Genomic DNA, 144,179 nt, shown 5'->3' on the forward strand with positions numbered 1-144,179 from the left:
GCTTATTTTTTGTGTAACAAGTTGCAGATCTTTTTGGTACCATTTTGGGGGCACATAACTTTTTTTAAATCGTTTGAATCAGAATTTTCTAATGCAGAATGACCAAAAACTAGCAAATCGATTACTGTTTTTTTTTAGTTTTGAACGGTTCACCGTGCATTAAGTGATAAGACTTATTTGTTCGTCGGGTCGCTACAATTATAGCGATACCAGATTTATATTTTTTTATGCTTTGATATTTTTACACACTAAAAACAATATTTTACAAAAATGAATTTGTTTTTGCATAGTCATATTCTGAGAGCTGTAACTTTTTAATTTTTTTGACAAATGAGCCATATTAGAACAATTTTCTTTTATATATGACTTTTTAATCACTTTTTATTCAATTATTTGTGTGAAGGTATGATGAAAAAGACATGTTTTGACCAAGCGAAATAAATAACGTTCCAATTTTAAAGATCAGGTCGTTTTGGACGCGGCGATACCAATTATGTATACTCTTTGTTTTAACAAAAAATGCTGCATTTTTAGTAGTGAAACGACTTTTCTTGATTTGTGTGCTTTTTGTACATATTTTATTTTACTTTTTTTTCCCCCACTTAGTCCCACTGTGGGACATGTATATATTTTATTTTGATTGTCGGTCTCATACATTGCACTGCTTGTGCACAGCAGTGACTGAGACCTGTGAGTGACACAGCCTGTAAGACCCGGCTTATAGCAGGATCTCACAGGCCGCCGTACCCTGGGGTCATCAGCTAACCTTCAGGGACCGCGATTACGATTGCAGGGAATCGATCTTGCCAACGGTGGTCTTATAACCACCTTTTAAACACTTAGAGGTATTTAAGGGGTTAGTTAGCTCCCGATCGGTAACAAAACTGTCCATGGCGGATACTACAGGGTGTCAGCTGTCATATACAGCTGTCACCTGCGCAAATTGCACTAGCAGGGTGCTGTTATTCACTCAGCGCCGTTAAAAAGCACTGAGGAATAATGTCAGGCGGTCCGCCACTGGGAAATTTTCCCCTTTCATGGTGTCTCATGGATAATTTTGGGCATTTGGCAAGTATATATGTGTCTATAGGGGCCATGCCACAATGATTAGGGTGATAGACTTCCCAGGTGGCTTATACTGCTGTTTCCACAAACAAGTAATGTAGTGTACGTTTACGTGGACTCAAACTTCACAAAATGAATGCTGCCTTTGAGAAAAAGGGCACACCCTACTCAAAAACTAAAAACAACAAAACAAGGTTGAAATGACCAAAACAAAATGAACTCCGCTGCTCAAAAGCGCTACGAAAAGATGGTCTCTGTGTATTAGAGCGTGTGTACATAATCGGCCATTTTGGATTCTGGCACTGCCCGCATTCCTTCCTACTGCGCAGAGCTGAGAGAGCCAATCATTGTCGGCTACTAAGTCACGTGTGAGGTATGAGGCAGGCGATCCGGAAGTGTTTGTGGTGGGAGCCCGGATTGCTTCCAGGCCAGAGGACGGGCTGCTGTTATAAGGAGAGGGCTCTGGCCGGCGGCTGTGTGGTTTGTACGTTGTCTCCATGGCGCTGTGTGGTTTGTACGTTGTCGTCATGGCGCTGTGTAGTTCTGGGGGCAGAGGCGTATGCGGGGTGGTGACTGCGGGGGCTCCATTACTGGGGTCCCCCGGGGGAGGGGCTTCTTTGTATGGGTCTTGTTTATGACCCCGAGGTTATGAGGCAAATCTATAGTGATTTCTAACATATTTCTGTTATTGTCTCGAAATATAGTTAAAACTGCATTTTAAAAAAAAAATATTTTGGGCAAGTGCTTGTAAAGAATGAGTCCCATGCATTGTTTATTTGGGTAACCAAACCTTCCAGAGCTGTCCTAGTCACTTTAAAGGGGTTGTCCCCCTAACCCCAGCTTAAAGGGGTTGTCTGACCTAATAAAAGCCTGTAGTCCCGCTATGTGAGCGCAGGCTTTATATTTCGGCTGTGCGCACGCTGTCAGGATTCACCTGTATTGCCAGCGTGATCTGGATGAGCGCTGTGTACACAGAGATTGAGAAGGTGAATATGATAATAAACCATAGTGGGAAGTCTGGCTGCGGCTCATGGTGGGATTCGCACCCCCACTGTCTGTGCATGCTGATTATTCTGCGTGGAGGTTGTAGAATGTCAGTTCAGAGTAATACGTGGACCACCCGGATGTTTAAAGTCTATGGGCTGAATCTGGACCCCAAAGAAAAGTAGAATGACTGTATACTCTGTTCATGCAGCGCCGTTCCCGGAGGCTGACGTGGCTTCTTCTCTCAGGTTCTGGTTGCAGCCATTGAGCGGCAGTTTGTCAGAGCAGATGACCTGATGGAATAGATATGAGCTGCAACCAGTCGCTGGTCATCGGCTGCAGCTGGCACATGACACAAGTCCTCTGATCCTCTGGGAACATCACTGGAACGGCGCTGGGGGAGATAAGTTTTCACTTTTTTTAATTGGGATCTTGAATTGATTAAGGAGAAGTTGTCCCGTAGTGAACAGCTCCTTTTAAAAGCAAGCGCTGTTCGAAAAAGTTCTCTGTGTCATCCGTTACAGAATTCCGTGTCCGGTTTCTGCCTCTAAAACTGGGGCCATTGCATGGCAGCAGTCTGAATTAGGCCACACTTGAGCCTATAAGAAACTTGCAGAGTTTCCAACGATCTCAGATTAGCTAGCGTTGTCCCCACAGATATTTTTTTAAAAATTTTTTTTTGCATATAAATCTCACAGAAAAAAATGTTTAAAAGAAAAATCGTATTCATTTCAATGCAAAAATAACTTAAAAGGGTATTCCCATATTCTCTTTAGATCATATCCCAATATGTAGCAGGTGTAATAATTATATTAGCACATACTTCCAATTAGAAATGTGGTAGAGTTATTCTGATTCTCTTTCTTTCCTCATGTGCAGGCATTGCAGAACCTTATGTATCTTGGAGGTGGGAGAATACCCTTTAATATTCAGACGTTGTGTTTTGAATATTTTATTTAAATGTATTATTTATTGATTAGAATAGGGGGCAGATGTGCAGTACCTGGCCGCAGCTACTATACAGTTGACGGAGTTGTGCTGTCTATCTCTGCAACTGAACACTTCTGGATGGCACTGGGAACATCCCATCAGCGAGTGTAGAGCAACTTCACATCAGATATTGATGGCCTAAGGATAGGCCATCAATGTAATAGTCCCGAACACCCCTTTATCCTTTTCCGTACAGCCAGGTGTTGTGAATTCTGTGGCAGAGCTCCCTCCTGTGGTCACAAGTGGTACTTCGGCTGATTCTCTCTGGGATCTTCCGTTTGTGGAGGAAAGTGGTACTGCAGCTTCTGAGTTTCCTCCCTCAGGTGATCTGGTGAGCTCGTTAGCTTCTTCTCTACTTAACTCCACCTGATGCTTTGATCTATGCTTCCTGTCAATGTTTCAGTGTGGGACTTGTTTTTTCCCTGGATCATTCCTGTGGCCTGCTGCTCTGCAAAGCTAAGTTTTGCTTATGTTATTTTGTTGCTATTTTTCTGTCCAGCTTGCTTAATTGTTTTTTCTCGCCTGCTGGAAGCTCTGAGATGCAGAGGGACCACCTCCGTACCGTTAGTCGGTGCGGAGGGTCTTTTTGTCCCCTCTGCGTGGTTTTTTATAGGTTTTTGTGCTGACCGCAAAGTTATCTTCCCTATCCTCGTTCTGTTCAGCTAGTCGGGCCTCACTTTGCTAAATCTGATTCATCTCTATGTTTGTGTTTTCATCTTACTCACAGTCATTATATGTGGGGGGCTGCCTTTTCCTTTGGGGAATTTCTCTGAGGCAAGGTAGGCTTATTTTTCTATCTTCAGGATTAGCTAGTTTCTCAGGCTGTGACGAGGCGCCTAGGTTCTGGTCAGGAGCGCTCCACGGCTACCTTTAGTTGTGGTTTGATAGGCTTAGGGATTGCGGTCTGCAGAGTTCCCACGTCTCAGAGCTCGTTCTATTATTTTGGGTTATTGTCAGTTCACTGTATGTGCTCTGACCTCCATGTCCATTGTCATTCTGAATTGCCTTTCATAACAGCCAGGATCATGTTGAGCGAGGCCGTGCACATCTAGTCTGCACGTGACTGCATAAGAGCTAATTGCATGCTTGCTTTAACTTGCTCCCCAGCTGCTGGCATTGGAGAATCCTGACCTCTCGCAATGTGTGTTGTTGTTTTTTTTTCCTATGGGAGATGGCAGCACACTTTCTCCTGAATGATTACCCACCACTGTGGGATTCCTTTTTCTTTTTTCTTTTTTTTTTCTATTTAGACACTTAAAGGGAAGGTACCGCGTTTGTAGGTCATTAATAAATCACTGTAATGTAGCATAACATGCTGCTATAAGCAAGTTTGAAATGCATGTAAAAAAGATTTCATGTGTTATATGAGTTTAAAGAATGCACTGGGGGCTGACATCTTGGTTTTGCAGCAGTAGCAGGGCACTATCAGTGTCATTTTATGGCACCCCATGAACATAGGGTCAGCGCCGGTCTATTATCTCCTATCTGTAACATTGCACCAGCATTAGCAGTGAGCTGGGCATGCCTTTGTGGGCTGCACAACTCACTGCTGTAGGTGTGACTAGCTGCCATTTTATAATAGCCCAGTGCTATCTGCTGAGCTCCACTTACTCTCTATCGCAGGACAGAAGAAGCGCTCACTGCTCCTCTGTACTCCAGGCAGGCACGTCCTGGGCACAGTGGGCAGATATCCTCTGCTCCTCACAAGCTGCCTTGTGTGCTTCTCCTGCTGCCTCCCTCTCACACACAGTCCCTGTGATCTCCAGTAAGCTGCACTCACAGCCTACAACGAGGGAGGTGACACCTGGAAAGAGAGAGCAGGGCAGCTGACAGGACAGGGATTAAGGTGGGGGAAGGGGGATGGCAAGAATGTTATTCACAAAAAAATGCTGCTGAACCCACTGAGTTCTGCTCCTCTGTAAACAAGCTGTGCCTCTGATGCAGTAACTGCTGGTGATAGCAGATCACAGGGCAGTCACACACAAAATGGTGCTGCCCTGTGATGCTGCTCTTCATTCTTACTGTTGGGGCAGTAACTGCTGACATCACCATTTCCCTCCCCTTTTGGGTGGTCTAATATCCCTGGGGCAGAGCTGCTAAATCTTACTATAGTTGCTTGTGGTCTAAAACGGAAAATGCTCCCCCTAGTGGTAAATATGTATATTTGTAGAAAAATATATAATATTTTTCATATAGAAATGTTTGCAAACAGTGCAAACATTGCATTAATACATTTTAATTACTATTTTAAGCTTAATTTCACAAAAAAACAAAATACAAGAAAACTGGTGGCACCTTCCCTTTAACCCCTTCATGACCCAGCCTATTTTGACCTTAAAGACCTTGCCGTTTTTTGCAATTCTGACCAGTGTCCCTTCATGAGGTAATAACTCAGGAACGCTTCAATGGATCCTAGCGGTTCCCGAGATTGTTTTTTCGTGACATATTGGGCTTCATGTTAGTGGTAAATTTAGGTCAATAAATTCTGTGTTTATTTGTGATAAAAACGGAAATTTGGCGAAAATTTTGAAAATTTCGCAATTTTCACATTTTGAATTTTTATTCTGTTAAACCAGAGAGTTATGTGACACAAAATAGTTAATAAATAACATTTCCCACACCTCTACTTTACATCAGCACAATTTTGGAAACAAAATTTTTTTTTGCTAGGAAGTTATAAGGGTTAAAATTTGACCAGCGATTTCTCATTTTTACAACGAAATTTACAAAACCATTTTTTTTAGGGACCACCTCACATTTGAAGTCAGTTTGAGGGGTCTATATGGCTGAAAATACCCAAAAGTGACACCATTCTAAAAACTGCACCCCTCAAGGTGCACAAAACCATATTCAAGAAGTTTATTAACCCTTCAGGTGCTTCACAGCAGCAGAAGCAACATGGAAGGAAAAAATGAACATTTAACTTTTTAGTCACAAAAATGATTTTTCAGCAACAATTTTTTTATTTTCCCAATGGTAAAAGGAGAAACTGAACCACGTAAGTTGTTGTCCAATTTGTCCTGAGTACGCTGATACCTCATATGTGGGGGTAAACCACTGTTTGGGCGCACGGCAGGGCTTGGAAGGGAAGGAGCGCCATTTGACTTTTTGAATGAAAAAACTCTTTAGCGGACACCATGTCAAGTTTGGAGAGCCCCCGTGTGCCTAAAAATTGGAGCTCCCCCACAAGTGACCCCATTTTGGAAACTAGACGCCCTAAGGAACTTATCTAGGTGCATAGTGAGCCCTTTAAACCCCCAGGTGCTTCACAAATTGATCCGTAAAAATGAAAAAGTACTTTTTTTTCACAAAAAAATTCTTTTAGCCTCAATTTTTTCATTTTCACATGGACAACAGGATAAAATGGATCCTAAAATTTGTTTGGCAATTTCTCCTGAGTACACCGATACTTCACATGTGGGGGTAAACCACTGTTTGGGCACATGGTAAGGCTCGGAAGGGAAGGAGCGCCATTTGACTTTTTGAATGGAAAATTATCTCCATCGTTAGCGGACACCATGTCGCGTTTGGAGAGACCCTGTGTGCTTAAACATTGGAGCTCCCCCACAAGTGACCCCATTTTGGAAACTGGACCCCCCAAGGAACTTATCTAGATGCCTAGTGAGCACTTTAAACCCTCAGGTGCTTCACAAATTGATCCGTAAAAATGAAAAAGTACTTTTTTTTCACAAAAAATTTATTTTCGCCTCAATTTTTTCATTTTCACATGGGCAATAGGATAAAATGGATCCTAAAATTTGTTGAGCAATTTCTCCCGAGTACGCCGATACCTCATATGTGGGGGTAAACCACTGTTTGGGCACACGGCAGGGCTCGGAAGGGAAGGCGCGCCTTTTAACTTTTTGAATGGAAAATTAGCTCCAATTGTTAGCGGACACCATGTCGCATTTGGAGAGCCCCTGTGTGCCTATGCAATGGAGCTCCCCCACAAGTGACCCCATTTTGGAAACTAGACCCCCCAAGGAACTTATCTAGATGCATACTGAGCACTTTAAACCCCCAGGTGCTTCACAGAAGTTTATAATGCAGAGCCATGAAAATAAAAAATAATTTTTCTTTTCTCAAAAATGATTTTTTAGCCTGGAATTTCCTATTTTGCCAATGGTAATAGGAGAAATTGGACCACAAATGTTGTTGTCCAGTTTGTCCTGAGTATGCAGATACCCCATATGTGGGGGTAAACCACTGTTTGGGCGCACGGCAGGGCTCAGAAGGGAAGGCACGCCATTTGGCTTTTTAAATGGAAAATTATCTCCAATCATTAGCGGACACCATGTCGCGTTTGGAGAGCCCCTGTGTGCCTAAACATTGGAGATCCCCCACAAATTACCCCATTTTGGAAACTAGACCCCCAAAGGAACTAATCTAGATGTGTAGTGAGGACTTTGAACCCTCAAGTGCTTCACAGAAGTTTATAACGCAGAGCCATGAAAATAAAAAAAAAAAATTATTTTCTCAAAAATGAATTTTAGCCCGCAATTTTTTATTTTCCCAAGGGTAACAGGAGAAATTTGACCCCAAAAGTTGTTGTCCAGTTTCTCCTGAGTACGCTGATACCCCATATGTAGTGGTAGTGACTTTTGAAATGCAGACTTTGATGGAATGGTCTGCGGGCGTCACGTTGCGTTTGCAGAGCCCCTGGTGTGCCTAAACAGTAGAAACCCCCCACAAGTGACCCCATTTTGGAAACTAGACCCCGAAAGGAACTTATCTAGATGTGAGGTGAGCACTTTGAACCCCCAAGTGCTTCACAGAAGTTCATAACACAGAGCAGTGAAAATAATAAATACGTTTTCTTTCCTCAAAAATAATTTTTTAGCCCAGAATTTTTTATTTTCCCAAGGGTTACAGGAGAAATTGGACCACAAAAGTTGTTGTCCAGTTTCTCCTGAGTACGCTGATACCCCATGTGTGGGGGTAAACCACTGTTTGGGCACACGTGGGGGCTCAGAAGGGAAGTAGTGACTTTTGAAATGCAGACTTTGATGGAATGGTCTGCGGGCGTCACATTGCGTTTGCAGAGCCCCTGGTGTGCCTAAACAGTAGAAACCCCCCACAAGTGACCCCATTTTGGAAACTAGACCCCCAAAGGAACTTATCTAGATGTGTGGTGAGCACTTTCAACCCCCAAGTGCTTTACAGAAGTTTATAACGCAGAGCCGTGAAAATAATAAATACGTTTTCTTTCCTCAAAAATAATTTTTTAGCCCAGAATTTTTTATTTTCCCAAGGGTTACAGGAGAAATTGGACCACAAAAGTTGTTGTCCAGTTTCTCCTGAGTACGCTGATACCCCATGTGTGGGGGTAAACCACTGTTTGGGCACACGTGGGGGCTCAGAAGGGAAGTAGTGACTTTTGAAATGCAGACTTTGATGGAATGGTCTGCGGGCGTCACATTGCGTTTGCAGAGCCCCTGGTGTGCCTAAACAGTAGAAACCCCCCACAAGTGACCCCATTTTGGAAACTAGACCCCCAAAGGAACTTATCTAGATGTGTGGTGAGCACTTTCAACCCCCAAGTGCTTTACAGAAGTTTATAACGCAGAGCCGTGAAAATAATAAATACGTTTTCTTTCCTCAAAAATAATTTTTTAGCCCAGAATTTTTTATTTTCCCAAGGGTTACAGGAGAAATTGGACCACAAAAGTTGTTGTCCAGTTTCTCCTGAGTACGCTGATGCCCCATGTGTGGGGGTAAACCACTGTTTGGGCACACGTGGGGGCTCAGAAGGGAAGTAGTGACTTTTGAAATGCAGACTTTGATGGAATGGTCTGCGGGCGTCACGTTGCGTTTGCAGAGCCCCTGGTGTGCCTAAACAGTAGAAACCCCCCACAAGTGACCCCATTTTGGAAACTAGACCCCCCAAGGAACTTATCTAGATATGTGGTGAGCACTTTGAACCCCCAAGTGCTTCACAGACGTTTACAACGCAGAGCCGTGAAAATAAAAAATCATTTTTCTTTCCTCAAAAATGATGTTTTAGCAAGCAATTTTTTATTTTCTCAAGGGTAACAGGAGATATTGGACCCCAGTAATTGTTGCGCAGTTTGTCCTGAGTATGCTGGTACCCCATATGTGGGGGTAAACCACTGTTTGGGCACACGTCGGGGTTCGGAAGTGAGGGAGCACCATTTGAATTTTTGAATACAAGATTGGCTGGAATCAATGGTGGCGCCATGTTGCGTTTGGAGACCCCCTGAAGTGCCTAAACAGTGGAAACCCCTCAATTCTACCTCCAACACACCCCTAACCCTTATCCCAACTGTAGCCGTAACCCTAATCACAACCCTAACCCCAACACACCCCTAACCACAACCCTAACCCCAACACACCCCTAACCACAACCCTAATTCCAACCCAACTCTAAGGCTATGTGCCAACGTTGCGGATTCGTATGAGATTTTTCAGCATCATTTTTGAAAAATCCGCGGGTAAAAGGCACTGCGTTTTACCTGTGGATTTACCGTGGATTTCCAGTGTTTTTTGTGCGGATTTCACCTGTGGATTCCTATTGAGGAGCAGGTGTAAAACGCTGCGGAATCCGCACAAAGAATTGGCATGCTGCGGAAAATACAACGCAGCGTTCCCGCGCGGTATTTTCTGCACCATGGGCACAGCGGATTTGGTTTTCCATATGTTTACATGGTACTGTAAACCTGATGGAACACTGCTGCGGATCCGCAGCCAAATCCGCACCGTGTGCACATAGCCTAATTCTAAAGGTATGTGCACACGCTGCGGAAAACGCTGCGGATCCGCAGCAGTTTCCCATGAGTTTACAGTTCAATGTGAACCTATGGGAACCAAAAATCGCTGTACACATGCTGCGGAAAAACTGCACGGAAACGCAGCGGTTTACATTCCGCAGCATGTCACTTCTTTCTGCGGATTCCGCAGCGGTTTTACAACTGCTCCAATAGAAAATCGCAGTTGTAAAACCGCAGTGAAATGCGCAGAAAAACCGCGGTAAATCCACCATAAATCGGCAGCGGTTTAGCACTGTGGATTTTTCAAATCCGCTGCGGAAAAATCCGCATAGGACCAGAATTCGTGTGCACATACCGAAACCCTACCCCTAACCCTACCCCTAACCCTACCCCTAATCCTAACCCTACCCCTAACCCTAGTTCTTACCCCAACCTTAGTGAAAAAAAAAAAATTCTTTATTTTTTTTATTGTCCCTATCTATGGGGGTGACAAAGGGGGGGGGTCATTTACTATTTTTTTTATTTTGATCACTGAGATAAGTTATATCTCAGTGATCAAAATTCACTCTGGAACGAATCTGCCGGCCGGCAGATTCGGCGGGCGCACTGCACATGCGCCCGCCATTTTGGAAGATGGCGGCGCCCAGGAAAGAAGACGGACGGACCTCGGGCGGCCAGGTAAGTATAAGGGGGGGGGGGGAGATCAGGGCACGGGGGGGGCGTCGGAGCACGGGGGGGTGGATCGGAGCATGGGGGGGGGGGTGGATCGGAACACGGGAGGGAGGATTGGAGCACGGGGAAGGATTGGAGCACGGGGTGAGGGATCGCTGTGCGGGGGGGGTGGATCGGAGCACGGGGGGGGTCGCTGTGTGCGGGGGGGGGATCGGAGTGCGGGGGGGTTTGATTGGAGCGCGGGGGGTGTGATTGGTGCACGGGGAAGCGGACAGGAGGACGGGGGAGCGGAGCACAGGACGGAGGGGAGCGGACCACAGATCGGGGGGCTGGGGGGGCGATCGGAGGGGTGGGGTGGGTGCACATAAGTGTTTCCAGCCATGGCCGATGATATTGCAGCATCGGCCATGGCTGGATTGTAATATTTCACCAGTTTTTTAGATGAAATATTACAAATCGCTCTGATTGGCAGTTTCACTTTCAACAGCCAATCAGAGCGATCGTAGCCACGAGGGGGTGAAGCCACCCCCCCTGGGCTAAACTACCACTCCCCCTGTCCCTGCAGATCGGGTGAAATGGGAGTTAACCCTTTCACCCGGCCTGCAGGGACGCGATCTTTCCATGACGCATATGCTGCGTCATGGGTCGGAATGGCACCGACTTTCATGACGCAGCGTATGCGTCAAAGGTCGGGAAGGGGTTAAGTACTAAGGCACATTTTTGCTTTATGGAATAGTGAGCAATGTGTGCCTCATGGTCTTTACCTTTTGTACCGTTCCCCAAACAAGCACACTCCCCTTATGACGTCGCTATTGAGAAAAGAAACGCGTCGGGGGCAATTTTGTTCTGGGGTATCTGTTTTGAGAGATACACTTGGGTTTTAACCTTGTTAGGGCGGTAGTACATGCAGAGGGCACAATAGGGCAGAGAGTTTGGATCAGCTGTACAAGACTATTGAGGAACGCCTGCTGGATGTGACATCACTTTAAGCTCAGAATGGGTGAGATCAACACTATTTGCACTCGTTTATGCACTGTGACGCTATACGTTTGGTTATCATCCTACTAAGTTTGGTATATTTAAGATAGCTTTTGTCTGTCCCGGTCTTACTAGGGTGTTGGTGCCTATATTTGACTATGAATTCCTATTGATTGCTATTTTGGCTTATATTGGTCTTACTGTCGGCCTGGAGCCCCTTTTATATTCCAAGGGTCTTGGGGTCTTTTGTGTATTTTACAGGATGGGCCATTTGAATGGATAAACCTAAATAAAATGGGAATGGTTGTTGATAGCAATGTCCTGTTTGTGGCACATTAGTATATGGGAGGAGGAAAACATTTCAAGATGAGTGGTGATCATGGCGGCCATTTTGGATCCAACTTTATTAATGGCTCACCAGGTGTATCCATATAAATGGCCCACACTGTAGTTTATCATTAAAGGTTATATTTTAAAGGAATCTTTCAGTTCTTTAACCCTGAAAAAACTTACCTAACAATAGTAGGTGACTAGACTACATTGTGAGCATGTGCTATACACAGCAGTGCATCAGCATTGACTATGTATAGCCAACATCACGGTCTCCTATGAACACCAGATAAACGCTGGCTTTTCACAGGCGTATCGTAATGACAGGCATGGGGGTCTTCATCACGTCTCCGGCGCACCGATGGACTCATAGAATGGCGCACTGTCTGCTGACTTGTGTTCAATGTTGCTGTCTGAGATTGACTGCGGCATTTAACAGGTTAACAGCCGAGAGAGGAGCTGTGCTCCACCTGACGATGGTAAAGACAGATGATGGCTCGGCTTGTGAGCCCATCTCAAAGGAGGGATATGACGTACGTTTACATGTGAAAAACCTGACATTTTACCAGGGGTGTGTAGACTGTAGGTATAGTTAGCATACACAGTGTGGTGCTTGATGCATGAAGACGAACATTCATGAAGTGAAACATTGGATATAAAAAACAATCGTCAGAGAATGTGGTAACAACGTGTACCATGTCTTGTCCTCATCCCAATGCTGAATCTACAGACAAAAGCATTACACAAGCTTCGGAAGCCGCAGATTAGTCAGAGGGTCGCTTATCCCACCCAGCAGTCTAGCAGTGCAAGTAATTGGGGAACGGTGTGCTTCTCAAAAGGCATCTTTAGAAAACCCCTGTATGGTACCGTCACACTAAGCGACGCTGCAGCGATACCGACAACGATGTCGATCGCTGTTTGGTCGCTGGAGAGCTGTCACACAGACAGCTCTCCAGCGACCAACGATCCCGAGGTCCCCGGTAACCAGGGTAAACATCGGGTTACTAAGGGCAGGGCCGCGCCTAGTAACCTGATGTTTACCCTGGTTACCAGCGTAAACATTAAAAAAACAAACACTACATACATACCTACCGCTGTCTGTCCTCCGGCGCTCTGCTTTCCTCTGCACTGTCAGCGCCGGTCAGCCGGAAAGCAGAGCGGTGACGTCACCGCTGTGCTTTCCGGCTGGCTGGCGCTGACACAGGATGCAGGAGGAGTGCAGAGAAGCAGAGCGCCGGGGACAGACAGCTGAAGGTAAGTATGTAGTGTTTGTTTTTTTAACATTTACGCTGGTAACCAGGGTAAACATCGGGTTACTAAGCGCGGCCCTGCGCTTAGTAACCCTGGTTACCAGTGAAGACATCGCTGGATCGGTGTCACACACGCCGATCCAGCGATGTCAGCGGGAAGTCCAGCGACGAAATACAGTTCTGGACTTTCCTCAGTGACCAACGATCTCCCAGCAGGGGCCTGATCGTTGGTCGCTGTCACACATAACGATTTCCTTAATGATATCGTTGCTACGTCACAAAAAGCAACGATATCGTTAACGATATCGTTATGTGTGACGGTACCTTAAGAGCTAAATCAATCTTACAAAAATGACTTTTCTGTTGTTGTGCCAAGTTATGATTCACAATAGATTAATGCTTTTATTTTTTTTTACAGAGAATTCTGTTCCTTTTTTTTAAACCTTTCTGCATGGTAAAACAAACCCTACAGCTTCTCCGATGTCCACTCTTTGCCTCCTTTCAGGTGTTTCCAATACTGCATCCTCCTGGTCACAACTGTAGCAAGACAATGGTTCTTTCCCCAAGTGACTCGAGAATGGATAAGGACAAAAACGGCGAGATATTGAACCTCACCCTGGAGATAATCTACCTTCTGACCGGAGAGGTGAGGGATTCTGACATGTAAGTCACATGAAATACTTTAAAAGCATAGAAATGACCGGAGAAGTGGGAGACTTGCATTGTCACGCACAATCATAAAGTGAGTGCTATTGGCATGGCAACATATAGTAAGATACTTTAATGTCACTCTTCCAACATAGGATTGCACAGTAGTAAAAAAGGCATCTGGAGAAAGTGAGGCTCCCATTAGTCACACTATCAAGTCAGAAGACTACGGCAGGATTCAGATTCCCATAAAGGTGTCATCGTCTCACTTGATATTTTGTGGAAAAGACAATGAGCAAAAAATCCTGGAACTCGCCAATAAGATCATTGAGCTACTGACGGGAGAGGTGAGTGGATCCAGGGAAATAAGTAACACTGAGGGTGGTGTCTGGAAGATGACTGGTCCGTTGGGTATGTCAGGTCTCCTATAAGAGAGCACTGTCTTTTAAAGGGAACCTGTCAGCAGTTTTGGCCGATCATAAGATATGGCCACTGCCTTTCAGGGCTTATCTACAGCCTTCTATAAAACTTATTTTTCTTATCTTGCAGGTCAGACAAGACATTATGGAATGCTGTAGATAAGCCCTGAAAGACAGTGGCCGCAGCTTATATCGGCTAAACCTGGTGACAGGTTCCCTTTAAGGCCCACACTTAAAGAGCACCTGTCACCAAATGTTCCATGTTGAACTGGACGCAAGATGTAATAGGGGTTTTGTTTTATTTCACCTCTCCATTGCAGAGATATTGGCAATCAAAGTATTTGGCACATAATGAGTTAACTTTTTTATTATAATTTTAAGTTCAGGTGGAGCTTGCGTATGTTGTGTATCTGTTTAATGGCCAGTGTGAACATGCTCCTATTTTGCGTGCACATCAACCTATACCCCAGTTCATTTTTTTTATCGGTTCTGTTTCAGGTTTCTGCATTTAGTGCAGGTAACGGTGTGGCCCCCCTTTATTTGAGCTGGACATTACATGTATAATGCGGACCCAGACATGTTCTGCCCTTATTCGCATTGATGTCACTTTGCTAATGTTTTAATACTAGATGTTAGGATCATCCTGATTTCTATCTTCGGTTTTACAGCATCTTATAATAGCTCTGCAGTGCGTGCAAAATAAGCAATAAGCTACTCCTCTGTGGGATGTAATGACAGCATGATCTGCTCTCACTGCAGAATGATTGCAAGTTGCTCTGAGCACAACAGCCATAGTGTGACTTATCTCTGGACACAGCTATTCTCAGCTGCACTTTCTTATCATTCAGGAGATTAGACTAGAAGATCAGAGCTTTGTCATTACATCTCACAAACTGAGGAACCAGAGCTTTGATTGGGCAACTCCTACAAGGACTGGAGTGATAGCTTTCTTTAAGAGAGGAGGTGTCAAGAAATGACGCAGATGCCTCTAATTTTCAAAGATCACAGCTTAGGAGGTTGTGCAGATCCACCCGCTGTTATCTTTTTGTCACTAACGGCTCTCTGCTGCCCCCTATTGTCCAGACAATTACTCGACTGACCGATTAACAGAGGAGGTTGCAGGCTGTTTCCATTAATAGGCTGTTTATTGGAGGACTAACAGTGAGCATATGGTATATACCCTCCAATTCCAACTTGCGGAATATATCAATAACCCTGTACGGTCACTGGTAACTCCACAATAACCCAAGAGCTACTCGCTGCTACCACCAATCCTTTAAACAGGCCGATTGGACGCCTGACAAGTAGCATATAACGTTGGGGTGTGGTTTAAAGAGCAAAAGGAACCTAAATATTAAATGTTATATTTAATCAAGAGCAATAGGCAGTATTTATAAACAATAAACAAAAGATTTTTTTACAAAGGGGACAAAACACAGCATGTACAGTTAAATAAAATAAAATGTACTAACAGAGAAACTTATTACGCTGGTTACAGAGGTGGCTCAGCAAGCGGATGGAAGCAATCTGATTGAAAATGTCTGGTTAACGTGGATCAAGCCTACTTGGCATTGAACACCGATCATAGTTCGCCTTGGTCTTTTATCAGCATCTAAGTTACACCCCCCTTAATGAACTTAAGTGCGTTCTCAGCCCTTCAGGATTTTATGAAATTCCCAACATTAATATTTTCACTTCTGACAATTGCAGAAATTCGAGATCGCCGCTATATTGTTTATTGGGATTTTACCTATCCATAGATGATCAACATTATATGGCTGTTGTCAGCATTCTGACCACTATTGATTTGGGGCTTATAGCCATGGATTCCAGTTATGAAAAAATATGCATATTCTTCCCCGATTAGTCCTGAAGTTGAAGATGAAGTTGAAGATAATAATAATAATAATCTTTATTTATATAGCGCCAACATATTCCGCAGCGCTTTACAGTTTAACAGTTTCAAACACAAAAGTCATAAGATGTATGTCCCATCAATATCTGATCCACACAAACCCCAATATTTACAACTTTCCACAGGTGCCCAACTGGCTATTGTAGATGTTTTGATGAAAGGAAGCTCATCCTGCCTTAATTGTTTGTCAGATATTCACTTCCCTTCAAAACTTAAACTCTATGGCTGTCTCTCCACAATAGATATCCTATTTCAGTCACCTGGGCACTGCAGGGAGTTAGGGCTTCAAAGAGAATTTGAATGGGTAACAATCTTAATTGGTTCCCTCAACCTCTAGCTTTAAGTAATTTCCCCACTTCACTACGTACATTGTGCAATTCTATATCCAGGAGGTATAGAATGTAAGCTCTTTTTCCAACTGAAAAATTCTGTGTGAGAGGGGAGCTGTTGGAGAATCTCCCCTCCCTAGAGTGGCTTCATGGATTTTATTTTTTTCTGTGACCAGGTGAAATAAAAAATAAAAATTTTACTCCACTCTGCAGCTGCTATTACGGGGTGTCTAATTCAGCATGAAAATTTTGGGGAATAGTCCTCTTTAAAGCGGATCTGTCACCAGATTTCATGCATTTCAAATTTCAGCCTGTCCTAGTCATGTGATAGGTTTTGGGAGCAGTGTTTCTTCAGATTGTGGACTGTCCGATCTCTCAACTGACAGAAGCTCTATATCATAAGCACACATACCTCTATGAGCCAGGGAGACTGGCTTTGATCTCTGAATAAATTCTCTGCTGACTGAGCACAAAGGATTTTTTTCTCTGGCCTCAATCCTCCATGGGCAGTCAAGAGAAGATTTATTTATTTTCCGGCTGCTCACAGGTATGTGTGCTTTTAATACAGCTCCTCTGTCAATTGAGACACAAGTCTCAGTAGCAGTGTTTCTTGAGACTGAAGCCCGTCCTGACATGTAAGTAGGAAGGACTGCAGTTGGAAAATAATTGGCAGAGGCCATTTTATCACATTCTTGAAGACCCCCCTTTAATAATGTTTGTGCTATCAAATCTGGTGACAATAACTTTAAATTTTTATGCAGGGAGGAGGACATAAGGACATCAAAATGGAGGAGGAGGAGAAAAAGCCCTACACATCACTAGGTACAAGAAGCTTTTAATATGAATTGGCAGGTCACCTAGCTCATAACATTACACATGTACTGTGACTGATGATATTGATTATTTCTTTCAGATGGATCCAGTAATAAATATGTACCAGAGAGCTCTCCGATTCCTCATTCCCAGGATTATCCAGTAAAAACTGAACCAGATGATAACCAAGAAGTTGAGGTCTCCAAATAACACTAATCTACTCTGTTATTAAAATATTCTGTCTAGTTTTTGTAAACTAATTTACAAATTGCAAAAACATCAAATTTTTTTTTTCAGGTTGGGAACATCTTTATTATCAAAGTTAAGGACGTTAAGGATGAAGAGATGTATGTTGTGAATGATTATCAGGAGCAGACTGAAGTAGAGAATCCTTTGCCTGCCATAGCAGGTAAAATGTTGATGGATAGTATAGAGCTACTGGGTGTGAACTGCAAATGCTACTCTGATGGCATTACTTTTCTGTTTATGCATTTTATGTGAGCAGCATGGTCAATTTCAGAATACTCCATCTTGTCATCATTTTTGTAATGTGCTACTAAAATGTCATGGTGGCTTCAGTACTTCCCCTACTTGCTCCTTTTGGGCTTCACATAACTCAGATGTTGGGGAGAAGATGGGGGTAGCTTAATCCTCTGTTGCTTTTGTAACAAACTTCATTACAGGGAATTTGTCACCAGGTTTTTGCTACTCCATCTGACAGTAGCATGATATAGGGTCAGAGACCCTGGTTGCAGCGATGTGTTACCTACTGGTCTGCATGATGTCATTTTGATAAGTCACTGTTTTTTCTGTCACACATGACAGCACCACGAGAGGAGATCTGCCCTTCAAGGACAGAAAACCTTCAAGATAAAAAGGGCGCCACCTCTCCCTGCATCAGTTGGTTTCCTGTCCTTGACTTGGGAGCCTTGTTATTAAGGCGGCAGATGTATGAAGGTTCCCAGACCTGGGTTGGTCGGTTTCTGGCAGGGCACAGTCTTTGCTGTGGCCGGGGACCTGAGAGCGCCGTGGAGAGCCCAAGGCAGTTAAGTGCATAAGGCGGCACAATTACTTTATGGTTGCCTGGCAACCATCCAGAAGGCGCAGACTTGAGACATTTCACCCAGAGAGTACGTCGGGGTGGGTACCGGAAGCTCAAGGAACGCGCGGACTGGCAGAGCCACTTTTCTTTATATAAGAGTTGAAGGCCGCCAAGGCCCGACTCCTGTGCTCTAGCATGGATACATGCAAGCCTGAACAGCATAATTGGGTGCAGCAGCACCACTTGGAGATTGAGCATCAGCCGCAGCATCTACAGCCACTGTAACAGAAGCCGCCCCAAGTGACAGAAGAAGCGGGTACACCATCGACCACATTCAGAATGACGGGGCAGCAGTGGGGGTCGCTCGGGCAGAGTACGCGAGACCAGAAATTCCAGATGACGTCGGCACACCTCCAGCAGAATGGAGGAATCCACTGGGGAGACTTATTGGATGTGATTCTGCCTCCTGATCCAGTACCCTTGATATCTTCTAAGTGGTGAGTGATCTTTGTGAAGCTTCAACCTGCTAAAGAGTTTTTTTTTTCTTTTCTATTTCTCTACCCTTTGTTAGTCACCAGGAGGTTCCTAAAAAATGTACTTCACAAAATCCCATCACAGAGAATGTGCTCTGTGGACAGGGATTGGCTAGTCCTTGGCCTAAAAAAAATGGCAGTCCTGCATTGATAAAATGATTTCTGAGGAGTCCCGTCCCCAAATTTTACCTCTAATTTAAGATCCCTTATCAGAACTGAGGTGATAAACTCCTTAAAGTCACTATCCCACTCACACAAAGTAAGATCTAAAAGTATGTAAAAAGCCAGGAGATCTCCCAGGTTGTCTGATAATTCTACTGAGTCAGAGAGAAAGCTTCAGTATGAGTCTTCATCAAGTTCCACTTCATCTGAAAAGGACATTGTTAGTGAACATTTGTTTTCTGCTAGAAGAAGTGAATAATTTAATGAAGGCAGTGAGATCTATAATGGGGTTAGCAGCGACATGTACAGCTAGGCACCTTAAGGTTATGTGCACACGTTGCGATTTTTGATGAGTTTCCACTACATTTTTAGACACGCGGAATTGCCTCAAATGCGCAGTGCGTTGGGCACACAATGTTAATCAATGGAAAATTCAAAAACGCTGTGCGTATGCTGTGGAAAAAATGCGGCGATTCCCAGCTTTTTTTTTTTTTTTTGCAGCATGTCAATTGTTTGTGCAGAACTGCAGCATTTCTGCACCCATTGACTTCCATTGTCAGGCCAATCCGCAGCAAACCTGCAGCGGATGTCAGTGCGAGAAACGCTGTGGCCCTGGACGAGGGAAGTGTGTGGGTAGTTTCTGTGTGCGTTTCTGTGTGTACAGGCAGGGTCTGCGTTTGTGTGCGGTGGGGGGGGGGGGGGGAGGGGGTCTGCCGGGGGTGTGCTGGGTTCTGCCAGGGCTGTATCTGTGTGTGTGTGTGTGTATCGTCCGATTTGGACTACAAGTTCCATCTGGCTATGTCTGCTACAGTGACAGTGATTGACACTTTAGCCAAGTAGTAGTCCCATCATCCAGCTAATATGTTGAATGTAAAAAAAAACAAACACCTACAGTACATATATAGTTCATACTCGCTATCTACACCTTATCTCCGAAGCCCTCGCTCACCTGAAAAAATGTTAAATTAATAAACCAACAATATACTCCCTGTGTCCGACGTAATCCAATTAATACGAGTGTCCCAAGACTATGTCCCGTGGAGCGCTATCACATCAGTTGATGCGACCGTTCTCCAGGGGCTCAGGTGATACAATGACTGAGATAATCCTCCACATTGTATTACGCCGCCGCCGACAGTTCACCTGTCACTTTGCGGCACTACATTCTTCGAATGGATATAGGCGTACAATTTAAAATTATGAAAAACTGTGATTTATTTCATTATAATACTTTATTCTTGTGGGGTTGTGTGTGTGTGTGTTTTTGTTTTTTTTTAACCCTTTCTTGCTATAAGATTAATAAGGGATAGGCGTCTTATTGACGCCTCTCCATTATTAACCGGGCTTAATGTCACCGTACAATAGCAAGGTGACATTAACACCTTATTACCCCATATGCCACCGCTCAACGGCAGTGCGGAGAGGGGCTGTGTGGCAGAATTGGCGCATTGTTCAGATGCACCATTTCTGGGCGGCTGCGGGCTGATGTTTGTAGCTGGGGGGGGGCGCAATATACAGTGGGGCAAAAAAGTATTTAGTCAGCAATAGTGCAATTTCCACCACTTAAAAAGATGAGAGGCGTCTGTAATTTACATCATAGGTAGACCTCAACTATGGGAGACAAACTGAGAAAAAAAAATCCAGAAAATCACATTGTCTGTTTTTTTAACAATTTATTTGCATATTATGGTGGAAAATAAGTATTTGGTCAGAAACAAACAATCAAGATTTCTGGCTCTCACAGACCTGTAACTTCTTCTTTAAGAGTTTCCTCTTTCCTCCACTCATTACCTGTAGTAATGGCACCTGTTTAAACTTGTTATCAGTATAAAAAGACACCTGTGCACACCCTCAAACAGTCTGACTCCAAACTCCACTATGGTGAAGACCAAAGAGCTGTCAAAGGACACCAGAAACAAAATTGTAGCCCTGCACCAGGGTGGGAAGACTGAATCTGCAATAGCCAACCAGCTTGGAGTGAAGAAATCAACAGTGGGAGCAATAATTAGAAAATGGAAGACATACAAGACCACTGATAATCTCCCTTGATCTGGGGCTCCATGCAAAATCCCACCCCGTGGGGTCAGAATGATCACAAGAACGGTGAGCAAAAGTACCAGAACCACGCGGGGGGACCTAGTGAATGAACTGCAGAGAGCTGGGACCAATGTAACAAGGCCTACCATAAGTAACACACTACGCCACCATGGACTCAGATCGTGCAGTGCCAGACGTGTCCCACTGCTTAAGCCAGTACATGTCCGGGCCCGTCTGAAGTTTGCTAGAGAGCATTTGGATGATCCAGAGGAGTTTTGGGAGAATGTCCTATGGTCTGATGAAACCAAACTGGAACTGTTTGGTAGAAACACAACTTGTCGTGTTTGGAGGAAAAAGAATACTGAGTTGCATCCATCAAACACCATACCTACTGTAAAGCATGGTGGTGGAAACATCATGCTTTGGGGCTGTTTCTCTGCAAAGGGGCCAGGACGACTGATCCGGGTACATGAAAGAATGAATGGGGCCATGTATCGTGAGATTTTGAGTGCAAACCTCCTTCCATCAGCAAGGGCATTGAAGATGAAACATGGCTGGGTCTTTCAACATGACAATGATCCAAAGCACACCGCCAGGGCAACGAAGGAGTGGCTTCGTAAGAAGCATTTCAAGGTCCTGGAGTGGCCTAGCCAGTCTCCAGATCTCAACCCTATAGAAAACCTTTGGAGGGAGTTGAAAGTCCGTGTTGCCAAGCGAAAAGCCAAAAACATCACTGCTCTAGAGGAGATCTGCATGGAGGAATGGGCCAACATACCAACAACAGTGTGTGGCAACCTTGTGAAGACTTACAGAAAACGTTTGACCTCTGTCATTGCCAACAAAGGATATATTACAAAGTGTTGAGATGAAATTTTGTTTCTGACCAAATACTTATTTTCCACCATAATATGCAAATAAAATGTTAAAAAAACAGACAATGTGATTTTCTGGATTTTTTTTTCTCAGTTTGTCTCCCATAGTTGAGGTCTACCTATGATGTAAATTACAGACGCCTCTCATCTTTTTAAGTGGTGGAACTTGCACTATTGCTGACTGACTAAATACTTTTTTGCCCCACTGTACATGGCCCCTTCCTAGGCTATGAATATCAGCCCGCAGCTGTCAGCATTGCCTTTCTGGCTATAAAATTTAGGGGGACCCCACGTCATTTTTTTTTGTGGGGGTCCCCCTATATTGATAGCCAGTAAAGGCTATGCAGACAGCTGTGGGCTGATATTCATAGCCTGGGAAGGGGCCATGGGTATTACTCCCTTCCCAGGCTACAAATATTGGCCGTCGGCTTTCCCCCTCTGGTGCAGAAAATTGCGCGGGAGCCCATGCCTTTCCCGTTTTTAATTTTATTTAAAAATTAAACATTGTTCATTAATAAACATCGACCTTGCTGTTATGGCTATAGATATATCTATGGATATATATCTATAGATATATATCTATAGATGGATATATCTATGGATATATATCTATAGATGGATATATCTATAGATATCCATCTATAGATATATGGCTATATCTAGGGATATATCCATAGATATCCATCTATAGATATATAGATACATGTTATATTTATAGATCTATCTATAGATATATTTGTAGATACATAGATATATCTTTCTCTAGATATAATCTCTCTCATTCCTTTTATCTATGTATCCCATATCTATAGATCTAACGATATAGATAGATAGAAGGAATGAGATAAATCTATACATAGATCGATAGATATATAGAGAGATATATATATATATATATATATATATATATATATATATATATATATATATATATATATATATATATATATATATATATATATATATATATATATATATATATATATATATTAGATAGATCTATAAATATCTACCTGTCTATCTGTGTGTAATGGAGTGTGGGCTGGACAAATGTAGAAGAGGAGGTTGAACAAGAAATTGACATCACAAATCTTTTTTGTTCAATTATAGATCTTTATTTAGCTTTCAATACCGCATCAAACACGCGCAGATTTTTACCTGCATTTTCTGCCAAGAGATGCGGATTCAGTGCGGAAAAATCCGCAGACAAATCCACAACGTGTGCACATACCCTTATGGTCTGGTTAAGCGATCTGCAGGACCAACTAAATGGCAAAGTGGCAAGAGATTACATTTTGGCTGCACTCCCAGTAATAAAAGGACAGCTGCTTTCCTTTCAGATGCATTGGCGGACACTGCAAGGTTAGCGGCCAGGTCAGCACCAATAACCAACGCAGGCCGCAGAGCCGTCTAGTTGAAATGTTGCTCAGGGGATGTGCAAGCGAAAGTGAAGCTGTTCTTTCTTCCAATCAAGGGTGAATATTTATTCAATCCAGCCCTGGATGATATCCTTGAAAAAGCAGGCAAAAGCTAAAAGTTTTTTTTCAAAAATCTCCCTTTTAATCCTTTTAAAAGACCCTTTCGGATTTAGCAGATTAGCTGGAAGAGAAAATCCAGAGACTAGGACAGATGGGAGGATCGTACCAAGAGAAGTAGAGGATTCCTCCTCCTTCGGTCCCTCACAGAAGGGCAGAAAGCCCTCCCTATGACTATGTTCTCCAGATGGGAGAGGAGTTCTGTCTTCCTCACGGCCTGACAAAAGATTTACTCCAGAGTCTGGATCCTCAGTCTAATAAGGTCAGACTGGAGTGTCGCAAGTATCCAGAGAGATTTATCATGTCCCCATGGGCATCCCCGCTGGAACAACCAGCACTACAGACAGAAGTTTTAAGCCTAATGGCAAAACACGTCTTATTAGAAGTCCCGCCAGAGGAAAAGAAGGGGTTCTACTTCCCTTTATTTTTGACTAGCTGAAGAGCCCGGCGTTGTCCGGGCATAGTAACTGTGGTTAGTTATAACAAATTATAATGATTATATTGCACATAAAAGCATGTCACATCATATATTCAACACTACAGACTTGCAACACAAATTAAAGGGAACCTGTCACCCCGTTTTTTCAGATTGAGCTATAAATACTGTTAAATAGGGCCTGCGCTGTGTGTTACTATAGTGTATGTAGTGTACCCTGATTCCCCATGTATGCTGAGAAATACATTACCAAAGTCGCTATTTTCGCCTGTCAATCAGGCTGGTCAGGTCGGGTGGGCGTGTTCACAGCGCTCTTTTCTTCCCCAGCTTTCCGTTGGTGGCGTAGTGGTGTGCGCATGTCCAATTTCCGAATTCCCTGCGCCCACGTGAAGACACAGCGCGCGATCTGCGCTGTCATCCCTTTCATCGGTGGGGGCGGCCATCTTCCTGGGGCCGCGCGTGCGCAGATAGAGTGCTCTGCTGCACGGGGCTTCAGGAAAATGGCCGCGGGATGCCGCGCGTGCGCACAAGAGATCGCGGCGGCCATTTTCCCAAAGCCGAGTTTGCATCTCGGCTTTGGGAAAATGGCCGCCGCGATCTCTTGTGCGCACGCGCGGCATCCCGCGGCCATTTTCCTGAAGCCCCGTGCAGCAGAGCACTCTATCTGCGCACGCGCGGCCCCAGGAAGATAGCCGCCCCCACCGATGAAAGGGATGACAGCGCAGATCGCGCGCTGTGTCTTCACGTGGGCGCAGGGAATTCGGAAATTGGACATGCGCACACCACTACGCCACCAACGGAAAGCTGGGGAAGAAAAGAGCTCTGTGAACACGCCCACCCGACTTGACCAGCCTGATTGACAGGCGAAAACGGCAACTTTGGTAATGTATTTCTCAGCATACATGGGGAATCAGGGTACACTACATACACTATAGTAACACACAGCGCAGGCCCTATTTAACAGTATTTATAGCTCACTCTGAAAAAACGGGGTGACAGGTTCCCTTTAACTAAATGATTACCCAAGTATTGATAGTATTTTATTTGTTTTTTTCCTACCAGTGCAAAGATAAACAGATTTTTGGCAGTTCCAACTCTTGAACAGGCCACGTAAAGTTGACCATGAGAATGAAGAAAAGTATTTTTTTAACACAATAGTAACACCTTAACGACTGCCGATATGACTTTTAACCTGTCGCTCCCAAAATCGACAGTGAGCTAAGCCCACCGGCATCAGGGGCTTATCTACAGCATTCTGTAATGCTGTAGATAAGCCCCTGATGTATCCTAAAAGATGAGGAAAAATGGTTATATTATACTCACCCAAGGGCGGTCCCGCTGCGGTCAGGTTCGATGGGTGTTTTGGTCCAGTCCGGCGCCTCCTATCTTCATCAGATGACGTCCTCTTCTGGTCTTCACGGGAAATGTCAGAGAGGCCCGGCGCCTTCGCACTGCAGTACTTTGCGCTGCACTCAACAGGACAGACAAAGTACGCCTGCGCCGGATCCGCAGCGTGAAGACCAGAAGAGGACGTCATCCTATGAAGATGGGAGGCGCCGGACCCGGACCGTGACGCCCATCGGACCGCCCGCCCAGGTGAGTATAATCTAACCTCTTTTTCTCATCTTTTATGTTACATCGGGGGCTTATCTACAGCATTCCAGAATGCTGTAGATAAGCCGCTGATGCCGGTGGGCTTAGCTCACTGTCGATTTTGGGGGTAAGAGGTTCCCTTTAACGGCGGCAGTTAAGGGTCCTTATTCCTCCTGCACCTCATGCTCTTTCTTTTTACACAGCCTCCTCCTGCACATCACGCTACTCCTTTATAAACAGCATTTTTCTGCAGCACAGCTTTTCTCCTTTACAGTTGCCTCCTCCGGCTGCACGTCACACTCCTCTTCCACATACAATTGGAAACACTTGATCCCAAGAGAAATTGCACTAATTGCAATAAAGCATATCGTATACACAGCCTACTTCTTCTGCAGCACCACACTTTTCTCCTTTAGACCTCGTTCACACGTTATTTGGTCAGTATTTTAACATCAGTATTTGTAAGCTAAAACTTGGAGTAAAACAGAGGAAAAGAATATTAGAAACACGTCACCACTTCTGTATTTTTCTCCCACTTGTGGTTTTTGCTTATAAATACTGAGGTAAAATACTGAACGTGTGAATGTGGCCTTATACACAGCCTCCACCTGCAGCGCCTCACTGTTCTCTATACGCAGCGTCATACTGCAGCACCACCTCACTTCTCTTATTTTCCCCTTACTCCGCTCATTACCCCCCACACGTGTCATTTTAACCTCACACCTCTCATTTTCACCTCACACATGCACAGCAACTTCCTGTTAGGAGCACAGCCGTGTAGTCCATGAATCTCCTCCCTTTCCCTGGACGTCATGCCTCACAGGAGCAACTCCATTCTAGACACGACGGAGCTAGATGTGGCCTGTGCCTGCCACGTACTGAGACTATGTGCACACATTGCGGATGCGCAGCGGATTGGCCGCTGCGGATTCGCAGCTGTTTTCCATGCGTTGTACAGTACCATGTAAACGTGTGGAAAACAAAATCCGCAGTGCACATGCTGCGGAAAAAAACGTGCGGAAACGCAGCGGTGTTTTTTCCCCGCAGCATGTCAATTCTTTGTGCGGATTCCACAGCGATTTACACCTGCTCCTCAATAGGAATCCTCAGGTGTAAAACAGCAGTGGAAATCAGCACAAAAACTGCAAAAAAAAAATGTGGTAAATCCGCAGATAATCCGCAGTGCGGTTTACCTGCCGATTTTGCAAAGACAGTGTGAAGAAATCTGCACACCAATCAGCAACGTGGGCACATAGCGTGATACTCTGAAGGCTGCCACTGGTGAGTTTTGCAGGGTGTAATTCGAGGTGAATGTGTCACCCCCCGTGTGCGCTATCAACGTGGGCCATGTGGCTGGGCGGGGCTATGTGGAGTGGACGTGGCTTAGTACACATATATATATATATATAGACACACACACACACACTGCTTTATACATAGATAAAGAAACCGGACAATACTTGCGTTGAACAGATTCTGTAAAATTCCTACATTCAAAATGGAATCAACAAAATGAGCCTTAACCCTGCTGTTCTGTTGGTCAAAAATGACCGACTTTGAACTTCAATATTCTTTAAAATATTCAAGATGCGGCTCTGAAACCCGTGGCCGACCGACCCATCCTCATTTAAGTCAATCAACCACAAGTTTCAGAACCGCATCTTGAACACCCCCAAAAATACCAAAGTTCAAAATAGGTCTCCCCAGACCGAACAGAACAGCAGGGTTAAAACTGCTTGTTCCAGGATGCTATATGGCAGTCCTGGATCTAAAGGATGCCCTCTACTATATACCAATACATGTAGAATATCAGAGGTTCCTCAGGATGGCACTGAAAGTAAAAGGTGACCATTTTCAATACAGCACACTTCCCTTTGGTCTAGCAATTGCCCCTCAGGCGTTCACAAAAATATTAGAAGTCACAGCCCACCTTCGGGAGCAAGACAAGTGGATAATTCCATACATGGATGGCTTTCTCATAGTAGGCAGCTTGATTTGTCACTGGCAAAGACAGGTGAAGGAAATGTGCAACACCCTAATAAGCTTTAACCCCCGGAGGTTTTCTCGGTTTTGCGTTTTAGTTTTTCACTCCCCTCCTTCCCAGAGCAATAACTTTTTTATTTTCTTGTCAATATGGCCATGTGAGGGCTTGTTTTTTTACTGGACAAGTTGTAATTTTTAACAACACCATTGGTTTTACCATGTCTTGTACTAGAAAACTGGAAAAAAAATTCCAAATGCTGTGAAATTGCAAAAAAAAAGTGCAATCTCACACTTGTTTTTTGTTTGACTTTTTTTTGCTAGGTTTACTAAATGCTAAAACTGACTTGCCATTATGATTCTCCAGGTCATTACACCAAACATGTATAGGTTAATTTTTTATCTAAACAAAATTCCAAACTTTGCTAAAAAAAAATTGCACAATTTTCCGATACCCTTAGCGTCTAATTTTTGCGCACTGAGCTGACCTTTTTAATTATATCATTTCAGTACAGATACGTTCTTTTGATTGCCCGTTATTGCATTTTAATGCAATGTAGCAGCGACCAAAAGAACTGTAATTCTGGCGTTTTTAATTTTTTTTCTCACCACGCCATTTAGCCATCAGGTTAATTCTTTTTTTTTTTTCTATTGATCGGGCGATTCTGAACACTGTGCTACCAGATATGTAGGTTTGATTTATTTTTATTTTTTTAACTGTTTTATTTTGAATGGGGTGATTTGAACTTTTAATTTTTTCATGTTTTTAAACTTTTTTTTTTTGTTTTTACTTCTGCCACGCTTCAATAGCCTCCATGGGAGGCTAGAAGCTGCCGAAACTCGATCGCCTCTGCTTCATAGGAGTGATGCTTAGATCGCTCCTGTGTAGTAGAATTGCAGCATTGCTATGAGCGCCGACCACAGGGTGGCGCTCACAGCATTCTGGCATCAACAACCATAGAGGTCTTCAAGAGACCTCTGGTTGTCATGCTGACGCACGGCTGAGCCCCGATCACGTGACGAGGGTCAGCAGTGCGCGTGTTTACAGCCCGATGGCCAAAAGCGATTGTTAAATGCCACTGTCTGTTTGACAGCGGCATTTAACTGGTTAAGGCTACTTTCACACTAGTCCGTCGGCGCGACGTACCGACGGACAGTGTGATTGATTAGCACAACGTGGGCAGCGGATGCAGTTTTACAACGCATCCGCTGCCCATTGTGAGTTCCGGGGAGGAGGGGGCGGAGTTTCGGCCGTGCATGCGCGGTCGAAAATGGCAGACTCGACGCACAAAAAAAAGTTACATGGAACATTTTTTGTGCGTCGCGGCTGCCAAAAACATGACGCATCCGTCGCAATGCGTCACTAATGCAAGTCTATGGAGAAAAAATGCATCCTGCAGGCAACTTTGCAGGATGCGGTTTTTCTCCAAAACGACGCATTGCGACGTCCGTCACACGACGCTAGTGTGAAAGTAGCCTTATAGGTGCGGGCAGATCGCGATTCCGCCTGCACCTATTGCGGGCACATGTCAGCTGTTGAAAACAGCTGACATGTCGCTTCTTTGAGGTGGGCTCACCACCAGAGCATGCAGTCCTGTGGGACTTGTGCTCGGGCTAAGCCCTGCTGTTCTCGTGCCAGTGGGTTGCTTTTGCCCTTGCCGGTCCCGAAGAGGACCTGGACGCATATTTCCATGGATTTTATTTCTGATCTCCCTGTTTCTCAAAGGATGTCGGTCATTTGGGTGGTTTATGATTGCTTCTCTAAGATGGTCCATTTGGTACCCTTGTCTAAATTGCCTTCCTCCTCTGATTTGGTGCCATTGTTTTTCCAGCATGTGGTTCGTTTGCATGGCATTCCGGAGAACATCGTCTCGGACAGGGGTTCCCAGTTTGTTTCAAGGTTTTGGCGGTCCTTTTGTGCTAAGATGGGCATTGATTTGTCTTTTTCTTCGGCTTTCCATCCTCAGACTAATGGCCAAACCGAACGAACTAATAAGACTTTGGAGACATATGAAGACATATCTGAGATGCTTTGTTTCTGCTGATCAGGATGATTGGGTGTCCTTTTTGCCTTTGGCTGAGTTCGCCCTTAATAATCGGGCCAGCTCGGCTACTTTGGTTTCTCCTTTTTTCTGCAATTCTGGTTTCCATCCTCGTTTCTCTTCAGGGCAGGTTGAGCCTTCGGACTGTCCTGGTGTGGATACTGTGGTGGACAGGTTGCAGCAGATTTGGACTCATGTGGTGGACAATTTGACATTGTCCCAGGAGAAGGCTCAACGTTTCGCTAACCGCCGGCACTGTTGGTCCCCGACTTCGGGTTGGGGATTTGGTTTGGTTGTCATCTCGTCATGTTCCTATGAAGGTTTCCTCTCCTAAGTTTAAGCCTCGTTTCATTGGGCCATATAAGATTTCTGAAATTCTTAATCCTGTGTCATTTCGTTTGGACCTTCCAGCTTCTTTTGCCATCCATAATGTGTTCCATAGGTCGTTGTTGCGGAGATACGTGGCGCCTATGGTTCCCTCCGTTGATCCTCCTGCCCCGGTGTTGGTCAAGGGGGAGTTGGAGTATGTGGTGGAAAAGATCTTGGATTCTCATGTTTCGAAACTCCAGTACCTGGTCAAGTGGAAGGGTTATGGTCAGGAGGATAATTCCTGGGTTTTTGCCTCTGATGTTCATGCTGCCGATCTAGTTCGTGCCTTTCATTTGGCTCATCCTGATCGGCCTGGGGGCTCTGGTGAGGGTTCGGTGACCCCTCCTCAAGGGGGGGGTACTGTTGTGAATTCTGTTGTCGAGCTCCTTCCTGTGGTCATGAATGGTACTTCGGTGAGTTCGGTCCGTGGGCTCCCTCTGGTGGCTGTGAGTGGAGCTGCTGCTTCTGAGGTTCCTTACACAGGTGACATGGTTTATCCTTTGGTTGGCTTCTCTATTTAACTCCACTCAGATCGTTTCTCCATGCCAGCTGTCAATGTTTTAGCATTGGTTCAGTTCGCTCCTGGATCTGTCTGGTGTCCTGTCTTCTCCTGCAGAAGCTAAGTTCCTGATTGTTATTATTGTTCTTGTTTCTTTGTCCAACTGGTTTTCTTGATTTTGTCTTGCTAGCTGGAAGCTCTGGGATGCAGGGTGGCACCCCCGCACCGTGAGTCGGTGCGGAGGACCCTTTTGCACACTCTGCGTGGTCTTTTGTAGGTTTTTGTGCTGACCGCAAAGATTCCTTTCCTATCCTCTGTCTATTTAGTAAGTCGTGCCTCCCTTTGCTGAAACCTATCTCATTTCTGCGTTTGTGACTTTCATCTTTACTCACAGTCATTACATGTGGGGGGCTGCCTATTCCTTTGGGGAATTTCTCTGAGGCAAGGTAGGCTTTATTTTCTTCTCTAGGGCTAGCTAGCTCTTAGGCTGTGACGAGGCGCATAGGGAGCGTCAGGAGCGCTCCACAGTTATTTCTAGTGTGTGCGATAGGATTAGGGCTTGCGGTCAGCAGAGCTCCCACATCCCAGAGCTCGTCCTGTATGAGTTTAACTATCAGGTCGGGTGCTCCTAACCACCAGGTCATAACAGATTGCCCACACCTGTCCATGAAATAGCCTTGGAGTAAATTGTCCAATTACTTTTGGTCCCTTTAAAAACAGGGTGGCACATGTTAAGGAGCTGAAACTCCTAAACCCTTCATCCAATTTTAATGTGGATACCCTCAAATGAAAGCTGAAAGTCTGAACTTCAACTGCATCTGAATATTTTTGTTTAAAATTCATTGTGGTAATGCCTATAACCTAAATTAGAAAAATGTCTGTCCAAATATATATGGACCTATCTGTAGTCAACTAGTCTCGATAGTGATAAAAAAAAAAATCATGTCTTGTCCCTCAGGAGAGTGATGTTCCTGCTAGGTTCCTTTACTTCCTGTATTCCAGTGGTCAGAATGCCCAATTCCACAAGAGCGTTGCAGTGGAGCATCCTAGAGAAAGTAGCTTTGCATGAACATCAGCTAGAAGGCAGATTAACACTTTTGCAAGCAGTAATCCACACTCTCCTTTGGTAGTGAAGAATAGGGTAGTTTCCAAAGGTGGTACCCTAGGTATACAACATTTCCTGAGTTGTCACTACGGATTGCAGCCCCAGAGGATGGGGGGCTCATCTGTTCAACCATCTAATCCAGGGAACTTGGTCAGAGGGAGAGAAGTTAGCCTTCTCAAATACAAGTGTTTGTCACTAAATTAGAATATAATCAAAAAGTTATTTTATCAGTTATTTAATACAAAAAGTGAAACTCGTATATTATATAGGGTCATTACAAACAGAATGATCTATTTCAAGTGTTTATTTCTGTTAATGTTGAAGATTATGGCTTACAGCCAATGAAAACCTAAAAGTAGGCTGAGTGATATCCAGGCCTTGCTGACAGATCTTTACCCTACGTCGGGTCTTGTTTCAAAATTACCTTATCTCCCCAAGTTAGTTTTTAAATTCCATAGGTCACAATGGATAGTTTTACCATTCTTTTTGTTCTGATCCTAAAAATCCTAGAGGTAAAGTATCAGAAAGTGTCTATTACAATATTTGGCAGTCACAGAGCCGTGGAGAAAAGATAGGGCTCTCTTCTTCTCCTTTCAGGGACCTAAAAAGGATTAAAAGTATCAAAAGGTACTTTAGCGAGGTGGACCAGAGAAGCCATTAAGATAGCCCTACCTGCTATAGGCTGTTTTAGGAGGGCTGAAGGCCCACTCCACAAGAGCGATGGCTGCATCCTGGGCAGAGAGGTCGGATGTCTCCATCAAGCAGATCTGTAAGGTGGCAACATGGTATTCCCTTTTTACCTGGGCCTGTTTTCCGCTTCTGACCCCACATTTGGGAACAGGTGTCTAGAGGCTATGGTTCCTCCCTAGAAGTAATTATTCTCTCGTGATGCTATCTTGGGTGACAGAAAAATACAATGTTACTTGCCAGTAATGAGTTTTTTTCGGAAGCCATGACCGCACCCTTATATTATCTCCTGTTGCCAAGTTGTTTTCACTTTTCTGGTTTGTGGCCTTCATTTAATGGGTGAAGATAAAGAGATTGTATATAATGTATGTAAATTGACTATTGGAGGTCCTCTCATGCTTTGTAAACCAACTGATGCAGAGAGAGGAGCTGCCCTTTTTATCCTGAAGGTTTCCTGTCCTCGAAGAATGGATCACCTCTCTAGTGGTGCTGTCAGGGTTTTGAAAAAACACATTACTAGCAAGTAACTTCATATTTATCTGCTGCAGATCTACCAGTTCTCTGAAGGTTGAGCTCTGTATCATTCCAATTATACTAATGACTAGATGGTAGCCTGATTCTAACGCATCAGGTATTCTAGAATATGTATGTGTGTAGAGATGTGTGTAGAGATATATGTGTAGAAATTATATATATATCCGCCACATAGCATATAACAGAGGCCACGTAACACAGACAGCCATGTAGTATATAGGAGCCACGTAGTCTATAACACAGCCCACGCAGTATGTAACACTGCGGACGCAGTGTATAACACTGCGGACGCAGTGTATAACACAGTGGGCACCATATCCCTGTAAAAAAAAAAAAAATGAAAATAAAAAATAGTGTCCATCGAAGCTGTCCCTATGCGCGCGATGCGGTCGCCAGCTTCCGTTCCCAGAGATGCATTGCAAAATTACCCAGATGACTTAGCGGTCTCGCGAGACCGCTACATCATCATCTCGCGAGACCGCAATGCAAGGCCCGGAGCATCACGATAAGCGGGAAAGGCGCCGGAAGGTGAGTATATAATGATTTTTTATTTTTTATCTTATTTTTAAAATTAGATCTTTTTACTATTGATGCTGCATAGGCAGCATCAATAGTAAAAAGTTGGTCATACAGGGTTAATAGCAGCATTAACGGACCGCGTTATAACGCGGTGTAACGCAGCCATTAACAATGTGTGATCGCTGACTGGAGGGGAGTATGAAGGGGGCACTGACAGAGTAGGAAGGGGCGAATTCGCGGCCGAACTGTGCCTGTCGCTGATTGGCCGCGGTCTGCCGGCCGCTACCAATCAGTGACGCGGGGTTTCCGAGACAGACAAACAGACGGAAGTGCCCCTTAGACGATTATATAGATTGGCAGCTTTCTGTGTACACTGTGCGTGGGCAGAAAGATGCCCATCAATGGTCATGTGGGTGTGGCTACATGGCAGTAGGTTTACAAGTCCTCTAGTGATAATTTCCTGCGGATAAAACAGTGATTTTGTAACCAAAGCGAGCAGCTCAGTAAATCATACATCTCTGGTATCAGAGTTCACCTCAACATCATGCTGTTCTCAGGTTCAATGGCAAAAACCTGGTGCTAGATTCCCTTTTATTGTTGTTTAGTATGCTTGTGTTTTATACACTTACAATTTTCTTGTTCTCTGCATTTATTTTATTTTTGTTTCTCCTTCAGAACCAGAAAGGAGATATTCATGTGAGCTTTGCAGCAAATCTTTTAATCGGAAGTCGCACCTTGTTGAACATCACAAAACGCACACAGGGGAAAAGCCGTTTATATGTTCTGAATGTGGGGACTGTTTTACACTTAAAGGAAATCTTGAGAGACACAAGAGAATACACAGAGATGAAAGGCCATATCAGTGTCAGGAATGTGGGAAATCCTTTTTTCAGAAATCGGATCTCGTTGAACATCGGAGAATTCACACTGGAGAGAAACCTTATCCATGTTTGGAATGTGGGAAATGTTTTATAAAAAAATCAGCTCTTGTGAAACATCAGAAAACTCACACAGGAGAGAAGCCGTTTTCATGTGTTGAATGTGGTAAACGCTTTAGCCAGAACACAGGGCTTGTGGAACATCAAAAAATTCATAGAAATGAAAGACCGTTTTCATGTACCTACTGTAGTAAAAGTTTTACCCAGAAAGGAGGCCTTGCTGAACATCAGAGGATTCACACAGGCGAGAATCTTTTTACATGCTCAGAATGTGGGAAGTCGTTCACTAAAAATTCAGCTCTAATTATTCATCAGAGATTTCATACAGGAGAGAAACCATTTATTTGTTCAGTTTGTGAGAAAGGCTTTACCCAGAAATCTGATCTTGTTAAACATCTTCGAATCCACTCTGGAGAAAAGCCTTATTCATGTTCAGTGTGTGGGAAGAGTTTTACCCAGAAACCAGATCTTATTGAACATGAGAGAATTCATACTGGAGAGAAACCATTCTCATGTTTGGAATGTGGAAGATGTTTTACTCACAGATCAAACTTTGTAAAACATCAGTATATTCACACACATTGAAGTGTCCATCAAAACTGCCAGTCTTGGGTAGAAAACCCTTGATCTCCCATGTCATGCTTCAATTCAACGAAAGATAATAAATCTGAAATGAAGGTTATTGACATTGTGAAGTAGGGAGTTCGGTGGTCTTGTAAACTTGTTCTTGGTTTCACATCAGGACCTAATGAGTGCATCAAACTCTCTTGTTTATGAACCCTGCAGAGCCCCAGACATTTTGACAACTGACATGAGGAGCTAAAACTAAAGAAAATACTCATTTTTATTTAGCAGAGGTGGTATGCTTTTGCCACCACTTTTAGACAAAAAATATACCAGTATATCAATTGTACTTTTAAAAGATTCTTTTTTTCTGTAGGCAAAGCTCATGGTTTTTCTTTCAGATTTCCAGTTTTAGTCAATAATTGGAAACCTTTTTATATTTGCATCGAAATGCAAAAAATCTGTCATCCAATCCAAATAATAATGACTTTTAACTCATTTTAGGGCTGGCTTCAAATAATCTCTTTATCATGTATTAGGCTATAGGTTTAGGTCAGGAGACCTGCAGCCAGTTCACAAATTGCAGTTTCTATACAGAATGTAAAGTACATGTGTATAGCGGATGTGCTACACTGATGAAACATGCATCGTTTTCAGTTGAAAATTATTGCGTTTTCAGGCTGAGTTAAAGTACCAATCCAGCGTTTTGGTGTCTTTTTGTTTTTTTTTATATTGCAGCACTGGAGTGGTGTTGCTAATCTAAGAGTCCTGTCCCTAGTATTATACGCACCGGCCATCGTCTTCAACCGTTTTCGGCTCTTGTCGGTCTCCACCAAGTTATCTGCTCGATCGCTCCAGTGTTTGCTGGGTGATCCAGAAGTTAAAACTAAATGTAAGTCAGAGAGCCACAACCAGGGTCTCATTCATTTACATTGAGAGATTATGATGGGTACCTCTTACTTCTGGTCAGTCGGAAGATGCAGTCACAAGATGGCAGTGTGGAACCAGAGTGGCCCCAGGAAGAGCTGATAAGTATAATGCTGGGATCAGAGACCTTACATTAGTGGCACCACTCCAGTGCTGAAATAAAAAAAAAAACTGTAGTCTTGCTTTTAAGCTACAATCTTTCCATGTACTGACTGCCTGTCCTTTAAAAGTATATCATCTCAATTCCTCTTTTCGTAGCTATGTATTAAATGTAGTACGTAGATACAGCTAGTTTTTCTTCCCACTAATGCTTTTCTGCAAATGGCCGTTTGTTTTTTTAAGCAAAAATCACTTAAGAAAATCCTGTGACGTTTTCTATCTGCACACTGATGATCCCCATCGTAATTTACAAGACCAATACCAGGGATTTTAACATTTGTGTAGCATTAGTTTGTTTGCACTTATGATTTGAGGATATAAAATGTACCATTCATTTGCATTGGGGTGTGAAATGTCAATGGATACTGGACCGGATTCATTAAGACTAGTGTTTTGTACCCCAGTCTTGCATGCTCTGCTCTCTTAACCCAGAAGTCTTTCAGAAACTGGGAAATCAGTTAGAGTAATACACTTTTTTTTCTAAACCAACCTAACGCGACATTGCTTTTTTTTTTTTTTTTTGTTTTGTTTTGTTTTTTTTTTTTCTTCCCTCTTTGGGAGGCTCAAAAAGCAGTCCTGATAGGTGTTTGCATTCAGGAGCTAACCACAAAAAAAAAAGTTGGCCAAAATGGTAAAATTGGAGGGTAAATTGTTGCTCCTCGAATCCCAGTTGCAAAACTCCCACTCTCCTTTGCACTACCAAAATCTTACCCATGTGCAGACCACATTAGATTTATGCCTCACTGAAAATGCAGACCGTGCTCTACGTTGGTCACCATGCTTTTATACCCTTAAATATTTTAAAAAAAATACTCCCATCTTGCTCCACGCTTGAATTGCTTACCCCCTACCATGTACGTTTTATACGTTAACACACAAACGGGTATTACAACTAAGGCTACTTTCACACATCAGGTTTTCGCTGTCATGCTCAATCCGGCTAAATTTCAAAAAAACTGATCCGGCGAATGTTGCCGCCTGATCCGTTTTCTTCCATAGGCTTTTATTAGAGCCGGATGACCTTGTTTTGTCCGGTTTTTGCCGGATCCGGCAAATCTGCTGTTTCCGGTTTCTGAAAAAACGTCCATAGCAATGTTTTTTTGTCTCCGGCGAAAAAGCCGGAAGCACCGGATCCGGCGCTTCCAGCTGTTTGCTAGAATGGAAGCCTATGGGAGCCAGAAGGTGCCAGATCCAGAAAATGACGGATTCTGGCGCCGGATTCTGTTTTTTTAAACTGAGCCTGCTCCAAATTTTTTTTTTTTTTTTTTTTTTTTTTATCCAAAAATCTAGATAGCTAGCCGGATTCGTCGAAAAAACTGATCCGTCGCATCAGTTTTTCACAATCTGCGCCGGATCCGGTTTTTCCAACATTCGCCGGATTGTGCCTGATGCAAATAACCTGATGTGTGAAAGTACCCTAACCTGAAACATGTAGTCCAGGAATTCCAAAGAAACCTTGTAAAGCTATATGGTGATCTTTCCTCTTGTGATGAACACACTATTAACTTTTTCCCTGGCACGTTAGAAATAAGCAATTACTTTTAGCATGAGCCTTTAACTTAACTAGTTATTTTAACTCCTTAAATGGAAGTACACCTGTTGTAGCTGCCCTCATGGTTTCAATAACTGATACCTAAGCCAAATTGAATTATTGACATAGGTCCAAATTAAGGTATAATCCAACCTCAAAAATCTGTATTCATACACAAAATCTCCAAACACTGTTAGTGGAGAAATATAGAGGCTTAGACATACAATTTTTTTTATTGTAATTATGTTAATAAAAGGGGGGTTGTGTATAAAATTCAAACATAGGGATTACAATGAGGTAGAATAGTACACAATATATAATAAAACTGGGGCTGAGCAGCACTGAGCAAACTAGGTTTCCAAAAAGTTAAAGTGCGCAATGTGCTTGGATAACAGTATTAAATGTAACCTGAAAGTAAGGTGGAATGTGCTGTGCAATAAGTAAAGATATAAAGGCAAGTGCCTATACATTTAAAAGAATGCTGCAAAGAAATCACATAGGTCTAAATGTACTTACAACAGTGTGCACACGGCTTATGGTACCGCAGCTACCACCCCAATTTTATTAGATATTGTGTACTGTTCTACCTCATTGTAATCCCTATGTTTGAATACGCAACCTCCCTCCCCCCCTTTTTAATATAGTTCTTATTAAAATATTTGGATTTTATTTATGTCTGAGCCTCTATATTTCTCTAATAAGTATTTGGAGATATTGTGAATGAACAAAGGCCTCTTTCACACTTCCGTCGGTACGGGTCCATCGCAATGCGTCGGGCCGACGTACGTTGTGAAAGTTTTGCACGACGTGGGCAGCGGATGCAGTTTTTCGATGCATCCGCTGCCCATTCTGCAGTCTGGGGAGGAGGGGGCAGAGTTTCGGCCGCGACGTACAAAAGAACGTTACATTGAACTTTTTTTGTGACGATGGTCTGCCAAAACACAACGGATCCGTCACACGACGGACACAACATGTGGCAATCCGTCGCTAATACAAGTTTATGGGCAAAAAACGCTTCCTGCGAGCATATTTGCAGGATCTGTTTTTTTGACCAAAACGACGGATTGCGACGGATTTGAAAAAAACGGAAGTGTGAAAGAGGCCTAAGACAAATTTAGACCAAACTTTATGGTTAAACTATAGACCCTTATAATTGACTTTAAAAATTCTAGCTCAACGCTGGTTTTGGGTTACTTGATACGTTGGGACCAGGTTGGCTTTGTACCGCATAGATAGGCCTGTTATACCATAAATCAGATTTTGCATCTGCTACACAAGTGCAAGCAACACGAACTCGATGCAATGTTTTTATCGCTTGATATAATAAAAAAAAAAACTATTTGACTCAGTCTTGGACTTGTTTGCTTTGCTGTGTAGATGGGGGTTTTCTGATAATTTCATGGCTTGGATTTATGCTGTATACAGTCATGGAACGGCCGATGTATTCCAGAAGGGCATCTCTTCAACAGCTTTTACTACTAAAAGACACCTGCAAAGGCTGCTTCCTTTCTCCATTGCTTTTTCTATTTGTTATTGATCCAAGTGTGTGTGGTATTGAGGCAGTCTGTTTCACACACATTATTTATGTTTGGGAACAATACCCCACTCTTCACCGCAAACTTCACTTACCACTCAGCTTTACATTTTATCCAAGTTTGAGTCAGCTTGCAGCCAAAATCAACCTGTCAAAATCCCATGGCCTAACCATATCCCTTTCTCTTGTAACAGAGTTGAAACCTAATTTCCCTTTCCAATGGAGCTCCACTGCTTGTTTACCTAGGCATCAAGTTGACTGCAAACCTTGAATCTCTCTATTTCACAAATTGCCTTCAAACACTACAAAAACACCACTTTCTATTACTGCCTTAACCCCTTCATGACCCAGCCTATTTTGACCTTAAAGACCTTGCCGTTTTTTGCAATTCTGACCAGTGTCCCTTTATGAGGTAATAACTCAGGAACGCTTCAACGGATCCTAGCGGTTCTGAGATTGTTTTTTCGTGACATATTGGGCTTCATGTTAATGGTAAATTTAGGTCAATAAATTATGCGTTTATTTGTGATAAAAACGGAAATTTGGCGAAAATTTTGAAAATTTTGCAATTTTCACATTTTGAATTTTTATTCTGTTAAACCAGAGAGTTATGTGACACAAAATAGTTAATAAATAACATTTCCCACATGTTTACTTTACATCAGCACAATTTTGGAAACAAAATTTTTTTTGCTAGGAAGTTATAAGGGTTAAAATTTGACCAGCGATTTCTCATTTTTACAACGAAATTTACAAAACCATTTTTTTAGGGACCACCTCACATTTGAAGTCAGTTTGAGGGGTCTATATGGCTGAAAATACCCAAAAGTGACACCATTCTAAAAACTGCACCCCTCAAGGTACTCAAAACCACATTCCAGAAGTTTATTAACCGTTCAGGTGCTTCACAGCAGCAGAAGCAACATGGAAGGTAAAAATGAACATTTAACTTTTTAGTCACAAAAATTATCTTTTAGCAACAATTTTTTTATTTTTCCAATGGTAAAAGGAGAAACTGAACCACGTAAGTTGTTGTCCAATTTGTCCTGAGTACGCTGATACCTCATATGTGGGGGTAAACCACTGTTTGGGCGCACGGCAGGGCTTGGAAGGGAAGGAGCGCCATTTGACTTTTTGAATCAAAAATTGGCTCCACTCTTTAGCGGACACCATGTCACGTTTGGAGAGCCCCCGTGTGCCTAAAAATTGGAGCTCCCCCACAAGTGACCCCATTTTGGAAACTAGACGCCCCAGGGAACTTATCTAGATGCATAGTGAGCACTTTGAACCCCCAGGTGCTTCACAAATTGATCCGTAAAAATGAAAAAGTACTTTTTTTTCACAAAAAAATTCTTTTAGCCTCAATTTTTTCATTTTCACATGGGTAATAGGATAAAATGGATCCTAAAATTTGTTGGGAAATTTCTCCTGAGTACACTGATACCTCATATGTGGGGGTAAACCACTGTTTGGGCACATGGTAAGGCTCGGAAGGGAAGGAGCGCCATTTGACTTTTTGAATGAAAAATTATCTCCATTGTTAGCGGACACCATGTCGCGTTTGGAAAGCTCCTGTGTGCCTAAACATTGGCGCTCCCCCACAAGTGACCCCATTTTGGAAACTAGACCCCCCAAGGAACTTATTTAGATGCCTAGTGAGCACTTTAAACCCTCAGGTGCTTCACAAATTGATCTGTAAAAATGAAAAAGTACTTTTTTTTCACAAAAAAATTCTTTTCGCCTCAATTTTTTCATTATCACATGGGCAATAGGATAAAATGGATCATAAAATTTGTTGGGCAATTTCTCCCGAGTACGCTGATACCTCATATGTGGGGGTAAACCACTGTTTGGGCACTCGGCAGGGCTCGGAAGGGAAGGCGCGCCATTTGACTTTTTGAATGGAAAATTAGCTCCAATTGTTAGCGGACACCATGTCGCGTTTGGAGAGCCCCTGTGTGCCTAAACATTGGAGCTCCCCCACAAGTGACCCCATTTTGGAAACTAGACCCCGAAAGGAACTTATCTAGATGTGTGGTGAGCACTTTGAACCCCCAAGTGCTTCATAGAAGAATATAATGCAGAGCCGTGAAAATAATAAATACGTTTTCTTTCCTCAAAAATAATTATTTAGCCCAGAATTTTTTATTTTCCCAAGGGTAACAGGAGAAATTGGACCCCAAAAGTTGTTGTTCAGTTTCTCCTGAGTACGCTGATACCCCATGTGTGGAGTAAACCACTGTTTGGGCACACGTCGGGGCTCAGAAGGGAAGTAGTGACTTTTGAAATGCAGACTTTGATGGAATGGTCTGCGGGCGTCACGTTGCGTTTGCAGAGCCCCTGGTGTGCCTAAACAGTAGAAAGCCCCCACAAGTGACCCCATTTTAGAAACTAGACCCCCCAAGGAACGTATCTAGATATGTGGTGAGCACTTTGAACCCCCAAGTGCTTCACAGACGTTTACAACGTAGAGCCGTGAAAATAATAAATCATTTTTCTTTCCTCAAAAATGATGTTTTAGCAAGCATTTTTTTATTTTCACAAGGGTAACAGGAGAAATTGGACCCCAGTAATTGATGCGCAGTTTGTCCTGAGTATGCTGGTACCCCATATGTGGGGGTAAACCACTGTTTGGGCACACGTCAGGGCTCGGAATTGAGGGAGCACCATTTGACTTTTTGAATACGAGATTGGCTGGAATCAATGGTGGCGCCATGTTGCGTTTGGAGACCCCTGATGTGCCTAAACAGTGGTAACCCCTCAATTCTACCTCCAACACTAACCCCAACACACCCCTAACCCTAATCCCAACTGTAGCCATAACCCTAATCACAACCCTAACCCCAACACACCCCTAACCACAACCCTAACCCCAACACACCCTTAACCCTAACCACAACCCTAATTCCAACTGTAGCCATAACCCTAATCACAGCCCTAACCCTAACCCCAACACATCCCTAACCCTAATCCCATCTGTAGCCATAATCCTAATCACAGCCCTAACCCTAACCCCAACACATCCCTAACCCTAATCCCAACTGTAGCCATAACCCTAATCACAACCCTAACCACAACACACCCCTAACCACAACCCTAATTCCAACCCTAACCCTAAGGTTATGTGCCCACGTTGCGGATTCGTGTGAGATTTTTCAGCATCATTTTTGAAAAATCCGCGGGTAAAAGGCACTGCGTTTTACCTGCGGATTTTCCGCGGATTTCCAGTGTTTTTTGTGCGGATTTCACCTGCGGATTCCTATTGAGGAACAGGTGTAAAACGCTGCGGAATCCGCACAAAGAATTGACATGCTGCGGAAAATACAACGCAGCGTTTCCGCGCGGTATTTTCCGCACCATGGGCACAGCGGATTTGGTTTCCATATGTTTACATGGTACTGTAAACCTGATGGAACACTGCTGCGAATCCGCAGCGGCCAATCCACTGCGGATCCGCAGCCAAATCCGCACCGTGTGCACATAGCCTAATTCTAAAGGTATGTGCACACGCTGCGGAAAACGCTGCGGATCCGCAGCAGTTTCCCATGAGTTTACAGTTCAATGTAAACCTATGGGAAACAAAAATCGCTGTACACACGCTGCGGAAAAACTGCACGGAAACGCAGCGGTTTACATTCCGCAGTATGTCACTTCTTTGTGCGGATTCCGCAGCGGTTTTACAACTGCTCAAATAGAAAATCGCAGTTGTAAAACCGCAGTGAAATGCGCAGAAAAAACGCGGTAAATCCGCCATAAATCCGCAGCGGTTTAGCACTGCGGATGTATCAAATCCGCAGCGGAAAAATCCGCAGAGGACCAGAATACGTGTGCACATACCGAAACCCTAACCCTAACCCTACCCCTAGCCCTAACCCTAGCCCTAACCCTACCCCTAACCCTAACCCTAGCCCTAACCCTAGCCCTAACCCTAACCCTACCCCTAACCCTATTCTAACATTAGTGGAAAAAAAGAATTCTTTATTTTTTTTATTGTCCCTACCTATGGGGGTGACAAAGGGGGGGGTCATTTATTATTTTTTTTATTTTGATCAATGAGATAGATTATATCTCAGTGATCAAAATGTACTTTTGAACGAATTTGCCGGCCGGCAGATTCGGCGGGCGCACTGCGCATGCGCCCGCCATTTTGGAAGATGGCGGCGCCCGGGGAGAAGACGGACGGACCCCGGCAGGATCGGTAAGTATGATAGGGTGGGGGGGGAGCACGGGGGGGGGGGGGATCGGAGCATGGGGTGGGTGAATCGGAGCGCGGGAGGGGTGGAACGGAGCACGGGGGGGGTAGAACGGAGCACGGGGGGGTGGAACGGAGCACGGGGGGGTGGAACGGAGCACGGAGGGGGGTGGATCGGAGTGCAGGGGGGGTGATCGGAGCACGGGGGGTGATTGAAGCACGGGGGGAGCGGACAAGAGCACGGGGGGAGCGGAGCACAGGACGGAGGGGAGCCAGAGCAGTGTACCGGCCAGATCGGAGGGCTGGGGGGGCGATCGGTGGGGTGGGGTGGGGGCACATTAGTATTTCCAGCCATGGCCGATGATATTGCAGCATCGGCCATGGCTGGATTGTAATATTTCACCCGTTATAATAGGTGAAATATTACAAATCGCTCTGATTGGCAGTTTCACTTTCAACAGCCAATCAGAGCGATCGTAGCCACGAGGGGGTGAAGCCACCCCCCCTGGGCTAAACTACCACTCCCCCTGTCCCTGCAGATCGGGTGAAATGGGAGTTAACCCTTTCACCCGGCCTGCAGGGACGTGATCTTTCCATGACGCCACATAGGCGTCATGGGTCGGATTGGCACCGACTTTCATGACGCCTACGTGGCGTCAAAGGTCGGGAAGGGGTTAAAGGTGGCTTATACGTTCCTAACCTAGCTAAAAATGATCGAGTAGCTCAACTGGCCCTTGTATTTTACAAGTAAAAAATATTTTATGCAGCATGTTATCTGCCAACCCTCACATATTTGCAGCAGATTCTTCTGCACCAAAAATCAAACGTTTGCACATAACCTTAGGGTACCGTCTCACAGTGGCACTTTTGTCGCTACGACGGTACGATCCGTGACGTTCCAGCGATATCCATACAATATCACTGTGTCTGACACGCAGCAGCGATCAGGGACCCTGCTGAGAATCGTACGTCGTAGCAGATCGTTTGGAACTTTCTTTCGTCGCTGGATCTCCCGCTGTCATCGCTGGATCGGTGTGTGTGACACCGATCCAGCGATGCGTTCGCTTGTAACCAGGGTAAACATCGGGTTACTAAGCGCAGGGCCGCGCTTAGTAACCAGATGTTTATCCTGGTTACCATCGTAAATGTAAAAAAAAACAAACAGTACATACTTACATTCCAGTGTCCGTCAGGTCCCTTGCCGTCTGCTTCCCGCACTGACTGACTGCCGGCCGTAAAGTGAAAGCACAGCACGCTGTGCTGTGCTTTCACTTTACGGCCGGCAGTCAGTCAGTGCGGGAAGCAGACGGCAAGGGACAGACACCGGAATGTAAGTATGTAGTGTTTTTTTTTTTTTACGCTGGTAACCAGGGTAAACATCGGGTTACTAAGCGCGGCCCTGCGCTTAGTAACCCGATGTTTACCCTGGTTACCCGGGGACCTCGGCATCGTTGGTCGCTGGAGAGCTGTCTGTGTGACAGCTCTCCAGCAACCACACAACGACTTACCAACGATCACGGCCAGGTCGTATCGCTGGTCGTGATCGTTGGTAAATCGTATAGTGTAACGGTACCCTTAGTGTTGTAGAAGTCTGTGATCTGGATAGAGCTCATTGTGCAGTATGGGAGGAGGTGATAAGCTGTGACCATCACCTATTGTTAATGACTGATGGGTGTTATCAGTATATAGATGACGCCTTTCACTGTAAGGGTATGTGCACAAGTCAGGATTTCTTGCAGAAATTTTCCTGACAAAAACCGGACATTTCTGCCAGAAATCCGCATGCGTTTTTTTCATGCGTTTTTGGTGCTTTTTTGTGCGTTTTTTCCCAAATGCATAGAATAGCGAGAAAAACGCAGAAAATCCGCAAAATTAACCCCTTTCTGCCATTAGACGTACTATTGCGTCCATGTGGGGTGGGCTTTACTTCCCAAGGACGCAATAGTACGTCATATGCGATCGGCAGCGCTCACGGGGGGAGCGCTGCCGATCGCGGCCGGGTGTCAGCTGTTTATCGCAGTTGACATCCGGCACTATGTGCCAGGAGCGGTCACGGACCGCCCCCGGCACATTAACCCCCGGCACACCGCGATCAAAGATGATCGCGATGTGCCGGCGGTACAGGGAAGCACCGCGCAGGGAGGGGGCTCCCTGCGGGCTTCCCTGAGCCCCCCGCAGCAACGCGATGTGATCGCGTTGCTGCGAGGGTCTCACCTCCCTCCCTGCTCCCTCCAGCCCCGGATCCAAGATGGCCGCGGATCCGGGTCCTGCAGGGAGGGAGGTGGCTTCACAGAGCCTGCTCAGAGCAGGCACTGTGAAGCAGCCTGCACTCCTATCAGATCAGTGATCTGACAGAGTGCTGTGCAAACTGTCAGATCACTGATCTGTGATGTCCCCCCCTGGGACAAAGTAAAAAAGTAAAAAAAAAAAATTTCAAATGTGTAAAAAAAATAAAAAAAAATATTCCAAAATAATGAAAAAAAAAAAATATTATTCCCATAAATACATTTCTTTATCTAAATAAAAAAAAAAAAACAATAAAAGTACACATATTTAGTATCGCCGCGTCCGTAACGGCCCGACCTATAAAACTGGCCCACTAGTTAACCCCTTCAGTAAACACCGTAAGAAAAAAAAAAAAAACGAGGCAAAAAACAACGCTTTATTATCATACCGCCGAACAAAAAGTGGAATAACACGCGATCAAAAAGACAGATATAACTAACCATGGTACCGCTGAAAGCGTCATCTTGTCCCGCAAAAAACGAGCCGCCATACAGCATCATCAGCAAAAAAATAAAAAAGTTATAGTCCTGAGAATAAAGCGATGCAAAAATAATTATTTTTTCTATAAAATAGTTTTTATCGTATAAAAGCGCCAAAACATAAAAAAATGATATAAATGAGGTATCGCTGTAATCGTACTGACCCGAAGAATAAAACTGCTTCATCAATTTTACCAAACGCGGAACGGTATAAACGCCTCCCCCAAAAGAAATTCATGAATAGCTGGTTTTTGGTCATTCTGCCTCACAAAAATCGGAATAAAAAGCGATCAAAAAATGTCACGTGCCCGAAAATGTTACCAATAAAAACATCAACTCGTCCCGCAAAAAACAAGACCTCACATGACTCTGTGGACCAAAATATAGAAAAATTATAGCTCTCAAAATGTGGTAACGCAAAAAATATTTTTTGCAATAAAAAGCGTCTTTCAGTGTGTGACGGCTGCCAATCATAAAAATCCGCTAAAAAACCCGCTATAAAAGTAAATCAAACCCCCCTTCATCACCCCCTTAGTTAGGGAAAAATTTTAAAAATGTATTTATTTCCATTTTCCCGTTAGGGTTAGGGCTAGGGTTAGGGCTAGGGTTAGGGCTAGGGCTAGGGTTAGGGCTAGGGTTAGGGTTAGGGCTAGGGTTAGGGCTAGGGCTACAGTTTGGGTTGGGGCTAAAGTTACAGTTAGGGTTTAGATTACATTTACGGTTGGGAATAGGGTTGGGATTAGGGTTAGGGGTGTGTCAGGGTTAGAGGTGTGGTTAGGGTTACTGTTGGGATTAGGGTTAGGGATGTGTTTGGATTAGGGTTTCAGTTATAATTGGGGGGTTTCCACTGTTTAGGCACATCAGGGGCTCTCCAAACGCGACATGGCGTCCGATCTCAATTCCAGCCAATTCTGCGTTGAAAAAGTAAAACAGTGCTTCTTCCCTTCCGAGCTCTCCCGTGTGCCCAAACAGGGGTTTACCCCAACATATGGGGTATCAGCGTACTCAGGACAAATTGGACAACAACTTTTGGGGTCGAATTTCTCCTCTTACCCTCGGGAAAATACAAAACTGGGGGCTAAAAAATAATTTTGGGGGGAAAGATTTTTTTTTTTTAATTTTCACGGCTCTGCGTTACAAACTGTAGTGAAACACTTGGGGGTTCAAAGCTATCACAACACATCTAGATGAGTTCCTTAGGGGGTCTAGTTTCCAAAATGGTGTCACTTGTGGGAGGTTTCTACTGTTTAGGTACATTAGGGGCTCTGCAAATGCAATGTGACACCTGCAGACCATTCCATCTAAGTCCTCATTCCAAATGGAGCTCCTTCCCTTCCGAGCCCTCCCATGCGCCCAAACAGTGGTTCCCCCCCACATATGGGGTATCAGCGCACTCAGGACAAATTGGACAACAAATTGTGGGGTCGAATTTCTCCGGTTACCCTCGGGAAAATACAAAACTGGGGGCTAAAAAATAATTTTTGTGGGAAAAAATTTTTGTTTTATTTTTACGGCTCTCCATTATAAACTTCTGTGAAGCCCTTGGTGGGTCAAAGCGCTCAGCACACATCTAGATAAGTTCCTTAGGGGGTCTACTTTCCAAAATGGTGTCACTTGTGGGGGGTTTCAATGTTTAGGCACATCAGTGGCTCTTCAAACGCAACATGGCGTCCCATCTCAATTCCTGTCAATTTTGCTTTGAAAAGTCAAACGGCGCTCCTTCCCTTCCGAGCTCTCCCATCCACCCAAACAGTGGTTTACCCCCACATATGGGGTATCAGCGTACTCAGGACAAATTGTACAACAACTTTTGGGGTCCAATTTCTTCTCTTACCCTTGGGAAAATAAAAAATTGGGGGCAAAAAGATAATTTTTGTGAAAAAATATGATTTTTTATTTTTACGGTTCTACATTATAAACTTCTGTGAAGCACTTGTTGGGTCAAAGTGCTCACCACACCTCTAGATAAGTTCCTTAGGGGGTCTACTTTCCAAAATGGTGTCACTTGTGGGGGGTTTCAATGTTTAGCCACATCAGGGGCTCTCCAAACGAAACATGGCGTCCCATCTCAATTCCAGTCAATTTTGCATTGAAAGTCAAATGGCACTCCTTCGCTTCCGAGCTCTGCCATGCGCCCAAACAGTGGTTTACCCCCACATGTGGGGTATTGGCATACTCAGGACAAATTGTACAACAATGTTTGGGGTCCATTTTCTCCTGTTACCCTTGGTAAAATAAAACAAATTGGAGCTGAATTAAATTTTTTGTGAAAAAAAGTTAAATGTTCATTTTTATTTAAACATTCAAAAAATTCCTGTGAAGCACCAGAAGGGTTAATAAACTTCTTGAATATGGTTTTGAGCACCTTGAGGGGTGTAGTTTTTAGAATGGTGTCACACTTGGGTATTTTCTATCATATAGACCCCTCAAAATGACTTCAAATGAGATGTGGTCCCTAAAATAAAATGGTGTTGTAGAAATGAGAAATTGCTGGTCAACTTTTAACCCTTATAACTCCCTAACAAAAAAAAATTTTGTTTCCAAAATTGTGCTGATGTAAAGTAGACATGTGGGAAATGTTATTTATTAAGTATTTTGTGTGACATATCTCTGTGATTTAATTGCATAAAAATTCAAAGTTGGAAAATTGCGAAATTTTCATAATTTTCGCCAAATTTCCGTTTTTTTCACAAATAAACGCAGGTACTATCAAAGAATTTTTACCATTGTCATGAAGTACAATATGTCACGAGAAAACAATGTCAGAATCACCAGGATCCATTGAAGCGTTCCAGAGTTATAACCTCATAAAGGGACAGTGGTCAGAATTGTAAAAATTGGCCCGGTCATTAACGTGCAAACCACCCTTGGGGGTAAAGGGGTTAATGAACATGCTGGCTTTTTTTTTTTTTTTTTTTTTTTTTACCGCGATGCGGTTTTTTTTTTTCGCGGAAAAAAATGCATCATGTGCACAAAACATGCAGAATGCATTCTAAATGATAGGATGCATAATGTATGCGTTTTAATGAGTTTTTATAGCGTTTTACCGCGAAAAAACCTGAACGTGTGCACATAGCCTTATACTGCCTGAAATAGGTGATATTTTATCTCTACAGAACAGAAAGTGTCACTCTTATGAGGCCCAGGAGCTAAAGTGAAATCTACAAGATTTAATCTTTCCAAAATATAAATACTACAGTGGGGAAAAAAAAGATTAAAAAATTGATAGATTAAAAAAAAAAAATGACAGCCCCCGGAAGAAGCCCACGCGAAACGCGCGTTGGGGCTGCTGTGGAGCGCACACTGACAGACATTACAATGGGTGAGTTGTAGCATCCTGTTAAGGGGTCAATTTAATACTTCTTCTCTACCTCCATAGAGGACTTGCGATTAGCTCAGTATATTTGCATATGGAGGTTAGGATATGTTCACAAGTGCCCAGTCCTATTTGTGAGGTTTGTATTATTTGCAAGGGGCATTGTTGAATGTGGACGACATTCCCGTTTGGTATGCTCATCTACCTTGTCTGTTATTTCAGTTGTGCTGCTCTTTCCCCTCATGATTTGTTGTTTTTACCTTTCATGTCTGTTATACATATTTTGTTGATTTTGGATGTATTAATGAAAATAAATATTTATATCTGACTAACTTAGGTAGGACATTTACTCCTGTCTCTGGTCGTGTGTAGGATTTATAGTGCCACTAATTGTGCAAGTAATCCTACTTAAAAAGATGAGGCCTGTTATTGACATCATAGGTAGAACACAACTGAGAGTCAAAATGAGAAAACAAATCCAGAAAATCACCTTGTCTGATTTGGCAAGATTTATTTTGCAAATTATGGTGGAAAAATACTCGAGCTACTTACCGGTAGCAGTGTTTTTCGGGAGCCCATGACAGCACTAACGAGAGAGGGGATCCGCCCTTCAGGGACAGGAAACCTACAGAGATAAAAGGGCGGCACCTCTCTCCCGCATCAATTGGATTACAGAGCATGAGAGGACCTCCTTAGTTAGTAGCAAATAAGTAATTTATACAATTCACCTTGTGAATAAACTTAAAATTTTATAGAAAGAAGTGGTGATAAGCCATACCAGTATAAAGGGAGGGAATATAGGAGTGCTGTCATGGGCTCCTGAAAAACACAGCTACCTGTAAGTAGCTTGAGTATTTATTCAGTCGCCATGACAGCACTAACGATAGATTTACAGAGAAAAGAGTCTTAGGGAGGGACTACTGCTTCCAGCACCCTTCTACCAAACGTGAGATCAGAGGAGTCACCCAGATCTAATCTATAATGCTTAAAGAAAGTAGATGGAGATGACCATGTGGCCGCCTTACATATATCCTCCATTTATACCTCCGACCTTTCCGCCCAGGATGACGGCATGGCTCGAGTGGAATGAGCTCTTATACCTTCCGGGACTTCTAGGCCACCTGCTGAATAAGCCAAAGATATCCCTTCCCTAATCCATCTACCTAATGTGTTTCTAGACGCTCTAAACCCTTTCCTGACTCCCTGAAAGGATATGAACAAGGAACTATCTTTTTTCCAGGGGTCTGTTAAAGATATATATCTGAGCAGACATCTTTTAACATCTAATGAATGGAGTTTGAGTTCTTTCTGGTTTTTAGGATTAGGACAAAAAGTGGGGAGATTTATCTCCTGAAGTCTGTGGAACTTTGACACTACCTTTGGAAGGTAAAGAGGATCAGTTCTTAATACTACCCTATCGTCTCTGAATATATGGAGACTGTCTAGAGAGGGCTTGTAGGTCGCTAACTCTTCTTGCTGATGTAAGAGTGACCAAAAGAGCTGTTTTAAAGGACAGGACTTTTATAGGAGCAGGTTCAATAGGCTCAAAGGGGGCTTCCGTTATAGCTGTAAGTACCAAGTTTAAGTCCCACGGGGCTAGTCTTTTCTTAAAAATGGGTCTCGATCTAGCCGCTGCTTTGATAAATCTATCAATCCAGTAATTGTTAGCCAAATTACAATTGTATAATGCCCCTAAAGCTGACACATGAACTCTAAGGGTGCTTGTGGCTAGACCCATTTCTAGACCTCTCTGTAGGAATTCCAGAACCTTAGCAATACAGACTTTCTGATCAATCTCTGCTCCTGAAATCGACAAGAATTTTCTCCAGATTATAACACAAATATTCATTGTGGAAACCTTCCTGCTTTTAAGAAAAAGTATTTATTAGACCTTGTGAAAACCCCTTCTTTTTCAATAATGTCCCTTCAAATTCCAGCTGATGTAAATTGGACACTTGTGGATGGAATATTGGACCTTGGGAGAGGAGGTCTGGGAGTTCCGGAAGAATCCAAGGCTGGGAAACAGACAATTTCCTCAGCCACGGAAACCACGGCCTCCTGGGCCAGAATGGCGCTAGTAGGTTTACCCGAGCTCTATCCTCCCGTATCTTCCTCAGAACAATTGGGATCAAGTTCAGTGGGGGAAAGGCATAGGCTATGTTGAAATGCCATTGGATTAGGAGGGCGTCCGCGTACAGATTGTCTCTGGGGTTTAGGGAGCAAAACTGATAACTTTTTGTTCTCTTTGCTGGAGAAGAGGTCTATTTCCGGGCACCCTCATAGAAGTGTAATCTGGTTGAAGACGGTTTGATTGAGGACCCAATCCCCTTGCCTGAGCTTTCTGCGACTTAGGTAATCTGCCACGATTTTGTGTTTTCCCTTTATATGAAGAGATGTGAGCGACAGTAGATGAGTTTCGGCTATCTGAAAGATATGACCCGCCACTTCCATTAAAGATCTGGATCGGGTTCCCCCCTGATGATTAATATAAGCTACCGTTACCTGATTGTCTGAAAATAGCCTGACGTGTCGGCCCTGTAAGGAGATAAGGAAATAACTCAGCTCGTTCTACCGCCAAAAAAGGTTGGAGGATAGGTTCTCAGAATGTGACCAAACTCCCTGGACCCACAAATCACCCATATGTGTTCCCCCATCCCCTGGGGCTAGCATCTGTGATCACCAAACGAGATATATGGTTTATCCAGGGAACACCTGGCCGCAGGTTTGGCGTGTGTAACCACCAACGTAAGGATTGTATAGAAGCATCTGACAAGGAAAAGGTACAATCAAGGTGGCCTTCTACCTGATGAGTATTGTACAGTATATCCCACTGTAGGACTCTGGTGTGGTACTGGGCCCAAAGAACCGCTGGGATACAAGATGTGAGTGAGCCTAACAGTGACATTGCCCCTCTTAACGTGACTGATTGATTAACGACCTTGAGTATTTGCTGACGAATTTTGTCTACTTTTGTGTCTGGTAGGCGGCATTCTTGCAACCTGGAGTCTAAGATGAGACCCAGGAATTCTTGTACTGTTAGGGGTTGTAAACGTGATTTTTTTAAAATTAATAATCCATCCCAAACTTTGTAAGGCTGCAATTACTTTTGCTAGTTGGGCCGAGCAGTGTGATTGAGTGTCCTATGATCAATAGGTCATCCAGATATGGAACCACTAGAATATCCTGTTCATGAAGATGTGCCATCACCTCCACCATTATCTTTGTGAAAACACGAGGGGCAACTGCAACTCCAAAGGAGAGGGCCCTGTATTGGAAGTGTTTTACTGTCCCGCCTAGTGAGACTGCCACCCTTAAAAATTGTTGGTGGTCTGCATGTATAGGGACATGATAATAGGCGTCTTTAAGATCTAAGACGACCATGAAACACTTGTCAAACAATAGCTTTATTGCTGTTTTTACAGACTCCATTTTAAACGATTGGACCCATACGAACTTATTCAGGCCTTTAAGATTGATGATAGTACGAAAGGAGTTGTCTGGCTTTTTAATCAAGAAGCGGGGGGAATAAAACCCCTTACCTCTTTGTGCTTCAGGAACTTCCACCAATACTCCTTTTTGTTGAAGTTCCTGGACCTCAGACTCTAATGCCAGCTGTTCTGCAGGTAAAGAACGTACAGGTGTTAACAGAAATTTACTCTGCGGAATTTTCTGAAAATCAAACTTTAGTCCTGATTTAATAATATTTAAGACCCATGGGCTACTGGAAATATTAAGCCAAGCCAGATAGAAGGCCAAAAGCCTGCCTCCCACCCGGTCTGGCAGTCATTGTGGCTTTCTGTTGTCCTGAAAGGAGTTGAACATGTAATCTCTACCTTTCTTCCTATTGGTGTCATATATGGACCTTTCTCTATTAGATCTTGAACGGTCAAACCATCTTCTATTAGTACCCTGTCTGTAGGAGGGTCTTCCTAAGTAAGGGAAACGTTTCTTGCTATTACCTGCTTTCTCCAATAGTTCATCTAGAACTGACCCGAATAAATGCGCCCCCCTCACACGGAATACTGCAGTTTTGATCTGGCCTGCATGTCTCCTGGCCAACATTTTAGCCAAATGGCTCTACGAGCAGCATTACAAAGGGCCGCTGATCTGGCTGCCAGCTTCACAGAATCTGCAGATGCATCTGAAAGGTAAGCTGCCACTCCTTGAACCGTAGAAAGAGAGGATAAAATCTCATTTCTTGGAGCCTTGGTTTTAAGTTGATCCTCTAAACTGTCCAACCACACCATCATAGACCGTGCTGTACAGGTGGCTGCAATTGACGGTCTGAGAGCTCCTGCTGACGTTTCCCAAGCCCCTTTAAGAAACACATCAGCTCTCCTGTCCAACGGGTTCTTTAAAGTTCCCAAATCCTCAAACGGTAGAGGATTTTTTGGAAGCTTTTGCTATGGCAGCATCAAGTTTTGGGGCTTTATCCCATGCTAAAGATGCCGCCTCCTCAAAAGGATATTTCCTTTTAAACAATGGCGGAAGAGAGCCTTTCCTCTCGGGTTTCTTCCACTCTCGTAGAATAAGGGAGTTCACCTTTTCAACCACCGGAAAACATCTACGAGATTTCCGGTCTAGACCTTTAAACATAACATCCTGCATAGATTTGTCTGACTGGGTCTCTTCAATACACATAGTATTATTTACCGCCTTGACCAGGCGGTCTATCCGGTCAAAAGAAAAACATGAATGACCAGACTCAGTCTCTGACGAAGATGATGAAGAAAAAAGAGAGTCTGATCTTAGCTCCCCTGAATCACTGTCCTCAAATTGAAACCGGGAATCTGGGCTCTCTTCCTCTACTCTCCATATCCTGGGAAAGGGATTTGACCGAACCTCTGACCTCCTGCCTAACCATCTGTCTCAGGCTGGTAACAAAATCTTGCGTCTCCTCTGCTATCAAATGCTGAATGCAAGGTCCACATAGCTTCTTTACGTGGTTGTCTTGTCCGGTAAAGGAACTCCACATTCTAGGACCCCTACTCTTCTCAATCTATACACTTGGCCTGGGACAACTCATAAAGTCCCATGGATTCCAGTACCACCTCTATGCTGATGACACTCAGATCTACCTCTCTGGCCCAGACGTCACCGCTCTGCTGTCCAGAATCCCAGAGTGCCTATCAGCCATATCCTCCTTCTCCTCTCGCTTCCTCAAACTCAATGTGGACAAATCTGAACTCATCATCTTTCCTCCATCCCACAAATCTTCCTTACTTGACCTATCTATCGCAGTCAATGACATGCTTTCCCCTGTACCCGAAGTCCGCTGCCTCGGAGTAACCTTCGACTCTGCCCTGTCCTTCAAACCACACATCCAAGCTCTTTCCACCTCCTGTCGCCTCCAGCTCAAAAATATCTCCAGGATCCGTCCTTTCCTCAACCCCCAATCTACTAAAATGCTTGTGCATGCCCTCATCATTTCCCGCCTTGACTACTGCAACATCCTTTTCTGTGGCCTCCCTGCTAACACCCTTGCACCTCTCCAGTCCATCCTTAACTCTGCTGCCCGACTAATCCATCTCTCTCCTCGCTACTCCTCCGCTTCCCCCCTCTGCAAATCTCTTCACTGGCTCCCATTCCCTCAGCGTATCCAGTTCAAATTGCTAATACTGACCTACAAAGCCATCCACAACCTGTCTCCGCCATATATCTCTGAACTAATCTCTCGATATCTTCCCTCACGTGACCTCCGGTCCTCCCAAGACCTCCTTCTCTCCCCCACACTTATTCGCTCCTCATCCAATCGCCTCCAAGACTTCTCCCGAATATCCCCCATCCTCTGGAACTCTCTGCCCCAATACGTCCGACTATCAACCACAGTCGGATCCTTCAGACGGAACCTGAAAACTCATCTCTTCAGGAAAGCCTACAGCCTGCACTGACACCGCTGCTGCCTCATCACCAACGAAGCTACCGCCTCACCAACACCGGAGCTACCGCCTCACCAACACCGGAGCTACCGCCTCACCAACACCGGAGCTACCGCCTCACCAACACCGGAGCTCCTGCAACCCTCAACCTACTGTCTCCTTCCCCATAATCCTGTACAATGTAAGCCCGCAAGGGCAGGGTCCTCGCCCCTCTGTATCAGTCCGTCATTGTTTGTTTACTGTATGTGATATTTGTAACTTGTATGTAACCCCTTCTCATGTACAGCACCATGGAATCAATGGTGCTATATAAATAAATAATAATAATAATTCAGCACATTCTCTATGGTTAGTCTTAGTGGACCATTTCTTTCCCTGATAAATAAGGAGAGGGGAAACATAAGGGGAGACAAATATCACCAAGTGAACTTTCTCGGAGATCACTTACCCCTAGAAAGTAACTGAGTGGTACCGTAGTCTGCGGGGGGTCCTTCACAGCCGGAGCATCATCCTTACGGCTTGAAGATCTTCCAGGCTTAAGTTTCTGACAGGTCCCTTCTCTTTCTGGGTGACTACTGCCACTGGACCTTCGCTGGATAGGCGGCATTGGGGCTCCTCCAGGGAAAGACACTGCTGCTCTGGAGATTGCGGCAGCGCCTGGGACTCCATTTCCAAAATGGATAAGAATCATGTAGTAGCCCATAGGCATCTCTTAAAAAGCCTGGTCCCACTCAGGTACCTCCCCCGGATGGGGTCAGCAGGCCAATCCTGGTGAACTGCCTGGTACATAGCATATGGGAGGCCCCTCCCCCACGAAACCGCACCCCCATCAGTACTAACTCCCGCCTGGTGTGTCGAGTGCCGCTCCCTTATTCCACCTATTAGCCCCTCTGCCGTCGGAACCACCAAGCGCCCGCAATTCCCCATCGTACTACAGGGCGCTGCCATATTTGCCGCCGCAGCCCCACTGCGCATGCGCAGCACGTCATCAATCGTCGCCTAGCTGACGCTCACCAGGGCCCGCCCCTTCCCGTGCATCATTTCCGATGCGCCCCACAGTGCGAACGCCGACCGCGTCACCACCTGCAATAGACACCCGATTCCGAGCCGGAAGGGAAATGGCAGCACCGCCGCGTAGTCCCGGAAGACAGGGCCTCCCACACTATACGCACCTGTACCTGCGGCGATGGGACACAGAAAGCCGCTTTCCTAAGCTGCTGCCTACCCCCACAGCCCTCTGTGGTGTGGCACCTCCAAAACTCCGATCAGCACTAAGGAAGGGGAGCTCCCGCCGCCTGGTCGGGTCTGGGCACCGTTATTCTGTCTTTATCTTCATAAGGTACAGTGGGGTAAAAAAGTATTTAGTCAGTCAGCAATAGTGCAAGTTCCACCACTTAAAAAGATGAGAGGCGTCTGTAATTTACATCATAGGTAGACCTCAACTATGGGAGACAAACTGAGAAAAAAAAATCCAGAAAATCACATTGTCTGTTTTTTTAACATTTTATTTGCATATTATGGTGGAAAATAAGTATTTGGTCAGAAACAAAATTTCGTCTCAATATATATTCATCAAAATATATCCTTTGTTGGCAATGACAGAGGTCAAACGTTTTCTGTAAGCCTTCACAAGGTTGCCACACACTGTTGTTGGTATGTTGGCCCATTCCTCCATGCAGATCTCTAGAGCAGTGATGTTTTTGGATTTTCGCTTGGCAACACGGACTTTCAACTCCCTCCAAAGGTTTTCTATAGGGTTGAGATCTGGAGACTGGCTAGGCCACTCCAGGACCTTGAAATGCTTCTTACGAAGCCACTCCTTCGTTGCCCTGGCGGTGTGCTTTGGATCATTGTCATGTTGAAAGACCCAGCCACGTTTCATCTTCAATGCCCTTGCTGATGGAATGAGGTTTGCACTCAAAATCTCACGATACGTGGCCCCATTCATTCTTTCTTGTACCCGGATCAGTCGTCTTGGCCCCTTTGCAGAGAAACAGCCCCAAAGCATGATGTTTCCACCACCATGCTTTACAGTAGGTATGGTGTTTGATGGATGCAACTCAGTATTCTTTTTCCTCCAAACACGACAAGTTGTGTTTCTACCAAACAGTTCCAGTTTGGTTTCATCAGACCATAGGACATTCTCCCAAAACTCCTCTGGATCATCCAAATGCTCTCTAGCAAACTTCAGACGGGCCCGGACAAGTACTGACTTAAGCAGTGGGACACGTCTGGCACTGCAGGATCTGAGTCCATGGTGGCGTAGCGTGTTACTTATGGTAGGCCTTGTTAAATTGGTCCCAGCTCTCTCCAGTTCATTCACTAGGTCCCCCCGCGTGGTTCTGGGATTTTTGCTCACCGTTCTTGTGATCATTCTGACCACGGGGTGGGATTTTGCGTGGAGCCCCAGATCGAGGGAGATTATCAGTGGTCTTGTATGTCTTCCATTTTCTAATTATTGCTCCCACTGTTGATTTCTTCACTCCAAGCTGGTTGGCTATTGCAGATTCAGTCTTCTGTTATGACCTGGTGGTTAGGCCAATAATGGACCTGATGATCAAGAACACCCGGAAAGACCTGATGGCTACAAAAACACGGGACAAGCTCTGGGAAGTGGAAACTCTGCTGACCGCAATCCCTAATCCTATCACACACACTAGAAATAGCCGTGGATTGCTCCTGACGCTCCCTATGCAACTCGTCACAGCCTCAGAACTAGCTAGCCCTAAGAAAGGAAAATAAAGCCTACCTAGCCTCAGAGAAATTCCCCAAAGGAAAAGGCAGCCCCCCACATATAATGACTGTGAGTTAAGATGAAATCACAAACACAGAGATGAAATAGATTTAGCAAAGAGAGGCCCGACTTACTGGACAGACAGAGGATAGGAAAGGTCACTTTGCGGTCAGCACAAAAACCTACAAAAAGCCACGCAGAGCGTGCAGGGAAAAAAACCTTCCGCACCGATGACGGTGCGGAGGCGCCCCTCTGCGCCCCAGAGCTTCCAGCAAGCAAGACAATATTCACAATAGCAAGCTGGACAGAAAAAATAGCAAACAGGAAAATAGCAAAGAGGAACTTAGCTTCTGCTGGAGTAAACAGGTAACAGAACGATCCAGGAGCGAACTAGACCAATAGTACAACATTGACAGCTGGCATGGGGCAAAGATCTAAGTGGAGTTAAATAGAGCAGCCCACTAACGACTTAGCCTCGTCACCTGTGGAAGGAAACTCAGAAACACCCACAGCCACCAGAGGAAGTCCATGGACAGAACCAGCCGAAGTACCATTCATGACCACAGGAGGGAGCCCGACAACAGAATTCACAACAGTCTTCCCAGCCTGGTGCAGGGCTACAATTTTGTTTCTGGTGTCCTTTGACAGCTCTTTGGTCTTCACCATAGTGGAGTTTGGAGTCAGACTGTTTGAGGGTGTGCACAGGTGTCTTTTTATACTGATAACAAGTTTAAACAGGTGCCATTACTACAGGTAATGAGTGGAGGAAAGAGGAGACTCTTAAAGAAGAAGTTACAGGTCTGTGAGCCAGAAATCTTGATTGTTTGTTTCTGACCAAATACTTATTTTCCACCATAATATGCAAATAAAATGATAAAAAAACAGACAATGTGATTTTCTGGATTTTTTTTTCTCAGTTTGTCTCCCATAGTTGAGGTCTACCTATGATGTAAATTACAGACGCCTCTCATCTTTTTAAGTGGTGGAACTTGCACTATTGCTGACTGACTAAATACTTTTTTGCCCCACTGTATGTCTGCAGGGTCCCCTGTCAGGGACAGGAAACCAACTGATGCGAGAGAGAGGTGCCGCCCTTTTATCTCTGTAGGTTTCCTGTCCCTGAAGGGCGGATCCCCTCTCTCGTTAGTGCTGTCATGGTGACTGAATAATAAGTATATGTCATTAACTAAAGTTCATCTCAATATTTTGTTATATATCCTTTGTTGGCAATGTCAGTAGTCAAACGTTTTCTGTAAGTCTTCACAAGGTTTGCACACACTGTTGGTGGTATGTTTGCCCATTCCTCCATGTAGATCTCCTCTAGAGCAGTGATGTTTGGGGCCTGTCGCTGGGCAACAAGGACTTTCAACTCCCTCCAAAGGTTTTCTATGGGGTTGAGATCTGGAGACTGGCTAGGCAACACCAGGACCTTCATATGCTTCTTACAAAGCCACTCCTTCGTTGCCCTGACGGTGTGCTTGGGATCATTATCGTGCCAAAAGACCCATGCACATTTCATCTTCAATGCCCTTGCTGATGGAAGGAGGTTTGCAATCAAAATGTCACGATACATGGCCTCATTCATTCTTTCATGTACACGGATCAGTCGTCCCGGTCCCTCTGCAGAGAAACAGCCCCAAAGCATGATGTTGCTACCCCCATGCTTCACAGTAGGTATGGTGTTCTTTGGATGCAACTCTGCATTCTGTCTCCTCCAAATATGACTAGTTTTGTTTCTACCAAACAGTTTTACTTTGGTTTCATCCTTCCATATGATATTCTCCCAATACTGTTCTAGATAATCCAAATGCTCTCTAGCAAACTTCAGATGGGCCCAGACATTTACTGGCGTAAGCAGGGGGACGCAACTGGTACTGCAGGATCTCAGTTCCTGGCGGCGTAGTGTGTTACTGATAGTAGCCTTTATTACAGTGGTCCCAGCTCTATTCAGGTGATTCACTAGGTCCTCCCATGTGGTTCTGGGATTTTTGCTCACCGATCTTGTGATCATTTTGACCCCACGAGGTGAGATATTGCGTGGAACCCCAGATCGAGGGAGATTATCAGTGGTCTTGTATGTCTTATTATTGCTTCTACAGTTGATTTCATCACACCAAGCTGTTGCCTATTGCAGATTGTCTTCCCAGCCTGGTGCAGGGCTACAATTTTATTTCTGGTGTCCTTCGATCGCTCTTTGGTCTTCACCATACTGGAGTTTGGAGTGTGACTGTTTGAGGTTATGGACAGGCTCTTAAGAAGTTACAGGTTTGTGAGAGCCTGAAATCTTGCATGTTTTTAGGTGACCAAATACTTATTTTCCACCATAATTTGCAAAATAAATCTTGCCAAATCAGACATGGTGATTTTTCTGGATTTGTTTTCTCATTTTAACTCTCATAGTTGAGGTCTACCTATGATGTCCATTACAGGCCTCTCATCTTTTTAAGTGGGAGAACTTGCACAATTGGTGGCTGACTAAATACTTTTTTTCCCCACTGCATATATTTAAGGAATGAAATCTATTTTAACCCTTGCAAAATGGGACTAAAAAGTGGTATGTGAACAAACCCTAAAGTCTTACCTCCAATCTCCAGGTGGCTGCCGTAAAGCATATTTCTGACTGCTAATTGCAGAGCTTCTGCTCCAGGAATAATCAAGTACAGAAAATAGAATGAGTATAAAAAAAAGTGAGAATTAATAGTATCTGATTTTACTTGTTAAAACAAATAGGTAATTCAATTGTTAACTGAAGATGGGTTCCCTTTAAGCTATAGCTTATCAGCAGGATTATGCACAGTAACCTACAGACAGTGTCAGGTTGGTGACGTTACACTGATTAAAATAATACCTTGGTTGATTCGTTTTGTGGCTGTTTATAATTGTAGTTTACAGTTAATGAGATTCTCGTGTTCCGGGCAGCCTGTGGGGGGCTTTTTGTGGTGCTCTGCTTACATATGTACAGTATCTAGTGTGCAGATGAAACCTAAAACTGCAACTAAAGATTAAACAGCCACATGGCATATTTCATCAATAAAAGGTATAATTTTCATCAGTGTAACGGCACTGACCTGACAATATCTGTAGGTTATTACTGTGCACAATCCTGCTGACAGGTTCACTTTAAGCTGTTTGTGAGCAACTACAGTCAACAGAAATGGAAAGTGGCACTACTGACTGCTTTTAAGGTATATAATAAAATTTCATATTCACATATACCTCTGATTTTTATATAAAAGAATTCTGCTAACACTATAAGTTTCACAATAGAAAAAAACACTCTTGGGTATGGAAAATTTAATGCGTTTTCCCAGGGCCGTATTTAGAGATTCTGCTGCCCTAGGCACTTTTAGCGCTGCCTCCCCCTCTGGTGAGTATGACACTATCGGCAGTGACTTTGGGAAGAATCACCGATGTGAAAGTTGCCGTTTGCAGCAGATCAGGCAGTTTTTCTGCATCTGCCACGTAACGGATCACTTACGGCAACACTGCGTTTGGTTTCATTCATTCCCTATGGGATTTGCGGTACTTGATGTGATCTGGGAAATGTGGTGCCATACCTCCCAACTTTTGAAGGGAAAAAAGCCTAAAGGTTGCGGCGCACTAAGTGCGCCGCGGCAAATTTTAGGCCACGCCTCTGACCACACCCATTTCACAACTAATCACACCCATATCCAAGTCCCAACCACACCCATTTAGCACTGCTGATCACACTGTTTCATATACATTAAAACAAAAAAAAATATGGCCACGCAGTGCTTCATACTGTACAATGGCTATGCAGTGCTCCACATACTGTATAATGGCCCTACATGATGTTCCATACTGTATAATGGCCACACAGTGCTCCATACTGTATAATGGCCACGTCTGTCCTGTGTCCTTGTGTGTACCACATTGAGAATGGAGAAAAGAAAGAAGACCAAAGAACTGTCTGAGGACTTGAGAAACCAAATTGTGAGGAAGCATGAGCAATCTCAAAGCTACAAGTCCATCTCCAGAGACCTGAATGTTCCTGTGTCTACCGTGCGCAGTGTCACCAAGAAGTGTAAAGCCCATGGCACTGTGGCTAACCTCCCTAGATGTGGATGGAAAAGAAAAATTGACAAGAGATTTCAACGCAAGATTGTGCGGATGTTGGATAAAGAACCTCGACTAACATCCAAACAAGTTCAAGCTGCCCTGTAGTCCGAGGGTACAACAGTGTCAACCTGTACTATCCGTCGGCGTCTGAATGAAAAGGGACTGTATGGTAGGAGACCCAGGAAGACCCCACTTCTTACCCCAAGACATAAAAAAGCCAGGCTGGAGTTTGCCAAAACTTACCTAAAAAAGCCTAAAACGTTTTGGAAGAATGTTGTCTGGTCAGATGAGACAAAAGTAGAGCTTTTTGGGCAAAGGCATCAACATAGAGTTTACAAAAAAAAGAGACATTCAAAGAGAAGAACACGGTCCCTACAGTCAAACATGGCGGAAGTTCCCTGATGTTTTGGGGTTGCTTTGCTGCCTCTGGCACTGGACTGCTTGACCGTGTGCATGGGATTATGAAGTCTGAAGACTAGCAACAAATTTTGCAGCATAATGTAGGGCCCAGTGTGAGAAAGCTGGGTCTCCCTCAGAGGTCATGGGTCTTCCAGCAGGACAATGACCCAAAACACACTTCAAAAAGCACTAGAAAATGGTTTGAGAGAAAGCACTGGAAACTTCTAAGGTGGCCAGCAATGAGTCCAGACCTGAATACCATAGAACACCTGTGGAGAGATCTAAAAATGGCAGTTTGGAGAAGGCACCCTTCAAATATCAGGGACCTGGAGCAGTTTGCCAAAGAAGAATGGTCTAAAATTCCAGCAGAGCATTGGAAGCAACTCATTGATGGTCACCGGAAGCGGTTGGTCGCAGTTATTTTGGCTAAAGGTTGTGCAACCAAGTATTAGGCTGAGGGTGCCAGTACTTTTGTCTGGCCCATTTTTGGAGTTTTGTGTGAAATGATCAATGTTTTGCTTTTTGCTTCATTCTCTTTTGTGTTTCTTCATTTAAGACAAATTAAATGAAGATAATAATACCAAAGAATTTGTGTTTGCAATCATTTTCAGGAAGAAACAGTATTATCTGATAGAATTGCAGGGGTGTTAATACTTTTGACCATGACTGTACTGAGCTCGAGTGACGGGCGAGACACCACATGTACTGAGCCCGAGTGACGGGCGAGACACCACATGTATTGAGCTCGGGTGACGGGCGCGACACCCCATGTACTGAGCCCGGGTGACACTGTAATATGTAAGTAACATCAGACTGTATTGTGGGGACCATTCACTTCTATGGGAGGGTGTTAAAGGGAACCTGTCACCCCCAAAATCGCGGGTGAGGTAAGCCCACCGGCATCAGGGGCTTATCTACAGCATTCTGGAATGCTGTAGATAAGCCCCCGATGTAACCTAAAAGATGAGAAAAAGACGTTATATTATACTCACCCAGGGGCGTTCCCGCTGTTGGTCCGGGTCCGGCACCTCCCATCTTCATCAGATGACGTCCTCTTCTGGTCTTCACGCTGCAGCTCCGGCGCAGGCGTACTTTGCCTGCCCTGTTGAGGGCAGAGCAAAGTACAGCATTGTGCAGGCGCCGGGCCTCTCTGACCTTTCCCGGCACCTGCGCAATGCAGTACTTTACTCTGCCCTCAACAGGGCAGGCAAAGTACGCCTGCGCCGGAGCTGCGGTGTGAAGACCAGAAGAGGACGTCATCTGATGAAGATGGGAGGCGCCAGACCTGGACCAACAGTGGGAACGCCCCTGGGTGAGTATAATATAACGTCTTTTTCTCATGTTTTAGGATACATCAGGGGCTTATCTACAGCATTCCAGAATGCTGTAGATAAGCCCCTGATGCCGGTGTGCCTACCTCACCCGCGATTTTGGGGGTGACAGGTTCCCTTTAAGGAGGAGGAGGAGGTGAGCTGTGACATCTCCTATTGTGACTGTTGGATCTGGTTGCCGGGGTCTACCTTCCTGTGGTTGTTACAAGTATCCTCCGCTCACCTTTCGGGGTGTTGCGCTCCTCGTCCACTTGTCTCAGGAGATTCGGTTGAACGCTCGGTCCGGCGCTGACATCCTGCAATATAATGGAAATGGCGGCTGAAGCTGCAGCACCAGGAGACACCGGAGAACGGCGGGGACAGAGCGCTCTGTAGCCGTGGAAACAGGCAGTATAGCACGCGGCTGCCGGTCATGTGACGCCTGCACTCACTTTCACCAGAGGAGCGGCGCTATAGGTCAGAATATCAGAGTAGAAGCCTCGCTGTCTGATCACCGGATATTTCCGCGGGAGGACGGCGCTGATCCCCGCGGGTGACACCGGCACAAGCGACTGCGGACGCGGGATCTCCCAGTGTGGACGGGACTACGCTGAGGATGGGGGTCGTCTGCCGTTATCTGCTCCATCTGCGCCCAACAGAGAAGACAAACATGTCCGATAACTCTACAGGACCGTGACAGCTGCAGAACATCGCCCCTCCCTGCAGAACATCATCGCCCCCCTCCCTCCCTGCAGAACTTCATCGCCCCCCTCCCTCCCTGCAGAACATCATCGCCCCCCCTCCCTCCCTGCAGAACATCATCGCCCCCCCTCCCTCCCTGCAGAACATCATCGCCCCCCCTCCCTCCCTGCAGAACATCATCGCCCCCCCTCCCTCCCTGCAGAACATCATCGCCCCCCCTCCCTCCCTGCAGAACATCATCGCCCCCCCTCCCTCCCTGCAGAACATCATCGCCCCCCCTCCCTCCCTGCAGAACATCATCGCCCCCCCTCCCTCCCTGCAGAACATCATCGCCCCCCCTCCCTCCCTGCAGAACATCATCGCCCCCCCTCCCTCCCTGCAGAACATCATCGCCCCCCCTCCCTCCCTGCAGAACATCATCGCCCCCCCTCCCTCCCTGCAGAACATCATCGCCCCCCCTCCCTCCCTGCAGAACATCATCGCCCCCCCCTCCCTCCCTGCAGAACATCATCGCCCCCCTCCCTCCCTGCAGAACATCATCGTCCCCCCTCCCTCCCTGCAGAACTTCATCGCCCCCTCCCTCCCTGCAGAACTTCATCGCCCCCCCTCCCTCCCTGCAGAACTTCATCGAACCCCCTCCCTCCCTGCAGAACTTCATCGCCCCCCCTCCCTCCCTGCAGAACTTCATCGCCCCCCCTCCCTCCCTGCAGAACTTCATCGCCCCCCCTCCCTCCCTGCAGAACTTCATCGCCCCCCCTCCCTCCCTGCAGAACTTCATCGCCCCCCCTCCCTCCCTGCAGAACTTCATCGCCCCCCCTCCCTCCCTGCAGAACTTCATCGCCCCCCCCTCCCTCCCTGCAGAACTTCATCGCCCCCCCCTCCCTCCCTGCAGAACTTCATCGCCCCCCCTCCCTCCCTGCAGAACTTCATCGCCCCCCCTCCCTCCCTGCAGAACTTCATCGCCCCCCCTCCCTCCCTGCAGAACTTCATCGCCCCCCCTCCCTCCCTGCAGAACTTCATCGCCCCCCCTCCCTCCCTGCAGAACTTCATCGCCCCCCCTCCCTCCCTGCAGAACTTCATCGCCCCCCCTCCCTCCCTGCAGAACATCATCGCCCCCCCCTCCCTCCCTGCAGAACATCATCGCCCCCCCCTCCCTCCCTGCAGAACATCATCGCCCCCCCTCCCTCCCTGCAGAACATCATCGCCCCCCCTCCCTCCCTGCAGAACATCATCGCCCCCCTCCCTCCCTGCAGAACATCATCGCCCCCCCCTCCCTCCCTGCAGAACATCATCGCCCCCCCCTCCCTCCCTGCAGAACATCATCGCCCCCCCTCCCTCCCTGCAGAACATCATCGCCCCCCCTCCCTCCCTGCAGAACATCATCGCTCCCCCTCCCTCCCTGCAGAACATCATCGCCCCCCTCCCTCCCTGCAGAACATCATCGCCCCCCCCCCCTCCCTGCAGAACATCATCGCCCCCCCTCCCTCCCTGCAGAACATCATCGCCCCCCCTCCCTCCCTGCAGAACATCATCGCCCCCCCTCCCTCCCTGCAGAACATCATCGCCCCCCCCCTCCCTCCCTGCAGAACATCATCGCCCCCCCCTCCCTCCCTGCAGAACATCATCGCCCCCCCCTCCCTCCCTGCAGAACATCATCGCCCCCCCCTCCCTCCCTGCAGAACATCATCGCCCCCCCCTCCCTCCCTGCAGAACATCATCGCCCCCCCTCCCTCCCTGCAGAACATCATCGCCCCCCCTCCCTCCCTGCAGAACATCATCGCCCCCCCTCCCTCCCTGCAGAACATCATCGCCCCCCCTCCCTCCCTGCAGAACATCATCGCCCCCCCTCCCTCCCTGCAGAACATCATCGCCCCCCCTCCCTCCCTGCAGAACATCATCGCCCCCCCTCCCTCCCTGCAGAACATCATCGCCCCCCCTCCCACCCTGCAGAACATCATCGCCCCCCCTCCCACCCTGCAGAACATCATCGCCCCCCCCCTCCCTCCCTGCAGAACATCATCGCCCGCCCCTCCCTCCCTGCAGAACATCATCGCCCCCCCTCCCTCCCTGCAGAACTTCATCGCCCCCCCTCCCTCCCTGCAGAACTTCATCGCCCCCCCTCCCTCCCTGCAGAACTTCATCGCCCCCCCTCCCTCCCTGCAGAACTTCATCGCCCCCCCTCCCTCCCTGCAGAACTTCATCGCCCCCCCTCCCTCCCTGCAGAACTTCATCGCCCCCCCCCCCTGCAGAACTTCATCGCCCCCCCTCCCTCCCTGCAGAACATCATCGCCCCCCCTCCCTCCCTGCAGAACATCATCGCCCCCCCTCCCTCCCTGCAGAACATCATCGCCCCCCCTCCCTCCCTGCAGAACATCATCGCCCCCCCTCCCTCCCTGCAGAACTTCATCGCCCCCCCTCCCTCCCTGCAGAACATCATCGCCCCCCCTCCCTCCCTGCAGAACATCATCGCCCCCCCTCCCTCCCTGCAGAACATCATCGCCCCCCCTCCCTCCCTGCAGAACATCATCGCCCCCCCTCCCTCCCTGCAGAACTTCATCGCCCCCCCTCCCTCCCTGCAGAACTTCATCGCCCCCCCTCCCTCCCTGCAGAACTTCATCGCCCCCCCTCCCTCCCTGCAGAACTTCATCGCCCCCCCTCCCTCCCTGCAGAACTTCATCGCCCCCCCTCCCTCCCTGCAGAACTTCATCGCCCCCCCTCCCTGCAGAACTTCATCGCCCCCCTCCCTCCCTGCAGAACTTCATCGCCCCCCTCCCTCCCTGCAGAACTTCATCGCCCCCCCTCCCTCCCTGCAGAACTTCATCGCCCCCCCTCCCTCCCTGCAGAACTTCATCGCCCCCCCTCCCTCCCTGCAGAACTTCATCGCCCCCCCTCCCTCCCTGCAGAACTTCATCGCCCCCCCTCCCTCCCTGCAGAACTTCATCGCCCCCCCTCCCTCCCTGCAGAACATCATCGCCCCCCCCTCCCTCCCTGCAGAACATCATCGCCCCCCCCTCCCTCCCTGCAGAACATCATCGCCCCCCCCTCCCTCCCTGCAGAACATCATCGTCCCCCCCTCCCTCCCTGCAGAACATCATCGCCCCCCCTCCCTCCCTGCAGAACTTCATCGCCCCCCCTCCCTCCCTGCAGAACATCATCGCCCCCCCCCTCCCTCCCTGCAGAACATCATCGCCCCCCCCCTCCCTCCCTGCAGAACATCATCGCCCCCCCTCCCTCCCTGCAGAACATCATCGCCCCCCCTCCCTCCCTGCAGAACATCATCGCCCCCCCTCCCTCCCTGCAGAACATCATCGCCCCCCCTCCCTCCCTGCAGAACATCATCGCCCCCCCTCCCTCCCTGCAGAACTTCATCGCCCCCCCTCCCTCCCTGCAGAACTTCATCGCCCCCCCTCCCTCCCTGCAGAACTTCATCGCCCCCCCTCCCTCCCTGCAGAACTTCATCGCCCCCCCTCCCTCCCTGCAGAACTTCATCGCCCCCCCTCCCTCCCTGCAGAACTTCATCGACCCCCCTCCCTCCCTGCAGAACTTCATCGCCCCCCCTCCCTCCCTGCAGAACTTCATCGCCCCCCCTCCCTCCCTGCAGAACATCGCCCCCCGTCCCCTATACTCACCTGTCAGCTGCCTGTCCCACACACCGCGCGCTCCGCAGCCGCCGACATCCCTCTGGCGCTCTGTCCCACCGCAGCGCCTTCTTCCTGAGTGAGCGGTCATGTGATACTGCTCAATAAGGTCATGAATATGCGCATATTCATGACCTTAATGACCGGTACCATGTGACCGCTCACTCAGGACGCGCTACAGACGGTGAGAACAGGCATCGCTGGAGGCTGGAGCAGGTGAGTATCGTCTCTCTTCATGGAGGGTGGGTGGGATGCGGAGGCGGGGGGCGCGGGGAGGCAGGCGGGGGGGGCGGGGTTTTGCATCGATCGCGTTTGTGCCTTAAAAAAAAAAATCCTTGCCCAGGTGCCGCCCCCCCCGCAATGTCGCCGCCCTAGGCACGTGCCCTCGAGTGCCTAGTGGCAAATACGGCCCTGCGTTTTCCACTACAATGACATTGAAGACTTATCCTAAGAATAGGTCATGAATACTGGATCAGTGGGGTCCAACATGCTGCACACCTACACTGATCAGCTGAAAAGTATTCACCATGATTGCAGCAAAGGATGCAAACAGTGGAGCAGTGCTGTTCCCCTCTGTTTCTCACACTGTAGTGGCTTCTGCTGGGTAATGTAGATTTATTTATTTTACTCATTTATATAGCGCCTTTAATTCCACAGCACTTTACAAATATTATCATCACTCTCCCCATTGGGGCTCACAATCTAGATTCCCTATCAGTATGTCTTTGGAATGTGGGAGGAAACCGGAGAACCCAAAGGAAACCCACGCAAAACACAGGGAGAACATACAAACTCCTTGCAGATGTTATCCTTGGTGGCATTTGAACCTAGGACACGAGCGTTGCAAGGCTGCAGTGCTGACCAGATCAGCTTTTAGTTAAATTTTAAATGAATAGAAGTTGCCCTTCAGTACTCCGGAGAGGCCAATAAACCTTGTGATTGAGCACTGACATTACACTCCATACTGTTCACATCTGTCAACTAGTAATAGCTAATCAGTGGTGGTGCCAAGAGGACTACCACTGATCTGATATTGATGACCTTTGCTTGTGAAAAGTTATCATTGTAGTGACCCTGACAGCTGATGCATGCTCTCCATTCCATGGGAAGCATGTCTCAGACACTGGCTGTATGATCGCAACCAAGTATGTTTGACTCTGAAATGCTGCAGCATTTCAGAGAAAAGTATACTTTAAAAACTGCCTGGGATAGAGTCGCGCTGGAGACTAGTCGGACAGGCTTGTCATCGGCAACATCTTCCCACCCGCTGCCCTGGATTGACAGGTTTCTGCCTGCCATGAAACCATACATTTCTGCCATACAGGCAGTGCCTAATATGCACTGGTATGTAAAAGTTTGTCCACCCCTGGTGTAAAAAAATACTGTTGTTGTGAACAGTTAAGCAAGTTGAAGAGGAAATGATCTCTAAAAGGCCTAAAGTTAAAGATTACACATTTCCTTTGTATTTTAGGCCAAATAAAAATTTTTACATTTTAAAAATTCTAAAAAGGAAGTGGGCCATTGCAAATGTTTGGGCACCCTTGGAGATTTGTGTGCTTAGATAACTTTGACCAAGGTTTCAGACCTTAATTAGCCTGTTAGGGTTATGGCTTCTCAATCATCACAATCATCGTTAGGAAAGGCCAGGTGATGCAAATTTTCCAGTTTTTAAAAACTCAGCTTCCTCTAACCTTGTGCCAAAAAAAAACAGCAGTCATGGATTCTTTTAAGCAGTTGCCTAGCCCTCTGAAAATTGAAATGGTGGAGGCTCACAAAGCAGGAGAAGGCTATAAGAAGAAAGCAAAGCATTTTCAAGTTGCCCTTTCCTCATTTCGAAATGTAATTAAGAAATGACAGTTATCAGGAACTGTGGAGGTCAAGATAAGGTCTAGAAGAACAAAAAAAATCAGTGAGAGCTGCTTGTAGGATTGCTAGAGTGGCAAATCTGAACCCCCACTTGACCTCAAAAGACCTTCAGAAAGATTTAGCACACGCTGAAGTTGTGGTACATTGTGCAGGTGTCTACATGTTCCTACAATATCTATGACTAGTAAAAGGGATTAAATAACGTGGAAGTCATTCATATTTTAGTGTCCCTAGCACTTTATCCAGTTTTATGGATGTATTCATATTTACCTCACTTTTATATGAACACTTTTGTGCTTCACATACATATATGTTGTGAATTCTGTGGCTGAATTCACTTCTGTGGTCACAAGTGGTATTGCAGTCTCTGGGCTTCCTCCCTCAGGTGTTTTGGTGAGCTCGTTGGCTGCCTTGCTATTTAGCTCCACCTGAGTCTGTCTTCCTTGCTCCTTGTCAATGTTCCAGTGTTGGATCTGAGCTACTGCATCTTTCCTTGGGCCTGCTGCTCTGCTAGATAAGTGCTTCTAGTTTGTTTTCTGTTTTTTTCTGTCCAGCTTGCTATTAACTTTTGCTGGAAGCTCTGAGAAGCAAAGGAGTGCACCGCCGTGCTGTTAGTTCGGCACGGTGGGTCTTTTTGCCCCTTTGCGTGGTTTTCGTTTTAGGGTTTTTTGTAGACTGCATAGTTCTCTTTGCTATCCTCGCTCTGTCTAGAATATCGGGCCTCACTTTGCTGAATCTATTTCATTCCTACGTTTGTCTTTTCATCTTGCTAACAGTCATTATATGTGGGGGGCTGCCTATTCCTTTGGGGTATTTCTCTGAGGTAAGTCAGGCTTGTATTTCTATCTTCAGGCTAGTCAGCTCCTCAGGCAGTGTCGAGTTGCATAGGTAGTGATAGGCGCAATCCACTGCTGCTTATAGTTGTGTGAGGATAGATCAGGTACTGCAGTCTACAGAGATTCCACGTCTCAGAGCTCGTCCTATTGTTTTTGGTTATTGCTAGATCTCTGTATGTGCGCTGATTACTGCACGCTGTGTTGCCTGATTGCCAGCCATAACAGTACAAGGAGCCATACCAATGATTCCCAATAGAGGGAAAAAAGAAATCCTGACAGCATTTTTTTTTCTTAGCTCTGTCTTCAGTCTTTTTTTTCCCCTAGACATTAGAGTGCTTCAGGACACAGCTGTGGACATGGATATTCAGGCTCTGTGCTCCTCAATGGATAATCTCGTTGTAAATGTACAAAAGATTCAAGATACTATTGATCAGAAATCGATGCTAGAACCAAGAATTCCGATTCCTGATTTGTTTTTTGGTGACAGAACTAAGTTCCTGAGCTTCAGAAATAATTGTAAGCTATTTTTGGCCTTGAAACCTCATTCTTCTGGTAATCCTATTCAACAGGTTTTGATTATTATTTCTTTTTTGCGCGGCGACCCACAGGACTGGGCGTTTTCTCTTGCACCAGGAGATTCTGCATTGAGTAATGTTGATGCATTTTTCCAGGCGCTGGGATTGCTTTACGATGAGCCTAATTCAGTGGATCAGGCTGAGAAAAATCTGCTGGCTTTATGCCAGGGTCAGGATGATGTAGAAGTATATTGTCAGAAATTTAGGAAGTGGTCAGTACTCACTCTGTGGAATGAATCTGCACTAGCGGCTTTGTTCAGAAAGGGTCTCTCTGAAGCTCTTAAGGATGTAATGGTGGGATTTCCTATGCCTGCTGGTTTGAATGAGTCTATGTCCTTGGCCATTCAGATCGGTCGTCGCTTGCGCGAGCGTAAATCTGTGCACCATCTGGCGGTATTGTCTGGGAGTAAACCTGAGCCTATGCAGTGCGACAGGACTATGACTAAAGTAGAACGGCAAGAACACAGACGTCTGAACAGACTGTGTTTCTATTGTGGTGATTCCACTCATGCTATTTCTAATTGTCCTAAACGCACTAGGCGGTTCGATAGCTCTGCCGTTATTGGTACTGTACAGTCCAAATTCCTTTTGTCCATTACCTTAATGTGCTCTTTGTCATCGTATTCTGTCATGGCGTTTGTGGATTCAGGCGCTGCCCTGAATCTGATGGATTTGGATTATGCTAAACGTTGTGGATTTTTCTTGGAGCCTTTGCGGTGTCCTATTCCGTTGAGAGGAATTGATGCTACACCTTTGGCCAAGAATAAGCCTCAGTACTGGGCCCAGCTGACCATGTGCATTGCTCCTGCACATCAGGAAGTTATTCGCTTTCTGGTACTGCATAATTTGCATGATGTGGTCGTGTTGGGGTTGCCATGGCTACAAACCCATAATCCAGTATTGGATTGGAACTCTATGTCGGTAACCAGCTGGGGTTGTCAGGGAGTACATGGTGATGTTCCATTTTTGTCTATTTCGTCATCCATTCCTTCTGACATCCCAGAGTTCTTGTCGGACTTTCAGGATGTATTTGAAGAGTCCAAGTCTGATGCCCTACCTCCGCATAGGAATTGTGATTGTGCTATCGATTTGATTCCTGGTAGTAAATTCCCTAAGGGTCGTTTATTTAATTTGTCCGTACCTGAACACACCGCTATGCGCAGTTATGTGAAGGAGTCCCTGGAGAAGGGACATATTCGCCCATCGTCGTCACCATTGGGAGCAGGGTTCTTTTTTGTAGCCAAGAAGGATGGTTCGCTAAGACCGTGTATTGATTACCGCCTTCTTAATAAGATCACTGTTAAGTTTCAGTATCCCTTGCCATTGATTTCTGACTTGTTTGCTCGGATTAAGGGGGCTAGTTGGTTTACTAAGATTGATCTTCGTGGTGCGTATAATCTGGTGAGAATCAGGCAGGGAGATGAATGGAAAACGGCATTTAATACGCCCGAGGGTCATTTTGAGTATCTGGTGATGCCGTTCGGACTTGCCAATGCTCCATCTGTTTTTCAGTCTTTTATGCATGACATTTTCCGTGAGTATCTGGATAAATTCTTGATTGTTTACTTGGATGACATTTTGATCTTCTCAGATGATTGGGAGTCTCATGTGAAGCAAGTCAGAATGGTTTTCCAGGTACTGCGTGCTAATTCCTTGTTCGTGAAGGGATCAAAGTGTCTCTTCGGTGTGCAGAAAGTTTCATTTTTGGGGTTCATCTTTTCCCCTTCTACTATCGAGATGGATCCGGTTAAGGTTCAGGCCATCCAGGATTGGACTCAGCCGACATCTCTAAAAAGTCTGCAGAAATTCCTGGGCTTTGCTAATTTTTATCGTCGCTTCATCTGTAATTTTTCTAGCATTGCCAGACCATTGACCGATTTGACCAAGAAGGGTGCTGATTTGGTTAATTGGTCTTCTGCTGCCGTGGAAGCTTTTCAGGAGTTGAAGCGTCGTTTTTGCTGTGCCCCTGTGTTGTGTCAACCTGATGTTTCTCTTCCGTTCCAGGTCGAGGTTGATGCTTCTGAGATTGGTGCAGGGGCGGTTTTGTCACAGAGAGGTTCTGGTTGCTCAGTGTTCAAACCATGTGCTTTCTTTTCCAGGAAATTTTCTGCTGCTGAGCGTAATTATGATGTGGGCAACCGAGAGTTGCTGGCCATGAAGTGGGCATTCGAGGAGTGGCGTCATTGGCTTGAGGGTGCTAAGCATCGCGTGGTGGTTTTGACTGATCATAAGAACCTTACTTATCTTGAGTCTGCCAAGCGCTTGAATCCTAGACAGGCCCGTTGGTCGTTATTTTTTGCTCGTTTTGATTTTGTGATTTCATACCTTCCGGGCTCTAAAAATGTGAAGGCGGATGCTCTGTCTAGGAGTTTTTTGCCCGACTCTCCGGGGTTATCTGAGCCGGCGAGTATCCTCAAGGAAGGAGTCATTGTGTCTGCCATCTCCCCTGATTTGCGGAGAGTGTTGCAGAAATTTCAGGCTAATAAACCTGATCGTTGTCCGGCCGAGAAACTGTTCGTCCCTGATAGGTGGACTAGTAAAGTTATCTCTGAACTTCATTGTTCGGTGCTGGCCGGTCATCCAGGAATCTTTGGTACCAGGGAGTTGGTTGCTAGATCCTTCTGGTGGCCATCTCTGTCGCGGGATGTGCGTGCTTTTGTGCAGTCCTGTGGAATTTGTGCTAGGGCTAAGCCCTGCTGTTCACGTGCCAGTGGGTTGCTTTTGCCCTTGCCGGTCCCGAAGAGGCCTTGGACACATTTCGATGGATTTCATTTCTGACCTTCCCGTTTCTCAAAAAATGTCGGTCATTTGGGTGGTCTGTGATCGCTTTTCTAAAATGGTCCATCTGGTGCCCTTGGTTAAATTGCCTTCCTCCTCTGATTTGGTGCCTTTGTTCTTCCAGCATGTGGTTCGTTTACATGGCATTCCTGAGAATATTGTTTCTGACAGAGGTTCCCAGTTTGTCTCGAGGTTCTGGCGAGCCTTTTGTGGTAGGATGGGCATTGACCTATCTTTCTCCTCGGCCTTCCATCCTCAGACTAATGGCCAGACCGAACGAACCAATCAGACCTTGGAAACATATCTGAGATGTTTTGTTTCCGCTGACCAGGATGATTGGGTGTCATTTTTGCCGTTGGCTGAGTTCGCCCTTAATAATCGGGCCAGCTCGGCTACCTTGGTCTCTCCATTTTTCTGCAATTCTGGGTTCCATCCTCGTTTCTCTTCAGGACAGTTTGAGTCTTCGGACTATCCTGGTGTGGATTCTGTGGTGGACAGGTTGCAGCAGATCTGGACTCAGGTAGTGGACAATTTGACCTTGTCCCAGGAGAAGGCTCAGCTTTTCGCTAATCGCAGACGCCGTGTGGGACCCCGACTTCGTGTTGGGGATCTGGTTTGGTTATCTTCTCGTCATATTCCTATGAAGGTTTCCTCTCCTAAATTTAAACCTCGTTTTATTGGTCCGTATAGGATTTCTGAGATTCTCAATCCGGTGTCTTTTCGTCTGATCCTCCCAGACTCCTTTTCCATACATAATGTATTCCATAGGTCGTTGTTGAGGAGATACGTGGCACCTATGGTTCCATCTGTGGAGCCTCCTGCCCCTGTTTTGGTGGAGGGGGAATTGGAGTATATTGTGGAGAAGATTTTGGATTCTCGTGTCTCTAGACGGAAACTCCAGTATCTGGTCAAATGGAAGGGTTATGCTCAGGAAGATAATTCCTGGGTTTTTGCCTCTGATGTCCATGCCCCAGATCTTGTTCGTGCCTTTCATGTGGCTCATCCTGGTCGGCCTGGGGGTTCTGGTGAGGGTTCGGTGACCCCTCCTCAAGGGGTGGGTACTGTTGTGAATTCTGTGGCTGAATTCACTTCTGTGGTCACAAGTGGTATTGCAGTCTCTGGGCTTCCTCCCTCAGGTGTTTTGGTGAGCTCGTTGGCTGCCTTGCTATTTAGCTCCACCTGAGTCTGTCTTCCTTGCTCCTTGTCAATGTTCCAGTGTTGGATCTGAGCTACTGCATCTTTCCTTGGGCCTGCTGCTCTGCTAGATAAGTGCTTCTAGTTTGTTTTCTGTTTTTTCTGTCCAGCTTGCTATTAACTTTTGCTGGAAGCTCTGAGAAGCAAAGGAGTGCACCGCCGTGCTGTTAGTTCGGCACGGTGGGTCTTTTTGCCCCTTTGCGTGGTTTTCGTTTTAGGGTTTTTTGTAGACTGCATAGTTCTCTTTGCTATCCTCGCTCTGTCTAGAATATCGGGCCTCACTTTGCTGAATCTATTTCATTCCTACGTTTGTCTTTTCATCTTGCTAACAGTCATTATATGTGGGGGGCTGCCTATTCCTTTGGGGTATTTCTCTGAGGTAAGTCAGGCTTGTATTTCTATCTTCAGGCTAGTCAGCTCCTCAGGCAGTGTCGAGTTGCATAGGTAGTGATAGGCGCAATCCACTGCTGCTTATAGTTGTGTGAGGATAGATCAGGTACTGCAGTCTACAGAGATTCCACGTCTCAGAGCTCGTCCTATTGTTTTTGGTTATTGCTAGATCTCTGTATGTGCGCTGATTACTGCACGCTGTGTTGCCTGATTGCCAGCCATAACACATATACACTAGTTATATCACTTTACGCAGTGTTCCATTTGGGATTATTTATGTTATTTAATCCCTTTTACTAGTCATAGATATTGTAGGAACATGCTTTTTAACTACACATGTCACTGTCCCTGCATATTCCCTCCTAGCGACTAAACTGTCAGATTGAGACCCTCCATTATCACTTCTATTATCACATTATCACTTCTATTGGGCGGAGCGCTTGCTTTTGACGACTGACCTAGGATCATTGGTGAGCGGTTACCAGGGGAACGAGATAGCACAGTCGCACTATGTACGACCTGCTACCTGTGACCCCATGACCGCGATCCGATTTTCCATTGGCTGCAGGTTCAGATCGGCCTACGCAAGCGCCGATATGCCTGTTTTAGTGACATATATCAGGACACTTCCGGTTTACGTAGTACACAGACACCTAAACGTAATTTCCGGTTTGCGGACATCATAGCCTTAGAGTTCATACTAGGACATTTCGGGTATCCGTACAATTCAACTTTGCAACGTAACTTCCGGTTTGCGTACTTCATAGCCTTAGAGCTCATACTAGGATACTTCCGATATCCATACAATATAATCTCGTAACGTTTTTTTCAATTAGCGCACACCATGGTCTCATAGGAGTTGCTTTTGAGACTATTGGTATTTACGTGATGGGATTCTCTCATTGATAATGTCCGTAAGATGCCCACATATCATAATCCTCCTTATACAATTTCCGGTGTCCGTACACCGGACCTTCTCTTTGGAACTTCCGGTATGCATGCTCTGCGCTATTTCCGGTATTCGTACACTGGCGTAGCAGCGTCTGGATAGTGGTGCTTTCAATACCGGTCACTACCATCCACCTAATTTCACTAATGACGAGCCGTAGATCCAATCCACAACTTGCCTACCATATTTAAACCGGCTACCCCCCTGCCCTGACACGCCTCCCAAAGAAGCAGTGCGAAACGCGCGTCGGGGCAGAGGGACGCCGAGGCATTCACCCGTGCGGCTGAACTACAGGTAGCTCATCCATATTTTTGCATCTATATGATTTTAAGTGTGTACAACCATATACCACATTGGAGGACAGGCTTCTGCCCACCTTATAAAGAGTATAGGTATTGAAAAGTACTTTTACACAAACGGTTCTTTTTCATACTCACCATTTATTTGGATTTATCAGGCATATATGTGATGTGCTTTATCAATTATGGTATAATATTGTTATGCTACATCAGCCCAATGTTTAGGGTTTAGCCTATGGCATTTATTGTCCCTCATGTGTTTGGTCGAGTACCCTCCTTGTAGTAGACTAATGCTGTTTTTAACCCCTTTCTGCCATCAGACGTACTATTGCGTCCATGTGGGGTGGGCTTTACTTCCCAAGGACGCAATAGTACGTCATATGCGATCGGCAGCGCTCACGGGGGGAGCGCCGCCGATCGCGGCCGGGTGTCAGCTGTTTATCGCAGCTGACATCCGGCACTATGTGCCAGGAGCGGTCACGGACCGCCCCCGGCACACCGCGATCAAAGATGATCGCGATGTGCCGGCGGTGCAGGGAAGCACCGCGCAGGGAGGGGGCTCCCTGCGGGCTTCCCTGAGCCCCCCGCAGCAACGCGATGTGATCGCGTTGCTGCGAGGGTCTCACCTCCCTCCCTGCTCCCTCCAGCCCCGGATCCAAGATGGCCGCGGATCCGGGTCCTGCAGGGAGGGAGGTGGCTTCACAGAGCCTGCTCAGAGCAGGCACTGTGAAGCAGCCTGCACTCCTATCAGATCAGTGATCTGACAGAGTGCTGTGCAAACTGTCAGATCACTGATCTGTGATGTCCCCCCCTGGGACAAAGTAAAAAAGTAAAAAAAAAAAATTTCAAATGTGTAAAAAAAAATAAAAAAAAATATTCCAAAATAATGAAAAAAAAAATAAAAATATTATTCCCATAAATACATTTCTTTATCTAAAAAAATAAAAAAAAACAATAAAAGTACACATATTTAGTATCGCCGCGTCCGTAACGGCCCGACCTATAAAACTGGCCCACTAGTTAACCCCTTCAGTAAACACCGTAAGAAAAAAAAAAAATAAAAAGAGGCAAAAAAACAACGCTTTATTATCATACCGCCGAACAAAAAGTGGAATAACACGCGATCAAAAAGACAGATATAAATAACCATGGTACCGCTGAAAACGTCATCTTGTCCCGCAAAAAACGAGCTGCCATACAGCATCATCAGCAAAAAATTAAAAAAGTTATAGTCCTGAGAATAAAGCGATGCAAAAATAATTATTTTTTCTATAAAATAGTTTTTATCGTATAAAAGCGCCAAAACATAAAAAAATGATATAAATGAGGTGTCGCTGTAATCGTACTGACCCGAAGAATAAAACTGCTTCATCAATTTTACCAAACGCGGAACGGTATAAACGCCTCCCCCAAAAGAAATTCATGAATAGCTGGTTTTTGGTCATTCTGCCTCACAAAAATCGGACTAAAAAGCGATCAAAAAATGTCACGTGCCCGAAAATGTTACCAATAAAAACATCAACTCGTCCCGCAAAAAACAAGACCTCACATGACTCTGTGGACCAAAATATAGAAAAATTATAGCTCTCAAAATGTGGTAACGCAAAAAATATTTTTTGCAATAAAAAGCGTCTTTCAGTGTGTGACGGCTGCCAATCATAAAAATCCGCTAAAAAACCCGCTATAAAAGTAAATCAAACCCCCCTTCATCACCCCCTTAGTTAGGGAAAAATTAAAAAAATGTATTTATTTCCATTTTCCCATTAGGGCTAGGGTTAGAGTTAGGGCTAGGGTTAGGGCTAGGGTTAGGGCTAGGGTTAGGGCTAGGGTTAGGGCTAGGGCTAGGGTTAGGGCTAGGGTTAGGGCTAGGGTTAGGGCTAGGGTTAGGGCTAGGGCTAGGGTTAGGGCTAGGGTTAGGGCTAGGGTTAGGGCTAGGGTTAGGGTTAGGGCTAGGGTTAGGGTTAGGGCTAGGGTTAGGGCTAGGGTTAGGGCTAGGGTTAGGGCTAGGGCTAGGGTTAGGGTTAGGGTTAGGGCTAGGGTTAGGATTAGGGTTAGGGCTAGGGTTAGGGCTAGGGCTACAGTTTGGGTTGGGGCTAAAGTTACAGTTAGGGTTTAGATTACATTTACGGTTGGGAATAGGGTTGGGATTAGGGTTAGAGGTGTGGTTAGGGTTACTGTTGGGATTAGGGTTAGGGATGTGTTTGGATTAGGGTTTCAGTTATAATTGGGGGGTTTCCACTGTTTAGGCACATCAGGGGCTCTCCAAACGCGACATGGCGTCCGATCTCAATTCCAGCCAATTCTGCGTTGAAAAAGTAAAACAGTGCTTCTTCCCTTCCGAGCTCTCCCGTGTGCCCAAACAGGGGTTTACCCCAACATATGGGGTATCAGCGTACTCAGGACAAATAGGACAACAACTTTTGGGGTCCAATTTCTCCTGCTACCCTTGGGAAAATACAAAACTCGGGGCTAAAACATTTTTTGTGGGAAAAAAAAAGATTTTTTATTTTCACGGCTCTGCGTTATAAACTGTAGTGAAACACTTGGGGGTTCAAAGTTCTCACAACACATCTAGATTAGTTCCCTGGGGGGTCTAGTTTCCAATATGGGGTCACTTGTGGGGGGTTTCTACTGTTTAGGTACATTAGGGGTTCTGCAAACGCAATGTGACGTCTGCAGACCATTCCATCTAAGTCTGCATTCCAAATGGCGCTCCTTCCCTTCCGAGCTCTGCCATGCGCTCAAACGTTGGTTTCCCCCAACATACGGGGTATCAGCGTACTCAGGACAAATTGGACAACAACTTTTGGGGTCGAATTTCTCCTCTTACCCTCGGGAAAATACAAAACTGGGGGCTAAAAAATGATTTTGGGGGGAAAGATTTTTTTTTTTAATTTTCACGGCTCTGCGTTACAAACTGTAGTGAAACACTTGGGGGTTCAAAGCTATCACAACACATCTAGATGAGTTCCTTAGGGGGTCTAGTTTTCAAAATGGTGTCACTTGTGGGAGGTTTCTACTGTTTAGGTACATTAGGGGCTCTGCAAATGCAATGTGACACCTGCAGACCATTCCATCTAAGTCCTCATTCCAAATGGAGCTCCTTCCCTTCCGAGCCCTCCCATGCGCCCAAACAGTGGTTCCCCCCCACATATGGGGTATCAGCGCACTCAGGACAAATTGGACAACAAATTGTGGGGTCGAATTTCTCCTGTTACCCTCGGGAAAATACAAAACTGGAGGCTAAAAAATAATTTTTGTGGGAAAAAATTTTTGTTTTATTTTTACGGCTCTCCATTATAAACTTCTGTGAAGCCCTTGGTGGGTCAAAGCGCTCAGCACACATCTAGATAAGTTCCTAAGGGGGTCTACTTTCCAAAATGGTGTCACTTGTGGGGGGTTTCTACTGTTTAGGTACATTAGGGGCTCTGCAAACGCAATGTGACACCTGCAGACCATTCCATCTAAGTCTGCATTCAAATGGCACTCCTTCCCTTCTGAGCCCTCCCATGTGCCCAAACAGTGGTTCCCCCCACATATGGTGTATCATCGCACTCAGGACAAATTGGGCAACAAATTTTGGGGTCCAATTTCTCCTGTTACCCTCAGGAAAATACAAAACTGGGGGCTAAAAAAATAATTTTTGTGGGAAAAATATTTTGTTTTATTTTTACGGCTCTGCATTATAAACTTCTGTGAAGCACTTGTTGGGTCAAAGTGCTCACCACACCTCTAGATAAGTTCCTTAGGGGGTCTACTTTCCAAAATGGTGTCACTTGTGGGGGGTTTCAATGTTTAGGCACATCAGTGGCTCTCCAAACGCAACATGGCGTCCCATCTCAATTCCTGTCAATTTTGCATTGAAAAGTCAAACGGCGCTCCTTCCCTTCCGAGCTCTCCCATCCGCCCAAACAGTGGTTTACCCCCACATATGGGCTATCAGCGTACTCAGGACAAATTGTACAACAACTTTTGGGGTCCAATTTCTTCTCTTACCCTTGGGAAAATAAAAAATTGGGGGCGAAAAGATAATTTTTGTGAAAAAATATGATTTTTTATTTTTACGGTTCTACATTATAAACTTCTGTGAAGCACTTGTTGGGTCAAAGTGCTCACCACACCTCTAGATAAGTTCCTTAGGGGGTCTACTTTCCAAAATGGTGTCACTTGTGGGGGGTTTCAATGTTTAGGCACATCAGGGGCTCTCCAAACGAAACATGGCGTCCCATCTCAATTCCAGTCAATTTTGCATTGAAAAGTCAAATGGCACTCCTTCGCTTCCGAGCTCTGCCATGCGCCCAAACAGTGGTTTACCCCCACATGTGGGGTATTGGCATACTCAGGACAAATTGTACAACAATGTTTGGGGTCCATTTTCTCCTGTTACCCTTGGTAAAATAAAACAAATTGGAGCTGAATTAAATTTTTTGTGAAAAAAAGTTAAATGTTCATTTTTATTTAAACATTCAAAAAATTCCTGTGAAGCACCAGAAGGGTTAATAAACTTCTTGAATATGGTTTTGAGCACCTTGAGGGGTGTAGTTTTTAGAATGGTGTCACACTTGGGTATTTTCTATCATATAGACCCCTCAAAATGACTTCAAATGAGATGTGGTCCCTAAAATAAAATGGTGTTGTAGAAATGAGAAATTGCTGGTCAACTTTTAACCCTTATAACTCCCTAACAAAAAAAAATTTTGGTTCCAAAATTGTGCTGATGTAAAGTAGACATGTGGAAAATGTTACTTATTAAGTATTTTGTGTGACATATCTCTGTGATTTAATTGCATAAAAATTCAAAGTTGGAAAATTGCGAAATTTTCATAATTTTCGCCAAATTTCCGTTTTTTTCACAAATAAACGCAAGTACTATCAAATAATGTTTACCATTGTCATGAAGTACAATATGTCACGAGAAAACAATGTCAGAATCACCAGGATCCATTGAAGCGTTCCAGAGTTATAACCTCATAAAGGGACAGTGGTCAGAATTGTAAAAATTGGCCCGGTCATTAACGTGCAAACCACCCTTGGGGGTAAAGGGGTTAATAGATTTATTTTCTAATAAACTGGTGTTTTATATTAGTACCATGGTCTTAGTCACTTCATTGCTAGATGATTAGACCGTTTGTGAGACAATAGTTGAGATGGTACCAGTCCCCCTGAGGGGTAGGACATTTAATAATTTCTGAGCAAATTAGTGTGAATTTAGGTACTGACCATGCAGGGTGCCCAAACTTTTGCATTGGCCCATTTCGTTTTTTTTTGTTTTTAAAATGTATTTTTTTTTCTTTTGCCTAAAATACAAATGAAATGTGAAATCTTTAAACTTTAGGCCTTTCAGAGATGATTTAATCTTCAGCTTGCTTAACTGTTCACAATAACAGTAATTTTGACCAGGGGTGCCCAGATTTTTACATGCCACTGTGTGATGCCCATAGATCATGCAGCATGTATCATAAAAAATATATACCTCTATGATTTAAAACATCCTGTTTTGCAGGTGACCTGTAGAACAGGGCATATTCAGTAAAAAAACATTCCAATATTGGATCTGGCCAGGTAATTTTTACCTTTTTTAATGTTTGGATATTTTATTCACACCATTGTCCACATTCCATATGTAGCAATTTCTCTCCCCACATGGGTTTCTTTATAATGTATAGAAAGCTCTTGGTGTATGCTATGTCTCATTTAACATTTTATGTATTATCTGTTTTTGTATTCAAATATTGATAAAAGATGTGGATAGTTCTTAAAGGGAAGGTACCGTGTTTGTAGATCAATAATAAATCAGTGTAATGTAGCATAACATGCTGTTATAACCAAGTTTTGAATGCATGTGAAACATATTTGGTGTGTTATGAGTTTAAAGAAGGCACTGGGGGCTGACATCTTGTGTTCACAGCAGTAGCAGAGCCCTATCAGTGTCATCATACGGCACCCCATGGATATAGGAGATAACAGACTGCGCGGACGCTATCTCTAACATTGCAGCAGCATTAGCAGTGAGCTGGGCACGCCTCTGTGGGCTGCACAACTCACTGCTGTAGGTGTGACTAGCTGCCATTTTATTAGAGCCCAGTGCTATCTGCCGAGCTCCACTTACACTATCACAGGAGAGAAGCGCTCACTGGAGCCGGAGGATGGAGAGTGGGGAGTGCGGGTGATTTACCTCCCTGCTCCTCTGTACTCCAGGCCCTGCACTGTGAGTCCTGAGCAGACATCCTCGGCTCACATGCTGCCATGTGTGCTTCTCCTGCTCTGTCTCTGCCTCCTCACTCACACACAGTCCCAGTGATCTCCGGTAAGCTGCATTCACAGCCTGCAGAGAGAGAGAGAGGGAGGTGACGCCTGGAGAGAGCAGGACAGTGATTAAAGTGAAGGGTTGACAAAAATGTTATTCACAAAACAGGGGAGAGAACTAGCACACCCACAGCAGGGATCATGCATCCTTCCCCCATATATCTCTTCTGTGATTTCCTATAGTTCAGCACACTGCTCTCTTGAAATACTCTGTACTGCTGTCACCCTGTTCCTTCCTCCATATATCTCCCTTTGTGACCCCCCATAGACCAGCACACTGCTTTCCAGAAATACTCTGTGCACCTGTCACCCTGCTCCTTTCCCCATATTTCTCCCTCGGACCCCCCCCCCCCCCCCATAGATCAGCACACTGCTCTCCTGAAATACTCTGTGCTCCTGTCACCCTGCTCCTTCCCCCATATATCTTCCTCTGTGACCCTGAGGTGACTGTCTCTCCCCATGTGTGCTGTAGTCTCCCCATGTGTGCTCCTCGTTCCGGTGCCGCTCTGTCTTCAGCGTCTTCTGCAGTGATGCTCAGGTCAGAGGGCGAGGTGACGTGGTTAGTGCGCGCCCTCTGCCTGAACGTCAGTGCAGAAGACGCTGAAGATGAAGCGGCGCCGGAACGAAGTCATGTGAATATTGAAAGTGCCGGGGGCCTGAGCGACGGGGAGGTGAGTATGAGGTTTTATCACAGCAACAGCAAATGGGGCAAGTGTCTGTATGGAGCATCTTATGGGGCCATAACGTTTGTGCAGCATGATATGGGGAAAGTGTCTGTATGGGGCCATAACGTTTGTGCAGCACTATATGGGGCAAGTGTCTGTATGGGGCCATAACGTTTGTGCAGCACTATATGGGGCCAGTGACTGTATGGGGCCATAACGTTTGTGCAGCACTGTATGGGGCAAGTGTCTGTATGGGGCCATAACGTTTGTGCTGCACTATATGGGGCAAGTGTCTGTATGGGGCCATAACGTTTGTGCAGCACTATATGGGGCAAGTGTCTGTATGGGGCCATAACGTTTGTGCAGCACTATATGGGGCAAGTGTCTGTATGGGGCCATAACATTTGTGCAGCATTATATGGGGCCATAACGTTTGTGCAGCACTATATGGGGCCATAACGTTTGTGCAACACTATATGGGGCAAGTGTCTGTATGGGGCCATAACATTTGTGCAGCATTATATGGGGCCATAACATTTGTGCAGCATTATATGGGGCCATAACGTTTGTGCAGCATTATATGGGGCCATAACGTTTGTGCAGCACTATATGGGGCAAGTGTCTGTATGGGGCCATAACGTTTGTGCAGCATTATATGGGGCCATAACGTTTGTGCAGCACTATATGGGGCAAGTGTCTGTATGGGGCCATAACGTTTGTGCAGCATTATATGGGGCAAGTGTCTGTATGGGGCCATAACGTTTGTGCAGCATTATATGGGGCCATAACATTTGTGCAGCATTATATGGGGCAAGTATCTGTATGGGACCATAGCGTTTGTGCAGCACTATATGGAGCAAGTGTCTGTATGGAGCATCTTGTGGGGCCATAACGTCTGTGCAGCATTATATGGGGCAAATATCTTTATGGAGCATCTTATGGGGCCATAATCAACATTTGTGCAGCATTATATGGGGCAAATGTGTCTATGGAGCATCTTATGGGGCCATTATTAACCTTTATGCAGGATTATATGGGGCATATTTTAATATGGAGCATCTTATGGGGCCCATCATAAACTGTATGGAGCATTATATGGGGCTCCTGATTCAATATGGATATTCAAAAACACTTAACCTACTGATGTCTCAATTAATTTTACTTTTATTGGTATCTATTTTTACTTTTGACATTTACCGGTAGCTGCTGCATTTCCCACCCTAGGCTTATACTCGAGTCATTAAGTTTTCCCAGTTTTTTGTGGCACAATTAGGGGGGTCGGCTTATACTCGAGTATATACGGTACTTTAAATTAGTATTCCACTGGCATTATGCTATGAAGGATCAATGATCATGCATACAAGGGGCGTCTTTCCCCTTTTTCATTGCTGTGATGTGAATTATTTATTTCTAAGATCGGAGACTTGTCAGACATTTTGGGCTGGAGAACGAAGCCCAGACATCAGAATGTGTTTAATTTGCTCATACAAAACTTAAAAATCCTCCATTAATTTTTTTTTGTTTTTGTATAGAGCGCCACCTCAGATATCCACTAACATATCGCAGAAACTGATAACAGGTACAGGTGCATCTAGCAGAAAATCTCCATATCTCTCCGCTGAATTTTTGGCTTTCTGTACATGGTGTTTGTCACTTAATCCAGGATGTGTAATTTTTTTAAGGGCGCACTTGATACATTTTGGACTTTCCTAAAATCAGAAAATGCACTTCTACTATGAGAAAACATAGATTTGCTTTACTGTCTGACTTTAGTATTTAGGTCTGTGTCAAGATCTGCATGCATGGAGTGGTCTCAGGAGCGGAGCCAGCTCCCTAAGGCTAGGGTCACATTGCGTTAGTGCAATCCGTTTAGAATGTTTTCTATGGGGCTGCGGTCGGGGTCGCGGTAACGTCCCCGCTCTCGCAGATCCCCGATCTGCGAGAGCGGGGAACGGACCGCGGGCGCGCCTCGGACGCTGCTTGCAGCGTCCGCGGCGCGCCAGGAAACACCGGCGCGTCGCTAGCGCGTGCCGAACATGGCACGCGCTAGTGAAGCGCGTTCCCATTGCCTTCAATGGGCGCGTTAACGGACGCGTTGCACGGCGTTAATTTCGCCGTGCAACGCTGTCCGTTAAACGCGGTCCCATAACGCAATGGGAACCCAGCCTTACAGAGTTGGTGTTGAAAAACCTGCACTTGCCCCTGACATCAGTGCCCAGAGAAAGCACCATTCAGGGCAAGGACAAAGCATTTTGGTGTCCTAGCAAGATGAAGCCAATGGTGACACTCCCTCCTCACCCCAAAGCAAAGGAATGGCTCAGAGACTAAGGTAACAGGACTCCTAATGCACATCCTCCCTTCAACGCCGATGGGTTAGGTAGCAAACTATGATGACCACTTCCACTAGAATTGTTATCTTTTTCACAAAAAATGTAAAAAGTGGTGTACTTTAGGGATGTGACTTAACAAGGAGTGCAATGCCAAAGTTAGGTACAGAATCAATATTTTTTGTCTGACCACTTACATAATACATGGGGAAAAATAGCGATATTCATCCCTGACATCCTATATTTTAAATGTAAAACTCCAGGATAGTTATGGAAACTAATAAAGTGTAACTATAATCAGGGCTGTTTGTTTTCAATTAAGGTATCCCAGCATTTGCCAAATACTCAAATGTAAAATAAACAGACCCCCATCTAATATATCAAGCTGAATGTGTGTGTGTGTGTGTATATGTCTGTCCGGGATTGGCATCTGAACCGTCGCAGCTACAGCCACAAAATTTTGTACAGTCACACGTCTGGACCCCGAGAGCATCATAGGCTATATTGTGAGGTGAAATTTTAACCCTGCGCTTTCCAATTCACCAAACAATTTTGCCCCTATCTACATAATGGGGAAAAAGCGAAAGGAAAAGTGTTGGAGGCAAATTGACAGCTGCTAGATGTGAACAAAGAGGACTTAAAGAATGAGAGCGATTGCGCCAAAGAGAATATACCGTACAGTTGCTAAGGTGGGGCCCCGACATGGGATACTTGCCACACACGGGGATATGAACACACACACAAAATGCGCCACACACTACCACGTGCTTGAACACATATCACCCTCAGCACACATTTCACCACACATACACCAACCTCGCCACATAAAAGTCGAAACACAAAAGTCGCCGCTCAAAATTCGCCACGCGTAAAACTCGCGACATGCAAAACTAGGCTCACGCAAAACTCGCCACACGTGCAAAACTCACCTCATGGAAAACTCGCCACGGAAAAATTGCCACATGCACAAAAGTTGCAACACATGCAAAAGTTGCCTCACACAAAACTTGCACATACTCAAAAGGCACCACACATAAAACTCGCCACACGCAAAACTCGCCATGCGCAAAACTTGCTGCACACAACTTGCTACACCAACCTGTCACATGCAACTTGACGCACAAAAAGTCGCTACATGCATGTAGCCACATACAACTCAACACACACAACTTGACACACGAAACTTGCCCTAAAACACACAAGTCTGGTATTATCCTTCAAAAATAAAAATCTGATTAATAAGCAGACAAACTACAAGAGCAACAAATGTACCATGTAGGAAATATGGCAGCTGTCAGTCACATGACCTGTCTATTATGTGTATGTGTGAGCTAATATATGCTGCCAGGGGGGAGGGCTTCCTGTTGGCTGGGGATTTATCAGGCTGCCAATTTAGCTTACAAATACTGAGGTAAAAATACTGACCAAATAACGTGTGAACGAGGTCTACACAATACTATAGGATAGAGGGCACCATCAATAATTATCCATATGCTCAACCCGCAGCATGTCAAATATAAGCCATACTAAACAGAAAAGAAAAAGGATCATGCACGAACGCAGGGATGAACAAATATATAACACATTTTATTAATTACAGGTCCTTGAACCACACACTAAAACATTTAAAACCAGAATCAAAGAAATTTACCCGAGAAAACAAAAAAGGGGAGACAAATAACACACATGGGAGAGCGATCCCTTACAAAACTTCCTCCAAATAACATACTATACTAAAAGGCATATTAGTTGGATATTTAAAGATCTCCTGCACTGATGAATTGGTACCCAATGTAGGCAAAAAAGTGCAATAGTGCAATTCCTATAAATAGTGGATATACTCTGCCATAACCAAAAGCACAGATAGTAGTTCAATATTTAGACCGGGTGTACATCCCAGCGTCTAGCCAACCTTTAAGGACAAATAGACTAAAATACAAGCATATACGTATGAGGGTGCATATTATCAAGATAAGTTCCTAATGGACATGCTCATACTCAATTATACAGCTGAGAAGTTTGAAATAGAGGAGAAGGGAACCAGCTCCCATGCGGCCCACCCAACGCGTGTCGTCACCTAAGGGACTTCATCAGGGGTAGAAGTGAGTGTGAACGAGGTCTAATACAGGAGGAGATGACATACAGATATATACTATGTACGGGCAGATGACACACAGGTATATACTATATACAGGAGAGATGACACACAGGTATATACTATATAGAGGAGAAGATGACATACAGTTACATACTATATACAGGAGATGACATGCAGGTATATACTATATACAGGAGGAGATGACACACAGGTATATACTATATACAGGAGCAGATGACCTACAGGTATATACTATATACAGGAGGAGATGACATACAGGTATATGCTATATATAGGAGGAGATGACATACAGGTATATACTATATACAGGAGAAGATGACACACAGATATATACTATATACAGGGGAGATGACACACAGGTATATACTATATACAGGAGGAGATGACATACAAGTATATACTATATATAGGAAGAGATGACATACAGGTATATACTATATACAGGGGAGATGACACACAGCAGGTATATACTACATACAGGGGAGATGACATACAGGTATATACTATATACAGGAGATGACATACAGGTGTATACTATATATAAGGGAGATGACAAACATGTATATACTGAGGTGAAAATGAGAGGTGTGAGGTGAAAATGAAAAGGTGTGAGTGCAAAATGAGAGGAGTGAGAGAAAATAGTGGAGTGATCGGAAAATGACAGATGTGAGGTCGAAATTACAAGTGTTAGGGGGGAATGAGAGGAGTGAGGGGGAAAATGAGGTGTGAGGGAGAAAATGAGAGATGTGAGGGGGAGAATGAAAGATGTGATGGGGAAAATGAGAGGCGTGATGGGAAAATAAGAGAAGTGAGGTGCTATAACTAACCACAGATATTTACTATGCCCAGGCAACGTCGGGCTCTTCAGCTAGTTATAAATAAAGGGATACGTCTCATGGTTTTTGCATCCGGCATGCGACAAATACAGTTTGCACAAAGCTGATGGTGGTTTTGGTGATGCTCTGTTGACTTGTTTATATAGTGATAGTTATTCTGGTGCTGTATCCATGTAGTGATGATGCTAGTGATAAATACATTACCACAAACATCATCAGTACATGAATACGAAGCCACAATCATCATCAGTACATAATTAGACCACCAGAACCATCATCAGTACGAGTGAGACGTCTAGAGAAGAGCTTCTGGAAGGAGCCTCACAGGAGCCACTCCAATCTAGACGTAATCATCCCAGAACTGCTTCTCACTGCGCCGCCCCAATGTCACATGACTGATCTCATGACTGTGACATCATCACAGGTCCTGAAGTTACTAGCACAGAGCATCGACACCTCTGGTCTTGGCAGGGGTATGTGTGACTTCTTGGAATTATGCTAGAAAACAACAATGACATTCAACCTCTGACAGGTGTAGCATGGCTAAAGGGTTTGTAGTCGATGGGAGGTATGTGCCACATAAGTGCCTGGTTGCTGTAATGTAGCCCAGAGTATTCCTTTCTTGCACATAATCTTGTATATGTGTTTCAGGACCTGTGGTAATGTCAGACCACATGGCTAATCATGTGATGGGTTACTGGGTGGGGTTAGCTCTTTATAAGACTGGCTAATCCTTTACACAGCAGAGATGTGTGGAGGTGAAACCCTCCTGAGTGTGTTACGGCTTCAGGACTGAGCCGGATGAACTGGACACTTGTTTTTCTTTACCTGAACCAAAGGCTATTTGTTTTCTGTTGTTTGCAACATGGTTTATGAAGCAATAAACCCAGAGAACTTTAAAGGAACACGTCTCCTGAGTGTCAGCCGTCGCAGCTGAGTGAGTGAAATCCTTACAATTGGTGGAGACGTGCGAGCAGCGTTCCCAGCGGAGACGTGAGTTTATTTTGAATGTCCTGGGTCAAGGCTGTTGCAAGCCAGCAAGCATTGCCGGAGAAAATGGAGGACCTGCTGAAACAATTGGTCCAGATGCAGTCACAGCAGGAGAAATGGCAGCAAGAGACCAACAGGCTGTTGATGCAGCAGATACAACAGAGCCAGCAGGAGCAACGGCAGCAGATGCAACAAAGCCAGCAGGAGCAACGGCAGCAGTTACAACAGAGCCAGCAGCAGATGCAGCAGAGCCAGCAGGAGCAACGGCAGCAGATGCAGCAGAGCCAGCAGGAGCATCAGCAGCAGATGCAGCTTCTGGCAACCGCCATCCAGGGCAAGGCGAGCGCCCCAACCCCAGGTTTGGCTGATGACACCCACGTCCGGAAAACGGTAAGACGCGCGTTGCAGAAAATGACTCCCGGGGATGATGTTGAGGCCTTCCTGACGGTGTTTGAGAGGGTCGCTGAGAGGGAAAAACTTCCGCCAGAGCAGTGGGCAGAGGTACTTGCGCCATACCTGACGGGAGAACCCCAGAAGGCGTACTATGATTTGACCTTGCAGGATGCCAAAGAATATCACAAATTGAAAGCCGAGATTCTCGCACGTTTGGGGGTGACACTGACTGTCAGGGCACAGCGAGTTCACTCCTGGGGCTATCACCGGGACAAACCACCTCGTTCCCAAATGTTTGATCTGTTGCACCTGGTCCAGAAATGGCTGCAGCCAGAATCCTCTGCGCCTGCACAGATGGTAGAACGGGTGATGATGGATCGGTTTGTCCATTCCCTCCCGAGGCCTATACAGTCTTGGGTTGCCCAGGGTGATTCCCAGAATGCCGACGAGCTGATCGGACTGGTTGAGAGGTACCAAGGGTTGGAAGGCTCCTTCGGGAGGCAGCCCATGCCGTACTGGGGATCCCAGAAGGCAGCTGAGTCCCAAAAAGGGGTGGTGCGTCCAAGGTCACAAAGGGCGGGGGAGGTGGTGCCTAAGGTCCCCACGGGTGATATTATTTGTTGGAGGTGCCACAAGCCAGGACATATAGCTGCCCGTTGTTCCCAAACCACTGAGCAGATGGACTGCAGCATGGGACGCCGTTGTTCATACTATGCGTATCCAGCTTGCAGTGTGAACTCTCCGCCCAACGAGGGACCTCAAGCATGTCCCGTGAAGGTGAACGGTCAAGCAGTAACGGCACTGTTAGACTCGGGGAGCCTAGTGACCCTGGTGAGGGCCACTTTTCCTCTCCACCTGCTCCCGGGAAAGAAGGTCGGAGTGCGGTGCATACATGGTGATGCAAAGGACTACCCTGTGGCCAGTGTGAACATTGAAACGACATGTGGCACGGAGTCCCACATAGTCGGCGTCGTTCAGGACTTGTTGCACCCTATAATTATTGGCCGGGATTTCTGTTTGTTTTGGGATTTGTGGGGGAAAGGTTCTGAGCTCCCTAGCAAGAGTAGGGAACCAGTGAACCCGGGAAGGGTGGTGCCACACCCAGAGTCAGACAGATTTCCTTTTTGTGTCCTGGCTGGAGATGAGGAGGAAGTGTCCCCTGCATCTGACATTCTGGAGTTAGAGGTATCCGGTGAAAATTTTGGGACTGCCCAACATAGGGACCCCACTCTGAGGGAAGCCTTTAATAATGTCACAGTTATTGACGGGGTGGTACAGGAGCCGGGGGCAGACACAAGATTTCCCCATTTTCTAATGAGCAGGGAGTTGTTGTACCGGGTCACGAAAATAAGGGAGGAGTTGGTAGAGCAGTTGGTAGTGCCGGGTCCATATAGACGGAAGGTGTTGGACATGGCCCATTCACACATCTTGGGTGGACACCTAGGGGTGGAAAAAACGCAGGAACGGGTTGTGCAGAGGTTCTATTGGCCTGGGTGCCACCGGGAAATAGTGAACTATTGCAGGTCCTGCCCTACATGTCAGCTAACTGCTCCCACTCCTCATTTCCGGAACCCCCTTGTGCCACTGCCCATTATTGAGGTGCCATTCGAGAGAATTGCCATGGACTTGGTCGGTCCCTTAGTTAAATCAGCCCGGGGCCATCAGTATATATTAGTCATCCTGGACTACGCCACACGCTATCCTGAGGCAATTCCCTTGAGAAATTCTTCTTCAAAGAGTATAGCTCGCGAGTTGGTCCATGTCTTTTCCCGGACAGGTCTGCCGAAGGAGATCCTGACTGACCAGGGGACACCTTTCATGAGCAAGGTGATGAGGGAACTATGCAAAGCCCTGAAAATCTCCCAGTTGAGGACCTCGGTGTACCATCCCCAGTCAGATGGCCTTGTTGAGAGATTTAACAAGACACTGAAGAGCATGCTGAGAAAAGCTATAGAGAAAGACGGTAGAGACTGGGATTGTCTCTTACCCTATTTGATGTTTTCCATTCGTGAAGTTCCACAGGCCTCCACAGGTTTCTCACCGTTTGAGCTTCTGTATGGCCGACATCCACGAGGACTCCTGGATATAGCCAAGGAAACCTGGGAAGCCGAAGTCACGCCCCACAGAAGCGTCATTGAGCATGTGGCCCTGATGCAGCAGAGGATTGCAAAGGTGATGCCTATCGTGAAAGAACACCTTCTCCAAGCACAAGAAGCTCAGGCCAGGGTCTACAACCGGTCTGCAAGAGTGAGGCAATTCAATCCGGGAGACCGAGTTCTTGTGTTAGTTCCGACAGTGGAAAGCAAGTTCTTGGCCAAATGGCAAGGGCCATATGAGGTTGTCGAGAAACTTGGTGAAGTAAACTATACAATTCACCAACCAGGAAGACGGAAACCATTCCAAGTATACCATGTCAACCTTATCAAGCCGTGGCAAGATAGAGAGCCGACAGTAACTCCATCGTTGTTAAGCAACCCAGAAGATGAGGTTGGAGCGGTTACTATAGCGGAGACGCTATCGGAGTCCCAGAAACAGCAATGCCGGGAGTTACTCCAGAAAAACAGGGACCTGTTTTCCGAGTTGCCTGGGTACACGAAGGTCATAGAGCATGAGGTCCTGACAGAGCCCCATGTGCGCGTGAACGTGAAGCCCTATAGAATTCCTGAGGCCCGTCGAGAAATAGTCTCCAAGGAAGTGGAGCGTATGTTGAAGCTTGGAGTCATTGAGGAATCCAAGAGCGGTTGGTCGAGCCCAATTGTCCTGGTCCCAAAACCTGATGGGGAGTGGAGATTTTGCAACGACTATAGGAAGTTGAATGAGGTCTCCAAGTTCGACGCATATCCCATGCCCCGAGTTGATGAGCTCATCGAAAGGCTTGGGCCCGCCAGGTACATAACCACCTTGGATTTGACGAAGGGGTATTGGCAGATCCCCATGGCACAGGAAGCCAAGGAGAAGACGGCGTTTTCTACACCAGATGGATGCTTCCAGTATGTCCGGATGCCATTTGGCCTACAGGGAGCTCCGGCCACCTTCCAAAGGGCTATGGATAGAGTCCTTGCACCCCACAAGGCATACGCTGCTGCGTACCTAGATGATATCGTCATCTTTAGCCCGGACTGGGAGAGTCATCTGGAGAAAGTCCAAGCGGTGTTTGATGCTATAAGAGAGGCCGGATTTACAATAAACCCGAAGAAGTGTGCATTGGGTAAAGAAGAAGCTAAGTACCTTGGATACATAGTGGGTCATGGAGAAATAAAACCCCAAATCAGTAAAGTGGAGGCAATTCAAACATGGCCAAAACCAGTTTCCAAGAAGCAAGTTAAAGCCTTCCTGGGAATCGTGGGATATTACAGGAGGTTCATCCCAAACTTCGCCACAATGGCGGCGCCTCTGACTGACCTGCTAAAAGGGACAAAATCAGTAATGGTTAAGTGGTCCGAAGAAACAGATTCAGCCTTCCAAGAAATGAAAGAGGCTTTATGTAAGCAACCCGTTCTGATGGCCCCAAACTTCAAGAAAGAGTTTATTCTTCAGACAGATGCCTCAGATGTTGGGGTGGGAGCAGTCCTTTCCCAAGAACTACATGGGGAGGAGCATCCTGTTCTCTATCTGAGTAGGAAGCTGTCCTCATCTGAAAAGAACTACTCAGTCATTGAGAAGGAGTGCTTGGCCATAAAATGGGCAGTGGACACATTGCGGTACTATCTGCTGGGACGTAAATTTAGACTGGTATCTGACCATGCCCCGCTTAGGTGGATGAGAGAAACGAAAGGAAGAAATGCTAGAGTCACCCGTTGGTTCTTAGCCCTGCAGGACTTCAGTTTCCATGTGGAACATAGGGCCGGAAAGCTGCACGGCAATGCGGATGCCCTATCGAGAATCCCTTGTTTAGTGGGGGAAAGTGCCAAGCCCCACGGCTTTAGGCAGAGGGGGGAGGTATGTAGCATGGCTAAAGGGTTTGTAGTCGATGGGAGGTATGTGCCACATAAGTGCCTGGTTGCTGTAATGTAGCCCGGAGTATTCCTTTCTTGCACATAATCTTGTATATGTGTTTCAGGACCTGTGGTAATGTCAGACCACATGGCTAATCATGTGATGGGTTACTGGGTGGGGTTAGCTCTTTATAAGACTGGCTAATCCTTTACACAGCAGAGATGTGTGGAGGTGAAACCCTCCTGAGTGTGTTACGGCTTCAGGACTGAGCCGGATGAACTGGACACTTGTTTTTCTTTACCTGAACCAAAGGCTATTTGTTTTCTGTTGTTTGCAACATGGTTTATGAAGCAATAAACCCAGAGAACTTTAAAGGAACACGTCTCCTGAGTGTCAGCCGTCGCAGCTGAGTGAGTGAAATCCTTACACAGGTGATGAGAAGAACACTGGCCATCTAGTTACAGTGGCTATCAGCTGTGTGTCCATGACCACAGGCTCTTCCTTGCATTTTGATCCATAGCTCGAGTCTAAGGTTGAAGACCCAAAAGAGCATGTGACATCTCTCTCAAGACCTTAAAGAGCTGCGACATTAATCTTCCAGTGCTTGGTTATCAGCCTCCATGGTGAGTTTCCTGGCTGTGAATGTCAGTGCTTCATTATCCCGGATGAAACCCAGACTGGAGCTAAGGGTATCGAACACCTTAGGGTGCTCTCTAGGAGAAGGCAAGAAGGTGGGTGAAATGGGCAATGTACTGCTGGGAAACCGCAGACCTAGAATTCATGAGTTTGTTACTTGCATGTTCAGCCTCCCCGTGGCATAACATGGCTTGTTCATCAGGATAAATTGTCACAACTAGTGACGAGCGAACGTGCTCGGATAACATCTTCTCCCAACATGCTCCAGTGTTATCTCAGTATCTTGGGCATGCTTGGCTAATATGTTTGAGTCTCTGTGGCTGCATGATTCATGGCTGTTAGGGGATCCCCACATGTGTTGAGGCTAACAAACAGGTAATTTATGCATGTGTTCAGGCTGTCCAACAGCCGCAAATAATGCAGCCACAGGGACTCGACATAATATATGAGCACACCCAAGTTACACAGATAACACCGGAAACATTATCCGAACACGTTCGCTCATCACTAGTCAAAACGTAGAAACTGTGTAAGATTGATAAGAGGAACAGAACACGTTTGTCAGAATTCAGCGTGGTTGAACATCTGTAGGATGTGCTAGGAAAGCAAATTTGATCCATAGAGAGCTCACCGCACATATTATAGGACGTATAAAATCAGCTGCTAATGATTTGGTGCTAGATACCATCAAGGATCTTATGGAATCCATGCCTTGATAGATTAATGCTGTTTTGGTGGTACAAGAGGGACATACCGTATATACTCGAGTATAAGCCGAGACCCCTAATTTTGCCACAAAAAACTGGGAAAACTTAATGACACGAGTATAAGCCTAGGGTGGAAAATGCAGCAGCTACCGCTAAATGTTAAAAATAAAAATAGATGCCAATGAAAATAAAATTAATTTAGACATCAGTAAGATAAGTGTTTTTGAATATCCATATTGAACCAGGAGCCCCATATAATGCTCCATACAGTTCATGATGGCCCCATAAGATGCTCCATACAAAATACGCCCCATATAATCCTCCATACAGTTTATGATGGGCCCCATAAGATGCTCCATACAAAATACACCCCATATAATGCTGCACAAATGCTAATTATGGCCCCATAAGATGCTCCATACAGACATTTGCCCCATGTAATGCTCCATAAATGCTGATTATGGCCCCATAAGATGCTCAATACAGTCATTTGCCCCATGTAATGCTCCATAAATGCTGATTATGGCCTCATAAGATGCTCCATACAGTCATTTGCCCATTGTAATGCTCTATAAATGCTGATTATGGCCCCATAAGATGCTCCATACAAGTCATTTGCCCCATATGCTGTTGCTGTGATAAAAAAAATTAAAAAAATCACATATTCACCTCTCATCGCTCAGGCCCCCGGCACTTGCTATATTCACCTGCTCTGCGTTCCAGCGCTGACCACCGCTGTATCTTCCCCGTCCTGTGCACGGACTGTTCAGGCAGAGGGTGGTGCTCACTAATCGCGTCACCGCGCCCTCTGACCTGAGTGTCAGTGCAGAGGATGCAGAAGACGCAGCGGCGGCCGGCGACGGTGGAACGGGGAGCAGGTGAATATAGCACACTTCTTATACTCACCTGCTCCTGGCACGGCAGCTTTTTTCCTGAATTGAGCGGTCACATGGTACCGCTCATTACAGTAATGAATATGCGGCTCCACCCCCATGGGAGTGGAGTGGGGTCCATATTCATTACTGTAATGAGCGGTACCATGTGACCGCTCACTACAGGAAGAAGCTGCCGAAGCCGGGGAAGCAGGGACGTCCAGGGTCCGCGCCAGGAGCAGGTGAGTATGCTTAGACAGCTGCCACTCCACCTCCCCTGCCAACCTCTGGGTATGATTCGAGTATAAGCCGAGAGGGGCAATTTCAGCCTAAACAAATGGGCTGAAATTCTCGGCTTATACTCAAGTATATACGGTATACAATATTAGCAAAGTGGTTTTAATAAGATTTGGTGCAAATCGATTCACATAACCCAGTCCATCGGCCATGACAGAAATGTCTGGCTTCTGAATTGGAGCCGTGATGAATGCCTCCTGCCTCATGGCATACTTGGCTTTTTTTTATTAGCTAGCCTGGTACGACATCATCCTTGCATAGCGGTGACATGCCGGGCCGGCTAATTAAAAGAGGTGCCAAAAATGTCAACAGGTAACAGGCAGGTATTGCGGCTCCGGTCCGTTAGCCACAGACCTGTGGACCTGTGCCACAGCCACCATGGCTCAGTGCTTAGCATTGCAGCTTTCCAGCTCTATGGTTCTGGGTCCAAAACTCACCAAGGACAACAGCTGCATGGAGTTTGTATGTTCTCCCCGTGTTTGTGTGGGTTTCTCCCACACTCTAAAAACATACTGATTGGGAGTTCAGATTGAGAGCCCAATTGGGGACAGTGATGTCTGTAAAGTTCTGTGGAATGAATTGCGCTATATAAGCGAATAAAATAAATATTTATGGAGCCATAAATCTGTAGAAGAGAGGAAATGTCCTATTTTTATATACTAAAAGACAAAAGTGGAAACAACATTAAGGGGTTAAAGCCTACCAATGTCTGGGAAATTATTGCTGAGTCTTAGGGTAAGTTCACATGACAGTATAAAAAGTTGTTCAGAGTTGCATCCAAAATAGCAGGACAATTTGTTTCTCGCTCGTCATCCGGGTACAATCCGTTTTTTTTTTTTTGCATTAGCAGCTGTTAATCATTTACAAGACAATTAAAGTTTCCAATGTTACAGAATTTCAATGTATGGTAAAAAAAAAAAATTCTCACACCTATAGACTTCAATGGGTGACTCTTCTGATTTATGAAAGAATCTAGCACATGCTGCAATATTTTTTCTATTTTTTTTTTCACATGCAGATTCAGTAAGGCTTCTTTCACACTTCAATTGTTTGGCGTCAGTCTGCTCCGACATCTTGACGGATCCGTCACAATTGTTGAAAAAAACGGTTCTAACGGATCCGGGTTTTTTTACGCATCCGTGTATCTGGGAAAAGTATGTACTTTTTGGAGCATGCCCAATTGAAAAAGCGGATTGGGGCGACGGATCCGCCAAATGACGGTCGCGACGGATTCGTCGCCCATAGGCGGCCATTCTAGGAAATGGCGGACACGACGGATCCGTCGCGAACCGCCATTTCGGCGCAGACAAAAAACGTTGCTATGTCCGTCAATGTGTAGATGACGTTCGCCAAATTTCGACGGATCCGTCACATGGCGGATGGAACGGACGACCATCCGCCACAATCCGTCGCTAATGCAAGTCTATGGGGAAAATAGCGGATCCGCAAAAAAAAAATGGCAGATCCGCTATTTGATGAAAACGGCGGATTCAAACTGGCGCCAAAAGACTGAAGTGTGAAAGAGGCCTTAGTGAAAATAATCACTCATCTGCACTGCCCATTGATTAATATTGGTCTTAGTGTGATTCATATTTTAACAAATAGCACTTGGAACGAAAATATGGTTGTGTGCATGAGCCCTTAAAGGGACACTGTCACCTGAATTTGGAGGGAACAATCTTCAGCCATGGAGGCGGGGTTTTCGGGTGTTTGATTCACCCTTTCCTTACCCGCTGGCTGCATGCTGACTGCAATATTGGATTGAAGTTCATTCTCTGTCCTCCGTAGTACATGCCTGCACAAGGTGCAATCTTGCCTTGCGCAGGCGTGTACTATGGAGGACAGAGAATGAACTTCAATCCAATATTGCAGCCAGCATGCAGCCAGCGGGTAAGGAAAGGGTGAATCAAAAACCCCAAAACCCCGCCTCCATGGCAGAAGATTGTTCCCTCCAAATTCAGGTGACAGTGTTCCTTTAACCATGCAAGACAGCTGATTTTGGCTTCTGATTCTGATGGAAGCTACACACCTGCAGAGGAAATAGGTTCCCTTTTACCAATATCCCATAAATTTATATTAGTAATTTGAGGTTATCTAATCCAGAGTAATTTCTCTCATTACTAGCAGGCTCTAACGACTTATTCTGCCCATAATTCAGTTTACACAAAAATTAAGCTCATACAAACACTGCAATATTCAATATCTCCACTGTTTTCTATTCCTGTGCCTGCAGTCAGGATTGCTTAATGCTGAAGTCTGCACCACACACAATGGTTCTCTCCTTCACTGACCCAACGGGACTGGACAAGTACAGAAAGACAATACTAGAGCTCACCTTGGAGATCATCTACCTGCTAACTGGAGAGGTGAGGGGCTCTGGGAATTATGAAACATGTCATCTCTATTAATAACAAATGTGGCATAGGAGGAGACATGAGAGGTTCTGAATATAAATAATGTGATTTCTCCATCTGCAGGATTGCACAGTAGCAAAAAAGACATCTAGTCAGTGTGTGACCCCCAGCAGCTGTCCTGCTGTATCAGAAGGATGGAGCACAACCCAGAGACCCCTCATAGAGCTTCCACCTCACTCACTTATACATATCAGAAACAATGATCAGAAGATCCTGGACCTCACCAACAAGATGATTGAGCTGCTGACTGGAGAGGTGAGCGCTGCTGGGAATGCTGGGGCATTATACAGTAACGCAAGGGATGATGTGTCTGGATGATGACTGTATCATTGTGTGTCAGGTTCCTATAAGGTGTCAGGATGTCACTGTCCATTTCTCCATGGAGGAGTGGGAGTATATAGAAGAGCACAAGGATCTGTACAAGGATGTCATGATGGAGAACCATGAGATCCTCACATCCCTAGGTAAGAGGAACATCTTTTGTATAATAATCTTGCAAAATATAATAGGAGTTTATATATATATATATATATATATATATATATATATATATATATATATATATATATATATATATATATATATATATATATATTGTACCAAATTTACAAACAGCTAATAGACAAAAGCAATGTCAGAGACACACCCATTCTAATGATATCCCAAACACAAACGGCAGTGCTGTCATACAAGCAGGTCTTCAGATGTATTTTCCAATTGGAATTAGACTTTTAGGGTATGTTTCCAAGTGCAGGAAACGCTGCGTGTCTGACGCTGCATAGAGCCGCAGCGTCAAACACGCAGCGTCCAGATGTTACAGCATAGTGGAGGGGATTTAATGAAATCCCGTCTCCACTATGCGTGGTAACACGCACGCGGCGGCCCTGCGACTCCGGACATGCTGCGCGTCTTTTCAGATCGCAGCATGTCCGTATATCTTGCGGCGACGCTGCGTCACCGCAAGATATAGCACAGGGCCCTATAGTGGGGAGCGATGATGCCGGATGTGTGCTATGAACACATCCGGCATCATCGCGTCCCAGAAAGGGGGCGGGGCTTACCGCAGAGCGGCAAAGCCGCTCCGACGATACCGCCGGCCATCCTGAAAGTGGACACATACCCTATGGGTATGTGTCCACACTCAGGATTGCATCAGGATTTGGTCAGGATTTTATGCAGGTAAAATCCTGACCAAATCTGCACCTGAGGTCACTGACAGGTCACCTGCGTTGTCCTTGCGTTGTCTCAGCATTGTAAGGACATGCTGCGTTCTTAAAAGACGCGCCGCATGTCCGTTTCCGCGGGTATGCCGCATGCATCTTTTAACCCCTTCCCGACCCATGACGCCACGTAGGCGTCATGAAAGTCGGTGCCATTCCGACCCATGACGCCTATGCGGCGTCATGGAAAGATCGCGTCCCTGCAGATCGGGTGAAAGGGTTAACTCCCATTTCACCCGATCTGCAGGGACAGGGGGAGTGGTAGTTTAGCCCAGGGGGGGTGGCTTCACCCCCTCGTGGCTACGATCGCTCTGATTGGCTGTTGAAAGTGAAACTGCCAATCAGAGCGATTTGTAATATTTCACCCATTATAACGGGTGAAATATTACAATCCAGCCATGGCCGATGCTGAAATATCATCGGCCATGGCTGGAAATACTAGTGTGCCCCCACCCCACCCCTCCGATCGCCCCCCCACCCCCCCGATCTGGCCGGTACACTGCTCCGGCTCCCCTCCGTCCTGTGCTCCGCTCCCCCCCGTGCTCGTGTCCGCTCCCCCCGTGCTCCAATCACCCCCCCGTGCTCCAATCACCCCCCCTGCGCTCCGATCCACCCCCCCTGTGCTCCGATCCACCCCCCCCGTGCTCCGTTCCACCCCCCCGTGCTCCGTTCCAGCCCCCCCGTGCTCCGTTCCACGCCCCCGCGCTCCGTTCCACCCCTCCCGCGCTCCGATTCCCCCCCCCGTGCTCCGATTCCCCCCCCCGTGGTCCCCCCCCACCCTATCATACTTACCGATCCAGCCGTGGTCCCGTCCGTCTTCTCCCGGGCGCCGCCATCTTCCAAAATGGCGGGCGCATGCGCAGTGCGCCCGCCGAATCTGCCGGCAGGCAGATTCGTTCCAAAGTGCATTTTGATCACTGAGATATAATCTATCTCAGTGATCAAAATAAAAAAATAATAAACGACCCCCCCCCCCTTTGTCACCCCCATAGGTAGGGACAATAAAAAAATAAAGAAAATTTTTTTTTTCCACTAATGTTAGAATAGGGTTAGGGTTAGGGTTAGGGCTAGGGGTAGGGTTAGGGGTAGGGTTAGGGTTAGGGGTAGGGTTAGGGTTAGGGCTAGGGTTAGGGTTAGGAATGTGCACACGTATTCTGGTCCTCTGCGGATTTTTCCGCTGCGGATTTGATAAATCCGCAGTGCTAAACCGCTGCGGATTTATGGCGGATTTACCGCGTTTTTATGCGCATTTCACTGCGGTTTTACAATTGCGATTTTCTATTGGAGCAGTTGTAAAACCGCTGCGGAATCCGCACAAAGAAGTGACATGCTGCGGAATGTAAACCGCTGCGTTTCCGTGCAGTTTTTCCGCAGCATGTGTACAGCGATTTTTGTTTCCCATAGGTTTACATTGAACTGTACACTCATGGGAAACTGCTGCGGATCCGCAGCGTTTTCCGCAGCGTGTGCACATACCTTTAGAATTAGGCTATGTGCACACGGTGCGGATTTGGCTGCGGATTCGCAGCAGTGTTCCATCAGGTTTACAGTACCATGTAAACATATGAAAAACCAAATCCGCTGTGCCCATGGTGCGGAAAATACCGCGCGGAAACGCTGCGTTGTATTTTCCGCAGCATGTCAATTCTTTGTGCGGATTCCGCAGCGTTTTACACCTGTTCCTCAATAGGAATCCGCAGGTGAAATCCGCACAAAAAACACTGGAAATCCGCGGAAAATCCGCAGGTAAAACGCAGTGCCTTTTACCCGCAGATTTTTCAAAAATGGTGCGGAAATATCTCACACGAATCCGCAACGTGGGCACATAGCCTTAGGGTTGGGTTGGAATTAGGGTTGTGGTTAGGGTTAGGGGTGTGTTGGGGTTAGGGTTGTGATTAGGATTATGGCTACAGTTGGGATTAGGGTTAGGGGTGTGTTGGGGTTAGTGTTGGAGTTAGAATTGAGGGGTTACCACTGTTTAGGCACATCAGGGGTCTCCAAACGCAACATGGCGCCACCATTGATTCCAGCCAATCTCGTATTCAAAAAGTCAAATGGTGCTCCCTCACTTCCGAGCCCTGACGTGTGCCCAAACAGTGGTTTACCCCCACATATGGGGTACCAGCATACTCAGGACAAACTGCGCAACAATTACTGGGGTCCAATTTCTCCTGTTACCCTTGTGAATCTAAAAAAATGCTTGCTAAAACATAATTTTTGAGGAAAGAAAAATGATTTTTTATTTTCACGGCTCTGCGTTGTAAACGTCTGTGAAGCACTTGGGGGTTCAAAGTGCTCACCACATATCTAGATAAGTTCCTTGGGGGGTCTAGTTTCTAAAATGGGGTCACTTGTGGGGGGTTTCTACTGTTTAGGCACACCAGGGGCTCTGCAAACGCAACGTGACACCCGCAGACCATTCCATCAAAGTCTGCATTTCAAAAGTCACTACTTCCCTTCTGAGCCCCGACGTGTGCCCAAACAGTGGTTTACCCCCACATATGGGGTATCAGCGTACTCAGGAGAAACTGGACAACAACTTTTGGGGTCCAATTTCTCCTGTAACCCTTGGGAAAATAAAAAATTCTGAGCTAAATAATTATTTTTGAGGAAAGAAAACGTATTTATTATTTTCACGGCTCTGCATTATAAACTTCTATGAAGCACTTGGGGGTTCAAAGTGCTCACCACACATCTAGATAAGTTCCTTTCAGGGTCTAGTTTCCAAAATGGGGTCACTTGTGGGGGGTTTCTACTGTTTAGGCACATCAGGGGTTCTGCAAACGCAACGTGACGCCCGCAGAGCATTCCATCAAAGTCTGCATTTCAAAACGTCACTACTTCAATTCCAAGCCCCGGCATGTGCCCAAACAGTAGTTTACCCCCACATATGGGGTATCACCGTACTCAGGAGAAACTGGACAACAAATATTGGGGTCAAATTTCTCCTGTTACCCTTGGGAAAATTAAAAAATTCTGGGCTAAATAATTATTTTTGAGGAAAGAAAACGTATTTATTATTTTCACGGCTCTGCATTATAAACTTCTATGAAGCACTTGGGGGTTCAAAGTGCTCACCACACATCTAGATAAGTTCCTTTCAGGGTCTAGTTTCCAAAATGGGGTCACTTGTGGGGGGTTTCTACTGTTTAGGCACATCAGGGGCTCTGCAAACGCAACGTGACGCCCGCAGAGCATTCCATCAAAGTCTGCATTTCAAAACGTCACTACTTCAATTCCAAGCCCCGGCATGTGCCCAAACAGTAGTTTACCCCCACATATGGGGTATCACCGTACTCAGGAGAAACTGGACAACAACTTTTGGGGTCAAATTTCTCCTGTTACCCTTGGGAAAATAAAAAATTGCAGGCTAAAAGATCATTTTTGAGAAAATAATTTTTTTTTTATTTTCATGGCTCTGCGTTATAAACTTCTGTGAAGCACTTGGGGGTTCAAAGTCCTCACCACACATCTAGATTAGTTCCTTTGGGGGTCTAGTTTCTAAAATGGTGTCATTTCTGGGGGATCTCCAATGTTTAGGCACACAGGGGCTCTCCAAACGTGACATGGTGTCCGCTAATGATTGGAGCTAATTTTCCATTTAAAAAGCCAAATGGCGTGCCATCCCTTCCGAGCCCTGCCGTGCGCCCAAACAGTGGTTTACCCCCACATATGGGGTATCAGCGTACTCAGGACAAACTGGACAACAATATTTGGGGTCCAATTTCTCCTATTATCCTTGGCAAAATAGGAAATTCCAGGCTAAAAAATCATTTTTGAGGAAAGAAAAATTATTTTTTATTTTCATGGCTCTGCGTTATAAACTTCTGTGAAGCACCTGGGGGTTTAAAGTGCTCAATATGCATCTAGATAAGTTCCTTGGGGGGTCTAGTTTCCAAAATGGGGTCACTTGTGCGGGAGCTCCAATGTTTAGGCACACAGGGGCTCTCCAAACGCGACATGGTGTCCGCTAACAATTGGAGCTAATTTTCCATTCAAAAAGTCAAATGGCGCGCCTTCTCTTCCGAGCCCTGCCGAGTGCCCAAACAGTGGTTTACCCCCACATATGAGGTATCAGCGTACTCGGGAGAAATTGCCCAACAAATTTTATGATCCATTTTATCCTACTGCCCATGTGAAAATGAAAAAATTGAGGCGAAAAGAATTTTTTTGTGAAAAAAAATAGCTTTTTCATTTTTACAGATCAATTTGTGAAGCACCTGAGGGTTTAAAGTGCTCACTAGGCATCTAAATTAGTTCCTTGGGGGGTCTAGTTTCCAAAATGGGGTCACTTGTGGGGGAGCGCCAATGTTTAGGCACACAGGAGCTATCCAAACGCGACATGGTGTCCGCTAACAATGGAAATAATTTTTCATTCAAAAAGTCAAATGGCGCTCCTTCCCTTCCGAGCCTTACCATGTGCCCAAACAGTGGTTTACCTCCACATGTGAGGTATTGGTGTACTCAGGAGAAATTGCCCAACACATTTTAGGATCCATTTTATCCTGTTGCCCATGTGAAAATGAAAAAATTGAGGCTAAAAGAATTTTTTTGTGAAAAAAAAGTACTTTTTCATTTTTACGGATCAATTTGTGAAGCACCTGGGGGTTCAAAGTGCTCACTATGCATCTAGATAAGTTCCTTGGGGCGTCTAGTTTCCAAAATGGGGTCACTTGTGGGGGAGCTCCAATTTTTAGGCACACGGGGGCTCTCCAAACGTGACATGGTGTCCGCTAAAGAGTGGAGCCAATTTTTGATTCAAAAAGTCAAATGGCGCTCCTTCCCTTCCAAGCCCTGCCGTGCGCCAAAACAGTGGTTTACCCCCACATATGAGGTATCAGCGTACTCAGGACAAATTGGACAACAACTTTCGTGGTTCAGTTTCTTCTTTTACCATTGGGAAAATAAAAAAATTGTTGCTAAAAGATAATTTTTGTGACTAAAAAGTTAAATGTTCATTTTTTCCTTCCATGTTGCTTCTGCTGCTGTGAAGCACCTGAAGGGTTAATAAACTTCTTGAATGTGGTTTTGAGTACCTTGAGGGGTGCAGTTTTTAGAATGGTGTCACTTTTGGGTATTTTCAGCCATATAGACCCCTCAAACTGACTTCAAATGTGAGGTGGTCCCTAAAAAAAATGGTTTTGTAAATTTCGTTGTAAAAATGACAAATCGCTGGTCGAATTTTAACCCTTATAACTTCCTAACAAAAAAAAATTTTGTTTCCAAAATTGTGCTGATGTAAAGTAAACATGTGGGAAATGTTATTTATTAACTATTTTGTGTCACATATCTCTCTGGTTTAACAGAATAAAAATTCAAAATGTGAAAATTGCGAAATTTTCAAAATTTTCGCCAAATTTCCGTGTTTATCACAAATAAATGCAGAATTTATTGACCTAAATTTACCACTAACATGAAGCCCAATATGTCACGAAAAAACAATCTCAGAACCGCTAGGATCCGTTGAAGCGTTCCTGAGTTATTACCTCATAAAGGGACACTGGTCAGAATTGCAAAAAACGGCAAGGTCTTTAAGGTCAAAATAGGCTGGGTCTTGAAGGGGTTAATGCATAGTGGAGACGGGATTTCATGAAATCCCGTCTCCACTATGCATTAAAAGACACTGCGGCTCAACGCAGCGTCAAAAACGCAGCGTTTCCTGAACGTGGAAACATACCCTTAGACATTTGCAGATTACAGTGAAATGCTTATTATACCTGTGTATTTTTCTATAGCTCTCCACTGAGTGATTGTGCCTACAATTTTTTCTTTAATGTGTAATATGTAATTAAATACATGATGTTGAACTATGAGACATTTGTTGCACCTTTAATTTTGTTTGTGTTTTGGATCAAATGAAACCAAATGTATCAAAATGGGGCTAAGCATCAAAAATATAATTTTCTTATACCACCTCATTGCTTTCATTTTACGTTTTGACACTTTAAAACTAATGTAGATACAAAAATTAAAATACATGAAAATACATAGTTACATAGTAACATAGTTAACAAGGCCGAAAAAAGACATTTGTCCATCCAGTTCAGCCTACATTCCATCAGAATAAATCCCCAGATCTACGTCCTTCTAAATCTAATAATTGTAAGATACAATATTGTTACGCTCCAGGAAGACATCCAGGCCTCTCTTGAACCCCTCGACTGAGTTCGCCATCACCACCTCTTCAGGCAACGAATTCCAGATTCTCACTGGTCTAACAGTTAGGCTGCCGTCACACTATCAGTATTTGGTCAGTATTTTACATCAGTATTTGTAAGCCAAAACCAGGAGTGGAACAATTAGAGGGAGAGTATAATAGAAACATATGCACCACTCCTGCATTTATCACCCACTCCTGGTTTTGTCTTACAAATACTGATGTAAAATACTGACCAAATACTGCTAGTGTGACGGCAGCCTTAGGGTATGTGCACACGTAGAATGGTCCACTGCGGATTTTTCCGCAGTGGATTTGATAAATCTGCAGGGCAAAAAAGCTGCGTTTTTGCTGCAGTTTTATTGCGGATTTACCGCAGTTTTTCTGTGGATTTCACTGCGGTTTTACAACTGCGGTTTTCTATTGGAGCAGCTGTAAAACCGCTGCGGAATCCGCAGAAAGTGACATACTGCGGAATGTAAACCGCTGCATTTCTGCGCAGCATGTGCACAGCGTTTTTTGTTTCCCATAGCTTTACATTGTAATGTAAACTCATGGGAAACTGCTGCGAACCCACAGTTGCGGAAACGCTGCGGATCTGCAGCAAAATCCGCAGCGTGTGCACATAGCCTTAGGCAGAAATTTCCTGAACAAAACCAGACATTTTCTGCAAGAAATGCGCATGCTTTTTTCGCGCATTTTTTGTGCGTTTTTTTCCGGAGCTTCCCAATGCAATAAATAGCAGCAAAAACGCAAAAAATCCGCAAAATTAATGAACATGCTGCGTTTTTTACCGCAATGCGTTTTTTAGCGGCAAACAACTCATCATGTGCACAAAAATTGCAGAATGCATTCAAAATGATGGGATGCTTATGTATGCGTTTATGCGTTTTTTTCTGCGGAAAACGGCCCAAAAAGCGCGAAAAATCCTGAACGTGTGCACATAGCCTAAAGAATCCTCTTCTATGTTGATGGAAAAACCTTCTCTCCTCCAGACGCAGAGAATACCCCCTTGTGACCGTCACCTTCCTTGGTATAAACACATCCTCACAGAGATATTTGTATTGTATATACTTATACATGGTTATTAGATCGCCCCTCAGTCATCTTTTTTCTAGACTAAATAATCTTAATTTTGCTAATCTCTCTGGGTATTGTAGTTCCCCATCCCCTTTATTAATTTTTTTGCCCTCCTTTGTACTCACTCTAGTTCCATTATATCCTTCCTGAGCACCGGTGCCCAAAACTGTACACAGTACTACATGTGCGGTCAAACCAGATGTTTGTACAGAGGCAGTATAATGCTCTCATCATGTGTATCCAGACTCCTTTTAATGCACCCCATGATCCTGTTTGCCTTGGCAGCCGCTGCCCTGCACTGGCTGCTCCTGGTAAGTTTATCATTAACTAGGATCCTCAAAGTCCTCCTCCATGTCAGATTTACTCAGTTACTTGATGCAGTTCAATTACTTTCAGTTTGTTTCTCTAGACATACTTTTAAAAGAGGATTTGTTTTCAAAACTTATTTCTTTATTGATTTTTTTTTAATGCATAGATGGAACAATGTTAGAAATGTTCTTCTCAAAAGCTATTGTCTGTTCTCTATAGATTGCATATAGATTTCAATCACGTTGCTCCCTCCTTAGAAAATAATAACAGCTATACTTGCCTCCGGTGCAGGCGCCATTGCAGGGGTGTTGGCACTGGCTTTCCTGGGGTTAATGTGACGTTATGTCACGTGAGCCCTGCATCTAATCAGCAGATGCTTCAGGGTATGTGCACATGCTGCGGATTTTGCTGCGGATCCGCAGCGTTTCCGCTGCTGCGGGTCCGCAGCAGTTTCCCATGACTTTACAGTACAATGTAAACCTATTGGAAACGCAATCCGCAGTGCACATGCTGCGGAAAAAAACAAGCAGAAATGCAGCGGTTAACATTCCGCAGCGGAATCCGCAGCGGTTTTACACCTGCTCCACAATAGAAAACCACAGGTGTAAAACCGCAGTGGAATCCGCACAAAAACTGCGGTAAATCCACAGGAAAAACGCACAGTTTTTGCCCTACGGATTTATCAAATCCGCTGCAGAAAATCCACAGTGGACCATTCTATGTGTGCACATACCCTCATTGTCCTCTGCCTCCCGACTTAACTGATATCTGGAGGAAGTAACAGCTGCAAATGCTGTCTCACTTCCTCTGGATGTCTGATTTTTCTGAGGAAAGGGAGAATGAAGTCAACGCTGCAGGGCTCACGTGACATACAGGCCAGTACTGGAAGTGTCAGTGCTGACACCAGAGATGAGTATAACTGTGATTATTTTATGAAGAGAGATCATAGTGATTGAGAAGGGGTTGTTTGGGTAGTGGACTACCCCTTTATACCCATGAGGAATAGCTGAATTTTGCCAGATAAAGCAAAAATAAGAAATTAATATATAATAAATAGATAAAAAAAAGACTGACATTTTATTAAAAATAAAAAATCACAACATCGCTTTTCTTCTCAGCAGATGGCTATAAGAAGGAACCAGAAGGACGTATCTTGTTATCTTCAACATTTGGAGGAAAAGAGAACAATATCACTAAAGATGCTTTTATAGGAAATCTCATTACCCCTAATATCTGTTCACTTCGTCAAGACGGATCAATACATTCTGATCCCTCTAATGAAAAACAATTGTTTTCTGAGCAGTCAAAAATTGTAACACAAAGTACAAGTTATATAGAAGGTCAAATATATCCATCCTCTGAAAGTGACTGTGGTAACTTCATCCAGTCTTCATACATGGGAGAATGGCCACTTAAGTATTCAGAAAATGGAGAATGCTTTACACAAAACACCAGCATAAATTTGTTTTTGTGCACAGAATGCGGGAAATGTTTTAACCAAAACTCTTTTCAAGAAATCGACTTGGAGGAGAAGCCATATTCATGTTCAGAATGTGGAAAACTGTTCACCCAGAAAAAAGGTCTTGTTGACCATCAGAGAAGCCACACAGGAGAAAGGCCGTTTCCATGTTTAGAATGTGGGAAAAGTTTTTCCCGGAAGTCGCTTCTTATTCGACATCATAAAAGTCACACGGGAGAGAAAATGTTTCAGTGTTCAGATTGCGGCAAATGTTTTGTCTACAAATCAGATCTTTTTAAACATCAGAAACGTCACACAGGGGACAAACCGTTTTCATGTTCTGAATGTGGAAAATGCTTTTTCCTGAAATCTAACCTTGTTAGACATCAGAAAGTCCACACAGAGGAAAAGCTGTTTTCATATAACAGGATAGTTTTAGCTAAGGAACCAAATCTCCTTGAACCTCAGACAAGTGACACAGTAGAGAAACTGTTTTCATGTCCACATTGCAGAAAATGTTTTAGCAAAAAATCAGATCTTAATAAACACTGGAAAAATCACATAGGAACAAAGACGTTTCCATGTTCAGAATGTGGGAAATATTTTTTTCATAAATCTGAGCTTTCAGAAAAGTCATACAGGAGAGAGGCTGTTTTCATGTCAAGAATGTGGCAAAGGTTATATTCATAAAACCGGTCTTGTGGAACATCTGAGAACTCACACAGGGGAGAATCTGTTTCCTTGTTCCGAATGTCGGAAATGCTTTACCAACAAATCTGCTCTTGCTCGTCATTTAAAGGTTCACACAGGAGAGAAGCCTTTTGCATGTTGTGAATGTGGGAAATGTTTTGCACATAAATGCGGACTCATTGACCAGCAGAGAATTCACACTGGTGAGAAGCCGTTTCTCTGTACAGAATGTGGGAAATGCTTTAGTACCAGATCAGATCTTACTAGGCATCAAAAAATCCACACACGGAAGAAACTGCTCACGTGACCCAAATTTTATAAAGGTTTCATCAAACAGTGTTTGATCCAAGTGTTATCTACTGAAATTCAGTCTATCGATCCCACCCAACTATAAAAACAAAGATTACATAAATTGCCTAGAGATTACGGCTGTGCTCACATGATGCATTCCTGAAGTTTGTTTTTTTTGCGGTGATTTGTCAAAAATGTGGTAAAATTGCTGCATTTTACTACAAAAATTGCAAAAAACCCACTATGTGATCACATTGTGTGTACACGACCTAATAGTCAGGCCACGCGGCGCGATATTGCAGAAACAAGTGTGGGTTTTGGGTACATTCTCTGTTCCATGTTTGGTAGTAAAAAAAAATAATAAAATCATCAAAACCATGCTCAGCTTAAAGGAGTTGTCCGGTCCAAATCAATAAGTCTGCACACACTATGTGCTGCGGGGATTCACCAGTTCCTGGACCGGGACAAGATGGTAAGGCCGGCGTCACACTGGTGTATCACATCCGATGCGAGATCATCGGATGCGATATGCTAATGACACTCGGCTCCTGCTCGCAGCAGTGCAGGAGCCAAGTGTCATGCGTCTGTGCTCCAATTCTCTTGCACAGGGAGGATCGGAACACAGCTGCGGAGGAGGCGGAGAAATGAATTTCTCCATCTCCTCCATTGCTGGGGTCCGCTTATAACGCACATCACTCGGATGATATCCGAGTGATGTGCGCTGTCTCACTCGCACCCATAGGCTTATATGGGTGCGAGTGAGCCGAGAGTTTTCCTCGGTCCGAGACAATCGCAGTATGCTGCGATTGTCTTGGACCGAGGAAAACGGCCGACAAAAAGTCGGCTGATGGGAGCGGCCCCATATGTTAACATTGGTCCGAGTGCAATGCGATTTTTTTATCGCATTGCACTCAGCCGTTTTAAACGCCAGTGTGACGCCGGCCTAACACATCTCTCGGAACTGTCCTACTCTGGAAAGAAGCAAATGGGGTTGCCATTAAACTAATGTGCTCCATGGTCAACTAGCCTACCGTGGGGCTTTGCACCCCTAGGAGGGGGATGAAGATTCTGAAGATACAGTTTTTGAAAAACCTACTACCTGGGTCAAGTTCAATGGGCAACGAATAAGCTATTTAATGGACACCGGCTGAGGCGGCGGCCAAGGCAATATAACGTGACTGGAGGGTATGAAAATACTCCCAGCTAGAGCCCATGCAGTGGATGCGGCCTCGCTCTATACATTTTTATGGAGCGAGGCTGCGCCCTCTAGTCAGCCACGCATACTGGACGGCCGTGTCACTAGACAGGGCGAGGCCTCACTCAATACAAGTGTGTGGAGCAAGGCTGCACCCACTGGATGAGCTCTGGCCGGAAGTATGCAGAATTCATACATATCCTCTGGTCACGGCTCAGAAATCGGCGGATCCTTGAAGCGTACAATGTGTGTGTGTGCTGGTGGATTCATAAGTTTGCAGTCATACTGAGTAACTGAAGACTCATCGATTTGGATCGGACAACTCCTTTAATGCCTCATTTAGATGCCTTGTGCAGGCATGTACTACGGAGGACAGAGAATGAACTTCAATCCAATATTGCAGCCAGCATGCAGCCAGCGGGTAAGGAAAGGGTGAATCAAACACCCGAAAACCCCGCCCCTATGGCTGAAGATTGTTCCCTCCAAATTCAGGTGACAGAGTCCCTTTAAAAAGGTCCATTAGTCTGTTTCAGTAGGCTCCACAATCATGGGGAAGACTGCTGACTTAACAGATGTTCAGAAGGCAGTCATTGACACACTCCACAAGGAGGGTAAGTCACAAAAGGTCATTGCTAAAGAAGCTAGCTGGTCACAGAGTGCTGTATCCAAGCATATTAATTGAAGGTTGAGTTGAAGTAAAAAGTGTGGTAGAAAAAGGTGCACAAGCAACCGGGATAACCGCAGCTTTGAAAGGATTGTTACAAAAAGGCCATTCAAAAATTTTGGGGAGATTCACAAGGAGTGGACTGCTGCTGGAGTCATAGTTTCAAGAGCCACCACACACAGACGTATCTAGGACATGGGCTACAAGTGTCACATTCCTTGTGTCAAGCCACTTATGACCAATAGGCAACACCAGAAGCATCTTACCTGAGTCAAGGAGAAAAAGAACAGTACTGTTGCTCAGAGGTCTAATATGTTGTTTTCAGATGAAAGTAAATTTTGCATTTCATTTGGAAATCAAGGTCCCAGAGGCTGTAGGAATTGTGGAGAGGTACACAAGCCAAGCTGCTTGAGGTCTAGTGTGAAGTTTCCACAGTCAGTGATGGTTTGGGAAGCCATGCCATCTGCTGGGGTAGGTCCATTGTGCTTTATCAAGACCAAAGTCAGCACAGCAGTCTACCAGGAAATTTTAGAGCACTTCATGCTTACCTCTGCCGACTAGCTTTTTGGAGATGGAAATTCCATTCTCCAGCAGGACTTGGCACCTGTCCACAATGCCAAAAGTACCAATACCTGGTTTTAAAACAACAGTATCACTGTGCTTGATTGGCCAGCAAACTTACCTGACCTTAAAGTATTGTCAAGAGGAAGATGAGAGTCACCAGACCCAACAATGCAGACAAACTGTATGATGCTATCAAAGCAACCTGGGCTTCCATAACACCTCAGCAGTGCCACAGGTTGATTGCCTCCATGCCACGCCGCATTGATGCAGTAATTTATACAAAAGGAGACCCCACCAAATACTGAGCTCATTTACTGAACATACATTTCAGTAGGTCAACATTTCGGATTTTAAAATAATTTTTCAAGCTGGTGTTATAAAGTATTCTAATTTACTGAGATAATGACTTGAGTTTTCATTGGTGTAAGCCATAATCATCAACATTAAAAGAACTTAACACTTGAAGTAGATCACTAAGTTTGTAATGACTATATATGAGTTTCACTTTTTGTATTGAAGAACTGAAACAAATTAACTTTTTTATGATATTCTAATTTTGTGAGAAGCACCTGCATGTCCGATATTGATCAGTGTTGGATCAAAATGGACAATGCAAGTCTATTGGTCAGTGTAAAAAAAAATAAAAATCTGACAGCATTCGGATACCCTCCAGGTGGTCTCTATTTTTCCCTTACTGATGAGAAGGTGGAGAAACTTTTTTTTTTCACATGAGTCAACTATTACATTTTTATCAGACCCTGGTGAAAATTACTAATGAAATGAAAAAACAATTGATGTGTGAATGTGGCCTTAGAGCTCATGCAGAAATAAGTGCAAATTGGTCCAATCACGGACTGGCTACGGCTCTTAACACCCGAGTGTGACAACCTCATAGAATTAAAAAATAAATAGCAAAACCTCAGAGACTTTTCAAATGTCATAAAAATAGGGATAGGAAAAGACCCCCCCCCCCACATGAAAGAACAAATAACCACTCCAAAAATCATAAGAGAAGGAGACACCTGAGCAACTAGGTATAAAAATTATTTTTATTAATAAGAGTACCAAATATATAAATCAAAAAGTAACACCAGAATACTGAATAGGATACATTTACAGGATAGAAACAGAGATGTCCAGGAAGTCCATCATTGCACATGCCCACATACATATGTATAAAGATCAGTAAGTAAAGTGTCAGTACACCATGGTAAGATCGCCATTTACAAGCCAGTCATTATGTCATTATGTTAGTAGTAGCACAAAAGGAGACATCATAGAGGTAAAGCTTACCGAAGGCAGAGCTAGAGGACCCTGGGCCAGGTGTAGGCAGACCTCGATGCGTGTTTCGCGTGGCAGAAGCACCGCTTTATCAAGGGGAACAAAAGAAACTAAATTCTGTACCATTATTGATAACATTTTAATGTTTTTTATGTGCAGTTTTATAATTGTATTTTGGCTTTGTAATATATGTCATTTCAGGACCTTCCTAGTCAATCATGTGACAAATGTGAGGCCTATGATAGGTCTATGAATATTATATGTGTAGCACTCATTCTTTGGAAGCCTATAGGCATGAGTAAGATCTATAGCGATCGAAACGCGTTGCCATAATCTTTGCAATCACTTGTATTGTCCACCATCTGTAAGGATTACCTTTTTATGACTACGTTGGATTAATAAAGAAATTTACCATTTTACTGGAGCAGGAGTATCCACATCTTTCGAAATTGCTGCTGCTTGGTGTCTGGGTCAGGACGAACTCCCGTGCTCTGTGCCTGATGGTCTGGTTGGTGAGCTGGCTACGGCTTCTTTAGCCAAGTTTTCTCTTTTTTCTTGTTGGCACATATTATCCATTACCTCGACAACTTCTTATGCCTGGGCCCAAAAGATTTGCCACAGTGTGAATAAACGCTGTAGTGCACCTGTGAAAAAAAGAGAGCTGGAGGGAGAGCGGACACCCCAGAGCCGAGGGGTTAGATTGAGAAAGGAAGAAGACGGTGTAGCTTGCTTCATGGGTGGGGTACTCTGCTAAGTAGCAGAAACTGCTACTAGGCCCAAAGGATTTCCTGGGCTAGATGCAGTTAAAAAATAGTACTTAGGTAAACAGGCGGTGCAGCTTGCTTCATGGGTGGGGTACTCTGCTGAGTAGCAGAAATTGCTACTAGGCCCAAAGTATTGCCTGGGCTAGATGCAGTTAAAAATTAGTCATTAGATAAACAGGCGGTGCAGCTTGCTTCATGGGTGGGGTACTCTGCTGAGTAGCACAAAATGCTACTAGGCCCAAAAGGATTTCCTGGGCTAGTTGCAGATAAAAATTATTACTTAGATAAACAGACGGTGTAGCTTGCTTCATGGGTGGGCTACTCTGCTGACTAGCAGACACAGAAGCTTTGGAGCAGACCTCTGAATCCCAGGCCATAGTATTAGTAAACAACTCTGCAAACGACCCCACCCACCTGGAATTGACAATGGCAACGTCATGTAAAACACAGCAAGGGGACTCCAAAGAGTCATTTTTTGCAAAAATTCGGCCACAGACACCACTTAAGTGGCATCAATTTCACCAGAGTTTTTTTTTAAATGGTTGTGAGGTGATTTTCAAAAATCATCAAGCTTCTAGTCTCCCCAGGATGACACAGGGGTAGAAAAGTCCTTGCGGATTCAGGATTTGTTCATCTTGATGAACGTTAGTCTATCTACATTGTCACTGGACAGCCGCGTGCGCTTATCTGTCAGCACACCACCAGCAGCGCTGAACACACGTTCAGAGAGAACGCTGGCTGCGGGGCACAAGATCTCCAAGGCGTGAGTGGCGAGCTCAGGCCATTTTTCAAGATTGGAAGCCCAAAATGAGCAAGGGTCCAGTTCCACAGTCATGGCATCAATGTTAACGTGGAGATACTCCTGTACCAACCTCTCTAGGCGTTGGCTATGCGTCAGACTTCTTGTCTCCTGTGACCTTGCAAAGGATGGTCTAAAACAATCTTGAAACGATTGGAAAAAATTGCTGCTACCACCAGATATGATGTTACTGTTACGGTTTGAGTGATGACTCGATAGTCCCACGGTTGGCAAGTTAGAACTCAGAGATTCACTACGTGCACCACTGGTGTTTTGTGAAAAAAGCAGATGTAAGATTCTGTAACTGTCTCTGCTGATACTCCTGCATGCGTACATCCCTTTCTATGGCAGGAATTATTTTGGCAAATTTACTTTTGTATCGGGGATCCTAGAGTGTAGTCGGCATTACTTCGGATTCTGACAATCCGAGGGTCATGTTGCAGGTAGTGCAGCAAGAAGGCACTCATGTGTCTTGCGCATCCAGGAGGACCAAGTCCTTGCTGTCTTAGTGGCAGCGAGGTGAGAATCATGCTTCCTTCCTCTGCCCTCTCCCCCCAACCTCGCACAACAGAAATTTGATCAAGGTCTCCCTCATCTGATGAGTCTTCCATGCCCAGCGCCAGTTTGTCCTCCACTTCTTCGCCTCCTGCACCTTCCTCAACAGTTTGGCTGCTACCATACGCCCTCGGTAATCCCTCTCCCCCAGCCTCCAATGTCAGCCACCTTGGTGCTGGCGACCGTCTGGACCTTGGAGATATTATCCCTTCCGCATACGACGACTCCTGTTCCTCCTCCTCTTCTTGTTCCACCATCTGACTCCGAATACTGTTTGAGGTGTGCTCCAGCATGTAAATCACTGGAATAGTCATGCTGATAATGGCATCGTCAGCACTTAACATCTTTGTCGCTATTTCAAAACTGCAGAAGGGTGCATAGGTCCCTGATCTGAGACCACTCCTGCAGCGTGATTTGCCCCACCTCTGGATCTCGTTGGCCCAGGCTATAAGTCATAACGTATTGCACCAGGGCTCGTTGGTGCTGCCACAGTCGCTGCAACATGTGCAGAGGTGAATTCCACCGTGTGGGCACATCGCATTTCAGCCGGTGATCTGGCAGGCCCAACGACTTCTGTAGAGATGTAAGTCGTTGAGCTGCGGGATGCGAACACCGGAAGCGACCGTGCCCTCTGCAGATGCCCATCTAGTCCGGGATGGTTGGATAAAAATTGCTGGACAACCAGGTTTGCAGCATTGTCGCACACGGCCTTCCCTGGCTGCAGGTTGAGTGGAGACAACCATTGATGGAACTTGGTCTCCAGAGCTGACCACAACTCCTCAGCTGTGAGACTCACATTTCCCAGACATTTCAATGTAAACACCGCCTGATACCGTTGAGCCCTGATGACAGCATAGTAAGGAGGTGTGCAGGATTCCTTCTGCGCAGTTAGAACGTGGGTGGCATTACCAGACAGGCTATGGGTGCAGGTGGAGGACCGAGAGGAGGTTGAGGAGGCAGAAGCAGTGGAGGAACTTCTAGATACAGAGGAGCGACGAGCAACTCGTGGGGACGGCAAGACTTGGACAGCAGCCCCTTCTCCTGATGTCACCATAGTTACCCAGTGCCCAGTCACCGACATGTAATGCCCCTGTCCATGTCTACTCCTCCAAGTGTCTGTGGTAAAATGCACCCTGTCACACACAGAGTTTCTTAGGCTAGTTTCATACTAGAGTTTACCTGATCTGTGGACTTCCTCCGTGAAGCCCCGCCCTCTGCCGCACCTCCGCCGCTAGCTCCGCCTACTTCTGCATGCGTCCTGCGTACCTATCTTTAACATTAGGTATGCAGGTCGTGCGGCTGTATGCGGATGGTGCCGCATGCGTTGTTTTGACGATGTGGAAAAAAAATGCTACAGGCTGCGTCTACGCTGGTCGCCGCATCGTCAAAACGATGCATGCGGCAGCATCCGCATACAGCCGCACGACCTGCATACCTAATGTTAAAGATAGGTACGCAAGCCGCATGCAGGCTGCATGCAGAAGTAGGCAGAGCTAGCGGCGGAGGTGCAGCGGAGGGCGGGGCTTCACGGAGGAAGTCCGCAGCCCGCCGCAGATCAGGGAAATGCTAATGTGAAACCGGCCTTAAGGAAGCGGTGATGTTGTGTGCGACATGCTGGTGTAGCGCAGGCACAGCTTTCTTTGAAAAGTAGTGGCGACTGGGCATCTGGTACTGGGGCACTGCGACGGACATAAGGTCTCGAAAATCCTGTGTGTGCACCAGGCGGAAAGGCAGCATTTCTGTAGCCAACAGCTTGCAGATGTTGAAATTCAACATCTTAGCTTTGTCATGGCTAGGAGGAAATGGTCTTTTACTTGTCCACATCTGAGGGACTGAGGGTTGGCTGCTGTGCTTAGACAGGGTTGAGTAGGGTGTCCTCGGCAAACTGCTGGTCTGTGAGGAAGGTGCAGGCGGAGGTTATGTTGCCTTGATCAAAATGTGGTCTCAATGTCAGAGAGCGCTCAACACCAGCAGGTGTTTCCACTTGCAAATGTCCTGATGACCTGCCAATCACACTGGCTGTTGCGGGTAAAGAGGTGGAAGGTCTGCGTCCAAAACCATGTGCGACTGCTGTCCCCACAATCACAGAGGATGAAGAGGATGTGGATGCACTTGATGGGGCAGACGGTGGTTGACCCGGCCCACTAGGCCGCATTGTAGCACAGTGAGCTTCCCACTTATGCCTCATATCCATGTGACGGTCCATGCATGAAGTACTCAAACTAATCATTTTTTGGCCTCTACTGAGATTTTGGTGACAAATCTTACAGACAACATAAGTTGGGTCATCCTTTGCGATCTCGAAAAATGCCCAGGCTATGCAAGGCTTAGAGCCCGTGCGACCTGAAGAGCCACCACGACTTCTGCTCAGAGGCACAGTTGGGGTTGAGGATGCAGTTGTTGACGTGCTTCCAGTATTCCGTCTCTTTCCAGGAAGGCGCATCCTAACCTCGTCGTCAGACTCGTCACCAGCATCCTCCTCCACCTCCTCTGCTGACCTCATAGACTGGCGGACTGTGGGTTAACAGTAAGTGGGGTCTCCAACCTCGTCATCATCATCCTGTGTGCTCTCACACCCGTCGTCCTCAGAGCCAACCTCTCCCTGCCCTGACCGAAAAGTCAAGTTATCGTTCTAATCAGGTATCTCAGTCTCATCATCTTCCTCATTGTCTCCACCAACAGGAGTTACAGTTTGGGAATGAGGGTCTACATTATGCTCAGAACCTTCTTCATCTGGGCCTGGATCCGACTCACAAAGATTCTGGGCATCAGTGCAGATCATTTCCTCGTCTGGATTCACAGAAGCTCTGGAGCAGACCTCTGATTCCCAGGCTATAGTAAGAGTAAACAGCTCTGCAGACTCAACCATCTGTGTTACCCCATGCTCAGACGGGCGGCTGGAGACTTGGGAGCTGTGAGGAAGCAAGTGCGATTGGGGTGACACCTCTGAGGACTGGAGTAGTTGTGATGTTGAAGTGGACATGGAGGAGAGCCCACTTGAATGAGCACTTGATATCCGTTTAAGCACCTGCTGTTTTTGTGCCTCATCTGGAATTTGTAGCGATGGTCGTAAGAAAGGGATCATATCACATTGTCCACGAAAAGTAGACATCTTACTTTGGCTGGAAGATGGTCTTTCTTCTGCAGATGTTACTGTTGCTTTACCACCTACCCCACGGACACAACCTTTTTTTCCCTTTCCAACACGCCTATTCCCCTTTCCACCAGCAGCAGGCCTTTTGCCACTCATTTTGGTGCTTAACTAATTGGCAACTCTGTATCTGTAGTTGTTGGCACAAAAAACCATGGATGAAAACCAAGCAGAGCTGAGTGGCCAAACTGTGGTACTAGGCCCAAAAGGATTTACTGGGTTGGATGCAGTAAAAAAGGATTTACTGGGTTGGATGCAGTAAACATTTAGATACACAGGCGGTGTAGTTAGCTTCACAGGCGGGCTACTCCGCTGACGTGCAGACACTGCTCCTAGGCCCAAAGCAATTTACTGGGTTAGATGCAGTAAAAATTCAGATACATAGGCAGTGTAGTTAGCTTCACAGGCGGGCTATTCCGCTGACGTGCAGACACTGCTCCTAGGCCCAAAACAATTTACTGGGTTAGATGCAGTAAAAATTTACATACACAGGCGGTGTAGCTAGCTTCACAGGCAGGCTACTCCACTGACGTGCAGACACTGCTAATAAGCCCAAAAAGATTTACTGGGTTAGATGCAGTAAAAATTTAGATTCACAGGCGGTGTAGCTAGCTTCACAGGCGGGCTACTCAGATGACTACCAGACAATGCTAATAGCCCAAAAGGATTGGCTGAGCTAGATTACACCAAATGCTATGAAAAACACTTGCACAGCACTGGCACAGACCTGCCTGGCAAAAAGTGCTATGAACTGCTGTAACCTACCCTGAAAAAGGCTGATATTACAACTAGTCCCGACTCACGACTCCTTAAACCTATCTCTCAGAATATTTGCTTGCAAAAAGACTCTTTGACTGTATAGCGCCCACAGCAGCAGCGGAGCCGTCTAACACTAAGCTGCAGCAGTGAGGAAATGGTGGCGACGGGGAAAATGGCTGGTTCTTATAGGGCAAGGACATGTGACATACACAGCCAATGACACATGCCCTTGCTTGTGTGCATCACATGCACATTGCTGTGTGTGTGTGCACTGCTGATAGGCTGAGAGACTGCACCGCCCCACTGTAAATGCGGGAAAAAAAATAAAAAGGAGATCGGCATTATTTCAGCACAGATCTATCCCCGCCCCCCGCACACTATACACTGAAACAGTCTATTAACAATGATAAACAGTTTTAATGTGAAAATCAAGTTAAAATTTTGGTGAACGAACAGTTATCGAACAGAAACTCGAACAGCCGAATTTTAAGCAAATTGTTCGAGTTCAACGAACGACTCGAACACCGCTCAAAACAGCTCGAATTTGAAATTGGCGAACAGTTCGACTTAAACACCGCTCATCTCTAGTCACAAGTGTACCCACAAGAGAAACAAATTACTCTTGGAAAAGGATGTAAGCTGGGTTATACTCCCTAATTAATGTCTCTGCCAAAGTATAGCGCACATAATGAGAACATGGCACAAAGGGCAGTCACTCTACAAGACAAATGATGCTCTCAGTATGATGTCATAATGATAATTTCAATATTTCGGATACCATACTCCTTAACCCCTTTCTGACATCGGACGTACTATCCCGTCGAGGTGGGTTGGGCCCCTATGACCACCGACGGGATAGTACGTCATATGCGATCGGCCGTGCTCACGGGGGGAGCGCGGCCGATCGCGGCCGGGTGTCAGCTGCCTATCGCAGCTGACATCCGGCACTATGTGCCAGGAGCGGTCACGGACATTAACCCCCGGCACACCGCGATCAAACATGGTCGCGATTTGCCGGCGGTTCGAACTCGGCTTCAGGAAAATGGCCGCCGCGATGTCCATCTGCGCACGCGCGGCATCCCGCGGCCATTTTCCTGAAGCTCCGGGAAGCAGGAGACTCCATCTGCGCACGCGCGGCCTCAGGAAGATGGCCGCGCCCACCGAGAAACCGCTGAATAGTGGCGAGCGCACTCTTTTTCTACAGCTGCGCAGTGCATTCGGCACTTGCGCATGCGAGAAGCACTACGCCACCAACGGGAACATAAGCAAGATGTGTGTTATGGACCTGGTGGTTAGGAGCACCCGGAACGACCTGATGGTTAAACTCACACAGGACAAGCTCTGGGAAGTGGGAGCTCTGCTGACCGCAACCCCTAATCCTATCACACAACTAGAAATAGCCATGGAGCGTTCCTAACAAAACCTAGACGCCTCTTCACAGCCTAAGAGCTAACTAGCCCTAAAGATAGAAAATAAAGCCTACCTTGCCTCAGAGAAATTCCCCAAAGGAAAAGGCAGCCCCCCACATATATTGACTGTGAGTTAAGATGAAAGTCGCAAACACAGAAATGAAACAGGTTTCAGCAAAGGGAGGCCAGACTTACTAAACAGACTGAGGATAGGAAAGGTATCTTTGCGGTCAGCACAAAAAACTACAAAAGACCACGCAAAGTGTGCAAAAAGACCTCCGCACCGACTCACGGTGCGGAGGTGCCACTCTGCATCCCAGAGCTTCCAGCTAGCAAGGCAAAATCATGATAGCCAACTGGACAAGGAAACAATGAACAAATAATTAACTAGCAGGGACTTAGCTTCTGCTGGAGTAGACAGGTCACCAGAAAGATCCAAGAGCGAACTGAACCAGTACAAGAACATTGACAGCTGGCATGGAGTAATGATCTGAGTGGAGTTAAATAGAACAGCCAGCCAAAGAATAAACTATGTCACCTGTGGAAGGAACCTCAGAAGCAACAGCTCCACTCACAGCCACCAGAGGGAGTCCATGGACAGAACTCGCCGAAGTACCATTCATGACCACAGGAAGGAGTCCGAAAACAGAATTCACAACAGATGTGGGGGAGAAACAGTGCTGTGACCACGCCCATCTGACCTGACCAGCCTGATTGACAGGCGAAAAAGGACACTTTTGTAAGGTATTTCGGCGGCATAGGTGGGGAATCAGGGGACAAAAAATACCCTATTGTAAAGCACAGCTCAGGCCCTATTTAACAGTATTTTTATCTCCTACTGAAAAAACGGGGTGACAGGTTCCCTTTAACATTTTGAGGCTGTCGCTTGGAAACTCAGAGCTTCAACTCCCTCCATAAGTTTTCTAAGGGATTAAGGTATGGAGACTGGCTAGGCCACTCCATTACCTTATTGTGCTTCTATTTGAGCCATTTCTTTGTTGCCTTGGCTGCATGTCTTGCTGGAAGACCCAGCCACCATCCATTTTTAATGTCCTGGCAGAGGGAAGGATGGAGGGAAGGAGGTTGTCACTCAGGATTTTATAGTACATGGCTCCATCCATTCTCCAATTGATGCGGTGAAGTAGTCCTGTGTTCTTAGCAGATAAACAATCGCAAAACATAATGTTTCCACCTCCATACTTGACAGTGGGGACAGTATTCTTTTGGGTCATAGGCAGCATTTCTCTTCCTCCAAACACGGCAAGTTGAGTTAATGCCAAACACCTCAATTTTTGTCTCATCTGACCACAGCACCTTCTCCCAATCACTCACTGAGTCATCTAGGTGTTCACTGGGAAACTTCAGATGAGCCTGCACATGTGCCTTCTTGAGCAAGGGGCCCTGACATCCTTAGAAAGCTCTTTGGTCTTGCCCATGTACTAGAGGTTACAGTCTGACTGATTAATTGAATCTGTGGACAGGACTCTTTTATAAAGGTGACTATGTAAGACAGCCGTCTTTAATGCAGGTAACGAGTGGATTAGGAGCGTCTAACTGGTCTGTAGGAGCCAGAACTCGTAATGGTTAGTAGGGGATATAATAATTATTTCCTCCTGCAAAATGCAAATAAATTTATATAATGTATACAATGTGATTTTCTGGATTTTATTTTTGATATTCTACCTCTCAATGTTAAAATTAACCTACTCTTAAAATTATAAACTGTTCATATCTTTGTCAGTGGGCAAACTTACAAAATCAGCAAGGGATCAAATAATTATTTCCTTCACTGTAGACCCATTCAAGTGAATGGGTCTGTGCACATGTTAGTGTGTTTCCATGGACCATGTATCCGTGGGCAAAGCACGCTGACATCCGTTTTTTACCATCCTTATGGGCAGTAAAACATCCTGCACACTTGCGCATGGAGAACAAACATTAATGTCATCCGTTTGACACGCATCGGCACCAGGGAAGAAGCGTTACAGAAAGCCAGGTGCTGAAGATGCTCTCATCATTCTCCCCTGCTAAGCCGGCGTTCAGCGTGAGCAGGGGAGGATGAGATATATATAAAAACTGATAACAGTGACAACAAGCTGCAGCTGATAGGACTATTACTCCCATCAGCCTACACTTGCTGTCTCTAATAACAGTGACTATGTGCACACGTTTCGGATTCGTGTGCGGATATTTCCGCACCGGTTTTGCAAGCAGTGCGTTTTACCTGCGGATTAACCGTGGATTTCCTGCGTTTTTTGTGTCGATTTCACCTGCGTTTTACCACCTGCGGATTCCTATACAGGAACAGGTGTAAAACGCTGCAGAATCTGCACAAAGAATTGACATGCTGAAGAAAATATAATGCAGCGTTTCCGTGCGGTATTTTCCACACCATGGGTACAGCGGATTTGGATTTCCATAGGTTTACATGATACTGTAAACCACATGGAATACTGCTGCCAATCCGCAGCGGATCCACAGCCAAATCCGCAACGTGTGCACATACCCTAAATAAATAATTTTAAAAAAACTGACATGAGTTCCCCTCTATTTTCTATAACCAGCCAGGCAAAACTCAAAGCTGGAAGCTGCAACCCTCAGCTGTCAGCCTCAACAAGGCTAGTTATCAAGAATACAGGGGTCCCCACGCTGTTTTTTATTTAAAAAAATAAGTAAAAAAAAACAGCGTGGGGTCCCCCATTTTTCTGGTATTCTCAGGCTGGTAAGGGACTATTGATATAGGTTCCCCTCTGCCTAAAAATAGCAGCCCGCAGCAGCCCAGAAAAGGCGCATCTATTAGATGTGCCAATTCTGGCGCTTTGCCCGGCTCTTCCCACTTGCCCTGTAGCAAGTGAAGTTCATGTTTGTGGGGTTGATGTCATCTTTGTATTGTCAGGTGACATCAAGCCCACGGCTTAGTAATAGAGAGGCGTCTATAAGACACATATCCATTAGTAATCCTATAGATACATGGTAAAGACACAGCCATAATAGTATTTTATCTTATATATAAAGCTGAATGTGTGTGTATGTATGTACAGTTAGGGCCAGAAATATTTGGACAGTGACACAAGTTTTGTTATTTTAGCTGTTTACAAAAACATGTTCAGAAATACAATTATATATATAATATGGGCTGAAAGTGCACACTCCCAGCTGCAATATGATAGTTTCCACATCCAAATCGGAGAAAGGGTTTAGGAATCATAGCTCTGTAATGCATAGCGTCCTCTTTTTCAAGGGACCAAAAGTAATTGGACAATGGACTCTAAGGGCTGCAATTAACTCTGAAGGCGTCTCCCTCGTTAACCTGTAATCAATGAAGTAGTTAAAAGGTCAGGGGTGGATTCCAGGTGTGTGGTTTTGCATTTGGAAGCTGTTGCTGTGAGCAGACAACATGCGGTCAAAGGAACTCTCAATTGAGGTGAAACAGAACATCCTGAGGCTGAAAAAAAAAGAAAAAATCCATCAGAGAGATAGCAGACATGCTTGGAGTAGCAAAATCAACAGTTGGGTACATTCTGAGAAAAAAGGAATTGACTGGTGAGCTTGGGAACTCAAAAAGGCCTGGGTGTCCACGGATGACAACAGTGGTGGATGATCGCCGCATACTTAATTTGGTGAAGAAGAACCCGTTCACAACATCAACTGAAGTCCAGAACACTCTCAGTGAAGTAGGTGTATCTGTCTCTAAGTCAACAGTAAAGAGAAGATTCCATGACAGTAAATACAAAGGGTTCACATCTAGATGCAAACCATTCATCAATACCAAAAATAGACAGGCCAGAGTTAAATTTGCAGAAAAACACCTCAAGAAGCCAGCTCAGTTCTGGAAAAGTATTCTATGGACAGATGAGACAAAGATCAACCTGTACCAGAATGATGGTAAGAAAAAAGTTTGGAGAAGAAAGGGAACGGCACATGATCCAAGGCACACCACATCCTCTGTAAAACATGGTGGAGGCAACGTGATGGCATGGGCATGCATGGCTTTCAATGGCACTGGGTCACTTGTGTTTATTGATGACATAAGAGCAGACAAGAGTAGCCGGATGAATTCTGAAGTGTACCGGGATATACTTTCAGCCCAGATTCAGCCAAATGCTGCAAAGTTGATTGGACGGCGCTTCATAGTACAGATGGACAATGACCCCAAGCATACAGCCAAAGCTACCCAGGTGTTCATGAGTGCCAAAAAGTGGAACATTCTGCAATGGCCAAGTCAATCTCCAGATCTAAACCCAATTGAGCATGCATTTCACTTGCTCAAATCCAGACTTAAGACGGAAAGACCCACAAACAAGCAAGACCTGAAGGCTGCGGCTGTAAAGGCCTGGCAAAGCATTAAGAAGTAGGAAACCCAGCGTTTGGTGATGTCCATGGGTTCCAGACTTAAGGCAGTGATTGCCTCCAAAGGATTTGCAACAAAATATTGAAAATAAAAATATTTTGTTTGGGTTATGTTTATTTGTCCAATTACTTTTGACCTCCTAAAATGTGGAGTGTTTGTAAAGAAATGTGTACAATTCCTACATTTTCTATCAGATATTTTTGTTCAACCCTTCAAATTAAACGTTACAATCTGCACTTGAATTCTGTTGTAGAGGTTTCATTTCAAATCCAATGTGGTGGCATGCAGAGCACAAATCGCGAAAATTGTGTCACTGTCCAAATATTTCTGGCCCTAACTGTATGTGTTATGTCCAGGATTGGCATCTGTACCGTCGCAGCTACAGCCACAAAATTTTGCACAGTCACATGTCTGGACCCCTAGAGCGTTACAGGCTATGTTGTGAGGCGAAATTTTAACCCCACGCGTTCCAATTCACCAAACAATTTTGCCCCTATCTACATAATGGGGAAAAAGTGAAGGGAAAAGTGTTGGAGGCAAATTGACAGCTGCCAGATGTGAACAAGGGGGACTTAAAGAATGAGAGCGATGGCGCTAAAGAGTATATACCGTACAGTTGCTAAGGTGGGGCCCCGACATGGGATACTCACCACACGGGGATATGAACATACACACAAAATGCGCCACACACTACCACGTGCTTGAACACATATACCACCCTCAGCACACATTTCACCACACATACACCAACCTCGCCACATAAAAGTTGAAACACAAAAGTCACCACTCAAAACTCGCCACATGCAAAACTAGGCTCACACAAAACTCGCCACACGTGCAAAACTCACTTCATGGAAAACTTGCCACACGCAAAACTTGCGCATGCGGAAAAATTGCCACATGCACAAAAGTTGCAACACATGCAAAAGTTGCCGCACACAAAACTTGCACATACTCAAAACGCACCACACAAAACTCGCCATGTGCAAAACTCGCCATGCACAAAACTTGCTGCACAAAACTTGCTACACTAACCTGTCACATGCAACTCGACACACAAAAAGTTGCTACATGCATGTCACCACACAAAACTCATCTTACAAAAGTTGCTACATGCATGCCGCCACACGCAACTCAACACACACAACTTGACACATGAAACTCACCCTAAAACACACACAAGTCTGGTATTATCCTTCAAAAATAAAAATCTGATTAATAAGCAGACAAACTACAAGAGCAACAAATGTACCATATAGGAAATACGGCAGCTGTCAGTCACATGACCTGTCTATTATGTGTATGTGTGAGCTAATATATACTGCTAGGGGGGAGGGCTTCCTGTTAGCTGGGGATTTATCAGGCTGCCAATAGCAACCAATCACAGCTCAGTTTCTATTTTGCTACAGTTAATTAATCTGAGCTCTGATTGGTTAATATAGGCAACAAAGGACATTCTCAGTATAACAAAGCTTGTGTGAGGTAATAGCATGTCAGTTAGGGTGTGTTGGTGGAAAGGCTGATGTCAGTCACATTATCTCTATGTGTGTGAGAGGATATAGAAACTGCCAGTTACAAACTATTTTTACCACAATAATGCCTCATAAGAAAAGGAATTCCATGGCACGAATTTCAGCTGATGCGAACACAAAAGCTGCATTACGGGCCAATGAAAAATGTGAAGACCGAGAAACAAGGCTGACACACATGAGAACAGCAGCTGCTTTCTCAAGAGCCAATGAACTTTCTGAGCAGAGGGAAGCAAGGTTTGCAGACAAGAGAACAAGAGCTGCTTCCTCAAGGGCCAATGAACTTTCTGAGGAGAGGGAAGCGAGGCTTGCAGACATGAATACATTTTTGTTAACATTCTATTTTGCTAACAGCAGTTATTAACCCGAGCGAAGCCGGGTAGTACAGCTAGTTAGAAATAAAACAGAACACAGTTTTCCATTTTTATTTAAAAACAACAAACAGTTATACTCAACTACCACCTATTCCACCGAAGCCCTCGTCTTCTGTAATAAAACTAAAATAAAAAAACAACAATATCCCTCACCTGTCCATCGTTCTGTCTGATGTCGTAATCCATGTCAGGGGGATAAATAGTTTTCAACCTGGACGTTGCCAAGATGCGACCGTCCAGGCTGAGAACCACTGGTGAATGAGCTGCGGCGAGCGCAGCATCATTGACCAGCGGTGATATCGTGGTTACCGCTGGTAAGAGAGACTGCTTTACCAGGAGGGCTTAAGTGCCATGACTTCCGCATCGTGGGAAAAAGTCAGTCATGAGGTCACCACAGTTCAAGCTCAGTGTTTTCACAGCAGATCACCGTGAGAATTTTCCTCTGCCAACAAGCTTTTTGGAGATGGAAATTTAATTCTCCAGCTGGACTTGGCACCTGTCCACACTACCAAAAGTACTAATACCTGGTTTAAAAACAACAGCATCACTGTGCTTGATTAGCCAGCAAACTCGCCTGACCTTAACCCCATAGAGAATCTATGGGGTATTGTCAAGAGGAAGATGAGAGACATCAGACCCAACAATGCAGACGATCTGAAGGCTGCTATCAAAGCAACCTGGGCTTCCATAACACCTCAGCAGTGCCACAGTCTGATCGCCTCCATGTCATGCTGCATTGATGCAGTAATTGATGCCAAAGGAACCCCGAAGTATTGAGTGCATTTACTGAACATACATTTCAGTAGTCCAACATTTCGGATTTTAAAATCATTTTTCAAGCTGGTGTTATAAAGTATTCTAATTTACTCAGATAATGACTTTTGGGCTTTCATTGGATGTAAGCCATAATCATCAACATTAACAGAAATAAACACTTGAAATAGATCATTCTGAATGACTATATATAATATACAGTGGGGCAAAGAAGTATTTAGTCAGTCAGCAATAGTGCAAGTTCCACCACTTAAAAAGATGAGAGGCGTCTGTAATTTACATCATAAGTAGACCTCAACTATGGGAGACAAACTGAGAAAAAAAATCCAGAAAATCACATTGTCTGTTTTTTAACATTTTATTTGCATATTATGGTGGAAAATAAGTATTTGGTCAGAAACAAACAATCAAGATTTCTGGCTCTCACAGACCTGTAACTTCTTCTTTAAGAGTCTCCTCTTTCCTCCACTCATTACCTGTAGTAATGGCACCTGTTTAAACTTGTTATCAGTATAAAAAGACACCTGTGCACACCCTCAACAGTCTGACTCCAAACTCCACTATGGTGAAGACCAAAGAGCTGTCAAAGGACACCAGAAACAAAATTGTAGCCCTGCACCAGGCTGGGAAGACTGAATCTGCAATAGCCAACCAGCTTGGAGTGAAGAAATCAACAGTGGGAGCAATAATTAGAAAATGGAAGACATACAAGACCACTGATAATCTCCCTCGATCTGGGGCTCCATGCAAAATCCCACCCCGTGGGGTCAGAATGATCACAAGAACGGTGAGCAAAAATCCCAGAACCACGCGGGGGGACCTAGTGAATGAACTGCAGAGAGCTGGGACCAATGTAACAAGGCCTACCATAAGTAACACACTACGCCACCATGGACTCAGATCCTGCAGTGCCAGACGTGTCCCACTGCTTAAGCCAGTACATGTCCGGGCCCGTCTGATGTTTGCTAGAGAGCATTTGGATGATCCAGAGGAGTTTTGGGAGAATGTCCTATGGTCTGATGAAACCAAACTGGAACTGTTTGGTAGAAACACAACTTGTCGTGTTTGGAGGAAAAAGAATACTGAGTTGCATCCATCAAACACCATACCTACTGTAAAGCATGGTGGTGGAAACATCATGCTTTGGGGCTGTTTCTCTGCAAAGGGGCCAGGACGACTGATCCGGGTACATGAAAGAATGAATGGGGCCATGTATCGTGAGATTTTGAGTGCAAACCTCCTTCCATCAGCAAGGGCATTGAAGATGAAACGTGGCTGGGTCTTTCAACATGACAATGATCCAAAGCACACCGCCAGGGCAACGAAGGAGTGGCTTCGTAAGAAGCATTTCAAGGTCCTGGAGTGGCCTAGCCAGTCTCCAGATCTCAACCCTATAGAAAACCTTTGGAGGGAGTTGAAAGTCCGTGTTGCCAAGCGAAAAGCCAAAAACATCACTGCTCTAGAGGAGATCTGCATGGAGGAATGGGCCAACATGCCAACAACAGTGTGTGGCAACCTTGTGAAGACTTACAGAAAACGTTTGACCTCTGTCATTGCCAACAAAGGATATAGTACAAAGTATTGAGATGAAATTTTGTTTCTGACCAAATACTTATTTTCCACCATAATATGCAAATAAAATGTTAAAAAAACAGACAATGTGATTTTCTGGATTTTTTTTCTCAGTTTGTCTCCCATAGTTGAGGTCTACCTATGATGTAAATTACAGACGCCTCTCATCTTTTTAAGTGGTGGAACTTGCACTATTGCTGACTGACTAAATACTTTTTTGCCCCACTGTATGAGTTTCACTTTTTGTATTTTGTGAGAAGCACCTGTATGTATCTTGGGAAAAAAACCTTCTGCAGGCAGGTGCTAGCAGCATGATCACATAGGTAATGAATTATATACACATTTGTCTGAAGTAATCCTGAAGTTCCTAAGAAAAATAAAATTGTTTGAAAATGGTGCCAGCTGCGCCTGCGCAGTTGCAGCTATAGGTGATCCGATAGTTGCTACTGCGCAGGCAGAGCCATCTTACTAGAGGAAAAAAATGGCATCCTCAAAGATGGTGGCGGTGGCGCCTGCACAGTAGCAGCTATCGCTCACCATCATTAAATCAAAACTGAAAATAACATAGTAACATAGTTAGTAAGGCCGAAAAAAGACATTTGTCCATCCAGTTCAGCCTATATTCCATCATAATAAATACCCAGATCTACGTCCTTCTACAGAACCTAATTGTATGATACAATATTGTTCTGCTCCAGGAAGACATCCAGGCCTCTCTTGAACCCCTCGACTGAGTTCGCCATCACCACCTCCTCAGGCAAGCAATTCCAGATTCTCACTGCCCTAACAGTAAAGAATCCTCTTCTATGTTGGTGGAAAAACCTTCTCTCCTCCAGACGCAAAGAATGCCCCCTTGTGCCCGTCACCTTCCTTGGTATAAACAGATCCTCAGCGAGATATTTGTATTGTCCCCTTATATACTTATACATGGTTATTAGATCGCCCCTCAGTCGTCTTTTTTCTAGACTAAATAATCCTAATTTCGCTAATCTATCTGGGTATTGTAGTTCTCCCATCCCCTTTATTAATTTTGTTGCCCTCCTTTGTACTCTCTCTAGTTCCATTATATCCTTCCTGAGCACCGGTGCCTAAAACTGGACACAGTACTCCATGTTCGGTCTAACTAGGGATTTGTACAGAGGCAGTATAATGCTCTCATCATGTGTATCCAGACCTCTTTTACTGCACCCCATGATCCTGTTTGCCTTGGCAGCTGCTGCCTGGCACTGGCTGCTCCAGGTAAGTTTATCATTAACTAGGATCCCCAAGTCCTTCTCCCTGTCAGATTTACCCAGTGGTTTCCCGTTCAGTGTGTAATGGTGACATTGATTCCTTCTTCCCATGTGTATAACCTTACATTTATCATTGTTAAACCTCATCTGCCACCTTTCAGCCCAAGTTTCCAACTTATCCAGATCCATCTGTAGCAGAATACTATCTTCTCTTGTATTAACTGCTTTACATAGTTTTGTATCATCTGCAAATATCGATATTTTACTGTGTAAACCTTCTACCAGATCATTAATGAATATGTTGAAGAGAACAGGTCCCAATACTGACCCCTGCGGTACCCCACTGGTCACAGCGACCCAGTTAGAGACTATACCATTTATAACCACCCTCTGCTTTCTATCACTAAGCCAGTTACTAACCCATTTACACACAATTTCCCCCAGACCAAGAATTCTCATTTTGTGTACCAACCTCTTGCGCGGCACGGTATCAAACGCTTTGGAAAAATCGAGATATACCACGTCCAATGACTCACCGTGGTCCAGCCTATAGCTTACCTCTTCATAAAAACTGATTAGATTGGTTTGACAGGAGCGATTTCTCATAAACCCATGCTGATATGGAGTTAAACAGTTATTCTCATTGAGATAATCCAGAATAACATCCCTCAGAAACCCTTCAAATATTTTACCAACAATAGAGGTTAGACTTACTGGCCTATAATTTCCAGGTTCACTTTTAGAGCCCTTTTTGAATATTGGCACCACATTTGCTATGCGCCAGTCCTGCGGAACAGACCCTGTCGCTATAGAGTCCCTAAAAATAAGAAATAATGGTTTATCTATTACATTACTTAGTTCTCTTAGTACTCTGTTATGGCTGGCAATCAGGCAACACAGCGTGCAGTAATCAGCGCACATACAGAGATCTGGCAATAACCAAAAACAATAGGACGAGCTCTGAGACGTGGAATCTCTGTAGACTGCAGTACCTGATCTATCCTCACACAACTATAAGCAGCAGTGGATTGCGCCTATCACTACCTATGCAACTCGGCACTGCCTGAGGAGCTGACTGGCCTGAAGATAGAAATACAAGCCTGACTTACCTCAGAGAAATACCCCAAAGGAATAGGCAGCCCCCCACATATAATGACTGTTAGCAAGATGAAAAGACAAACGTAGGAATGAAATAGATTCAGCAAAGTGAGGCCCGATATTCTAGACAGAGCGAGGATAGCAAAGAGAACTATGCAGTCTACAAAAAACCCTAAAACGAAAACCACGCAAAGGGGCAAAAAGACCCACCGTGCCGAACTAACAGCACGGCGGTGCACCCCTTTGCTTCTCAGAGCTTCCAGCAAAAGATAATAGCAAGCTGGACAGAAAAAACAGAAAACAAACTAGAAGCACTTATCTAGCAGAGCAGCAGGCCCAAGGAAAGATGCAGTAGCTCAGATCCAACACTGGAACATTGACAAGGAGCAAGGAAGACAGACTCAGGTGGAGCTAAATAGCAAGGCAGCCAACGAGCTCACCAAAACACCTGAGGGAGGAAGCCCAGAGACTGCAATACCACTTGTGACCACAGAAGTGAACTCAGCCACAGAATTCACAACAGTACCCCCCCCTTGAGGAGGGGTCACCGAACCCTCACCAGAACCCCCAGGCCGACCAGGATGAGCCACATGAAAGGCACGAACAAGATCTGGGGCATGGACATCAGAGGCAAAAACCCAGGAATTATCTTCCTGAGCATAACCCTTCCATTTGACCAGATACTGGAGTTTCCGTCTAGAGACACGAGAATCCAAAATCTTCTCCACAATATACTCCAATTCCCCCTCCACCAAAACAGGGGCAGGAGGCTCCACAGATGGAACCATAGGTGCCACGTATCTCCTCAACAACGACCTATGGAATACATTATGTATGGAAAAGGAGTCTGGGAGGGTCAGACGAAAAGACACCGGATTGAGAATCTCAGAAATCCTATACGGACCAATAAAACGAGGTTTAAATTTAGGAGAGGAAACCTTCATAGGAATATGACGAGAAGATAACCAAACCAGATCCCCAACACGAAGTCGGAGTCCCACACGGCGTCTGCGATTAGCGAAAAGCTGAGCCTTCTCCTGGGACAAGGTCAAATTGTCCACTACCTGAGTCCAGATCTGCTGCAACCTGTCCACCACAGAATCCACACCAGGACAGTCCGAAGACTCAACCTGTCCTGAAGAGAAACGAGGATGGAACCCAGAATTGCAGAAAAATGGAGAGACCAAGGTAGCCGAGCTGGCCCGATTATTAAGGGCGAACTCAGCCAACGGCAAAAATGACACCCAATCATCCTGGTCAGCGGAAACAAAACATCTCAGATATGTTTCCAAGGTCTGATTGGTTCGTTCGGTCTGGCCATTAGTCTGAGGATGAAAGGCCGAGGAGAAAGATAGGTCAATGCCCATCCTACCACAAAAGGCTCGCCAGAACCTCGAGACAAACTGGGAACCTCTGTCAGAAACAATATTCTCAGGAATGCCATGTAAACGAACCACATGCTGGAAGAACAAAGGCACCAAATCAGAGGAGGAAGGCAATTTAACCAAGGGCACCAGATGGACCATTTTAGAAAAGCGATCACAGACCACCCAAATGACCGACATTTTTTGAGAAACGGGAAGGTCAGAAATGAAATCCATCAAAATATGTGTCCAAGGCCTCTTCGGGACCGGCAAGGGCAAAAGCAACCCACTGGCACGTGAACAGCAGGGCTTAGCCCTAGCACAAATTCCACAGGACTGCACAAAAGCACGCACATCCCGTGACAGAGACGGCCACCAGAAGGATCTAGCAACCAACTCCCTGGTACCAAAGATTCCTGGATGACCGGCCAGCACCGAACAATGAAGTTCAGAGATAACTTTACTAGTCCACCTATCAGGGACGAACAGTTTCTCGGCCGGACAACGATCAGGTTTATTAGCCTGAAATTTCTGCAACACTCTCCGCAAATCAGGGGAGATGGCAGACACAATGACTCCTTCCTTGAGGATACTCGCCGGCTCAGATAACCCCGGAGAGTCGGGCACAAAACTCCTAGACAGAGCATCCGCCTTCACATTTTTAGAGCCCGGAAGGTATGAAATCACAAAATCAAAACGAGCAAAAAATAACGACCAACGAGCCTGTCTAGGATTCAAGCGCTTGGCAGACTCAAGATAAGTAAGGTTCTTATGATCAGTCAAAACCACCACGCGATGCTTAGCACCCTCAAGCCAATGACGCCACTCCTCGAATGCCCACTTCATGGCCAGCAACTCTCGGTTGCCCACATCATAATTACGCTCAGCAGCAGAAAATTTCCTGGAAAAGAAAGCACATGGTTTGAACACTGAGCAACCAGAACCTCTCTGTGACAAAACCGCCCCTGCACCAATCTCAGAAGCATCAACCTCGACCTGGAACGGAAGAGAAACATCAGGTTGACACAACACAGGGGCACAGCAAAAACGACGCTTCAACTCCTGAAAAGCTTCCACGGCAGGAGAAGACCAATTAACCAAATCAGCACCCTTCTTGGTCAAATCGGTCAATGGTCTGGCAATGCTAGAAAAATTACAGATGAAGCGACGATAAAAATTAGCAAAGCCCAGGAATTTCTGCAGACTTTTTAGAGATGTCGGCTGAGTCCAATCCTGGATGGCCTGAACCTTAACCGGATCCATCTCGATAGTAGAAGGGGAAAAGATGAACCCCAAAAATGAAACTTTCTGCACACCGAAGAGACACTTTGATCCCTTCACGAACAAGGAATTAGCACGCAGTACCTGGAAAACCATTCTGACTTGCTTCACATGAGACTCCCAATCATCTGAGAAGATCAAAATGTCATCCAAGTAAACAATCAAGAATTTATCCAGATACTCACGGAAAATGTCATGCATAAAAGACTGAAAAACAGATGGAGCATTGGCAAGTCCGAACGGCATCACCAGATACTCAAAATGACCCTCGGGCGTATTAAATGCCGTTTTCCATTCATCTCCCTGCCTGATTCTCACCAGATTATACGCACCACGAAGATCAATCTTAGTAAACCAACTAGCCCCCTTAATCCGAGCAAACAAGTCAGAAATCAATGGCAAGGGATACTGAAACTTAACAGTGATCTTATTAAGAAGGCGGTAATCAATACACGGTCTTAGCGAACCATCCTTCTTGGCTACAAAAAAGAACCCTGCTCCCAATGGTGACGACGATGGGCGAATATGTCCCTTCTCCAGGGACTCCTTCACATAACTGCGCATAGCGGTGTGTTCAGGTACGGACAAATTAAATAAACGACCCTTAGGGAATTTACTACCAGGAATCAAATCGATAGCACAATCACAATTCCTATGCGGAGGTAGGGCATCAGACTTGGACTCTTCAAATACATCCTGAAAGTCCGACAAGAACTCTGGGATGTCAGAAGGAATGGATGACGAAATAGACAAAAATGGAACATCACCATGTACTCCCTGACAACCCCAGCTGGTTACCGACATAGAGTTCCAATCCAATACTGGATTATGGGTTTGTAGCCATGGCAACCCCAACACGACCACATCATGCAAATTATGCAGTACCAGAAAGCGAATAACTTCCTGATGTGCAGGAGCCATGCACATGGTCAGCTGGGCCCAGTACTGAGGCTTATTCTTGGCCAAAGGTGTAGCATCAATTCCTCTCAACGGAATAGGACACCGCAAAGGCTCCAAGAAAAATCCACAACGTTTAGCATAATCCAAATCCATCAGATTCAGGGCAGCGCCTGAATCCACAAACGCCATGACAGAATACGATGACAAAGAGCACATTAAGGTAATGGACAAAAGGAATTTGGACTGTACAGTACCAATAACGGCAGAGCTATCGAACCGCCTAGTGCGTTTAGGACAATTAGAAATAGCATGAGTAGAATCACCACAATAGAAACACAGTCTGTTCAGACGTCTGTGTTCTTGCCGTTCTACTTTAGTCATAGTCCTGTCGCACTGCATAGGCTCAGGTTTACTCTCAGACAATACCGCCAGATGGTGCACAGATTTACGCTCGCGCAAGCGACGACCGATCTGAATGGCCAAAGACATAGACTCATTCAAACCAGCAGGCATAGGAAATCCCACCAATACATCCTTAAGAGCTTCAGAGAGACCCTTTCTGAACAAAGCCGCTAGTGCAGATTCATTCCAAAGAGTGAGTACTGACCACTTCCTAAATTTCTGACAATATACTTCTACATCATCCTGACCCTGGCATAAAGCCAGCAGATTTTTCTCAGCCTGATCCACTGAATTAGGCTCATCGTAAAGCAATCCCAGCGCCTGGAAAAATGCATCAACATTACTCAATGCAGAATCTCCTGGTGCAAGAGAAAACGCCCAGTCCTGTGGGTCGCCGCGCAAAAAAGAAATAATAATCAAAACCTGTTGAATAGGATTACCAGAAGAATGAGGTTTCAAGGCCAAAAATAGCTTACAATTATTTCTGAAGCTCAGGAACTTAGTTCTGTCACCAAAAAACAAATCAGGAATCGGAATTCTTGGTTCTAGCATCGATTTCTGATCAATAGTATCTTGAATCTTTTGTACATTTACAACGAGATTATCCATTGAGGAGCACAGAGCCTGAATATCCATGTCCACAGCTGTGTCCTGAAGCACTCTAATGTCTAGGGGAAAAAAAAGACTGAAGACAGAGCTAAGAAAAAAAAATGATGTCAGGATTTCTTTTTTCCCTCTATTGGGAATCATTGGTGGGGCTCCTTGTACTGTTATGGCTGGCAATCAGGCAACACAGCGTGCAGTAATCAGCGCACATACAGAGATCTGGCAATAACCAAAAACAATAGGACGAGCTCTGAGACGTGGAATCTCTGTAGACTGCAGTACCTGATCTATCCTCACACAACTATAAGCAGCAGTGGATTGCGCCTATCACTACCTATGCAACTCGGCACTGCCTGAGGAGCTGACTGGCCTGAAGATAGAAATACAAGCCTGACTTACCTCAGAGAAATACCCCAAAGGAATAGGCAGCCCCCCACATATAATGACTGTTAGCAAGATGAAAAGACAAACGTAGGAATGAAATAGATTCAGCAAAGTGAGGCCCGATATTCTAGACAGAGCGAGGATAGCAAAGAGAACTATGCAGTCTACAAAAAACCCTAAAACGAAAACCACGCAAAGGGGCAAAAAGACCCACCGTGCCGAACTAACAGCACGGCGGTGCACCCCTTTGCTTCTCAGAGCTTCCAGCAAAAGATAATAGCAAGCTGGACAGAAAAAACAGAAAACAAACTAGAAGCACTTATCTAGCAGAGCAGCAGGCCCAAGGAAAGATGCAGTAGCTCAGATCCAACACTGGAACATTGACAAGGAGCAAGGAAGACAGACTCAGGTGGAGCTAAATAGCAAGGCAGCCAACGAGCTCACCAAAACACCTGAGGGAGGAAGCCCAGAGACTGCAATACCACTTGTGACCACAGAAGTGAACTCAGCCACAGAATTCACAACAGTACTCGTGGGTGTATGCCATCCGGACCCGGAGATTTATCTATTTTAATCTTATTTAGCCGGTTTCGCACCTCTTCTTGGGTTAGATTGGTGACCCTTAATATAAGGTTTTCATTGTTTCTTGGGATTTCACCTAGCATTTCATTTTCCACCGTGAATACCGTGGAGAAGAAGGTGTTTAATATGTTAGCTTTTTCCTCGTCATCTACAACCATTCTTTCCTCACTATTTTTTTAAGGGGCCTACATTTTCAGTTTTTATTCTTTTACTATTGATATAGTTGAAGAACAGTTTGGGATTAGTTTTACTCTCCTTAGCAATGTGCTTCTCTGTTTCCTTTTTGGCAGCTTTAATTAGTTTTTTAGATAAAGTATTTTTCTCCCTATAGTTTTTTAGAGCTTCAATGGTGCCATCCTGCTTTAGTAGTGCAAATGCTTTCTTTTTACTGTTAATTGCCTGTCTTACTTCTTTGTTTAGCCACATTGGGTTTTTCCTATTTCTAGTCCTTTTATTCCCACAAGGTATAAACCGCTTACACTGCCTATTTAGGATGTTCTTAAACATTTCCCATTTATTATCTGTATTCTTATTTCTGAGGATATTGTCCCAGTCTACCAGATTAAGGGCATTTCTAAGCTGGTCAAACTTTGCCTTCCTAAAGTTCAGTGTTTTTGTGACTCCCTGACAAGTCCCCCTAGTGAAAGACAGGTGAAACTGTACAATATTGTGGTCGCTATTTCCTAGATGCCCGACCACCTGCAGATTTGTTATTCTGTCAGGTCTATTAGATAGTATTAGGTCTAAAAGTGCTGCTCCTCTGGTTGGATTCTGCACCAATTGTGAAAGATAATTTTTCTTGCTTATTAGCAGAAACCTGTTGCCTTTATGGGTTTCACAGGTTTCTGTTTCCCAGTTAATATCCGGGTAGTTAAAGTCCCCCATAACCAGGACCTCATTATGGGTTGCAGCTTCATCTATCTGCTTTAGAAGTAGACTTTCCATGGTTTCTGTTATATTTGGGGGTTTGTAACAGACCCCAATGAGAATTTTGTTACCATTTTTCCCTCCATGAATTTTGACCCATATGGACTCGACATCCTCATTTCCTTCGCTAATATCCTCCCTTAAAGTGGACTTTAGACAAGACTTTACATAGAGACAAACCCCTCCTCCTCTCCGATTTTTACGATCCTTTCTAAACAGCCTGTAACCCTGTAAGTTAACTGTCCAGTCATAACTTTCATCTAACCATGTCTCGGTTATTCCCACTATGTCAAAGTTACCTGTAGATATTTCTGCTTCTAGTTCTTCCATCTTGTTTGTCAGGCTTCTGGCGTTTGCGAGCATGCAGTTTAGAGGATTTTGTTTTGTTCCAATCTCCTCGCTGTGGATTGTTTTAGAAATGTTCTTACCTCCCTTCTGAGTATGTTTTCCTGGATCTTCTTTGTTCAAGTCTAATGTTTTTCTTCCCGTCCCCTCTTCTTCTAGTTTAAGATTAACCAACAACCACAAGACAGATTTCATCAACCAAGGTATCATTTTAATCAGTATAACGGCGCCGACCTGACAATGTCCGTAGGTTACTGTGCACAATCCTACTGACAGGTTCCCTTTATGCCATCCGACGTACTATCCCGTCCATGTTCCCTGGGCCCGTATGCCCATGGACAGGATAGTATGTCATGTGCAATCAGCCGCGCTCACGTGGGGAGCGTGGCTGATCGTGGTCGGGTGTCAGCTGATTCTCACAGCTGACATCCGGCACTAAGTGCCAGGAATGGTCACGGACCACCCCCGACACTTTAACCCCCGAAACACTCCGATCAAACATGATCGCAGCGTTCCGGAGCTGATAGAGGGGCAGAGGTGAAGTCCCGATCGCTGCCATGGAGAATTGATGTCGTCAAGATGACATCCGGGTCTCCAGACCTGAGAGACGTCCTGTCATGTGCAGTGATGACCAGGAAGTCTCTCAGGTCAGTGTAATAGAAACTGCAGCACTGACAGCTTCTATAGCATTCAGATCTGCATGATATAGAAGCGATCAGCCTGCACAAAATGATTGTCCCTTAGTGGGATAAAGTGCAAAACTTCTAATGAAATAAAAAAATAATTTTTAACTACCATATTTTCCGGCGTATAAGACGACTGGGCGTATAAGACGACCCCCAACTTTTCCAGCTAAAATATAAAATCTTCTCAAAAGTCGAGGGTTGTCTTATATGCCGGGTGTCGTCTTATAGGGTGGGTGCGAAGCAATCTGCGGTCCACGTATATGGTGGGAGGGAGTGGTCCCGATGACGAGGTGAGGGAGCGCCTCACCAGGAAGGTGTAAGTGAAGCAAACTGTCAGCGTCTGGGATGCCAAGGGTATGCAAAAAAGAGAGATCGGTGCTGTGCCTAGAAAAACACTCCTCTTTCATTCATCTGGCTCACCCTTGTATCCTATTATCTCCTTCTCTGCCTCTGCTTCACTTACACTTTCCCGGTGAGGCGCCCCCTCACCTCGTCATTGGGACCGCTCCCCCCCACAATATGCGGCAACCGCAGTTTACTCCGCATCTGCCCTATAAGACGACACCTGGCGTATAAGACGACACCCGACTTTTGAGAAGATTTTCAGGGGTTAAAAAGTAGTCTTATACACCAGAAAATACAATAATTGTAAAAATATTAAAATAATAATAATAATAATAAAATATTTATTTGATCACTAAATAAATATTTGAATGAAAAAAAAATCTAAACAATAAAAGTACACATATTTGGTATCGCCGCATCCGAAACGACCAGACCCATAAAACTGTCCCACTAGTTAGCCCCTTTAGTGAACCCCATAAAAAAGGCAAAAAAACCCAATGCTTTATCATCACACCGCTGAACAAAAAGTGGAATTACACGCGATCACAACGGATATAAATAAATATGGTACCTCTGAAAACGTCATCTTGTCCTGCAATAAACGAGCCACCATACAGCGTCATCAGCGAAAAAATAAAAAAGTTATAGCTGTCAGAATAAAGCGATGCAAATACAATTTTTTTTTTATAAAAAAAAAAAATCGGAATAAAAAGCGATCAAAAAATGTCAAGTTCCCGAAAATGGTACCAATAAAAACGTCAACTCGTCCCACCAAAAACAAGACCTCACATGACTCTGTGGGCCAAAATATGGAAAAATCATAGCTCTCAAAATGTGGTGATGCAAAAACTATTTTTTGCAATAAAAAGCATCTTTAAGGCTTCTTTTACACTTGCCGTGATTTTTGCGGTCACGGTCTCCCGCAAAAACGGGCAGCAAAAATCTTGCGGATCGTTGTTTTTCTGCTTTCGAATACTAGGGAAAAAAATTGAAAAAAAAAACGGCATTCTGCAAAAACAGGATTCACGGTGCACCACAAAAATGAATGGGGGCCGTGCCCGTAAGCCATGAAAAATATCGAGCAGGCTCAATATTTTTTCACGGCCGTAAATATGGCCCTCATGGCCATATGGCGTGCGGCGCTCCGATGAAGTTTTGCACCCCGTTTTTGCGGCCACATAGAAATGTATTGGGGCTGCAAATACAGGGCAAGTGTAAAAGAAGCCTTAGTGTGTGACAGCTGCCAAACATAAAAACCCGCTATAAGGCCGGCGTCACACTGAGTTTTACGGACATATAAGCGCATAAAATACGTCCGTAAAACACGCATTACACACGGCCCAATTATTCTCTATGCCCCAGCTCCTATCTGCTGTATTTTACTGATCCATATTATACGGCTTTCTACGACCGTAGAAAATCGCAGCATGCTGCGTTTGTCACCGTATTGCGCAAAAAAATCGCCAATGAAAGTCTATGGAAGGCAGAAAAATGCGGATTACACACGGACCAGCAGTGTGACTTGCGAGAAATACGCAGCGGTGTTAGAGAGAAAAGCCGGCAATTCAGCGCGGTGTACAGTAAAATCACACTGACAGCTTACAATAGAATAGGTAGAATAAATGTCTACACATAGAATAGGTATATATATATATATATATATATATATATATATATATACAGTATATATCAGTGAGACACATACAGTGGGGCAAAAAAAGTATTTAGTCAGTCAGCAATAGTGCAAGTTCCACCACTTAAAAAGATGAGAGGCGTCTGTAATTTACATCATAGGTAGACCTCAACTATGGGAGACAAACTGAGAAAAAAAAATCCAGAAAATCACATTGTCTGTTTTTTTAACATTTTATTTGCATATTATGGTGGAAAATAAGTATTTGGTCAGAAACAAAATTTCATCTCAATACTTTGTAATATATCCTTTGTTGGCAATGACATAGGTCAAACGTTTTCTGTAAGTCTTCACAAGGTTGCCACACACTGTTGTTGGTATGTTGGCCCATTCCTCCATGCAGATCTCCTCTAGAGCAGTGATGTTTTTGGCTTTTCGCTTGGCAACACGGACTTTCAACTCCCTCCAAAGGTTTTCTATAGGGTTGAGATCTGGAGACTGGCTAGGCCACTCCAGGACCTTGAAATGCTTCTTACGAAGCCACTCCTTCATTGCCCTGGTGGTGTGCTTTGGATCATTGTCATGTTGAAAGACCCAGCCACGTTTAATCTTCAATGCCCTTGCTGATGGAAGGAGGTTTGCACTCAAAATCTCACGATACATGGCCCCATTCATTCTTTCATGTACCCGGATCAGTCGTCCTGGCCCCTTTGCAGAGAAACAGCCCCAAAGCATGATGTTTCCACCACCATGCTTTACAGTAGGTATGGTGTTTGATGGATGCAACTCAGTATTCTTTTTCCTCCAAACACGACAAGTTGTGTTTCTACCAAACAGTTCCAGTTTGGTTTCATCAGACCATAGGACATTCTCCCAAAACTCCTCTGGATCATCCAAATGCTCTCTAGCAAACTTCAGACGGGCCCGGACATGTACTGGCTTAAGCAGTGGGACACGTCTGGCACTGCAGGATCTGAGTCCATGGTGGCGTAGTGTGTTACTTATGGTAGGCCTTGTTACATTGGTCCCAGCTCTTTGCAGTTCATTCACTAGGTCCCCCCGCGTGGTTCTGGGATTTTTGCTCACCGTTCTTGTGATCATTCTGACCCCACGGGGTGGGATTTTGCGTGGAGCCCCAGATCGAGTGAGATTATCAGTGGTCTTGTATGTCTTTCATTTTCTAATTATTGCTCCCACTGTTGATTTCTTCACTCCAAGCTGGTTGGCTATTGCAGATTCAGTCTTCCCAGCCTGGTGCAGGGCTACAATTTTGTTTCTGGTGTCCTTTGACAGCTCTTTGGTCTTTACCATAGTGGAGTTTGGAGTCAGACTGTTTGAGGGTGTGCACAGGTGTCTTTTTATACTGATAACAAGTTTAAACAGGTGCCATTACTACAGGTAATGAGTGGAGGAAAGAGGAGACTCTTAAAGAAGAAGTTACAGGTCTGTGAGAGCCAGAAATCTTGATTTTTTGTTTCTGACCAAATACTTATTTTCCACCATAATATGCAAAAAAATGATAAAAAAACAGACAATGTGATTTTCTGGATTTTTTTTCTCAGTTTGTCTCCATAGGTAGACCTCAACTATGGATGTAAATTACAGACGCCTCTCATCTTTTTAAGTGGTGGAACTTGCCCTATTGCTGACTGACTAAATACTTTTTTGCCCCACTGTATGTATATATATTAATATTTCATACAGCGGGAGATAGCTTAAAAGCCGGTAATTCAAATGCCGGCTTTTGCTATCTCCTTCCTAAACCCGACATGATATGTGACATGGTTTACATACAGTAAACCATGTCATATCCCCATTTTTTTTTGCATATTCCACACTACTAATGTTAGTAGTGTGTATGTGCAAAATTTGGGCGTTCTAGCTATTAAATTAAAGGGTTAAATGGCGGAAAAAATTGGCGTGGGCTCCCGCGCAATTTTCTCTGCCAGAGTAGTAAAGCCAGTGACTGAGGGCAGATATTAATAGCCTGGAGAGGGTCCACGGTTATTGGCCCCCCCTGGCTAAAAACACCTGCCCCCAGCCACCCCAGAAAAGGCACATCTGGAAGATGCGCCTATTCTGGCACTTGGCCACTCTCTTCCCATTCCCGTGTAGCGGTGGGATATGGGGGAATGAAGGGTTAATGTCACCTTGCTATTGTAAGGTGATATTAAACCAGATTAATAATGGAGAGGCGTCAATTTTGACACCTATCCATTATTTTTTTTTAACCAATAAGTTTTTATTGAGAAATTGCATATTAAGCCATACATCAGTGAACTTCGGGAAGAGGAGGGGGAGAAGGGGAGGGGAGGGCAATCGGAGAGG

At 45.2% G+C, this 144,179-nt stretch overlaps 1 pseudogene; it reads left to right on the forward strand.

Annotated features, from left to right (window-relative positions):
* The first annotated feature begins 1,462 nt into the window (after positions 1–1,462).
* Positions 1,463–114,432, forward strand: LOC138666764 (zinc finger protein 271-like; annotated as a pseudogene).
* Positions 114,433–144,179: the final 29,747 nt, after the last annotated feature.

Source organism: Ranitomeya imitator, chromosome 2, assembly GCF_032444005.1.
Source record: "Ranitomeya imitator isolate aRanImi1 chromosome 2, aRanImi1.pri, whole genome shotgun sequence".
NCBI lineage: Eukaryota > Metazoa > Chordata > Amphibia > Anura > Dendrobatidae > Ranitomeya > Ranitomeya imitator.